We start from the raw sequence: 144,179 nt of genomic DNA, 5'->3' as shown, positions 1-144,179 counted from the left end.
GGGGCAGTTAATGGTAATAATAATAATAATAATGGTAAATAATAATTGTGGTATTTCTTTAGCACTTAAAATATGCCAGGCACTGTACTAAGCATTGGAGTAGATACAAAAAAATTGGGTTGGACGCAGTCCTTGTCCCACGTGGAGCTCAAAGTCTCAAGACCCATTCAACAAATTAGGTAATGGAGGCACGGGGAGTGAAGTGACTTGCCCAAGGCCACACAGCAGACAAGCGGGGGAGTCAGGATTAGTACCCATTACCTTTAAACTCCCAGGCCTGTGCTCTAGCCACTAAGGAGAGAATGAGGTGAAAACGTACTGGTGATTATGGAGCATGGACTGTTGCTGAGCACTGTGAGACGTGCTCGAGGAGTACAATACTGAGTTATTATGCTATTTTTAAGCACTTTTAAAATGCTATTTTTTAAGCACTTACTATGTGCCAAACACTGTTCTGAGCGCTAGGGTAGATATGAGGTGATCAGATTGTCCCAAGTGGGGCTCAAGTCTTAATTCCCATTTTACAGATGAGGGAACTGAGGAACAGAGAAGTTAAGTGACTTGCTCAAGGTCACACAGTAGACAAGTGGCAGAGATGGGATTAGAACCCACATCCTCTGACTTCCAAGCCGATGCTCTTGCCACTAGGCCTTGTGGTTATGGGCAGGGAATGTGTCTGTCCTAGTATATTCTCCCAAGTGCTTTGTGCAGTGCTTTGCACACAGTAAGCACTCCATCATGTCTGGTGTTGTGAGACGTGGCGCTGTGAGATCTGGTCCCGGAAGACTCGCCTGAGTGAGTGATTATGGAGACACGAGTCTCCCCATCCTGCCCTCTGTCACCTGCTAAGAATCACATGTGTTGGACACTTCAGACTCCAGGAGAGCCATTTGTCTGATAGAAAGGGAGAGATGGGGGGCGAAAACCATCTAGGTTACAAACATGAGTTTTCCCAAAATGTCAGGGCTCATGAGTTCAAATACCAGCTCTGCCACTTGTCAACTGTGTGACTGTGGGCAAGTCACTTAACTTCTCTGTGCCTCAGTTCCCTCATCTGTAAAATGGGGATTAAGACTGTGAGCCCCACGTGGGACTACCTGATTCCCCTGTGTCTACCCCAGCGCTTAGAACAGTGCTCTGCACATAGTAAGCGCTTAACAAATACCAACATTTTTTTTTTAGTAGAGGTGAGCTTTGACAATCGCAGCTATGCCATCGTGGCTTAGTGGAAAGAGCACGGACTTGGGAGTCAGAGTTCATGGGTTCTAATCCCAGCTCCACCATTTGTCAGCTGTATGACTGGGCAAGTCACTTAACTTCTCTGTGCCTCAGTTACCTCATCTGTAAAATGGGGATTACCTGTGAGCCTCACGTGGGGCAACCTGATTACCCTATATCTACCCCAGCGCTTAGAACAGTGCTCTGCACATAGTAAGCGCTTAAATACCAACATTATTATCTATCCCAGAACCTAGAACAGTGCCTGGCACATACTAAGTGCTGAACATATTCCATCATTATTATCTCCCAATCTGTTTGGCTTTGTGGAAAAAGCACAGGCTTGGGAGTCAGAGGATGTGGATTCTAATCTCATCTCTGCCACTTGTCCGTGTGACCTTGGGCAAGTCACTTAACTTCTCTGTGCCTCTGTAGCCTCATCTGTAAAATGGGGATTAAGACTGGGAGCCCCATGTGGGACAACCTGATTACCTTGCATCTATCTCAGTGCTTGGCACATAGTAAGCACTTAACAAATACCATAATTATTATTATTATTATAGTTATTTAGCAGACTACTACATCCTGCAGCTCAAAACCCTTAGCTAACCCCATCTTCATATTCCCAAATCCGTTAGTCATTCTCCAGGGACTGGATGCCCAAGACAATGAAAGACTGGACAGAATTCAGTCTCTGCACTCCTACTCTCCAACTGAAGTCCACATGGCTCTGATCCTCAAAGATGAACAGGGATGACATGCTAATGCCATCCTGTCCTACTCCTGACACTAGACTTCTCCCTCCACCCACCCCCCAAAAGCCACCACTGTCAAGGCCACAAGCACACCTTTTCTGGGCTTGAAGATATGAAAGATGAGTCTGCAGACAGGACTGAGAACAATGGGAGGTTTGATCCATCCAGAGAATTAAGGGCCCCAGGGACTCTCTGTTCCACAATAGGGTCAGGAAGAGTTCCCTGCACAGAGTCCCAGTTCCCATTCCCAGTAGCAGCCTCTGGGCTGGGGGTGGCAGCCCCTCTTCTCTCTCTCCTCCCTCTCCAGAGAAGAACTTGGAAGCATGGAAATTCAAACACAGACATATTCACCAACCACAAACGACACCTTGCCTTAGAGGTGGGGGCACTGTTTCTGGCACCATCTCTCCACGAGGATTAGAGTTGGGAAATGCACTGCTGTGAAGCTCCCAGCACCGAGCCCAGTTCATGAGTCCAGAACCAGCTTTCTTGCTGACTGTGGTAGCCCCCTCCTCATTACTCTCCCCCGCAAGCTCCCAAGCTAGCCCCATCTTTCATGCATGAAAGCGCGCACACACACTTACACTGCTTTGAGTGGGAGTGAATTACCGAGCTTCATCTTCCAATGCTAGGATGCATCTGGGATTTGATGTGACTGCCTAAGTTCAGGGGGATAAACTTCAAGGGAGTTGGGATGAGCTGCAACTGCAGAGGGAGCAGTAGCCAGTAGGATTCTCCCCTTGGTCATCCAGCCCCAACATGTAGAGTTCTGGAAAAGATCTGCAGGGCTTTCCTCCTCCCAGGGCTTAGAGCCAACTGGGCCCAGAATCAGCGGTCTTGAAACTCACCACAAATGCCTCCTCTGAAGATGGGGAAGAGGATCAGCAGCAACTCCTTTCCTACCTATTCTTTTAAATCTGATTCATTCTGCCTTTAGATAGCAAAATAACCCCCTAGAATGGCTAATGTATTGCAGATGTTGAAATGTATTCCTCAGTATGCCCCCAAAAGGGAGTGAATCCTTTAATCAACCAATGATCCTATTTTAAATTAAGAAATAAAACAAACTACAAGTGAAATGGGCTTTTTTTCTGTCGTGGACTAAGGTCACCTTATCACCCTTCCCCCTCCCTCCAATTCCTTTCCTTTTTGTGTCACCCAGGCAACTGGATGTGTAACCTTTAAGCACATTACTAAGAGGTTGGGAGGCAACAAGGCAGTATACTGATGTGATCCCTACCCACGAGGACTTTACAAACAGTCGGGGGGAGGAGACAGACAGGAAAGTAAAGTGGAGAAACAGCATGGCCTAGGGGCAAGAGCACAGGCTTGGGAGTCTGAGGATGTGGATTCTAATTCCTGCTCCGCCGCTTGTCTGCTCTCTGACTTTGGGCAAGCCGCTTAACTCCTCTGGACCTCAGTTCCCTCATGTGTCAAATGGGGATTCAGACTGTGAGTGAACCCCAACTCTCAACGGGGGGCTGAGTCCAACCTGATAACCTCGTATGAACCCAATCCAGGGACTGCCAGCGTGGCTAAGTGTCAAGGGCACGGGCTTGGGACTGGGAGGAGGTGGGTTCTAATCCCTACCCCAACACATCACTGCTGTGTGACCTGTGGCAAGTCGCTTGACTTCTCTGTGCCCTCAGTTACCTCATCTGGAAAATGGGGATGAAGACTCTGAGCTCTACATGGGACAACGTGATTACCTTGTATCTCCACAGATGCTTAGAACAGTGTTTGGCACATAGTAATGGCTTAAGAAATACCCTAAATGGGGACTGCTAGCGTGGCTCAGTGGCAAGAGCATGGGCTTGGGAGTCGGAGGAGCTAGGTTTGGGTTCTAATCCCTGCTCCACCACTTGTCTGCTGTGGGACTTTGAGCAAGCCACTTAACTTCTCTGTGCCCTCGGTTACCTCATCTGGAAAATGGGAATCAAGACTGTGAGTCCCATGTGCGACAACCTGATTACGTTTTATCTCCCCAGGTGCTTGGCACATAGTAAGCCCTTAATAAATACCATAAAATAATTTTTTTAAAGTGCTGAGAACAGTGCTTGGCATATAGCAAGCGCTTAACATATACCATAATTAGAATGATTATTATTATTAATAAATGAGGGGAAGAGAGGGAGTAGATGGATATGTTGATGAGGCATTTTTATCGCCTAAACTGCTGGCAGTAAGTCGTACAACTAACTGGGGGCTGGTAAGATCACAAGGAGAGACCTCAACGACAGACACACACTGAGACACATAAAGACACATAGAGAGACAGTGAGCATGCACACCCCTGCACCCCATGGTTTCTGCCCCATACCTTTCTCCCCCCCAACAAAACCCTGAGCACCAATCATCCCCCCTAAAAACAGACTTCATAGCATCACAGCCACTCAAATTCCTCCTCTTTTGTCCCAACCAAATCGGACAGACATTTCCCTTCCTAGATCCCAGACACATCTCCCAATCAGCCAAACCAAAACCTGTGTAGTCTGTGGCATTCCCTCCCCATCTAGGGCATGAGTACTGTAGCCATATCAGAGGCTGAGCTACAGACACCCTTAACTACACACATTAAAGTCCAATCTGATTATCTTGGACCTACTCCAGCACTTGGAACACACAGTAAGTGCTTAACAAATAACATCATCACATCAACAGTATGGACAAGTCAGTAATATCAAACACATTCTCTTTACCACCATCAGCCCTCTCCACTACCTACACCTCATTAATGTGTGACTCAATCTGGGAGTCAGAAGGTCATGGGTTCTAATCCCAATTCTGCCACTTGCCTGCTCTGTGATCTTGGGGAAGTCACTTTACCTCTCTGTGCCACCGTTACCTCATCTGTAAAGATGGAGATTAGGATGTTAGTCCCACATGGGACAAGGATTGTGTCCAACCTGATTACCTTGTATCTCACCCAGCACTTAGAACAATGCTCAGCATCTACTAAGCACTTAACAAATACTCTCATCATTGGGATTTCCATCATCCCAGACTTGGTATCCTCTCCCCACCCCTCAAATTCAAACCCTTGAGACCAGCCCATTCCTTAACCCCCTCAATCACCATAGTCAGCAAAGACCCCAATATCCCCACCCTAAACACCTCAAGCCATTGTTGACTCATCCATGTAAAAGCAACTCCCCTCACCAGCCACCCCATTACTGATATATGCAACATCAATTAGACCAACCTTCAGTAGCCCCCCAAAAGCATCAAAACAAGTCACTCCGGAACCATGAAAGACAAACCATTTGCTCTACCCACCTCAGCAGCACCAGGAACATTGGTATAAAAACTAGGTAGAGAAAGCCCAATTGGGGGGCTCTTAATCCTATACATCAACTACCAAGCCAACAACTACCACAGCTGATCAAAAGATGAGTTAACCAAAGGGGGCATCTCAGGCCTTACTCACCAAACTCCCAGACAAACACACTACATCTCCTCTTCACAGCCTATGGCAAATACAGCCCCCTGGCCCGACTTAGGAAAAAAAAAGGCCCAGCCCCCTCTGGGACTTGAAAGAGGCACTGCCACTTGTCCCATTGAAGGGCACCTAATGGAGACACTGGGTTTCTGGGGGTGTGGTTGTAGGATCAGAGAAGGAAGAGACAGAAGGCTATTAAGGAGGAGAGGATTTGCAGTTGCCCATCATTAAAAGGATCTGGAAAAACAGCCTTAATTATACACACCTGCAACCCATTCATTTACTCCTTGAGGATGGGGTCTAATCCTCATCCAAGGCTTTCCCAGAGTTTAGTACAGTGCTTTGCACCCAGGAGGATAGTTAATTAATCCATTCAATTGATCAATAAATGAACACAAGCTCTTCACTGAGGCCTCCCCAGTCCCCACAGTCCCCTCCACTCTGTCTTTCCTTTTTGTTTTTTGTTTCCTTTCTAATGATATTTGTTAAGTGCTTTCTATGTGCCAGCCACTGTGCTGGTCGCCGTGGTGAATATAAGTAAGTCGGGTTGGACACGGTCCCTGTCCCGCATTCATTTATTCATTCAATCATATTTATTGAGCGCTTACTGTGTGCAGAGCATTATACTAAGCCCTCGGAATGTACAATTCGGCAAGATAGAGACAATCCCTGCCCAACAACGGGCTCACAGTCCAAAATCCCCCATTTTACAAATGAAGTGACTGAGGTCCAGAGAAGTGTTGCCGCTTGCCCAAGGTCACACGGCAGATGGTTGGTGGAGCCAGAGTTGGAATCCAGATTCTCCGGCTCCCAAGCCTGGGCCCTTTCCACTAGGCCGTGCTGCTTCTCTCCTCCCTGCTTCTGTCCCATTCAGCTTCCGGGGAAGGACTGTTGGTGTAAGAAGTAGGTAGAGGAGGCCAACATCTGGAGGGCTCTTCATCCAGGAGCCTGGGGAGAGAGGAGGGAAAAGGCAGGGAGTCAGGGGAAGGACAGGAAGGAAGGGTAGGTCAGCTTTAAGTCTGGTCAGTAGGGAGGCCACTGATGACCCTTGCAGATCTTGGACCGACAGATAATAATAATGATATTTGTTAAGCACTTACTATATGTCAAGCACTGTACTAAGCACTGATGCCTGGGGTGTTATGTCTCACGGAACACTGTTTTAATGCTATTTGTTAAGCGTTTACTATTAGGTTCGACAGAGTCCCTGTCTCCTTTGGGGCTCACAGACTAAATAGGAGGGAGAACAAGAGTATCAAGGCCCAGAGAAGTGGAGCGACTTGCCCGAGTTCACCCAGTGGGCATTTGGCGGAGTCTGGCTTGGAACTCAGGTCTTCGACTCCCAGGCCTGGGCTGTTTCCACAAGGCCATACTGCTTCTCGGAAGTCCACCTGAATCTTGCGCATTTCTCCAGTGGTATTCCCCTCTACGGTCAACAGACATACGGGCGCCGTTTCCGAGCCACAGAACTCAGTAATCAGAGTAAAGGAGTGGAGGGATTCTGGGCATGGAAAATAAAAATGATGGACAGGAAGGCGTTCGGTATTGACCCATACCGTATCCAAGGGGTCGGCTGTGAAACCGATTAGGTTAGGGGTCAGTTTGGACAAATGGCCATTCTACTGGCCACCTTGTCTGCGGGCCTGTGACTCACCCGAACCACATAGCAGGTCTGCTGTGGGGTTCTCTGGGCTCCACTCCTAGAATGCCTTGGGATTGAGACATGCCACCCAAGGCCCCTCAGGACCTTAGAACTATAGAACAGGTTCCACTTTGAGTGTGCAGAGGATGGACTGAGATGCCACGTGTCTGCTCACTGCACTTCTCTGTGCCTCAGTTAACTCATCTGTAACTGGTCAGTCTCATTATCTTGTATCTACCCCAGTGCTTAGAACGGTGCTTGGTAAGCGCTTAACAAATACTACAATTATTATTATTATTAGCAGATTAAACAGCAGAGTTCAACCTTTATTTACTGAACGTGCCAAAACCCACCACAAACTCATCTCAACCTCGGTGTCATCTTTGACTCCGCTCTCTCGTTCACCCCACACGTCCAATCCGTCACCAAAACCTGCCGGTCTCACCTTTATAATATCGCCAAGATCCGCCCATTCCTCTCCACCCAAAGGGCTATCTTACTGCTACAGGCTCTCATAATATCTCGGCTAGATTACTGTGTCAGCCTGCTCTCTGATCTCCCTTCCTCCTGTCTCTCCCCGCTCCAGTCTATTCTTCACTCCGCTGCCTGGCTCATCTTCCTGCAAAAACGCTCTGGGCATGTCACTCCCCTTCTTAATAACCTCCAGTGGTTGCCTATCAACCTCCACATAAAACAAAAACTTCTCACTCTAGGCTTCAAGGCTCTCCATTATCTTGCCCCTTCCTACCTCTCCTCCCTTCTCTCTTTCTACTGCCCACCCCGTAGGCTCTGCTCCTCTGCCGCCCACCTCCTCACCGTCCCCTGTTCTTACCTACCCCGCCGTCGACCCCTGGGCCACCTCCTCCTGTGGACCTGCAACGTCCTCCCTCCTCACTTCTGTCAAACTAATTCTCTTCCCCTCTTCAAAACCCTACTTAAAGCTCACCTCCTCCAAGAGGCCTTCCCAGACTGAGCTCCCCTTTTCCTTCTGCTCCCTCTACCCCCCTTCACCTCTCCGCAGCTAAACCCTCTTCTCCCCCCTTTTCCCCAGCTCCTCCCCCTCTCCCGTCCCATCGCCTCAGCACTGTACTCGTCCGCTCAACAGTACATATCTTCATTACCCTATTTATTTTGTTAATGAGATGTAGATCACCTTGACTCTATTTATTTAATATTGTTTTAATGAGATGTTCTTCCCCTTGATTCTATTTATTGCCATTGTTCTTGTCTGTCTGTCTCCCCCGATTAGACTGTAAGCCCGTCAAAAGGCAGGGACTGTCTCTATCTGTTACTGATTTATACATTCCAAGCGCTTAGTACAGTGCTCTGCACATAGTGAGCGCTCAATAAATACTATTGAATGAATGAATGAATGAATGAACATCATCTTCCACGTCCCTTCGGATGAAAAGCACCCAGTATGTACCTCAGTTCTGAGCAGTGACAGCTCACTGCCTATTGTCCAAGTGGTTGAAGATTTACCTCTGAATAAACCAGGTCAGTTTAGGATGAATATGTTTTCTAGGAGGTACAGAGTCCATGGAAATCCAAAGAAGGCGAAGCTGAAAATAGAATATTAAAATATGGTGTGAACCTGACCTTGGAAAATAAAAGAGCTAAGCCTGTATTGTAAATCAATGCCATGAAGCTGCTCATAACTTGGAGATGTCATTAAAAGATGTCTCTGTCAGTTGGAAATTGCGAGGAAGAAAATGTAGAATCAAGGGATAGCCTCTAGACTTTACACTAATAATAATAATAATATTTTGTTATCTATCCCAGCACTTAGTACAGTGCCTGCCAGGAAGTGCTTAACAAATACCATAAAAAAGGGCTATAGACTTTTACCAGGAAAACCAAAGCAGTAGCAACAGTGGTGGTAGCCTTTAACCTGAAAGCAGTGTTCATCATTTAGGGAACAGCAGCAGTGCCTGGCATATAGTTAGTGCTTAACATACATTATTATCACTATTGTTATTATTATTATTATTATTATTATTGGACAGGCTTCAATCCATCAAAAGTCAATCAATCAACCATACTTACTGAGCACTTGCTCTGTCTCAAGCACTGTATTAAGCAACTGAAAGAGTCCACTAGAGTTAGTAGCTACAATCCCTGCCCTCCAGCGACTAAAGGGGCCAGCAAGTTGCCATTTAGGGTCCTTTCAGCCTTAACTGGCAACTCTCAAAGAGCAAAGAAGAGACTGCCTGCCTGTCAATTCTTAATTAACTTTACTGTCTCAGTCTTAATTTGATTTCAGTTGTTCTTAATTAGCTTCATTAAAAGTCAAGTAAAAATAAAGCAAAATTTAAGAGGTTACCAATGGAGTAGGGCTAAAAATTTTTGCTTCAGCATCTCAGCGTGGTTAGTTCTGATTCTACTTGGGAGATCAGAATCTTTTTTTAAATTCTAAGACTTAAACAGAGATTAGAACCCAGGCCTCCAAACCCTTACCTTCCCTCTAAGCTACAGCAGGCCTCATACGGGAAGGGTCTCATTCCTCCAATTTCAAACAGAGGATAAAGTCAAAGCAGAAAAAACAACACCACAATACCAAGGGTTTTCTCTGAGGGAGAAGCGGTGAAGGCAGTAAACGTGAAGCAGAGGAAAGGCTTCCATCTCTGAATTCGGAGGCTGTCAGTTCTAACCTGAGGGTTTGTCTGTAAAGGTATGTGTGCACTTGTCTAGAAATAAGTACTGTGATGTGTAAATAAGATGGTGTATATAAGCATCTGAATAAAGTGAAATACGTTTGTAAATGTACATGTGCTTCCTCAGAGTATATCTTTGTTGGCATAGCACTAAGAAAAATGTTCTGTATGTTTAGAGGCATGAATATACTTGTGTGTACAAATAAAAAATTAATGTCTTTTTTTTAACAGGATATTTGCTAAGCATTGGATAAGATATCAGACTTGGGTTAACAAACTTTACCCCACTTTAGATACAAGAAATCAGTGAGGCATGGACAAATAAAGTGACTTCATTCATTCAATTGAGTCTATGGAGCACTTACTGTTGGGAACGTGTCTGTCGATTCTGTGGAACTCTCACATATGCTGGGTCTGCTGCTCTTTACAGGTTAACTGCTCATGCATACTATTAGGGGTAATCATTATCATTTCCATCGTAAAGCCCAAATAGGCGATGCCATCAAGGTACAGTACTTTCCAAGGACTTAGTCCAGTGCTCTGCACACAGTATGCGCTCAATAAATACGATCGAATGAATGAATGAACCTTGGCTTCACTGACTCGGTCCTCTCCTGTTTCTCCTCTTATCTCTCTGGCAGTTCATTCTCAGTCTCCTTCGCAGATTCTTCCTCCACCTCCCTCAAAGGTTCAGTCCTTCTTTCCCTTCTATTCTCCATCTACACTCACTCCCTTGGAGAATTCATTCGCTCCCACAGCTTCAACTATTGCCTCTATGCGGATGACACCCAAATCTATATCTCCTCCCCTGTCCTCTCTCCCTCCCTCCAGGCTCGCATCTCCTCCTGCCTTCGGGACAGCTCTACTTGGATGCCCTCTTGCCACCTCAAACTCAACATGTCCAAGACAGAGCTCCTTATCTTCCCTCCCAAACCCTATCCCCTCCCGAACTTTCCCCTTACTGTAGATGGCACAACCATCCTTCTCGCCTCACAAGCCCGTAACCTTGATGTCATCCATGATTCCGCCCCCTCTTTCACCCCACACATCCAATCCATCGCTAAATCCTTTCAGTCTCACCTTCAAAACATTGCCAAGATCTGCCCTTTTCTCTCCATCCAAACTGCTACCACATGAGTACAGTCACTCATCCTATTCTGACTGGATTACCGCATCAGCCTCCTTTCTGCCCTCCCAACCTTCTGCCTCTCCCCACTTCAGTTCATACTTTACTCCGCTACCCAGATTATATTTCTACAGAAGGTTTTAGGACATGTCACCCTCTTCCTCAAAAATCTCCAGTGGTTGCCCATCAACCTCTGTATCAACCAAAAATTCCTCATTCTCAGCTTTAAAGCACGCCATCGCTTTGCCCCTTCCTGCTTCACCTCTCTTCTCTCCTTCTACATCCCAGCCGGCACAGTCCACTCCTCTGGTGCTAAGCTTCTCACTGGGCCTCAATCTCGCCTGTCTCGCTACCGGTCCCTGGCCCACTTCGTCCCTCTGGCCTGGGACTCCCTCCCTCCTCAGATCTGCCAAACAATCAGTCTTCCCCACTTCCAAACCCTATAGAAGATGAACTTCCTTCAAGAGGCCTTCCCAGGCTAAGCACCCGTTTTCCTCAGCTCCTCCTCCCTTCTACTTCAACTCGATTCGCTACCTTTGCTCTTCTGCCCTCTCCCCACCGCACAGCACTGAGAAGCAGCGTGGCGCAGTGGAAAGAGCACGGGCTTTGGAGTCAGGGCTCATGAGTTCGAATCCCAGCTCTGCCACTTGTCAGCTGTGTGACTGTGGGCAAGTCACTTAACTTCTCTGTGCCTCAGTTCCCTCATCTGTAAAATGGGGATTAAGACTGTGAGCCCCACGTGGGACAACCTGATTCCCCTGTGTTTACCCCAGCACTTAGAACAGTGCTCTGCACATAGTAAGCGCTTAACAAATACCAACATTTATTTATTTATTTTTATAGATCTATATATCTATAAATCTATTTATATTGATGCCTGTTTACTGTTTTTGATGTCTGACTCCCCGTCCCCTTCCCCCCACCCCCACAGACTGTAAACCCTTTCTGGGCAGGGACTGTCTCTCTTTATTGCTGTACTATACTTTCCAAGCACTTAGTACAATACTCTGCTCACTAAGTGCTCAATAAATACGAATGAATGAATGAATGAATGAATGAATGAATAATGGGGCTGCATCTCTCTCTCTTCCCCTGGTGGATCCCTTTGTTATACAGGGGGCCTATGCTTCTCTATCACCGCCTGGTATCCAAAAAGTATGGCACTGCAGTAAGCACTTTCTGTAAAGAACAGAAGCTGCGTCTCCCCAAGCGCTGTGATAGAGAGAAGCTCAAAAGGTTGGACACAGTCCCCATTCCACATGGGACTCACAAGTCTTCATCCCCATTGGAGAGATGGAGTAACTGAGGCTCAGAGGAATAAAGTGACTTGACCAAAGTCACCCAGCAGAGACACAGCAGGGGCTGGATTAGAAGCCAGGTCCTTCTGATGCACAGGCCCGGGATGTAGTCACTAATGCCAGTGGTTAATGTGAAGTAAATTTCTCCTGTTGCACCTCACATATTCTCTTTTAAGAATCTAAAGACCCTGGATAGAGAAGTACAAAGTGGAGATGGTTCGCGTGAAGCAAACTTTTCCTTTCGCATCTCACAGATCCTCTAGTCACTCTCAATTCAGAGGCCTTGAAGGCCTGAGCTGGGGGAATGCACAGGAAGTATATCTGCATGAAGCAAATTTCTCCCTTTTTGCACCTACAACAGTCTCTTTTAAAGCCTTGAAGATGTTTTATAGAGCCCTAAGAGCTGGAGATGGTTTGCAGGAAGCAAATTCACCCTTTTACATCTCATATATTCCCTCTGATGACCTTGAAGACCTTGGTTTGAACAGTAAGCAGGACAGTTTTTGCATGAAGCAAAATTCTCCATTTTTAATGCCATAAACTATCTTCTCAGGCCTTGAAGACCCCCGTTAGAGAAAGAAAGCAGGAGACTGTTTGTATCAAGCAGATTTCTCCCTTTTCACCTCAAATATTCTCTTTGGAGGCCTTGAAGGCCTTAGAGTCACAAAAACTGGAGTCTGTTCACGTGAAGCGAATTGCTTCTTTTAAACCACAGATATTCTCTTTTCTGGCCTTGAAAACCATTGCCACAGAAATACAAGCTGGAGATGGTTTGCAAGAAGAAAATTTCTCCTTTTGACCCTCAACTATTCTCTATTCATTCTCAGTTCAAAGCCTTGAAGCCCTCAACTGGAGAAATGAATGGGAGATGTATCTATGACGTGAAGAAAATTTTTCCCTTCTCAACTAAATCATTCCCTCTCAGTGTCTTGAAGACCTTCCAGAACTAAAAGCTCGATAATAGGGGGCATGAAGCAAACTGACCATTTTTCACCTCCTAAGTTACCTCTGAAGCCCCTGTAGCCTTAAGGTGGACAAATAAGCTGGGCGGTTTTTGCAGGAAACAAAATTCTCCTTTTCAGATGTCATATATTTTCAGGCCTTGAACACATTTAGTTAGAAAACTGCAAGCAGGAAATGGTTTGCCTAGAGCAAATTTCTCCATTTTCATTTGAAATAGTCTCCTCGGAAGCCTTGAAGACCTCCGAGAGAAATCTAAACTGGAGGTTGCGTCTGTGAAACTAACTTTCTCCTTTTTCAGCTCAAGTACCCGCTTTCGAGGCCTCCAAGACCTTAGGTAGGGAAAGAAAAGCTAGAGATGGTTTCCAGGAAGCAATTTTCTCCTTTCTGACCTTAAATAGTCTCTTTTTCTGGCCTTGAAGACCTTAGGGAGAGAAATCCAAGCTGGAGATTTTTGCAGGAAGCAAATTTCCCCTTTTACACCTCAAACGTTCCCTCATTCATGCTCAGTTCAAAGGCCTTCCAGTAGTCCGGAGAGTGAACTGTTCTAAATCGGGGAACCTCGTCCCAAGACATTTTAGTCTTTCTTTTTAAGGAGACAAAAGGTAAAGTTCCCTTGGAAATTACAGTAAGGTTCCGTTTTTGCATCGCCTTTTAAATAGCCTAAAGGTACTACTATGTATTCCATCTTGATTTCATTTTCCCCTAAAAATTGCTAATATATTGAAGATGCTGAAACCTATTCATCAGAATGCCACCAAAGACAGTTTTAGACGATTTCTGTAATATATCCTTTAATTAAACCAATGATCATACTTCACAGAAATAAACTAGGAATGAATTAGGCTTTTTGTCCTAATCCTGGCTAAGGTCGCGTTTCCCTTCCATTCCTTTCCCTTTTGTGTCACCTAGGCAACTGGATTTGAAAACTTTAAGCACATTCCTAAGTGTTTGGGAGGCTACAGTGCAGTTGACAGACATGACCCCTACCCACAAGGACTTTACAAACAATGGGGAAGACAGACAGGAAAGTAAAATCGGGAAACAACGTGGCCTAGTGAATGGCAAGAGCATAGGCTTGAGAGTCAGAGGATGTGGGTTCTAATTCTTGCCCCACTGCTTGTCTCCTGTGTGACTTTGGGTAAACCGCTTAACTCCTCTGGCCTTCAATTCCCTCATCTGTCAAATGGGGATTAAGACTTTGAGCCCTACCTCTCCACGGGGGCTGTGTCCAACATGATGACCTCAAATCAAGCCAACCCAGGGACCACCAGCGTGACTGAGTGGCAAGAGCATGGGCTTGGGAGTCGGGGGACATGGGTTCTAATCCCTGCTCCGCTATTTGTCTGCTGGCTGACTTTGGGCAAGCCGCTTAACTTTTCTGTGCCTTCAGTTACCTCATCTAAAAAAAATGGGGATGAAGACGGTGAGCCCCACGTGGGAGAACCTGATTACCTTCTATCTCCCCAGGTGCTTGGCACATAGTAAGCGTTTAATAAACACCATAAAATAATTTTTTAAGAAGTGCTGAGTACAGTGCTTGGCACATAGCAAGCGCTTAGCAGATACCATAATTAGAATCATCATTATTATTATTAATAAATGAGGGGAAGTGAGGGAGTAGATGGATATGTTGATTAGGCATTTCTATAGCCTAAACTGATGGCAGGAGGACATACCCTTCCCATAATTAAACAGTCCTCCTGGGGCATTGATCCCTACAGGTCATGGGACCGGATGAAATGCCCGTTGGTGTTTTTATGGAAAAATGTGCCATAATCTCTCACAAAAATACAGAGATGCAGTCTCACCAACGGTGTTCCCTTACGACTGAGAGCCCAATCTTGATCATACACAATAAAGCTTTCCGGGAAGAAAGCAAGGAGTCACCATGTGAATGTCTAGTAGTAACCAATGATTATTCTGATATTGAATCAGATTATTAGAATTCTGATCCCTTACCTTTTTCAATTTTTGCCTGTCAGTCTGGTTTCTGAAATCCTCAGGGTGGACCATGCTAATGAATTCTTTTCTCCGTGTGGGGCTGTATGTTTAGTGATGTACAGCATGGGAAGAAACTTAAAGGAGTATGTGTGAACAAGTGTGGACCATAAGGGGAGAGCAAAGTGTTGTGTTAGTGTCTTAAGGAGGGTGGGTAAAAGGAAGCAGGGATATTGACGTGGGGAGGGCTAGGGAAAGGGGAAAGGTGTGAAAGTGTGGTTTCAAAGCCAGTAGGTACAACAAGGACATGTGAGTTTTACCTGCCTTCTACTTGGCCCATTATTCCAAGGTGGCTGTCCACACTGTGAAATATACCTTGCAAAGTATCAGTCTGGACCTGGGACACATCAGGTCTCCTGGGAGCTAGGGGAGAGAAAGAGAGAGAAAGAGAGATAGAAATTTCTAAGGAAGAAGGGACATCTATCTAGTGCCATGGATCACCCTTCTACTTTCCCCACAGAACTGACACATCTTTGCCTGGCTTAAGAGTTCCCACCTACCTGCTCACTTACAGTGAGCCTCAGGCAGGGCTGCCACCTTCACTTGCCTTTGTACAAAGAGGAGTTTTACTCATCAGCTGTGAACATCTGTCTTGAATCTCCTGTGCAGACACCATCTCTTTGAAGCATACAAAAACCCAATCCACAAACCAAGGAAGACCATCAGATGTGAGATGGGATTTGAACAACATTTAATCACTAACAAAGTGTTTTGGGGAAGAAAAGCTTACTTATGAATAGCTGGCAGGAGTGGTGGTGGTGGGTGTTTAATGGGGGAGAGGTGGCTAGGGTTTGTGGGCGGGGGGGGGGGGGAGGTGGACAGGGCGATCAGGATTAGGGAGCTGGCAGGGTGTGTGAAGGGTGGGGGGACGGGAGGGTGGGAGGGTTGGAGGTGGAGAAGTGGACAGGGAGGTCAGAGACAACCCCAGGCCCAGAAGACATCCTGTGAATGGGTCTGGGGTTGTGTGGGGTTGGGGTGGAGTCAGGAGTGCTTCAGGACAGTTTCCCTCAGGGTGTTGAGCGTCCAGGAAGAAGTTGGAGCTGGCTTGGCTGGAGTCCTTAGGGTGGAGGCAGGAGTGCTTCAGGAGGGTTTCCATCGGAGTATTGAGAGTCCAGGAAGAAGTTGGAGCTGGCTTGGCTGGAGGGCTGGGGTCCTTAGGGTGGAGGCAGGATTGCTACAGGATGGTTTCCCTCGGGGTGTTGGGCGTCCAGGACGACGTTAGAGCTGGCTTGGCTGGAGGCCTTGGATCCTTGGATTTTGGGGTGTTGTTGAAACAATATTTTTTCCATTTATTTTGGGGAAGAAAGGGAAGGAGGAGAAATGGAGGTGGCTGGAGAAAAAGGAAGGGAGGTGGAGAGAGGAAAAGATAGAGAAGGGGTCCCCAGCAATCCCCTCTTCCCTGCTGCTCCCTCCCCTGCATTGCCACTGTGCACCCTGCAGTGCGACTCCCACTGAGGATCAGGGGGCACCTAGTGGCAGTGCCGCAGTGGGCTTAGACCCTCCATCTGCCCTCCTCAGACAGGCCTGGGCTGCCACCTCCCTCCTCCCCTGCTCCCCTCTCACCGGACTGCCCCTGCTTCCCCCCTGCTGCAATAAGGGGCAGCAGGGGCAGTGGCCATGCCTCCGATGGCAGGCACCATCGCGTGAATTCTCCTTCTTGCTCCGCTGCCCCTTTGCCTCATTTCTTCCCCGGATTTAGGAACACCGATTCTCTCCTATTTGGAACAAAAATCCTAGAAAGAGATTTTGAAGTGGAAAAGCTAAGGCAGGAGTAAATGCACTGACAGCCATCGAGGCAACACTTGCCAGCTCTCAGGGCCACCCTGAGGATATCCCTTGAACGCCTCCCCTCCCCGCCACCACCCTTGCTGGGAATTAGAAAAATTCTCCCTTATGACCCGCACATACCTCTGCTTCAACCAGGGCCTACCTCATCCAGGAAAGATCCAGTCCAGAGTAGCAGCCTCCCAAAGCTGTACAGACTGAAAACTTTGAGGACAAAATACTCAGTGCGTCAGATGTTCTTAAACAAAGCATAGGAAGTGAAATTGCTTTGAAGTTGGAAGGAATTTTCTCTCAAAGTGTTTAGGTGGGTCTATAATGTTATCGTCAGTTTGCGTTCATCAAGCCATTCATCTAATCACGATAGAAAGGGCAGAGAGATAAACCTGGCCGTTTTAGGTCTTCCGATGCATGGTAGTTTTCTTTTGTTTTGTTGTTTAATCCCAAGATATCCCAGACGTCTACGTTCAATGGAATTAGTGTTGTATAGATTTATATGTCAATTTTATATGTTTGTGATTTTAATATTAACTTTTATTTAAAACTATTTTGTTGTATTTTATTGTGTGACCTGTAGTTGTGTTCTACTTTATTTTAGGTTTTTATTTTATTTAGCTATTTTATTGACTTTTAAAATGCTGGTGTGATGTGCTGCAAAAATCCTTTAGTTGTTTTATATAAGTTGAGTGAGAAAGAACATTCCATTGAACATTGAGTTGGTCAACCAGGATTTAGGGAAGGACAAGGAGTTATCTCTGTCGTGCTTGTGTCAAACAGGTTAGAAATTGAAATCCTGAAAAAACACTATGGAATTTTGAAAGATATCTCCAGATAAGACCGGACAACTTCTTAACATGGAAAATGAGCCTACATGCTCCAATTGGAGCAGCTCTAACCTCTCTGAAAACAGGAAGGCACACCAGAGAGATAGCCCAGATTGTCAATGAGGATGATAATCTCTTGGTCCAGAAATGCAGCCCTGAAAGACCAACTAGGGATTTCTTGGACAACTGGACCGTGTTTTTCAGGAGATTCTGCAAGGGGAGAATCGCCTCCCGTTTCCCCCTGCAAAGTTTATTTGGGGTTTCCCTCCCGGGCCCGCCGCCTGCCCCACCACCACCTCCACCCCGGCACCACCTCCCCTGGCCCCCAGCCCGGACTCCATCAACCACCACAAAGACCAAAGTAGCCAGATGGGAGATGATGGATCCAACAGCAGATTTGGGCATGAAGCTACTTTCTCCCTAATTGCCCCTGCGCCTTGAAGACCCAAGGCAGGAGGTCATCGGAGGAGAGGCTGTTTTACACGAAGCTAAGTTTTTCAGGAATTTGGCATGATGCAAAAATCCCTCCTCTTCCTCCTCCACCTCAAATTTTCATTGATCGCCCTCCAATACCCTGGATCGGAGGTTCGAGACTCAGCCTGGGATCCAGAAGAGATTCCCGATTGACTGGCAGGAAGCACCTGCCTCCTTTTTCACCTCAACTCTAAAATGAAAGGGCCTTGAAGGCCTGAGGGGGTATAATAAGAAGGAGGGTTGTTTGCAAGTAGCAAGTTTTACCTTGTCCTTTTGTCCCAAATATTTTTTTTCTCTCCTAATGAAAAGGCTTGGGAAGGCAAAGCCATTGGTGGCAAAATAAAGGGGAAAATTTTGCAGCAAGAAAATTTCTCCTTTTCACACCGAGTTGATCATGCTTTCTCTGTCAAAGAACACAAGGACTTTAAGGATGAGGTTGAGAAAGTAAAGAGAGAGGAAACTGGCATTGGGCCCTATCTCTTTTCACTCCTCAAATGTTCTCACTGCAGGCCTTAGAGTCAAATAAGAGTCAATGCAGCAAATTTCTCCTTTTTGACCCCAATTAGTGTCTTTTCAGTTCTTGAAGACCTGAGGTAGAGAAATTTGCGTGATAACTTTTACATGCAGCAAATTTCTCCTCTTTCACTTTAAATACTGTCTTTTCAGGCATTGAAAACGAGAGCTAGCAAAATCAAAGCTGGGTGGTTTTTGCTCCTTGGAAATTTCTCCTTTCTCACTTTGGATAATCTCAATTCACCCTCTCTTCAAAGGCCTCGAAGGGCTGAGGTGGAGAAAAAATAGTGAGAGAGAGTTTGCAGGACACAAATTTCTCCCTTTTCATCTCATACCTCTCCTCTGAGGACTTGAGGACCTTACCAAGAGAGAAATCAATGCAGGAGATTTTTGGCATGAAGCCCACTTCTCCTTTTCCACCTCAAGTATTCCTCATTCATTCTCAATTAAAATCTCTGCAAGGCTGCAGGTAGACTTAGGTTCAGGAGACATTACTGTAGGAAGTTCCATTTCTCCCTTTCCAGCTCCTATATTGATTTTCTCTTCACGTCTTGTAGATCTTAGGCAGACACACTGATGGGAAAGTTTTTGCATAAAACAAATTTCTCTTCTTCCCCCTCCGATATTCTCTTGTCAAGCCTTGAAGACCTGCGGTAGAGAACTGAAAGCAGGAGGTTGTTGGCATGAAGCAGCCTTCTCCTGTTTCATCTCACACCTCAACTCACTCTCACCTCAAAGGCCTTGAGGCCTCAGGAAGACCAATGCCCAGGAGATGTGTCTGCATCAAGCACACTTCTCCCTTTCCACCTCATCTATTTTTTCTTCAGGCCTTGAAGACCATAAGGTAGAAAGATGCTCAGGTGAGTTTCTGCGGAAGCAAATGTCTCCTTTTTCAATCTCGTATATCCTCCTTTTATGTCCTGAAGACCTTAGGTAGACAAATTCAAACAGGAGACTGTTGGCATGAAGTATGTTTCTCCTTTTCCACCTTTTATATTCTCTCTATTAAGATCTCAATTAAAGGCCTTGAAGGCCTTAGGTGGTGTAACAAACGGTAACATTTTTTGCATGGCGCCAAACCTCTCCTTTGCCAGCTCATATGTATTCTCTCTTTGCAGGCCTTGAAAACCATAGGTAAAGAAATAAGGGGATATTTTCTGCCATGAAACAAATACTTTCCCTTGTCCATTCGATATTCCCTCCTCATTCTCAATTAAAACACTCTAAAAGCAAAGGGGGTGGGGGGCGCATAATGAAAAGGAGATTTGTCCAGTGAAGTAGAATTTCTCTTATTTAACCCAAACAGTCCTTTTTCCGGCCTTGAAGACCTTAGGGTAGAGAAACAAAAGCGGGAGACAGTGTATACGAAATAAATCCCTCCTTTTTCAAATGAAATATTCCCTCTTTGTTCTTTATTAATAGGCCTTGAAGGCCTGAAATGGATTAATGTATAGGAGATGTATCTGCACGGAGCCAATGCCTCCTTTTCCAGGTCACATATTTTCTCTTTTGGCCTTAAGGACCTTAGAGGGATCATTTGCACGCAGCAAATTCCTCCATTTTTTAACCCCATCTATTGTCATTATTTTCCCAGCCCTCAGGTGGAGAAAGAGAAAGAGGGGATTGTTTGCATGAAGAACACCTGTCCTATTTCCCCACAGATATTCTCTTTTCAGGACGTGAACACCTCAGTCTGAGAGGTGAAAGTGGGAGATGGTATGCATGAAGCTAACTGCTCCTCTTAAACCTGTAAGTCTCTCCTTTCAGGCCTCGAAGACCTGAGGGAGAGAAAAGGAGGTAGGAGATGGTTGTGCATGAAGAAAGGTTCTCCATCTTCACCTCCAAGATTCTCTTTAGAGGCCTAGAAGACCTTAGGGAGAGAACAAAAAGTGGGAGATTGTTTGCCTGAAGCAAATTTCTCCTTCTTCACCTCAAATAGTCTATTCTGAGGCCTTGAAGGCCTTAGACAGAGAAGGAAGAGCTGGACACGATTTGCATGAAGCAAATCCTCCTTTTGCACTTCAGAGATTCACTATTCATTCTCCATTAAAAGGCCTTGAAGGCCTGAGGTGGAGTAATGCACAAGAAGTAGTATCCACATGAAGCAAACATCTCCTTTTGACCACTGGAAAGAGTCTCTTTTAAGGCCTTGAAGACCTTAGGGAAACAAACAATAGCAACAGATGGCAACCAGAAAACTCCATTTTCAACGTAAACATTTTCTTTCAGGTCTTGAAGACCATATGGAGAAATACAAAAGCATAGGATTGTTTACCTGAAACAAATTTCTCCTTTGGTCACCTCAGATATTCTCGATTCATAGGCCTTGAAGGCCTCAAGTGGAGTAACGCAAAAGAGATGTTCTCGCATGAAGCAGGCTTCTCCTTTCTCACTTCTAATCCTCTCTTCAGGCCCTGAAGACTTGAGGTAGAGAAATCAAAGGAGTTTTTTTGCATGAAGCAAATTTCTCTTTTCTACCTCCAACATTCTCAATGCACTGCCTTCTCAAATGGCATAAGGCACAGGAGATGTTTCTGTATGAAGCAGGCTTCTCCTTTCTCACTTCAAATTTCCCTTTTCAGGCCCTGAAGACCTGCAGTAGAGAAATTAAGGGAGATTGCATACATGAAACTAACTTTCTCTGTTTTCAGCTCAAGTACCCTCTTTAAAGGCCTCTAAGACCTTAGGTATAGAAAGAAAAGCTGGAGATGGTTTCCAGTAAGCAATTTTCTCCTTTCTGACCTTAAATAGTCTCTTTGCTGGCCTTGAAGACCTTAGGGAGAGAAATCTAAGCTAGAGATTTTTGCATGAAGCAAATTTCCCCTTTTATAACCTCAAACGTTCCCTCATTCATCTCAGTTCAAAGACCTTGTAGGCCTGAGGTGGAGTAATTAATAGGAGATTGATTCAATAGTATTAATTTATTGAGCGCTTACTATTTGCAGAGCCCTGTACTAAGTGCTTGGAATGTACAAATCGGTAACAGATAGAGACAGTCCCTGCCCTTTGAGGGGAGACAGCAGGCCATGAAGACCTACTAGGAAGGGAGGGAGCAAGTCATGAAGACCTGCAAGGGAGGGACGGAGGAGGCCCTGAAGACCTGGCAAGGGAGAGAGTTACCAGACTCATAAGATCTGTACGGGTGGGAATAAACAGACCATGAAGACCTGTATGGGAGAGAGTGAGCAGGCCATGAAGATCTACACGGAGGAAGGGAGCAGGCCCTGAATACCTGGAAGAGAGAAAATATACAGGCCACGAAAAGCTACAAGGGAGGGAATGAACAGGCCATGAAGACCTGCAAGGGAGGGAAAAAACAGGCCATAAAGACCTGTAAGAGGAAGAGTGAGTAGGCCATGAAGACCTGCAAGGGAAGGAAAAAACAGGCCATGAACACCTTGCAAGGGAGTGAGTGAGCAGGCCCTGAACCCAGAAGGGAGGGAATGAGCTGGCCTTGAACACCTGCAGGGAATGGAGTGAGGAGGCCATGATGACCTACAAGGGGATAGATTGAACTGGCCCTGAAGACGTGAAAGGGAGGGAGTGAGCAGGCCATAAAGAACTACTAGAGATGGGGTGTGCAGGCCCTGACAAACTGCTAGGGAGGAAGAAGGGTCTGAAGACCTAGAAGGGAGGGAGTGAGCAGGCCATGAAGGCCTTCAAGGTAGGGAATGAGCAGGCTCTGAAGACATGTAATAGAGGGAGTGAGAAGGTCCTGAAGACCTGCAAGGGAGGGACTGAGAAGGCCATGAAGACCCGAATAGGAGGGAGTGAACCAGCCCTGAAGACCTGCAAGGGATGCAATGAGCTGGCCCTGAAAACCTGCTAAGAAGGGAGTGGGCAGGCCCTGACGAACTACTAGGGAGGGAGTGAGCAGGCCATGAAGACCTATAGGGAGGGAGGGAGCAGGCCATGAAGACCTGCAAGGGAGGGAGTGTGCAGGCCCTGAAGACCTGCAAGGAGAGAGAATAAGCTGGCCCTGAAGACCTGATAAGGAGGGAGTGAGCAGGCTATAAAGAACCACTAGAGATGGGGTGTGCGGGCCCTGACAAACTGCTAGGGATGGAGGGAGCAGGTCCTGAAGACCTAGAAGAGAGGGAGGGAGCAGACCATAAAGGTCTTCAAGGTAGGGAATGAGCAGGGTCTGAACACATGTAATGGAGGGGGTGAGAAGGCCATGAAGACCAGAATGGGAGAGAGTGAGAGGGCCCTGAAGACCTGCAAGGGATGGAATGAGCTGGCCCTGAAAACCTGCTAGGAAGGGAGTGGGCAGGCCCTGACAAACTGCTAGGGAGGGAGGGAGCAGGCCCTGAATACCTGCAAGGGAGGAAATAAACAGGCCAAGAAGAGTTACAAGGGAGGGAATGAGCAGGCCCTGAAGACCTGCAAGGGAGGGAAAAAACAGGCCATGAAGACCTGTAAGAGGGAGAGTGAGTAGGCCATGAAGAACTGCAAGGGAGAGAAACAACAGGCCATGAAGACCTTGCACAGGAGGGAGTGAGCAGGCCCTGAACTTAGAAGGGAGGGAATGAGCTGGCCTTGAAGACCTGCAGGGGATGGAGTGAGGAGGCCATGAAGACCTGCAAGAGGACAGAATGAGTTGACTCTCAAGACCTGCCTGGGAGGGAGACAGCAGGGCATGAAGACCTACTAGGGAGGGAGGGAACAAGTCATGAAGACCTGCAAGGGAGGGAGGGAGCAGGCCCTGAAGACCTGCAAGGGAGGGAGTGAAGAGGCCATGAAGACCTGCAAGGGAGGGAGTGAGGAGGCCCTGAAGAGCTGACAAGGGAGAGAGTTACTAGGCTCATAAGATCTGTAAGGGAGGGAATAAACAGGCCATGAAGACCTGTATGGGAGAGAGTGAGCAGGCCATGAAGATCTACAGGGAGGGAGGGAGCAGGCCCTGAATACCTGGAAGAGAGAAAATATACAGGCCACGAAGAGCTACAAGGGAGGGAATGAGCAGGCTCTGAAGACCTGCAAGGGAGGGAAAAAACAGGCCATGAAAACCTTGCAAGGGAGTGGGTGAGCAGGCCCTGAACCTAGAAGGGAGGGAATGAGCTGGCCTTGAACACCTGCAAGGGATGGAGTGAGGAGGCCATGAAGACCTGCAAGGGGATAGATTGAACTGGCCCTGAAGACGTGAAAGGGAGGGAGTGAGCAGGCCATAAAGAACTACTAGAGATGGGTTGGGCAGGCCCTGACAAACTGCTAGGGAGGAAGAAGGCTCTGAAGACCTAGAAGGGAGCGAGTGAGCAGGCCATGAAGGCCTTCAAGGTAGGGAATGAGCAGGCTCTGAAGACATGTCATAGAGGGTGTGAGAAGGTCCGGAAAACCTGCAAGGGAGGGAGTGAGAAGGCCATGAAGTCCTGAATGGGAGGGAGTGAACCAGCCCTGAAGACCTGCAGGAGATGGAATGAGCTGGCTCTGAAAACCTGCTAAGAAGGGAGGGGGCAGGCCCTGACAAACTGCTAGGGAGGGAGTGAGCAAGCCATGAAGACCTATAGGGATGGAGGGAGCAGGCCATGAAGACCTACAGAGAGGGAGTGAGCAGGTCATGAAGACGTGCAAGGGAGAGTGTGAGCAGGCCACAAAGACATGCACGGAGGGAGTGAGCAGGTCCTGAAGACCTGCAAGGGAGGAAATAAGCTGGCCCTGAAGACCTGCAAGGGGGGAATAAACTGGCCCTGAAAACCTGCAAGGGGAGAGAATGAGCATGCTCTGAAGACTTGTAAGGGAGGGAATATACAGGCCCTGAAGACCTGCAGGGAGGGAGTTACCAGGCTCTGAAGACCGGCAAGGGAGGGAATGAGCTGGCCCTGAAGACCTGCAAGGGAGAGAATAAACAGGCTGTGAAGACCTGTAACGGAGAGAGTGAGAAAACCCTGAAGACTTGCAAGGGAGAGAGTTACCAGGCTCAGAGGATCTGTAAGGGAGGGAATAAACAGGCCATGAAGACCTGTATAGGAGAGCGTGAGCAGGCCATGAAGACCTGAAAGGGTGAGTGTGAGCAGGCCCTGAAGATCTGCAAGAGAGGGAGTGGCAGGCCATGAAGATCTTTAAGGGGGAGAGTGAGCAGGCCATGAAGACCTACATGGGAGGGAATAGGCAGGCCCTGAAGACCTGCAAGGGAGGGAATAAACAGGCTGTGAAGACCTGAAAGAGGGAGAGTGAGCAGGCCATGAAGACCTGTAAGGGATACAGTGAGCAGGCCCTGAAGATCTGCAAGGGAGGGAGTGGCAGGCCATGAAGACCTGTAAGGGGGAGAGTGAGCAGGCCATGAAGACCTACAAGGGAGGGAATAGGCAGGCCCTGAAGACCTGCAAGGGAGGGAATAAACAGGCCATGAAGACCTGTAGGGGAGAGAATAAACAGGCCATGAAGACCTGCAAAGGAGAGAATAAACAGGCCATGAAGACATGAAAAAGGGAGAGTGAGTAGGCCATGAAGACCTGTAAGGGAGAGAGTGAGCAGGCCCTGAAGATCTGCAAGAGACCAAGTGAGGAAGCCATGAAGACCTAGCAGGGGAGATGATAAACAGGCCATTTAGACCTGTAAGGGAGAGAGTGAACAGGCCATGAAGAACTGTAAGGGAGGGAGGAAGCAGGCCATGAAGACCTATAGTGAGGGAGTGAGCAGGCTATGAAGACCTATAGTGAGGGAGTGAGCAGGCCATGAAGACCTAAAGAGAGGGAGTGAGCAGGTCATGAAGACGTGCAAGGGAGAGTGTGAGCAGGCCACAAAGACAAGCAAGGAGGGAGTGAGCTGGTCCTGAAGACCTGCAAGGGAGAAAATAAGCTGGCCCTGAAGACCTGCAAGGGGGGAATAAACAGGCCCTGAAAACCTGAAAGGGGAGAGAATGAGCATACTCTGAAGACTTGAAAGGGAGGGAATAAACAGGCCCTGAAGACCTGCAGGGAGGGAATAACAGGCCATGAACACCTGCAAGGGAGGGAGTTACCAGGATCTGAAGACCTGCAAGGGAGGGCATGTGCAGGCCGTAAAGACCTGCAAGGGAGGGAATGAGCAGGCCCTGAAGACCTGCAAGGGGAGAGAATGAACTGGCCCTGAAGACCTGATAAGGAGGGAGTGAGCAGGCCATGAAGAACTACTAGAGATGGGGTGTGTGGGCCCTGACAAACTGCTAGGGAGGGGGGGAGCAGGCCCTGAAGACCTAGAGGAGAGGTAGGGAGCGGGGTATGAAGAACTGCAAGGGACAGAGTGACCTGGCTATGAAGACCTACAAGGGAGGAAGTGAGCAGATCCTGAAGACCTGCAAGGAGATAGAATGAGACGGTTCTGAAGACCTGCAATGGAGGGAAAAAAGCTGACCCTGAAGACCTGCTAGGAAGGGAGTGAGCAGGCCTTGAAGACATGCAATGCAGGGAGTGAGAAGGTCCTGAAGACCTGCCTGGGAGGGAGAAAGCAGGCCATGAAGACCTACTAGGAAGGGAGGGAGCAAGTCATGAAGACCTGCAAGGGAGGGAGTGAGGAGGCCATGAAGACCTGGCAAGGGAGAGAGTTACCAGGCTCATAGGATCATGTAAGGGAGGGAATAAACAGGCCATGAAGACCTGTATGGGAGAGAGTGAGCAAGCCATGAAGATCTACAGGGAGGGAGGGAGCAGGCCCTGAATACCTGCAAGGGAGGAAATAAACAGGCCAAGAAGAGCTACAAGGGAGGGAATGAGCAGGCCCTGAAGACCTGCAAGGGAGGGATAAAACAGGCCATGAAGACCTGTAGGAGGGAGAGTGAGTAGGCCATGAAGAACTACAAGGGAGGGAAAGAACAGGCCATGAAGACCTTGCAAGGGAGGAAGTGAGCAGGCCCCGAACTTAGAAAAGAGAGAATGAGCTGGCCTTGAAGACCTGCAGGAGATGGAGTGAGGAGGCCATGAAGACCTGCAAGGGGACAGAATGAGTTGACTCTCAAGACCTGCCTGGGAGGGAGACAGCAGGGAATGAAGACCTACTAGGGAGGGAGGGAGCAAGTCATGAAGACCTGCAAGGGAGGGAGTGAGCAGGCCCTGAAGAGCTGGCAAGGGAGAGAGTTACCAGGCTCATAAGATCTGCAAGGGAGGGAATAAACAGGCCATGAAGACCTGTATGGGAGAGAGTGAGCAAGCCATGAAGATCTACGGGGAGGGAGGGAGCAGGCCCTGAATACCTGGAACAGAGAAAATAAACAGGCCACGAAGAGCTAAAAGGGAGGGAACGAGCAGGCCCTGAAGACCTGCAAGGGAGGGAAAATTACAGGCCATGAAGACCTGTAAGAGTGAGAGTAGGTAGGCCATGAAGACCAGAAAGGGAGGGAATGAGCAAGCCATGAAGACCTTCAAGGGAGGGAATAAACAGGTCATAAAAATCTGCAAGGGAGGGAGAAAGCAGGTCCTGAAGAGCTGCCAGGGAGGGAGTGAGCAGGCCCTGAAGGTCTGCAAGGGAGGGAGTGGCAGGCCCTGAAGGCCTTAAAGGAAGGGAGTGAGCAGGCCATTAAGACATGCAAGGGAGAGAATAAACAGACCATGGAGACCTTCAAGGAAGGGAGTGAGCAGGTCCTGAAGACCTGAAAGGGAGGGAGTGAGCAGGCCATAAAGAACTACTAGAGATGGGAGGGAGAAAAAACAGCCTGAAGACCTGCATAGGAGGGAGTTACCAGGCCCTGAAGATCTGTAAGGGAGTGAGCAGGTCCTGAGGACCTGCAAAGGAGGGAGTGAGCAGGCCATGAAGACCTTCAAGGGAGGGAGTGAGCAGGCCCTGAAGACCTGCACGGGGAGAGAATTAACTGGCCCTGAAGACCTGATAAGGAGGGAGTGAGCAGGTCATGAAGAACTACTAGAGATCGGGTGTGTGAGCCCTGACAAACTGCTAGGGAGGGAGGAAACAGGCCATGAAGACCTACAAGGGAGGGATGGAGCAGGCCATGAAGACCTACAAGGGCGGGAATGAGCAGAACCCGAAGACCTGCAAGGAGACAGAATGAGATGCCTCTGAAGACCTGCAAGGGAGGGATTAGAGCTGGCCCTGAAGACCTGCTAGGAAGGGAGAGAGCAGGCCTTGAAGGTCTTCAAGGAAGGGATTGAGCATGTCCTGAACACATGTAATGGAGGGAGTGAGCAAGTCCTGGACACCTGCCAGGGAGGGAGACAGCAGGCCATGAAGAACTACTAGGGAGGGAGGGAGCAGGCCCTGAAGGCCTTCAAGGGAGAGAGACAGCAAGTCATGAAGACCCTGTATCTGCAAGAAGTCAATTCTTCCTTTAGGACCCCAAATGTTCTCTTTTGAAGCTTTGATGACCTCAAATAAGCAGGAGAGGTTTTCCACGAAGCATGATACTCCTTCTTTTCAACCCATATATTGCCTTTTCAGCCCTCAAAGACTTAAGGAAGAAGAAAGGAAGCAGGGGATGTGTTGTGTAAAGCAAATTTCCTCTTTTTCAGCTCCAAAATAATCTTTGCTGGCCTTGAAGACCCCTTAGATAGAGAAATAAAACTGGAGATTATTTTCTTGAAGCAAATTTCTCCTTTGGCACAGCCAATGTTCTCTCTTAAGGCAAAGAAGACATTCGATAGGGAAAGCAAATTTCTCCCTTTTCCCTCAAACATCTTTTTGACGGCCTTGAATACCACTTTGGGGAGGGAAATGAAATCTGGAGAATTTTCGCAAGAAGCATGTTTCTCCCCTGGCACCTCAACAACTCTCTGTTCTGTAACACAAGGTCTTGGAGACATGAAGTGGGGACTCAGGCACAGGAGATGTCTCAGTATCCAGCAAATCTCTCCTTTCCCTCATCTATTTTCTTTAAAGGCCCTTAAATCCTTACCTAGATAAATAAGCAGGAGAGGTTTTGCATAGAGCAAAATCCTGCTTTTTTAACCCCATCGAATCTTTACAGCCCATGAAGACCTTGGGTAGATCAATCCAAGCAGGAGATTGTTGGCGTAATGGAAACTATTTTTTTTTTACCTCTGCTTTCCTGGCCACAAAGACTTAGTTTACAGTGCGGGGCACTGGTTCAGGGCCTCAGAGGGTTTTGCCTTTATCCATCCCTTGCCGCATGAGCCGGAGCAAGGGTCTTCTCGCACCGCCGGCTTCAGTCCTCCGATATTCTGGTAGATGCCGAGCCAGTTGGAGGTTTGGAATTCAGGCGACAATCCTCTGGTGGAAAAAGAAAACCCCTTCATTAGTGTTCTCTGGAGAGGTAGAGTGATCCACAATTAGCCCAACAGCCTTTGTCAAATATTCCCCAAGGGGAGTCAAGGAATCTCTCCCTACCCCCAATGGGTGGAGAATGAATGACTTTCTGGCCTTTCATTTCTCTGGATTATCTTGCCAGGGATGATGAGGATGATGGTATTTGTTAAGCGCTTACTATGTGCAAAGCACTGTTCTATGCGCTTGGGGGGGGATACAAATTGATCAGGTTGTCCCATGTGGAGCTAACAGTCTTAATGCCCATTTTACAGAAGAGGTAATTGAGGCACAGAGACGTTAAATGACTTGCCCAAAGTTACACAGCTGACAAGTGGTGGAGTCGGGATTAGAACCCATGACCTCTGCCATGACCTCTGACTCCCAAGCCCATGCTCTTTCCACTGAGTCACGAAAACGCTGTTCCACAGGCAAGGATTCCAACCTGCGGCATGTGACGGGGAGCATCCCCCTTCTCAATTCGGACAATTGCTGAGATTGATCTTCCCTTTGGCAGGCCTCAAAATCGCTCCAGACCTCACTCACCCCACCCCAAAACCCTTCCCTTTCCTCCTTTCATACCTTTGCTGCCGCCAGCATCTTTTCATCTAGCCCTCCTCACCCTCCCATCAGCTCGGCTTCTACTGACGTCTGAGGCTGCACCTCAGCCTGGATGGATGCTGGCCAGATGGGGCGTTCCCAGAAGTAGGCTGGTTAAGTCTCTGAAAAATATCGACCTGGGGTTGAGCCCACGACCACAGACTCTACCACTGTTTTCACAAGGGGCAGCAGCAGTTCTTGTCCAGATCTCCTGCAGAATCACACCGCGCAAGGATGTGCAAACATTTTCTTGTCTCTCTTTTTGAACCAAAGCCAAACCTCATATGGAATATAAACCCAATCCCAATAGTCAGGAGAGTGAACCGTTCTAAATCAGGGAGGCTCGTCCTAAGATGTTTTATTCTTTCTTTTTAAGGAGACGTGAAGTAAATTTCCCTTGGAAACTTACTGTTAGCTTCAGTTTCTGCGTCGGCTTTTAAATAGCCTAACTGTACTATGTATTTAATGTCTCTTTTATTTTCCTTTTTATTTCTTCCTATGTATAAGCTCCCGGTCTCGCCTTTCTCTCTCCCCTGACTGAATTTTAAGGAGTGAGAGCAACATCCTAACCAGCAGAGTTCTTTCCCCTGAAAATGGATTGGGGATATATTCTGGGAGAAAAAGGCCAAATACTTTTTCATCTCGAATATAAAAACGTGAGAGAGGCTTCTTAAGAGTTCAGATCGGTCGATACTAGCAGTAAGTGTTTCCAAGTTTGTTTTGCTAGGATATGAGGAGATACTTATTTTTTTTATTTTCTCCCGGATGATAGGTCAACTCCCATGGTTAAGGCTCTCCGTTTGGTTGGTGCATCGGTGGGTGAGATGTTCGAGTCTCCTCCTTCCTCCTCTGGTGCTTTCTCCTCATCTCCCGGAGCCCTGGGGTGAAACGGACACTTGAAATTTCTGAAAGGGAGGCCAAACCTCGATTTCAACACAGAATGACAACAGGGCTTTCCTAGGGAACAGCAGGAATTCCTTTTCAAATGCCAGTATTCATTCACCCTGCTACAAGACACAGGTGAGTCGTTGATTTTCTCTCTCTCCTTATATCCATCTAGGGGCTCGAAATGCACTTTTCAGAGGCGGATCTGACTAGTACGGGATTCTAACCTCCACTCCGGCCAGGAGTTGAGGTCAAGGATTTCTTCCCTTTAGAGACAGTCGCCTCCCTCTCTCTCCCTCTACAGACCCCATGGGTCCACATCCCGACTCGAGCCCTCATCCTCCCCTCAGGTCCCGCTTTCTCTGAAATGAATCCCTTCAAGACAGAGCTATCCGAGTGCCCCAACGGAGCCGTTGGAATTCACATTTTTCATGAGTGGTTTGAGGGGAAACAAGCGCCCCCGCTGGCCTTCATTTCAGAGACGGTCGAACCTTCGGTTCATCCCTCCCGCACAAACAGGTCTCGCTTCACAAGAGCTGTCTGTTTCTACGTCAATTTTTTTTTCCCTAAAATCACGTCAGGCTGTCGAGTGATTTTTGTCCTTCACACACACACACACACACACACACCCCGCCGCCGCCGCCCCCCCCCCCAAAAAGGGCGGAGGGGCAGTGTGAGGGAATAATTTTGAATCGCGTTTTGGAGCCAGACAATTCCTTAAAATCATTTGGCGTGGCGCAGTGGAAACAGCACGGGCTTTGGAGTCAGGGCTCATGAGTTCGAATCCCAGCTCTGCCACTTGTCAGCTGTGTGACTGTGGGCAAGTCACTTAACTTCTCTGTGCCTCAGTTCCCTCATCTGTAAAATGGGGATTAAGACTGTGAGCCCCACGTGGGACAACCTGATTCCCCTGTGTTTACCCCAGCGCTTAGAACCGTGCTCTGCACATAGTAAGCGCTTAACAAATACCAACATTATTATTATTATTATTATTATTATTATTTGGAAACTTTGGAAAGCCAAAGAGGTCAAATCAGTCCGTCAGGGGAAGGGGGCACGCTTTCAGTTCGTGTCGGCTAATGCTTATTTTTTTTTCTTTGCACGTTATTTTTTTGCCCCTTTTTTTCATTTCCTTCCTGAACCTCCCGCCCCGCCCGCCCCTCAGACTACCTTGGAGTGAGTCAGCGGCTTTCCCTGGCCGCTCTCCTCCCCTCACGCCTCAGAGAAGCAGCGTGGCTCAATGGAAAGAGCCCGGGTTTGCGAGTCAGGGGTCATGGGTTCGAATCCCACTTTCTGCCCCTTGTCAGCTGTGTGACTGTGGGCAAGTCACTTCACTGTGCCTCAGTTCCCTCATCTGTAAAATGGGGGTGAAGACTGTGAGCCTCACGTGGGACAACCTCATTCCCCTGTATCTTCCCCAGCGCTTAGAACAGTGCTCTGCACGTAGTAAGCGCTTGACAAATACCAACATTTATTATTATTATTATTTTGTTACCAGCCGCCGCGGCTTTCGACTGCCCGCTCTGGCCGCTCCACACAGAGAAACTCGGCCTGAGGGCGGAGTCGGGGCCTGAGGGAAGCGAGCGGGGGGCGGAGCCAAGGATTGCCCGCGCTGGGGCTCTGACTGCGGGGAGGACGGACTGCTGAAGGAACCGGAAAGAAAAAAAATGAAAAAAAAGAATGAAAACCCCGAAACGGCGTGCATTCAACGAAGGGATGGGAAATGGTGATTTGTCTCGGGCAAACTCCTTTTTCCGCACTTCCTTTGGGGGAGATCGTTCGTTTTCCATAGGATTCCAATTAAAATAGGAAAAAAATCAATGTGATTAGGCTTCGGGAAAGTTCTATAGGAAAAAGGATGATTCAATCGATTCAAGCCCTTTCTTCTACCAAGTAATAGAAAACAAGAAATCTTCACAAAGAAGATGACTTATCTAGAGATCAAAAAGTTACAGCTTCTTTGGAAAATAGTAATAATAATGGTACTTGTTAAGCCCTGACGGTGCTCTGAGCACCTGGGTCGATCCAAGGGAATCGGGTTGTCTCACGTGGGGCTCAGTTTTCATCCCCATTTTCCAGATGAGGAAACTGAGGGCACAGAGACATTAAGCGGTTTGCCTAAGGTCACACAGCAGACGAGTGGCAGAGCAGGGAGGAGAACCCACCCACGTCCTGTACTTTCCAAGCCCTTAGTACAGCGCTCTCCACACAGTAAGCACTCAATAAATATGAATGAATGAATGAATGAATGAATGAATGAATGAATGAATGAATGAATGAATGAATGAATGAATGAAACCCGACTGGCGTGTTTGAGAGACAAATCCTATCAGAGTCCTCAAGGAGAGTGGGTTCAGTGATCGAGCTAGTATTTTCTGTTTCTCTGGCGTCATTTTTTTTCCCTTAAATACCCCTAGAACCTATTCTTTGCTGCCCACTCCCTTTAGTGACAAAGCCCCTTTCTCCTTCTCCTCCCCTGTGCCCTCTCTGCTCGCTCCTCATGGAAACCTCTCAGTCAGTTAGTCAGGGGCCAGTGACCCACTGGGTCAGCCACAGATGAATTCAGTGCCCAAGTGACCCAAAGAATCACCCGGAGGTCAGGTTGGCGCCTCTGTGACCCAGTGGGTGGAGCCAATGCTGTCTCTGACGAGTAGATTCCCCATCCTCACATAGTACCCCAACTGGAAAAGAAAGAAAAAAAACCCACAAAACTCCTTTCCTATTCTTTTCAATCCAATTAATTCTGTCTTTAGAGAGCCATACAACCCCTAAAAATTGCTAATATATTGCAGATGCAGAAATCTATTCATCAGTATGCCACCAAGACAGTTTTAGATGATTTCTGCAATTAATCCTTTAATCTAACTAATGATCCTATGTCAAGTAAGTAAATAAATAAATAAATGAAGCTACAAATGAAATGGGCTTTTTTTTTCCTTGTCCTGGACTAAGGTCTCCTCCCTCCTGCCCCCCGCCCAATTCCTTGCCTTTCTGTGTGACCCAGGCAACTGGATTTGTAACCTTTAAGTACCTTCCTAAGTGTTTGGGAGGCTACAGTGCAGTTGACAGACGTGATCACTCCCCACAAGGACTTTACAAAAAGTCAGGGGAGACAGACAGGAAAGTGCAGAAACAGCATGGCCTAGTGGCAAGAGCACAGGCTTGGGAGTCAGAGGACGTGGGTTCTGATTCCTGCTCCGCTGCTTCTGTGCTGGGTGACTTTGGGCAAACCGCTTAACTCCTCTGGCCTTCAATTCCCTCATCTATCAAATGGGGATTGAGACTGTGAGCCCCACCTCTTGGCAGAGGCTGTTTCCAACCTGATGACCTCGTATCAACCCAACCCAGGGACTGCCAGCGTGGCTTAGTGGCCAGAGCATGGGCTTGGGAGTCGGAGGACATGGGTTCTAATTCCTGCTTCTCCACTTGTCTTCTGGGTGATTTGGGGCAAGCCACAACTTCTCTGTGCTCTCGTTTACCTCTGGAAAATGGGGATGAAGACTATGAGCCCCACGTGGGACAACTAGATTAGCTTGTATGTATCCCAGCGCTTAGAACAGTTCTTGTCACACAGTAAGCACTTAACATCACATAGCACTTGTGTATATTTGTACATATTACTCTATTTTATTAATGATGTGTATATACTTATAATTCCACTGATCTATTTTGATGGCATTAATGCATGTCTACTTGTTTTGCTTTGTTGTCTGCCTCCCCCTTCTAGACTGTGAGTCGATTGTTGGGTAGGGTTTGTCTTCATCTGTTGCCGAATTGTACTTTCCAAGCGGTTAGTACTCTGCTCTGCATCCAGTAAGCACTCAGTAAATACTATTGAATGAATGAATGAATCGGCAAGGGAGAAGAGATGGAGACACAATAAGTAGGTGGGTATTAGAAGAGTGAATTATGAGGGCTGGGTTGTAGAAGGGAGAGCAGCGAGGATAGAAGGGAGAGAGTGGATTGAGGGCCTTAGTGCTGATGGTGATGCATTTCTGCTTGATGTCGAGACGGATGGGCAACCATTGCTAGTGATCAAGAGTTGTGAGGAAAGGTGTGAGAAGGATTTAGAGAGAAGATGTGGCCATGTGGCCATTTTCGGCCATGTGGAGCCCAACGGGCTCCAGGTCATCCATACACATACACATAAGTGTTGTGGGGCTGACAGCAGCTGTCTTCCACACTGTTTTCATTCTTGTGTATCCCTTCCGGTGATGGGCTTTCCTTTGCTGCTCGTAAACCAACTCACGGCTCACAGTTGGTGACACTGCATTTTACTCTCTGACATCATGTATGATTGTATTTGGTATTGCTGGAACATTTTAGAAATATGAATCCTCTAATACATAATGTACTTAGAAAGTAGCATATGTGTATCAACTTTCTTTTGGCTCCATTCTACTTCGATAAATCTAAAAAGCAGAGTTGTACTTCCGATAATTGATTTTTATTGTAGGCTGACAATTGAAAGTTAAAGCTTGAGATTTGATTCCCAAACTGGAAAGAAATATGTGATGGAAGACTTTGAATCAGCTGAACTTGGACTAGTGCAAGAGCTTAGTACAGTGGTCTGTCACAGTAAGTGCTCAGCTGTTGTGCAGATTTCCTCAATCATGCACAAAACATTCTCTAGGACATGTTAGGGCAGTAGGTCCCCAACAAAAGCACTACGTCTTGGAGGATAGGCAAATAGATACATTATATAGAGTGAATAAATCCAGAATTGATTACCCATGTACTTGAACAAAATTGGGTCATAAAACAATAAAACTATTTTCAGCATCACAGAAGGTTATGCTTATGTGTTTTAAAATTGGAAATGTTGGCCTTTAAGGTACAGATATTCTAAACTTAAGGTACTTAATACCTGAACTTTGATGAAAGGAAATTGAAGCTGGTTTTTCCTTAAAGGTGTGAAATCACTAGCTTTTAAAAATCTGTCCACCTTAAAGGTGTTAATTGAAAATGTGAACCTGTTTATTTCTTAAGAAAAAATAAAAAGTTCTCTTTTAAGGTTTTGTTACCCTAACTCCTCTCCATTCAGAGGCTTGTCAAGCAAAAACAGTGAGAAATCCAAGTTGCCAATGGACCAGCTTTCTTCTCTGTGTGGAAAGGTATACCAAGTTTTTTTTTCATTTTTAATCACGGGAGTATAGATGTGCACATGCAAACACAAATGCGGTATTCTAAATTTGACGTTTATGGAAACACACTGAACCTCAGTACAGTGCCTAGCACATAGTAAGCATTTAACAAAAACCAGAAAAAAAGTTTTCTTTTTATGGCCATTTACTTTTACTATGCAGGGATACCAAACTTTGGATTTACTTCTTGAAAATCGAGTGAAATTGAAACTAGTTTGTAGTATATCATATATAGGAGTAAATTGCACTACTAGTGAGGTTTTACTGAGCTAGTGAGAAACAGTATGGCCTAGTGGATAGAAACCAGGCCAAGGAGTCAGGAGGACCTGGATCCTAATCCCAGCTCTGCCACTTGTCTGCTGTGGGTGACTGCAAGCCAGTTCTCTTCCCTGGGCCTTAGTTACCTCATCTGGGACTGTCTCTATCTGTTACCGATTTGTACATTCCAAGTGCTTAGTACAGTGCTCTGCACATAGTAAGCGCTCAATAAATACTATTGAATGAATGAATGAATCTGTAAATGGGGATTAAGGCTGTGGGACATGGACTGTGTCAAACGTGACTACCTTGTATCTATCCCAGCACTTAATATAGTGCGAGACACATAGTAAGCACTTAAGTACCACTCTTGGACCACTCTTCTGTTGTTCAATTCCCACTTTCAGACTGTCACCAAAACATGTTGGTTCTCTTTTCATAACATCTAGAATCTGCTTCTTCTCCATCGAAACAGCTACCACACTGATGGAAGCATCTGTCATATCCCATCTCTACTCTTGCGTCAGCCTTCCCACTGACCTCCCTGCTTCCAATTCTTCCCTCTCCAGTCAGTGCTTCACTCTGCTGCCCCAGCCATTTTTCTAAAATAAGATTTCTTCCCCCATGGCCCCCACTTCTTCAGTTCATCCAAGTGGTTGCCCATCCACTTCCTCCTCAAACAGAAACTCCTCACCATTGGTTTTAAGGGCCTCAATCAGTTCTCTCCTTCCTACCCACCCTCACTCCTCTCCCACTACAGCCCAGCCGTCATACTCTGCTCCTTTAATCCAAACCTTCTTACTGGGCCTCAAACTCATCTCGTTCCCTGCCAAACCCTTGCTCGTGCTCTCTCTCCTGCTTGGAATTCCCTCCCCTTTCATAACCAACAGACCACCACTCTCTCCCCATCTTCAAAGCCTTACTAAAATCAAATTTCCTCTAGGAAGCCTTCTATTCCCTTATCCCCCCCCCCAACACACACACACATTCCCCTTCCCTCTGTGTCACCTATTCACTTACGTACCTCTAGGAACTTTGATACTCACTTCTTCCTCACACCATAGCACTTATTCTTATTCTTACATTCTGTTTCTTCCCCTTACCAGGACTTTAGTTTCATGTCTGTCTCTTCTGCTCTACCGAGAGCAGGGATCATTTTTACCCATTCTACTTACTCTCCCAACTGCCTAATAATCAGTTGTATTTATTGAGTGTTTGCTATGTGCAGAGCACTGTACTAAGCACTTGACTGATTGATCCATTGATTGATCCATTTTCATAAACACTATTTGATGCTGAATTCTCTCGTTGGTAAGAGAGTTGAGATCAATGTGCCATAGCTTTTTGGGTAAACTTTGAAATGTTTTCTTTAACCCCTAGAATAAGCTTTTATTTTACTCTTATTTATCGAGTGCTTACTGGGTTCAGAGCACTGTACTAAGTGCTCCTTGCAATACATTTGTAGAAAGCTGTTTTAATTTGATTTGAAGATTTTTAAGTAGGCTAGAATTTAGACTGCACCAGTCCAAATTCTTTTTATAAAAATTTCCTGAAATGCTATCTTGCAGCATCTGCGATGCTTTTCTTACAATTGATTATTAAGAATATAATTAGACACAATTATTTTAGAAACAAGCAACTATGTTGTTTTTCTTACTAGAAAATTAATTTGTTTATTTGAAAATGTTTTTTGAATGCTTATAAGTTTTGCTGGAAATGTTTATATAGAGTGCATTTTCTGTCGCAAAACAAATATGCAGTAGTCACGCATTTCCTGCTGTGAGAAAATTGTGACATATTTGAAATACTTTTTCCATGGTGTGGAAGTTAGATGTTGATTTACAGTTCCCTAGGAAAATCCATTACATTGAAGGATTGACTTTGGTCTGAAGATTGATTCTGGTAGTTAACTTTTAGTTAGCCTTATTTTATTTTAGTGGTATTTGTTAAGTGCTTACTGTGTGCTAGGCACTGTACTAAAAGCTGGGGTAGATACAAGATAATCAGATTGGACATAGTCCCTGCCCCACAAAGGGCTCACATTCTTAATCCCCAATTCCAGATGAGGCCCAGAGAAGTGAAGTTCATTCATTCAATAGTATTTATTGAGCGCTTACTATGTGCAGAGCACTGTACTAAGCGCTTGGACTGTACAAATCGGTAACAGATAGAGACAGTCACTGCCCTTTGATGGGCTTACAGTCTAATCGGGGGAACCAGACAAGAACAATAGCAATAAATAGAATCGAGGGGATGCACATCTCATTAAAACAATAGCAAATAAATACAATCAAGGTGATGTACATCTCATTAACAAAGTAAATAGGGTAATGAAAATATATACAGTTGAGCAGACAAGTACAGTCCTGAGGAGAGGGGAAGGGAGAGGGGGTGGAGCAGAGGGAAAGCGGGAAAAGAGGGCTTAGCTGAGGAGAGGGGAAGGGGGGGTAGAGGGGGAGCAGAGGGAGCAGAGGGAAAAGGGGAGCTGAGTCTGGGAAGGCCTCTTGGAGGAGGTGAGCTTGAAGTAGGGTTTGGAAGAGGGGAAGAGAATTAGTTTGGCAGAGGTGAGGAAGGAGGGCATTCTAGGACCGCGGGAGGACATGGCCCAGGGGTTGACAGCGGGATAGGCGAGAACGGGGGACAGTGAAGAGGTGGGCAGCAGAGGAGCGGAGCGTGCAGGGTGGGCAGTAGAAAGAGAGAAGGGAGGAGAGGTAGGAGGGGGCAAGGTGATGGAGAGCCTTGAAGCCTAGAAGCCTAATGGATCTGTACATAAAGACTGTGGGGCTCAGTGAGGGGTGAATCAAGGGTGCAAATCAAGTGCAAGGGAAATGTAGAAAAGAGTGGGAGAAGAGGAAAGGAAGGCTTAGTCAGGGAAGGCCTATTGGAGGGGCTGTGCCCTCAATAAGGCTTTGAAGTTGGGGAGAGCAATTGTTTGTCGGATTTGAGGAGGGAATGTGTTTCAGGTCAGAGGCAGGACTTGGGCAAGAGCTCGGATGTGAGTTAGACAAGATCGAGGCACAGTAAGTAGGTTGGCATAAGAGGCGCGCAGTATGCAGGCTGGGTGGTAGTAGGGGAGCAGTGAGATGAGGTGGGAGTGGGCATGGTGATTGAGTGATTTAAAGCTGACAGTGAGGCGTTTCTTTTTTGATGTGGAGTTGGGTGGACAACCACTGGAGGTTTTTGAGGAGGGGGGAAACATGGCCTGAATGTTTTTGTAAAAAAATGATCTGGGCAGCCGAGTGAGGTATGGACTAGAGTGGGGAGAGACAAGAGGCAGAGTGGTCAGTGAAGAGGCTGATAACTCTTATTTGGAGGGATAGGATAAGTAGATTAACGTAGTAGCTGTTTGGATAGAAAGGAAAAGGCGGAGATTTTAGTGATGTTGTGAAGGTTGAACCGACAGGATTTAGTAACAGATTCACTATGTTCCACACTTTCCTTGGTGCAAATGAAGTGGAGGAGTCCAACAGATGGTGTGAAATACCAAGCCGATGGATGAGAAAATTGCCTGTTCAGAGGTTTTTCAGAGTAACAAAGTGGTAAAGAAGTGTAGAAAATTATTTCTGAAGAATTTAGCCAGTTTCTTCTCTTCTAGGTCAAATGCAATCCCAAATTGTAAGAGTTTTATTAACAGTTTAAATAATACAGTTTATGAATTAAGTGTAGCAACTTATTATTTGGTCATCAGATCCCATACTATGATCTCATTCACTTTTCTGGATAAAAATTAATGTGTATATTTCTTTGGATACCTACCAGTAAATTATTGATGAGTAATTAATTTTTTTTCTTTTTAATGCTATGTAAGTGCTTACTATTTGCTAGGCACTGCTGGACAGTCCCTGTCCCATATGGGGCTCACAGTCATAGTCCTCATTTTGCATATGAGGTCACTGAGGCACAGAGAAGCAAAGTGACTTGCCCAAGGTCACACAACAGACAAGTGGCAGAGTCAGGATTAGAACCCAGGTCCTTTTAACTCCCAAGGCTATGCTCTATCCACTAGGCCATACTGCTTTCCTACTGTTCCTGTTGTGCTACAAAGATCATAACTGTTGTGTTGCATTTTGGTGTGAAAGTATAATCCATCAATCAATGGTATTTACTGAGCACTTACTGTGTGCAGAGCACTGTACTAAGCACCTGAGAGAGAACAACACAACAGAGGTACATTCTCTGTCCACAACAGCTCACAGTCTACTAAATTCTTCATTAAGGTATCAGACTGGAGATGCAGAGATAATAGAGGTACCTTGTGATCAGAGAGGTCAGGTTATGAACCTACTTGATGGATTTGTAAATTTTGCAGATCTAAATGGAAGAGTTCACCCAATCATATTTCATTCAATCATCTTTATTGAGTGCTTACTGTAGGTAGAGCACTGTATTAAGTGCTTGGGAGAGTACAATACAGCAATAGGCACGTGGCCTGCCTAGAGTGAGCTTACGGTCTAGTGATTTAACACATCTTCTAACTGGGAACTCATTCAGTTCAAAAATCAGGTAGCTTCTCTCCTAACAAATCCTTTGCCCTGCCTATGTGATAGAATGCCAAAGTGGTTGCCAACTTCATTTTGAAAACCATTTTTATATATTTTGCCCCCCCTTAGGTGTTGTCTGGATGGCTGGAAATCTTTAGAAAAAGATGGAAGGTTTTCTTAACTTCAGTCCTGACTTATTAATTATGAAACACAAAGCACCTGTGCCAAAGAGTGTTTTCCTCTTCCATGGGTCTTGAGCCCTCTCCCATCGCCCACTGTTCTGTTGAAAGCAGGAAGCATCCCTGACGTGGAGACTTTACAAAGCAAGCCGAGGACTGACGTCGCCAGATTAAAACACAGATCCAAAGACCTAGATGACTTTTATCCCAGTAAGAGGTAATACAAAAAAGTCTTACCACAAAACACTTCTGTCTCTGGGATAAATATAAGTGCCTTTCATCTGAAAAAGACTTTTGTATTTTGAAGGAATGCTCTAAGGTGGAAGTTGAAAGTTTTGAATTAGCAGTTTAGGTTTATTTCTTCTATAAACCTCAAGTTTTTTATAGTATTTATTGAGTGCTTACTATATGCAGAGCACTGTACTAAGCGCTTGGAATGTACAAGTTTGAAAGTTGCAAGGAGGAAATGTATTAGAGAGAGAGAACATTGTTTCTCTTTATATTCACAACTATGGTGTGCTCTCCAGTCAGATGGTCAGTACCTATAAACTGCTTAAATTATGATTTTTAAGGCCATTCCTTATTCTAAAAAAAAGAGTAATAAAATAGGGGAGAGCCTCATTTTTGATCAATGACATTTACTGAGTGCTTACTTTGTGCAGAGCACTGTACTGAGCACTTGGGAAAGTACAATATAACAAGAGTTGGTAGACACATTCCCTGCCAAAACAAACTTACAGTCATGTGTTTTGTTACCTCATCATTATCCTTGACTCATTGCTCTCATTCAACCTGCATACTCAGTCTGTCACCAAATCCTGTAAGTTTTTCCATTAACATCTCTAAAATCCTTCCCTCCCTCTCCATCCAAACTGCTACTGTGCTGGTCCAAACACTTTTCCTATCCCGCCTTGACCTCATCAGCTTCCTCACTGACCTCCCTGCCTCCTCTCTCTCCAGACTCCAGTCACTTCATTCTGTTGCCTGGATCATTTTCCTAAAACACTGCTCATGCCTCAAAACCCTCTCATGGTTGTCCATCCACCTCTGCACCCAACAGAAACTCCTTACCCTTGGCTTTTAGGCACTCAATCAGTTCTCATGTTCCTACCAGGGAAGCAGCGTGGCTCAGTGGAAAGAGCACGGGCTTGGGAGTCAGAGGTCACGGGTTCTAATCCCAGCTCTGCCACTTGTCAGCTGTGTGACTTTGGGCAAGTCACTTAACTTATCTGTGCCTCAGTTATCTCATCTGTAAAATGGAGATTAAAACTGTGAGCCCCACGTGGGACAACCTGATTACCTTCTATCCCCCCCAGCGCTTAGAACAGTGCTTCACACAGAGTAAGCACTTAACAAATGCCATCATTATTATTATTATTACCGTACCTCCCTAATCTTCCACTACAACCCAGCCCACACACTTGGCTCCTCTAGCCCCCACCTGCCCACTGCACCTCGATCTCTTCATGACCTCTTTCTAGCTTGGTGATCTCTCCCCCTTCACAGCAGAAGGAATATCGCTCTCTTCAAAGGCCTACAACAATTATACCTCCTCCAGCAAGCCTTCCCTAATCACTCATTTCCCCATTATTTGCCCTCCCTTCTTGGGCTGGTATCTCATAAGCATTTTGATTCCCTCCCCACCCCAGCTCCACGTCACCCATAAGCATTTTGATACCCACCCCGCTCCCATAAGTACTTATACCCACGTCCTCATACTCTGCTGTTTTCTCCCATTTGCCACTTAATGTGCGTCTATTCCACTAAATTGTAAGTTCCTTGAGGGCAGGGATCGTGTCTACCAACTCTGTTGTAACTGTAGTTTCCCAAGGCTTAGTACAGTGTTCTGTCCCCTGGATGAGCGCTTGATAAATACCACTGATTGACTGCAAGCAGTGAGATGCTTAAAATTTGGGAAATGGGCCTAGAGGGAGGTAGCGGGGCCCTGGTAGAAAGAGAGTGGGTTTGGAAGCTCGTCGCTAGGGAATGTGTGTGCATGTGTTTACTGTTGTATTGCAGTCTTCCTACACTACAGTGTTCTACACACAGTAAGTACTCAATGAACACAGTGGAATGAATGGAAAATCAAGAGACTCGATTCCAGCCCTGCCACCGGCCTGCTCTGACCTGAGACAAATCATTTTACCTCTCTGTGCCTCATTTTCTCATCTATAAAATGGGGACACAGATGGCTCTCCCTACCTCACAGATTGGGAGCCCCTTGTGGGCCACGGCCTGGGTTCCGATTCAATTTCCCCAAGCTTAGCACAGTGCTCTGGCACACAGTGAGGACATAAGAACCATCACAGTTGCTATTGCAGAAAACTAACAAAACCATAACAATGAAACCTGTTTCCTTTGTCCTCCTCCCCTAGACTGGCAAAATCGGAAAGTTTGGATTCTCTTCTCTCCCAAGCAAGTGGCAGCAGTGCAGCGGCGGTCACCAGAGAGTTTCCCGAGCCCGAGCTCTCACTCTTGCTCTCTGTCGTTAATACATCCGCTCCCCAGCCCAGCTCCAAAATGGCTCAACTGAGTCACAGGAGCGTCCAAGAATCAGAAACCTCAAGGAAAACGAAGGGATCAAGATCTCAGAAAAACACACAGGTAAGTGTTGCTGGAATTCATTTACAGTAATCCACAACAGTGGGGTGCAACTCCTTTGCCACCTCTCCTTTTAATGATAATAGTGGTATTTAAGTACCTATTATGTGCCAAGCACTGTACTCAGTGCTGAGGCAGATACCGCCTCTTCTTTTAATAATGATAATAATAATAATTACTTGTATTTGAGCACCTACTATGTGCCAGGCACTGTACTCAGCACTGAGGCAGATACAAGCTCAGCAGGTCCCACATGGTACTCATAGCCTAAGTAGGAGGGAGAATAGGGATTGGATCCCCATTTTGCAAATGAGGGAACTGAGGCACAGAAGGGCGAAGTAATAATAATAATAATAGTATTTGTTAAGCGCTTACTATGTGCCAAGCACTGTTCTAACCTCTGGCCACTGTTCAAAGTGCTGGGTCCTACCTAAGGTTATGCAGCAGGTAAGTGACGGAGCTAGGATAAGAACCCAGGTCCTCTGACTCCCAGGCCTGTGCTCCTTCAACTAGGCCACGTTGGTTTTACACTTCACTGGAGGGAAAAATCAATCAGTGGTATTTATTAAGCACGTACTATGTGCAGAGTCCTGTATTAAACGCTTGGGAAAGTCCAGTACAATAGAGTTGGCAGGCACATTCCCTGCCTTTGACGACCTGACAGTTTTGAAGGGGAATGATCCTCTGGGATGTGCACAAACTTTATGAGAACTGTTCTCACCATAAGTAACCCCAAATTTTGTTGTGAGCATTTACGTCGATAAACCTGCAATTTTAGGCAAGCCAAAAAAGTCAGAGGATTTTGAAAATGTAAACTGTTGTCCATGTGCCATGATGCATGAATGATGAATTATTTTCTCTTCAAGATACTGAAAGAAGTAGTTGCTAAATCACTGAAGAAACACAGTATCACTGAGGACTGTGAATGCTTTTTCAGCATAAAGCCAGCGACTCTTTGAAATATCCAAGTTTTATTTAGAAGTAGGGTATCCTTCCTCCAAAAGCATTGTTGCTGTGACATAATATTTAAAGTACACCATCTATCAACTGCCAGAACAAGAATGCATCATGGGACCGATTTTCAAAAATCTATGAAAATGGGAACATGAATAGCTTCGAGAGTTGAAAGTCACAAGTATGACATCCTCACAAACTTGAATCAAAGAAGGCAATATTTTTAGCTTGAAGTGTAGAGTAATTTCTTTTTAAACACAGCTTTACTTCAGTATTTTGGATGTACATTAGCAGAGAAGCTGGGCCTGACTTGGAGTTTCCCATGGCTGTCACTGCACTGACATTTTTTATACTCACAGGAAATTACATTTTAAAATCAAGGTGGCCATTTGTCGAACACTTCTGCAATACACACAGGACGGCCAAAGCTGGATTTTCTGCCAGTTCATCCTATCTCTGTGTTCTACAGAACTGTAACAAAAAAAAATGTACATATGTCTTGTATTGACTTAATTTGGGGGATGTCAATCAATCCATGGCATTTATGGCAAGCATCCTCTGGGTACAAATCACAATGAGTGCCTTGGAAAGTACCACACTGAGTAGCAGCATAGCCCAGTGACTACAGCCCAGGCTTGAGAGTCAGAAGGACCTGGGATCTAATCCCAGTTTTTCCATTTTTCTGCTGTGTGATCTTGGGCAAGTCATTTCACTTCTCTGGGCCTCAGTTACCTCATCTGTTAGATGGGGATTAAGACTCTGAACCCCACGTGGGACTTGAACTAACCTGATGAGCTTGTATCTACCCCAGTGCTTGGCACAGTTCCTGGCACATAGAAAGCGCTTAACAAATCCCATTAAAAAACAACAAAAACCAGAGTAGAAGTAGACACGGTCTCTGCCCTCAAGGACCATACAATCATCTGTCTAGTATTTTTCCTTTGTGACCAGAAGTGACAGAAGCACTGTTAAATAGAAGATAAGAGATAGCAAAGCTACCAAACAATTTGCCAGGTGATCTCCGCAGATGGAAAAAGAGAACTGAACCCTTGGGTGAATGGAGAATGCTTCAGTGGAAGATGGATGGGTTTATTGATACAGAAGTATGTCCAAATGAGAGATGTCTAAGGTGGGGGTATCTGTGAAGTGCTCACTGGATGCCAAGCACTAAGTGCTGAGGTAGACACAAGATCATCAGTTTGAACATAGTCCCTGTCCATATGGGGCTCCCAATCTAAGTAGCAGGGAGTAGGACCAAATCCCCATTTTACAGATGAGGAAGCTTAGGCACAGAGACATTAAGTGACTTGTCCAGAGTCGCACAGCAGGCAAGTGGTGGAGCCGGGATTAAAACCCAGGTCCTGTGACTTCAGGCCCATGCTCTTGCCAGTGGGCCACACTGTTTCTCATCGTGAGCCTCAATGTTTAAAGACAATGGTGAGATGGGAAATCTACTGCAAAGTCTTTAGTTTTGTAGATTGACCAATTTGCAAATGAAGGAAAACATTTTTTGTAAACTCTTCATTCTTAAAGTCAACCTCTATTTCCTTGTGATTATCGTTCCGACCGTAGCAGGCTACATGACATTTGATGTGTTTACTCCTGGCCTGTTTTGAAGAGCATATTGTAAATTGAGATCAGAAAGGGTGGCAGGAAACAAAATTTGGACTAAAGCATTTTAAACTGATGCTTGGCAAGTGCTCACAATACTTTTGCCTCTTAAACCATAGCACTGAGGTTACCCATCCTTAAAAATAGAGGAGAATCAGTAGATAGTCAAGTAAGTGAGAAGCAGCATGGCCCACTGGATAGAGCATGGGCCTGGGAATATTCATTTCATCGTATTTTTAGAGTGCTTACTGGGTGCAGAGGACTGTACTAAGCGCTTGGAGAGTACTGTTCGGCAACAAGAGTAAGAGTAAGACTTGGGAGTAAGAAGGACTTGGGTTCTAATCCCAGCCCTGCCCACTTGTCATCTCTGTGATCTTGGGTAAGTCACTTCACTAGGCCTCAGAAGCCTCATCTGTAAAATGGGAATAAAGACTGTGAGCCCTATGTGGGACAGGGACTCTGTCCAGCCTGATTAGCTTGTATCTACCCCAGCATTTAGCACAGTACCTGTCACACAGTAAGCACTTAAACACCAACTCTGTGCTGAAGGGAGGGAATGCTGCTGTGCACATTTCATACTACATTTAAATTCCTTGAATCTGTTTCCTCACAAAGGGGATATTATTATTTTTTATAAGGTATGAAACACTTACTATTTGTCAAGCACTGTTCTAAGCACAAGGGTAGATACAAGAGGATCAGGTTGGAGAGAGTCCCTGTCCCACTTGGGCTTGCTGTCTAAGGAAAGAAAATCCTCATTTTTGCAGTTGAGGAAACTGAAGCACAGAGAAGTTAAATGACTTGCCTGAGGTCGAACGGCAGGAAACAATAATTCTGATACTTATTAAGCATTTACTATGGGTCAAGTAAGCATTATTCTAAGCACTGGGGTATGTATATATACACTAATCAGGTCAGATATACTCTTTTTCCTCCACTGGGCTCAGAGTCTAAGCAGAAGAGAGAACACGGATTGACTCTCCATTTTGTAGTTGAGGAAACCAAGGCATAATGAAGTTAAATTACTTGCCCAAGATCACATAGCAGGCACATGGCAGAGCCGGGATCAGAACCTTGGTCTTCTGACTTCCGGCCCCGTGCTCTTTCCATGAAGCTTCAGTTGCTCAGTTATCACAGCTTTAATATTTTAGTGTCAGTTCTGTTTGTCACGATGCTGTTTCATTTTTAGGATCTGAAAACTTCATGAGGTCTTTTGGAAGAAATGAAAAAACAGCAAGCAATAATGTTAAACAGGTAGGCTTGTTCATCATTTTAAAGTCATTGTGAGGCTGGATGTTACAAGACATGTGTACCTCCCCATTTTGACATGTTGCATGGGTTTAATCATCTTTGAAACAGATGGCTCTATGTCTCAAGAGCTGATTAGAGCAACTACCCAATTTCAGTGTACTCTGAATTATTGGAGAGTGCCAGTGACAATTTTTTAGGTACTGATATTCAAAGGCAAGAAACCGTCAGTCAATTTATTGAGCACTTACTGTATGCAGGGTACTGTACTAAGTGCTTGGGAGAGTACAATGGTACAATATAACAGACACCTTCCCTGCCCACAATGAACTTACCTAACATGGAATATAATCGCTTATGGTCCCCACTGGGCTAGCTGTTTTTTGAGCTCTGCTTTCCTTTCTCTCAGTCAACCCAACGTAGGGGATAAAAGTAGGAGGATGGAAACTAGTCTTCATTTCCTCTTTTAGGGTGGTTATGTAAACCAGAGTCCCAGTCTGGAAATCAGGGCTTTGAGATATTCACAAATGCCTGATGTGTTGAGCAATGCTGACAAAGCCTGTTCGGTGGAACAGAGGTTACCCAACCTTCCAAGATTCTCCTTTCCTTAGAGGTGCCAATATGATTCAGGTGACCCCCAAAGCCCTAATAATCATCATCTTTTTTTTCCCCATAGGTGACTGAGTAGGTACTACAGAAGGAAAATAAGAAATAACAGAACTGTTTTATTTGGATGCATTTTTATTTTATGGGAGGCTCATAATGTTTGGCTTTCTTAATGGATTGTAAACAATATTCAAATATGATCTAATGACTAATTAGACTGAAGAAGAATATTTTGGCAATTTCCTCTGGGTATGTCAATTTTGACCCCCAAGTGCACATTTTATACTATTTTCATAAGATTTTAATGTTTTTATACGTTGTACAGCTGTCTCTCAAAAATGCCAATAAACAGGATTGTTTTATTGCTTCATCTTCTGCGGCTCTGAATTTAGGCCATTTTGAACATCTTTTTGATTGGCTACCTCAAAAAAGCTCCCCTTACATTTATATGCTAATAACCCAATCTTTTTCAAGACAGAATGAAGTTTACCTAACTCAGATAGCATTTCAGTTTTTAGGGGATGCTTCCTTAATGATTTATTGAACAACTGGTTCTTTTTTAAACACACTTCTAAGTATGCATCGTGCCAACATCATGTCAATCCCACTTCTACATTCTGGAAAAATAGGTCCATTGATGATAGTACAAAAGAAAATCTCATATTGCTATAAAAAAGAGAGGCACTGGTTCGAATGGAGGAATAATAATGATAGTTATGTATTGCTTCGTAGGAAATATTGAAATATTCTTTTAACAACCCAGCAACATTTTCTTGCCTTGATCAAAATATGCTGTATTAAAAGACAGTGTTTTTATACATAATATATATCAATATATAAATAAAATTAAGCACTTACCATTTGCCAAGCATTGTACTAAACGCTGTGTAGGTAGGTAATGAGTTGATTTCATTTCTGTCATTCTTAAAAAGAAAATCATTTTTCCCAACCAGCATTACTGCGATAGGAATAGGTCACTTAGACCTTTTATTATGTTGACATCAGAAAAATGCAATGATTTTTATCCAAATATATTTCCTCTAAAATATAAATATTTTAACACAACTTTTAGAAATGCAGAATATATTCCACTGACATCATCCAAATACTAATAGTCCAAAGTCTGCTAAATGATGAAGAAACTATATGCACAATCATCCACATTTAAAAACATTTTTATAAATATATAAGGTCTTTCTCTGGAAATTAATCATGAGTTAATTCACTTATAATTTCTAGTATGGAGCACCTTGGATTAGATACTGTGAAACTGAATTATTGGCACTTTTATGCATTCTAATCAGTTATGTACAAAACACAAGTTAAACTATCATATAGTAATATTCCAGTGATTAAAATGTTGAATGAAATAGTCCAGTATACTTTATATAGGCATCAAACCTTTCCGATTAGCTCTACTATCTTTGGGCCCAAATTCATAAGCATTTGTTTTCAATTAAAAAAAGGAGGTGGGGAGAGAGAGAGAGAGAGAGAGTGTGTGTGTGTGTGTGTGTAAACATGTTTTATGGTGGCCACTTATATTCCTTAACCTTTTAAACAATTTGTAAACTTTTTATATTAATTTGTATTGAAACCTAATTCTAAAAGCCACACAGGGAAGGACACGAGAACCATGCACGGAAACTCTTAACAGGTGCGTGATTTCTTTAAAGTTTTTCCTGCTTTGTGCCGCATGCTATCGGTTCGACATTACGAGCTTCGAGAAGTTAAAGTACAAAAGTGCCATGCTGTGCCACAAATTCCTCAGATCATTATAGGAACTCTGCATGACTCCAAAAATAACTTTGGTATGTGGTTATTGTCCTGGATTTATGGATAAAGATTTTTTTTGCTGTTATTGGTTAGCACTTGCATACAAACAAAGCAAATTATGGAAATGCCTGCTATTTGATTAGTGGCACACACTACCAGGAAGTTAACTCAACAACCTCACACTGAATTAGTACGTGATCTTGCCCTCATCATAGTTATCCTTCATGAAAATGGTTTTTAGGCAATATGCCACAACTTAGATATTCTTACCGTGACTTATGCTGCTAGATCGACCTGATTTTCTTTTGCTAACATTCCTTCACAGAAAACACCTTAGTACTACAGGAAAAGTCAAAACTCGATCCTTGATCTAGCTTCTAAAAATGATACCTATATGAAGAACGTTTATCTTGAGATGCAGATTAGTCACTGGGTGGTTAAAATCCCCATGTGATAAATGCTCAGCCTTCAGTTGTTTAGCCCTTATTCCCTAAAAACCGGAATGTGGAACTAGGCACAATCATACTTCTTAAGACTCGCCCCACAAGGAAACAGACAGCATGGTTAGAATTTTTGGGCTTTTAAAATCAATATGTACAGTATCGGTTGCCCCTTGTGACTCAAAGGTTCCATCCCTTAATTCCTTTGGTGCATGTCCTACTCAACCCCTTCCTTTACAAAATGAGAGCGGTTTGTTTGGAATAGCACCCAAACTCACCAAAACTCCCTGAAACCCACTCCGCTCCTCCCTGCCAGCAGCAACACCATCCGATGCTGCTTCTATGTTGTCTGGCTCTTGGTAAGTTGTCCGCACGCTTCAGGCTGCCAGACCGAGTCTTGTAATCTTAGCCGAGAGGAAGGAGTGAATGATGAAAACTATTGGTTTCGGACAAGAGTGCAGGTCCAGTTGCTAAAAGTGAGACAGACAGACAGACAGACACAAAGTTGTTCGCAAAATCAGAGACTGCTTAGTGGGTCTCCAGCTACTCTTGACCAGGGTGGCCGTTTGACAATTAGTTTGTCCTCAAAGAGTGTGTATTTTACTGAATTTGTGATTCTACCGTTGAATTTCCTCCAACTCCCATCAGGAATGGGCTTTCCGAAAGTTTGGGGAGGGAGGAGGTGAGAATGGCGTGGGATGCCCAAATTAGGGTGTCAGTTGCAGATCGGGTCCATCCCAGGAAAATCACAAAAATGAGTAATCTTCTTGAGGGCAAAAAAGCCGCAGCAGTCTACCTAAATTGACTGGTGTTCCTCTAGACCGTCAGTTTGTTGTGGTCAGGAAATGGCCTGTAATATCGTACTCTCCCTACTGCTTAGTACAGTGATCTGTGCACAGTAAGTGTTCAATAAATACGACTGTCTTTTGATTTGCTCATGATAGTCAGCTCTGCCCCCCAGAAGTAGAGGTGGGATGAGAAGCAGTTTGGCCTAGAGTAAAGAGCCCAGGCCTGAGAATCAAAAGAACTTAGGTTCTAATCCTGCATCCACCACTTGTCTGTTGTAGGACCATGGGCCAGTCACTTGACTTCCTCGGGCCTCAGTTTCCTCATGTGCAAATTGGGGATTCAATACCTGTTCTCTCTCCTCCTCTCACCTCTCTCCCCAGGTGGCTCAGGGACTCTGTCCAACCTATCTTACTTATATCTACTCTCACACTTAGCACATAGTGATCACTTGACAAATACCACAATTACTATTATTATCCATTGGTATCTGAGCAACAAATGCCATTAACTGATTGACTACAGACCATCTTTCTAGACCATAAGCTCATTGTGGGCAGGGCATGTGTCTAGCAACTCTGTTGTATTGTCTTCTCCCAAGCACTTAGTGTTCTGCACACAGTAAGAACTCAATAAATACCAACAATGATGATGGACAAAGTGTGCAAGAAGAACAGGCTCTGTCTCATAGATGCAAGCTCTGGGAGTGACAGAAAGCCCCAACAGAAGTAGAAGCACTCTGGGAACCAAGGGCTTGAAAAAGTAAATCTTTTCCAGAGGTAAGGGGAGACTTGATTACTATATCAGTCTCCTCGCTGACCTCCCTGCCTCCTGTATCTCCCCTCTCCAGTTCATACTTCACTCTGCTGCCTGGATCTTTTTTCTACGAAAATGACCAGTCCATGTTTTCTCACTCCTCAGAAACCTCCGTGGTTGCCCATCCATCTCTGCATCAAATAGAAACTCCTCACCATTGGGTTTTAAAGCACTTTATCCCCTCTTTTCTCGCCTCGCTGCTCTCCTACTCCAACCCAGCCCACACACTTCACTCCTCTAATACTACTCACTGTATCTCTATCTCATCTATCTCACACTGACCTCTCTGCCCACATCCTGCCCCGGGCCTGGATCACCCTGACCACCTGGATCACACAACAATGACTCTCCTCACCTTCAAAGCCTTTTTGAAGTCTCATCTCCTCCAAGAGACCAACTAAGTCCTCAATTTTATTTCTCCCAGGCCCTTCATTCACACAGCACCTCCCTCCCCCAAGCACTTAAGTACATATGCATAATTAATTTATATAAATACCTGTGTCCCCCTCTAGACTGTAAGCTCATTGTGGGCAGGAATGTATCTGTCTTACTGTACTTTCCCCAGCACTTAATATAGCACTCTTCACACACTAAAGCACTCAAATATAATTGATTGATTGATTCCCTTTGGATTGCATTGATTCTTATTTTCCCTGAGCCCCATTCCATGGCTAGTCCAACACTGGCCAGAGAGTTTGTTTCTGCGGTCTTTGGGCACAGGCAGAGAAGTGTACGGCCCTAAAGTGTAGCTAGAGCTTGTAACTTCATAATAATAACAATAATCATGGCTTTTGTTAAGCATTTACTCTGTGTTACCCACCAAACTAAGTGCTGAGGTAGATAGATACAAGATCATCAGGGCCCACATGGGGCTCGCAACCTAAGTAGAAGGGAGAACTGGAATTGAATCAGGTTCTAAGTCTTCTTTTCCTTTTCAACTCCCTTCTGCTTCACCCTGACTTGTTCTCTTTATTCACCCCTCGCCCCAGCCCCACAGTTCTTATGTCCATATCTTTAAGTCATTTATATTAAAATCGGTCTCCCCCTCTGGACTGTAAGCTTGTTGTGGACAGGGAAATTGTCTGTTATAGTATATTGTACTCTCTCAAGTGTTAACACACTAAACCTCAATAAATACGACTGACTGAATCCTCATTTTGCAGATGAGGGAACTGAGACCCAGAGAGGTGAAGTGACTTTCCCAAGGTCTCTTAGCAGGCAGATGGTGGAGCTGGCATTAGAACCCAGATCCTCCGAGTCCCAGGCCTGGGCTGTGTCCACTAGGCCGCTTCGACCAACTTGCCTCAACGTGCCAGACCCAGAGAAGTGAAGTGACTTTCCCAAGGTCCCTTAGCAGGCAGATAGTGGAGCTGGCATTAGAACCCAGATCCTCTGAGTCCCAGGCCTGGGCTGTGTCCACTAGGCCGCTTCGACCAACTTGACTCAACGTGCCTTTCTGGAGTCCCCCTTCAGCACAGCTAATGGGGGGAGGTGAAGTGACAGGCCCCAGCAGGACTTACCATCTCGCCGTCCTTTCCCCCAAAGTCTAGGTAGAGCATCCGGATCCCATCATCCGATGATGTCTTCAGTTTCTCGTAGGGCGACTGTATGATGGTCTTGGGGAAGGCTCCGTCCCGTGGCTCAGCCATGAGAGAGAATCCGTTCTCATAGTGGATGGTGAGGCGGCACTCCTGGTTTTTGTACGTGCAAGCTGAAAGACAGAATGCGCGTGTTGGCTTTACAGTGGCAACTCCTTGTGGACAAGGAACCTGGCTACCAGCTCTGTTATAATGTCCTCTCCCAAGTGCTTAATATAGGGCTCTGCACATAGTAAGCACTCAATAAATAGGAATGACTGATGAATGCCATCTACTTGGATGTCCTGCCGTCACCTCAAACTTAAAATGTCAAAAACAGAACTCCATCTTCCCACCCTAAGCCTGCCCTTCCTCTGATGGTAGACAGCACCACCAACCTTCCTGTCTCAAAAGCCCAAAACTTTTGCGCTATCCTTGACTACTCTCTCTCATCTACTCACATAATCAATCTCTCTCTAAATCCTGTCCAACCTTCACAGTATTGTAAAATCCACCCTTTCCCCTCCATCCAAACTGCTACCACATTAATCCAACCACTGACCTTATCCTGCCTTGATTATCATATCAGCCTCCTTTCTGGTCTCCCTGCCTCCTGTTTCTCCCCATTCCAGTCCATACTTCACTTTGCAGCCCAGATCATTTTTCTACGAAAACATTCAGTGCATGTTTCCCCGCTCCTCAAGAACTTCCAGTGATTGTCCACCCACCTCTGCATCAAACAGAAATGCCTTACTGTCAACTTTAAGACACTCAAAAAGCTCTCCCCATCCTACCTTCACTCACAAATTCCTTGTATCAACCCAACCTGCACACTTGACTCCTCCCAAGTCAACCTCCTCACTGTACCTGATCTCATCCATCTCACTGCCAACCCCCTGGCCACAGTGTCCCTCTGGCTTAGGATTTCCTCCCTCTTCATATCCGAGAGACCAACAGTCTCCTCATCTTCAAAGTCTTACTAAAATCACAACTGCTCATTTCCCAGACCATTTGCCCTCGCTTCTGCATCATCTATGCATTTGGGTCTGTACTCCTCAAGCACCTTCATTCTCTCCCCATCCCAGCCCTACAACGACTTACGTTCATATCTTTATACTCTGCCGCTTCTCAAACCTGTCTTTTATTTTAATGTCTGTCTCCACCAGACTGTAAGATCCCTGTGGGCAGGGATCACATCTACCAACTCTAGTGTACTCTTCCAAGTGCTTAGTAGACAGCTCTGCACAAAGTAAGTGCTTTTTGTCTTTTAAGGTATTCGTTAAGTGCTTACTATGTGACAGGCACTGTACTAAATGCTGGGGTAGATACAAGCTAATCAGGTTGGATCCAGTCCCTGTCCCACATAGGGCTCACAGTCTTAATCCCCCTTTTAAAGATAAGTTAACGGGCACAAAGATCACACAGCAGAGAAGTGATGGTGCTAGAATTAGAACCCAGGTCCTTCTGACATCCAGGCCCTTGCTTTTCTCCACTAGGCCACACTGCTTCTCAATAAATACCATTGATCTGGTGAGTAAAATGGTACCCTTTAAGGCCATGCTCACTCCTCTTGAATCACTGTAACCTCTCTGACTGTCCAGTGGGTCTGCCTTGTTCTCAAGGAACACAATTTCATTCAGCTTAGGATTCAAGTGGCCTCTGGTTCATTCTGGTGAAGGAGTTCAAAACCTTGGCCTCTTTTCCAGCACAAAATAAGTCTGAAAAATTTAAAGGCCTAAGTTGAAACCTCTTCACTTACCCTCCCCCCAGGTTTTAGAGATGGAGAGACATTTTGGAGCACTACTTAGCTTCGAAGTAATTACACAAAGGCATGGATTGTCTAGCAAGAAGCCCTGCAGCAGGAATTCTGCCTTCGCATTAGTTTGCTTGGCTTCTGGGAAAACTAGCCCAGCAGAAACCCCAAGGGGGCTGGGTGTGGGGGGAGGGGGAATGTCTTCGGTGTAGGGGAAGGAGAAGGGGCAGAGGAGGAAGTAGTCAAGAATTTACAGTCTGTCAGTCAGACAATCATAATTATTGAGTGCTTACTTTATGCAGATCACTCTACTAAGAGCTTGATACAGTACAATATAACAATATGGGACAACCTGACTACCTTGTATCCTCCCCCCCAGCGCTTAGAACATAGTAAGCGCTTAACAAATGTCATCATTATTGGGAAGCAGCGTGGCTCAGTGGAAAGAGCCTGGGCTTGGGAGTCAGAGGTCATGGGTTCGAATCCCAGCTCTGCCACTTGGCAGTTGTGTGACTGTGGGCAAGTCACTTAACTTCTCTGGGCCTCAGTTACCTCTTCTGTAAAATGGGGATTCACTGTGAGCCTCACGTGGGACAACCTGATTACCCTGTATCTGCTCCAGCGCTTAGAACAGTGCTCTGCACATAGTAAGTGCTTAACAAATACCAATATTATTATTATTATTAAACAGACACATTCCCAGTCCCCAGTGAGCTTACAGTCTAGAGGGGGAGATGGACATTAACAAATCAGTGAATTAGAGATATGTACATATGTGCTGAGGGGGTGAGGGAGGGGTGAATCAAGGCAGCAAAGCCAAGTGTCAGAGTGATGCAGAGGGAGAAGAGGAAATGCAGGCTTAGTCTTCGAGGAGATATGCCTTCAATAAGGCACTGAGACTGGGGACAGTAATAATCTGTCGGATATGAAGAGGGAAGGGCATCCCAGGACAGAGGCAGAACGTGGGCGAGAGGTGGACGGCAAGATAGACGAGACTGAGGTACAGTGAAAAGTCTGGCATTTAGAGGAGCGAAGTGTGAGGGCTGGGTTTAGTAGTGAGGTGAGATAGGAGGGAGCCAGGTGATTGAATGCTCTAAAGCTGATAGTAAAGACTCCCCTTCTAGACTGTAAACTCACTGTGGTCAGGGAACGTGTCTACCAACTCTGTTATATTTACTTTCCCAAGTGCTTAGTGTTCTGCACACAATAAGTGCTCAATAAATACAATCAAATGAATGAATGAATCAGCCTAGAACTCCCTGTCCTTTGACATCTGGGAGACTACCACTCTCCCCACCTTCATAGGCCCACTAAAATCACAGCTCCTTCAGGAAGCCTTCCTTGATTAACATTTTATGACCGCCACCACCCCCGCCACACACACCCTGGCACTGTCCCTCCCTTCTGTGTTGCCTGTGACATCCGGTCTACCCCTTTAAATAGTCTGACTGCCAGCATTTATGTACAGATCCTGTTTTCCCTCCTACTTAGACTGTGAGTCTCATTTGGGACTGTGTCCATTTGATTAACTTGTTTCTACCCCAGTGCTTGGAACAGTGCTTGACCCATAATAAGTGCTTAAAAAATACCATCATTACGAATTATTATATCCTTATATTCATTCTGCTGCTTCCCCCCTCTGCAATCTCCCTCACTAGGCTGCTCCAATAGGGCAGGAATCGCTACCAACTCCATTGTTTTGTAGTCTCCCAAGCGCCCAGTACAGTGCTTCACACATGATAAGCACTTAGTAAAAGTCATTAACTGATCAATTAAATATGGTTTAAATTCTTGGCAAATACAAAAAAGAAGGCTGACAAGTAATACTTTTTTGTAGTTCTGAAATGGCTGTGTTCACAGTGGGCACAGGAAACATGACTATCAACCTTATTATGCTGTCCTCTCCCAAGCACTTAGTACAGTGCTCTGCACACAGAAAGCGCTCAATAAGTACCACTGACTGAGTGATTTAGCCCATTTCCTACAGGATGGAGAATGATGGAAGAGTGGGGGCTAATTCCTCTGGCCTTGTATTTATTGTCGAACACCGGCATGAAGTTGAGCTCCTTAAATTTTGTTTGAAACCCTGCTGCTGGTCACGTGAGAAGCAGAGTGGCTTAGTAGATAGAGCCTGAGTCTGAAAATCAGAAGGATCTGGGTTCTAATCTCCACTCTGCCACTTGGTCTGCTGTGTGACCTCGGGCAAGTCACTTCATTTCTCATTGCCTCAGTTCACTCATCTTTAAAACGGGCATTAGGAATGTGAGCCCTCTGTGGGAGCGTGGCTCAGTGGAAAGAGCACGGGCTTGGGAGTCAGAAGTCATGGGTTAATAATGTTGGTATTTGTTAAGCGCTTACTATGTGCTGAGCACTGTTCTAAGCGCTGGGGTAGACACAGGGGAATCAGGTTGTCCCACGTGGGGCTCACAGTCTCAATCCCCATTTTACAGATGGGGTAACTGAGGCACCGAGAAGTGAAGTGACTTGCCCAAAGTCACACAGCTGACAAGTGGCAGAGCCGGGGTTCGAACCCATGACCTCTGACTCCAAAGCCCGTGCTCTTTTCCACTGAGCCATGCTGTTTCTCTGTGAAACTATGAAATGGAGGGGATGATAATCCTGACTGGAGATACACTCTAACAGCTCCTTATCAGTTTTTTGGCTTTTTTAACTCGTTCCTCCTCTGCCTCCCACCCTCTAAAAGTGGGGGCCCCTCCAGACTCAGTTTTGGGTCTCCTTCTATTCTCCATCTACACCCACTCCCTTGGGGAACTCATTCGCTCCCATGGCTACAACCACCATCTCCCTGTAGGTGTTTCCCAAATATACAACTCCAGCCCTCACCTCTTTCCTTCCCTGCATTCCCTCCGGCCTTCAGGACATCTCTATCTGAATGTCCCACCGACACCTCAAACAACCGTGTCCAAAACTAAACTCCTAATCTTCGAAGCAGAAACCTTGTCCCCTCCCCTTGTCTTTCCCATCACTATAGATGATACCACTATCCTATCTCACAAGCCCGTATCCTTGGCTTTGTCCTCAACTCGCCTTTCTCATACAACGCACATAATCAATCCGTCACCAAATCCTGCCAGTTTCACCTCCACATTGTTAAAACCTGCCCTCTCCTCTCCATCCGAACTATGACCAGGCTGATCCAACCACTTTTCCTACCCTGCTCTGACTACTGCATCAGCTTCCTCACTGACCTCTCGGCCTCCTGTCTGTCCCCACTCAAATCCATACTTCGTTCTGCTGCCCGGATCGTTTTACAACAAAATTGTTCTCCCCACTCCTCACGAGCCTCCGATGGCTGCCCATCTACCTCCCCATCAATCAGAAATTTCTAACCAACTCAATCAGCCGACCCTGTCCCACCTCACTGATCTGCTACCGCAGCCTAACCCGCACACTCCGCTCCTCTACCTCCGGCTTACTTACTGTGCCCCGGTCTCATCTATATCTCCTCCAACCCTTTTCCCACGTCCTCCCCCTAGCCTGGAATTCCCTCCCTGTCCATATATCTCAGACCACTACTCTACTCTCTTCGCTTTTAGACCATTATTAAAGTCTCATCTCCTCCAAGAGGCCTTCCCCAATTAAGCCCTCTTTTCCCTGGCTCCCTCTCCCTTCTGCATCATCTATGCACTTGGAACTGTGAACTTTGGGCACCTGGTATTTGCCCCACCTTCAACCCCACAGCACTTATGTACTTAACCTATGTTATATATTATAAATTATATATATTGATCAATGTCTGTCTCCCCTTCTAGACTGGAAGCTTGTTGTGGGCAAGGCATGTGTCTACCAACTCTGTTGTACTCAAGTACAGTGCTCTGCAAATAGAAAATACTCGATAATTACCACTGAGTGATGAGGCACTGTTATTCTGAACATTTTTTAAAATTTTTCAATGATAGTCTTGCCTTGTGTGTCTGTTCTATCCCCTCTAGAATGTGAGGCATTTGCATGCCAGAGACTGTCTGAATCGGTGTGCTTGTATTATTATTATTGTATTATTCCCCGGGACTTAGAATAATTTCCTGCATATTATAAGTGCTTAAAAAATACCACTTTTACTACACAACATCTGAAAAAATACTGGGATAATAAAAAATGCTTTTATTTATCTAAAGAATTTTTGGCATGGTTTTGGGGTTGGGGGAGAGACCTGTCACTATAACCTGATTTTGTTGAAAGAGCATGTACAGCACATATCTAACACACATACACACACACACAGAGATTTATTTTATTTACGACTTTAGCAGGCTTTTCAATCTAATCAGAGTAAAAGTTGGGCCAAATCATGCCTATAAAGCAGGTACTAAACTGCATCCTTCTAACTAAAACTCCACGACAAAGTAAATGACAATAAAACCCACTTGAAAATTTTTTTCAAGGTATTAGTTAACTTCAGCCAACTCTAGCACTTATATGTGTACATTTATTTTAGTGTGCAATCAATTATTTATCTTGATTACTCTGGAAATATTTTCATGCTTATCTTCCCTGTTAAAATGTAAATGCCTAGTGGGAATGGAACGGGTCGCTTGTTTCATACTTCCCAATCAATCAGTACAGTGAAACACACTCATAAGGCATTCAATTAATAACACCACTACTAATTTCTAACTAACATTAACGAGGAAGCTACTTAGGAGGAAAAAGGGAGATGATGGGCAAATAGCCTCCAATGCAAAATGCATCACATTTAAACACGTTATTTGAAAAATACCCTGCACGTAGGAAAAATTTTTACGAAGGGACCTGAAATAGTGGTTAAATGTAACATAGGATTTACTAATGACAAAATGAACAAGGAGACAAAGGTGACTGATTTGGGTTGGAGATCAAAAACGAGAAAATTTTTCTATTAAAAAAAAAACCTAACTCAGAAATGTCCATTTCTCTCTGCTCACCAGGCCTGAAGTTTTGCTCGGCACATAGTAAGCGCTTAACAAATACCAACATTATTATTATTATTATTAAGTTTTGTCGGGTCACCAGAAACAGGAATCGACAAGAGTGCTTTTGGCCACCAGAGGGTACCAAAATTCCTCCCTACACACTGCAGAAGTAGAATGCGTGGAAAATCAGAAGGGAAATATTTGTTCTGGGCTGGAGATGTGGAAGAGAGAAAGGAGAGTCGAACCCCAGAGCAACCTCTGGGCTGGGTTCAGTTCTGGAACCAGCATTTCCTGAAGACTAAATCAGTTTCTATTCATTACAAAATCAAAAACACATGAATAACCTCAGTCTCGATTCTAATCCCAGCTCAGCCGCTTGCCAGCTGTGTGACTTTGGGCAAGTCACTTCACTTCTCTGGGCCTCAGTTCGCTCATCTGTAAAATGGGGATGAAAACTGTGAGCCCTTTTATCCCCCAGAGCTTAGAACAGTGCTTTGCACATAGTAAGCGCTTAACAAATGCCACCACTATTATGTCGACCATCCCCTCCTCCTCCATACCTTATCTCACCTTGGCTTCATGGACTCTGTCCTCTCCTGGTTCTCCTCTTACCTCTCTGGCCGGTCATTCTCGGTCTCCTTCGCTGGTGCCTCCTCCCCCTCCCATCCTTTAACTGTTGGAGTTCCTCAAGGGTCAGTTCTTGGCCCTCTTCTGTTCTCCATTTACACGCACTCCCTCGGTGAACTCATTCACTCTCACAGCTTTGACTACCATCTCTACGCAGATGACACGCAGATCTACATCTCCGCCCCTGTTCTCTCCCCCTCCCTTCAGGCTCGCATCTCCTCCTGCCTCGGGACGTCTCCACCTGGATGTCGGCCCGCCACCTAAAACTCAACATGAGCAAGACTGAGCTCCTCATCTTCCCTCCCAAACCCGGTCCTCTCCCAGACTTCTCTATCACCGTGGATGGCACGACCATCCTTCCCGTCTCTCAGGCCCGCAATCTCAGTGTCATCCTTGACTCGTCTCTCTCGTTCACCCCACACATCCTATCCGTTACCGAGACCTGCCGGTTTCACCTTTACAATATCGCCAAGATCCGCCCTTTCCTCTCCACCCAAACGGCTACCTTACTGCTACAGGCTCTTGTTATATCCCGGCTAGACTACTGTGTCAGCCTTCTCTCTGACCTCCCTTCCTCCTCTCTCGCCCCGCTCCGGTCTATTCTTCACTCCGCTGCCCGGCTCATCTTCCTGCAGAAACGATCTGGGCATGTTACTCCCCTTCTTAAACAACTCCAGTGGTTGCCTATCAACCTCCGCTCCAAACAAAAACTCCTCACTCTAGGCTTCAAGGCTCTACATCACCTTGCCCCTTCCTAGCTCTCCTCCCTTCTCTCTTTCTACCACACACCCCGCACGCTCCGCTCCTCTGCCGCCCACCTCCTCACCGTCCCTCGGTCTCGCCTATCCCGCCGTTGACCCCTGGGCCACGTCTTCCCGCAGTCCTGGAACGCCCTCCCTCCTCACCTCCGCCAAACTGATTCTCTTCCCCTCTTCAAAACCCTTCTTAAAACTCACCTCCTCCAAGAGGCCTTCCCAGACTGAGCTCCTCTTCTCCCTCTACTCCCTCTGCCACCCCCCCCCTTTACCTCTCCGCAGCTAAACCCTCTTTTTCCCCTTTTCCCTCTGCTCCTCCACCTCTCCCTTCCCATCCCCACAGCACTGTACTCGTCCGCTCAACTGTATATATTTCCATTACCCTATTTATTTTGTTAATGAATTGTACATCGCCTTGATTCTATTTAGTTGCCATTGTTTTTACGAGATGTTCTTCCCCTTGACTCTATTTATTGCCATTGTTCTTGTCTGTCCATCTCCCCCGATTAGACTGTAAGCCCGTCAAACGGCAGGGACTGTCTCTATCTGTTGCCGACTTGTTCATCCCAAGCGCTTAGTACAGTGCTCTGTACATAGTAAGCGCTCAATAAATACTATTGAATTAATTGAATGAATACTCTGTTTCACCTGATTATCTTATATCTATTCCAGCGCTTAGAATGATGCCTGGCACATAGTAAGCACTTAACAAATACCATTAGAAAAAAACACAAAAACCCAGAGTGACCCAGAGGGTAAATATCTGGAGCAAGAAGAGGGAGCTCTAGATGTCAATTCCTGCTGGGCCTATTTAAGCAGGACAAGGCCACAGCCTGACCATGAACTGATAATGACAATAATAACAACAACATTTGTTAAGCACTTACTGTGTGCCTGGCACTGTTCTAAGCGCTGGCTAGCGAAAAAGCGATGTGATCGGGCTTGGGTGACTGGAAGCATCTGAAAGGATTGTGTCTGCCAACTCTGTGGGATTGTTTTCTCCCAAGCTCTTAGTAGAGTGCTCTGAACATAAGCAGAGCTCAATCAATCCTACTGACTGAGGAATCAATCAATCATGCTGATGGAGCACTCATTGTGAGCAGAGCTGGGGAGGGTGGCTGGGGGGGCGTCCGGTGGTACTCACGGGTGGTGACTTGTGAAATGAGTTGGGCCGCGTGGTGGCAGCCTTGCACTATGCTCCTCGTCCACTGGGACAGGTCTCGGCCGTTCTCTGCACGGAACAGGTGGGTCTCGATGCCTTGCCTGGTCCCAGTCCGAGTAGCGAAGGTCAAATCCGCACCAGCCTGTGGAGACCCCTTCCCGGGGCCTGAGTGCACCAGCCTGAAATTAAAGAAGAGGACCAGGGAGACTCTGGGAGACAGATGGACCAGGAAGTGGACTTTGGCTCCTTATGATCTGTCCCTCCTGGCTCCCCGAATGTCCCTGTCTTTACACTCTAGCACTTCCTCCTTCTCTTTTTTTAATGGTTACTAACTTAGTTACTATGTGCCAGGCATCGTACTAAGCACTGGGGTAGTTATAAGCTAATCAAGTTGGACATAGTCCATGTCCCTCTTGAGGCTTCTGCTCTTAATCCCCATTTTCCAGATGAGGGAACTGAGGTCCAGACAAGTCAAGTAACTTGCCCAAGATCACCCAGCAGTACCCGGTGGAGCCAGGATTAGAGGCAGGTCCTTCTGATTCCCTGGCCTGAGATCTATCCATTAGGCTATGCTGCTTCTCACTCTTCCCTAGAGGTAGTTAAACATACGCCCAATTCTTACCCACCTAGAAAGGCATAAGGGGATGGTCTAGATGGGAATGTGTCTACTGACTCTGTTCTATTGTACTCTCCCAAGTGCTTTGTACAGTGCTCTGCACACAGTGAGTGCTCAATAAATACCATTGTTTAATGGTTTCTCTAAAGGCTCTTTCCAGTTCCCTGCTTCAGTGTTCCTTAATAAGACGCACTCCCCCCTTCTCCCATAGACATACAAAATTGCCTTCCCAGAGGCCGAGCACAAGACCCCTGAACATAAGCATGTGACTGAGTCAGGTCAATCAGCTCCGATGGTTCGGCCAAGCGGTGCCCTCAATTCCAGCTCTCTGAAGACCAATACTGTCCGCCAATTATGACTAACGGGAGGAAATGGTGGCACAAACTCTCCATTCAGGCCGCTGACCCCTGCCCCAGTTTTCATTTCTTTTGTGTTTGGCAACATCAAATTAGCTTTGGCCAAGCAAAAACTGTTTTCACAAAGCCTCAAATGAAAAACCCAGAGCCAAGAAGAGCTGAGATTCCAACACGCTTGCAAACTTTCCAGGAAAAGGGCCATCTTCTCCCACTCCCTTCTGTGTCAACCTGATTTACTCCCTTTATTTATCCCCCCTCCCACCTACACAGCTCTTATGTATAAAGCTGTAATTTTATTTACAAATATTTAATTTTAAGATTTAGTATTTACCTTATAAATATTTATCCCCCTAGATAGTAAGCTCATTGTGGGCAGGGAATCTATCTGTTTATTGTTATATTGTACTCTCCCAAGCACTTAGTACAGTGCTCTGCACACACTAAGCACTCAAAAAATACTATTGAATGAATGAATGAAAATAAATGAATGGTTCAGCATACAGTACGTTTTTGCCCGGGACAGAGGTTTGCACATGGTATGTATATGTCCGGAACAGAACTCTGCATATGGTATGTATCTGTCCGGGACAGAGGTCTGTATACAGTCTGTATCTGTCTGGGATAGAACTCTGCACATGATCTGTACCTGTCCAGGACAGAAATCTGCACACAGTCTGTACCCAACCAGGACAAGACTTTGCACAAAATAGGCAATGATGATGATGATGATGGTGGCAACAGTGACAAACAGAAGGGACACTTTTGGGTCTCTGCTTTGTAGTAACAGGAGCTGCTGCCAAATGAGGGCCAAGTGGGTGACCATTTCACCTCGCCCAATTAGAGCAGAGTTAGGGAACAGGTGAGAAGCCTGGCCCTGCCTAACCCCTCCACCCCCTGCAGGTCCCGTCTCCCTGCCCTCCCACCTCCTCAACCCACTCAGCGCAGTACCTGGTGGCCAGCAGGGGGCACGTGTGGACCGGGCTGAGCCAGGCCTCCTTGATTCGTGGCATGCTCTGGAACAGCAGCAGGTCTTTCTCAGTGACAACGATGAGGGCCGGCTTCCACGGCTTCTCCTCGTCTCCTGGTGCCTGCCACAGACCAAGGGTGGCCCTGAAACCCCACCTGCAGGCTGGGAAGGCGGCGGGAGTCCAGGCCAGCAGCAACCAATCAATCAATCAATCGTATTTACTGAGTGCTTACTCTGTGCACAGTACTGGGCCAAGTGCTTGGGAGAGTAATTATTATTATAATAATATTGATATTTGTTAAGCGCTTACTATGTGCTGAGCACTGTTCTAAGTGCTGGGGTACAGGGTAAGCAGAGTAAGTACTGTGTGCCAGGGACTGTCCTAAATGCTGGGGAAGATAAAAGGTAATTGGGTTGGATGCAGTCCCTGTCCCACATGAGGCTCACAGTCTTAATCCCCATTTTACAGATGAGGTAACTGAGGCACCGAGAAGTTAAGTGACTTGCCCAAAGTCACACAGCTGACAGGTGGCAGAGCCGGGATTCAAACCCATGACCACTGACTCCTAAGCCCGTGCTCTTTCCACTGAGCCACGCTGAGTACAATACAACAATATAACAGACACTTTCCCTGCTCACCTTATTAGTTTGTGCCTACCCCAGCGCTTGGTAGAAGAGTTGGCACACAGTGAGCACTTAAAAAAACCCAAAAAAGTCGCTTCACTTCTCTGTGCCTCAGTTACCTCATCTGTAAAATGGGGAATAAGTCTGGGAGCCCCATGTGGGACAGGGGCTGCATCCAACCCAATTACCTTTTATCTTCCCCAGCATTTAGGACAGTGCCTGGCACATAGTAAGTGCTTAACAGATACCATAAAAAATAAGTAGAGAACACATTCAGAAGTACTGTGAGTGGACAAGCTGACCAGGGATGGTCAAGCTCAATCAGGGAAGGCTACCTGGAGGAGTAGGATTCCCATATAAGCCCAGAAGATGGGGAGGGCTATGGTCTGACAAGCTTGAGGTAAGGTGGGAGTTTTGGGCAGGGGTGAAGGGTGTGATCCTGGGGTTAGAGGTGGGAGACACATGAGCAAGGTCGTGGCCAGCAAAAGGCACCTGCCCCGGCTCTGGCCTGGGAGACCAGCCTGGGGAGAAAGAAGGCAGCCTCACTGCCCCACATGTGGAAAGAGCTCTAGCAGACCTCAAACAGGTCTGAGGCAGGAAGTGGTTTTAGCAGTGGGTGTCCCTCCCCTCCAGCCCACCAGCCCAGTCTGGAATCTTGGTTCCACAGGGCATGAAGTCTCTTGGCGGGAAATTCAGCACTGGGGCCTCTGGGCCTCTTAGGCTGGACTCTAATGGAATCAACCATTACAAGCAGCAGGGGGAAGCCGTGTGGCCTAGTTGAGAGAGCACCAGCTGGGCTGTGGGCACCTGGGTTCTAATCCCTTTTCCACCACTTGGTTGATGGATGACCTTGGGCAGGTACTTCACATCTCTGGGCCTCAGTTCCTTCTCTGTAAAATGGGGATTAAGACTGTGAGCCCCATGTGGGTCAGGAACCATGTCCAACCTAATTAGCTTGGTTCATTCATTCATTCAATAGTATTTATTGAGCGCTTACTACATGCAGAGCACTGTACTAAGAGCTTGGAACGTACAATTCGGCAACAGATAGAAACAATCCCTGCCCAATGACGGCTCACAGTCTAATCGGGGGAGACTGAAGAGCAAAACAGAACAAAACTAAAACAAGATATTATCACGATAAATAGAATCAAGGGGATTTACACCTCGTTAACAAAATAAATAGGGAAATAAATAATATATACAAATGAGCATAGTGCTGAGGGCAAGGGGGGAGGGGGAGGCGCAGAGGGTGGGGTGGGCAGGGGAGGGGAGGGGAAGCAGAAGGAAAGGGGGCTCAGCTGAGGGGAAGGGAAGGGGGAGGAGCAGAGGGTAGAGGGGGAGCAGAGGGAAAAGAGGTGAGCTCAGTCTGGGACAGCCTCTTGGAGGTGAGCTCTCAGTAGGGCTTTGAAGAGGGGAACAGAGTTAGTTTGGCGGACATGAGGAGGGAAGGAATTCCAGGATAGCAGTAGGACGTGGGCCTGGGGTCAACGGCCGGACAGGCACGAACGAGGGACCATGAGGAAGTTAGCAGCAGAGAAGCGAAGTGAACAGGGTGGGCAGGAGAAAGAGAGAAGGGAGGTGAGGTAGGAGGGGGCAAGGTGATGGAGAGCTTTGAAGCCAAGAGTGAGGAGTTTTTCTTTCGTGCGAAGGTTGATAGGCAACCACTCTACTCCAGTGCTTAGAGTCAAAGGAGGAGGGCATAGCACTGAATCCCCATTTTCTAGTTGAGGAAACTGAGGCACAGGGAAGTGAAGTAACTTGCCCAAGGACACACAGCAGACACATGGCAGAGCTGGGATAAGAACCCAGGTCCTCTGACTTCCAGGCCTGTGCTCTTTCCACTGAGACATGCTGCTTCTCATAATAATCTCGATGATGGCATTTATTAAGCACTTCATATGGTACAGGGACCAAACTCTAGCAATGAAACATATAAGACACAGTCCCAACTGGAGCTCACAATCTAAGAGGGAGGGAAGGAGAGCAGGCATCTTGCCCCCATTTTACAGCTGTGACTGAGGCCCAGAGAGGTGCAGGGACTTGCCCCAAGTTGCAGAACAGGCCAGTGGCAGAGCTGGGACTAAAAACCAGGGTCTCCTGAGTCCTAATCGTGCTGCTTTGTTGGTCTCCCCATATGTCCTGAGGTTAGAAAAATAGATCTTCACTCTGCCCTTGTTACGACTGCCCAGAGAAGCAGTGCCACTTAGTGGAAAGAGCACAGGCCTGGAAGGCAGATGTGGGACCTTGAGCAAGTTACTTCACTTCTCTGGGACTCAGTTCTCTCATCTACAAAATGGGGATTCAATACCTCTCCTCCCTCCTACTTAAACTGTGAGCCCCACAGGAGACCTGATTATCTTGTATATACCCCAGCAATTAGTACAGTGCTTGTCACATAGTAAGCACTTAACAAATACGACAATATTTGATAATTATTATATATTATGAATAATAATAATCCTAGCTCCGCCAACTGCTTGCTGTGTGACCTTGGGCAAGTCATTTAACTTCTCTATGCCTCAATTTCCCCAACTGTAAAATGAGGACACCCGTTTCTCTCTCCTGCTTAGACTGTGAGCCTCATGCAGGACCGGAACTGTGTACAACCTGACTTGAATCTACTCCAACACCTAGAATCGGGCATGGGTTATAATATGTCTGTTATATTGTTAAGGTGCCTTCTCCCAAGTGCTTAGTACAGTGTCCTGCCTCCAGTAAATGCTCAAAAAATACAATTGATTGACTGACACATAGTAAGTGCTTAACAAATTCCAGAAACCAAAGGTTTTGGTGTCAATCCATCAGTATGCTTTGGAAACCCCTGCCTCAGGAAGAGTCTGTTAGCCCCTAATGGGCCAGGGACTATGTCTGACCTAATTAACATGTACCTACCCCAGCGCTTAGAACAGTATTTGACACACAGAAAGCGTTAAAAAAAAAAAAGCACGTGCTCATGGGCCTCAGAAGCTGGAAAAATGACTGCCAAGTGAGACTCTGCTGTCAACGTGCCGGGTGGTGGCGTGACTGGGTGGGGTTCTTCCAGGAGGGAGTGCTCTCTCCCCGCAGCCATCCTCAGCCATGCTGGACTGTTCCCCAGGGCCGCTAGGGGTGGGACAGGCAGCCCAGCCTGGCCCTGGGCAGACACGCTCCCATGGAAGAGAACCGGGCACCCTCCGGCCACCGGCAGATTGGCCAGTTCTGCCGTATGGGAACCTCCCTGCTCGTCTGCTGACTCCCTAGCAGAGCCTTGGGGTTCAGGAGAACAGTGGTGGTGGTGGTAGCAGCAGTAGCAGTGGCGGAGAAAGGCCTGAACTTGCTTCCTGACAAAAGAATGGCGTTGCTTTTCTTTCTTTTTTTTTAAAAGGTATTTGTTAAGCTCTTACTATGTGCCAGGCACTGTTCTAAGTGATGAGGCAGACACAAGCTAATCAGGTTGGACACTGTCCCTGTCCCACATGGGGCTCACAGTCTTACTCCCCATTTTACAGATGAGGGAACTGAGGCAAGAAGTGAAGTGACTTGCCCACGTTCACATAACAGACAAGAGCAGGAGACAGGATTAGAACCCAGGTCCTTCTGAATCTCAGGCCCAAGTTCTAGCCACGAGACCACGCTGCTTCATCCCAGAGGGAAAAATCACCCCTTCCCTCACTCTGTCTCTGAATGCATTTACACACGTGTGCTCCCGATTATAAAGTAGCTTACTGTGGGTAGGGAACGGGTCTACAAACTCTGATGTACTGTCCTCTCCTGAGTGTTTAGTACATATCCTAAGCACATGATAAATACCACTGATGAATTTACTGACTATATACTGTCTCTCTAGACTGGAAGCTCAATGTGGGAAGGGGGTGTGTCTACCAACTCTATTCTACTGGACTATCCCACTTGCTTTGTCCAGTGCTCTGCACATAGTAAGCACCAATAAATATCAACTGATGGACTGATTATACAGATTGTCCCTCTAGACTGTAACCCCTTTGTGGGCAAGGAATGGGTCGACCAACTCTGTTGTGGTGTATTCTCCCAAGTCTTTAGTACAGTGCTCTTTACGGGGTAAGTGTTCCATAAATACCACTGATTGATAGACTGATTCTTGAGGAAAGGTACTGAAGTCCCATTTTACAGATAAGGAAGCTGAGGCCCAGAGAAGTGAAGTGACTTGCCCAAAGTAGGCAGGTGGCTGGAACCGGCATCAGAACCCTGGTCCTCTGACTCCCAGGCCTGGGCTCTTTCCATTAGGCCACACTGCTGCTACAGATACCTAACAATAACAATGGCAGTTGTTAGGCGCTTACTATGTTTACTCTGTGCCAACCACTGTGCTAAGCGCTTGGGTCCCCACAGGCTCATCAGAAGGGAGCCAGGCCCTGACCAACTGGGACCATGTCACTGTGGGTTTCCAGCCAATGTTCCTGGCCTCCATCATGTTCCCACTGTCTTTCCGGGTCAATAGTTAGACAGCTGCTCATAAAAACACCCATCTCCTGGGACACTCTCAGAGATGAGCACATCATTTTTTCTTCTTCACTTTCCTTTGGGGGGTGGGTGACCTCTTCTGTACTCCCCTTGCTGGACTCAGTAACCTTTGGACATTTGATATTTGTCCCACCCCCAACTCCACATCACTTATATACATTTCTTTAAATTATGTATCATCAATTACTTATTTATTCATATTAATGTCTGTCTCCCTCTCTGAAGTGTAAACTCACTGTGGGCAGGGGACGTGTCCGCTAATTCTGTTGTACTGTGCTCTCCCAACTGCTTGGTACAATGCTCTGCACTTATAATAAAAATGATAATAAAACTGGCATCTGTTAAGCCATCTGTGCCAGCCATTGTACTAAATGCTGGATGGATACAAGCAAGTCAGGTTGGACGCAGTCCTTTTCCCACGAGGGGCTCACAGTCTCAATCCCCATTTTACAGGTGAGGTAACTGAGGCAGAGAGAAGTGACTTACCCAAGGTCACACAGTAGACAAGTGGTGGAGTTAGGATTAGAATCCATGACCTTCTGATTCCCAGGCCCATGGCTCCATCCATTACGCCATTCTGCTTCCTCATAGTAAGTGTTCAATAAATATGACTCACTGATTGATGGTGCATTCATTCATTCATTCAATACTATTTAATGAGCTCTTACTATGTGCAGAGCACTGTACTAAGGGCTTGAAATGTACAATTCAGCAACAGATTGAGACAATCCCTGCCCAGTAACGGACTCACAGTCTAAAGAGAGGGTGGGAGGAGTCTGAGGCTCGGAGTCAGAGGGCCTGGGTACAGATCTCAATTCCACCACTTACCTGCTCTTCCCTCATTTGTAAAATGGAGGTTCAATTCCTGTTCTTCCTCTTAGTTACACTATAAGCCCCATGTGGGACAGTGACTGAGTTTGACCTAATTAACTTTTTTTCTCCCAATACTATTTGTTAAGCGCCTATTGTGCGTCCCACATTCTTCTAAGCATTAGGGTAGACATGAGTTAATTAGGCTTGGACACAGTCCCTGTCTCACAAGGGGATCAAAATCTAAGTAGGAGGGAGAACAGGAGAACCAAGATACAAAGTGAAGTGACTTACCCAAGGTCACACAGCAAGCAATTGGCAGAGCCAGAATTAGAACCCAGGTCCTCTGACTCCCAGACCCCTGCTCTTTCCACTAGGCCATGCCTTCAACTTGTATCTAGCACAGTGTTTGGCACTTTTTTTTAATGGTATTTGTTAAGCACTTATTCATTCAATAGTATTTATTGAGCGCTTACTATGTGCAGAGCACTGTACTAAGTGCTTGGAATGTACAATTTGGCAACAGGTAGAGACAATCCCTGCCCACTGACGGGCTTACAGTCTAATCAGGGGAGACAGACAAAAACAGTAGCAATAAATAGAATCAAGGGGATGTACACCTCATTAACAAAATAAATAGGCTAATAAAAATATATACAAATGAGCAGATATGCACAGTGCTGAGGGCAAGGGAGAGGGGGAGGAGCAGAGGGAAAGGGGGGAAAAGAGGGCTTAGCTGAGGGGAAGTCAAGTGGGTGGGCAGAGAGGCAGCAGAGGGAACAGAGGGAAAAGGGGAAGCTCAGTCTCAGTCTGATTTCCACTTACTATGTGCCTGGCACTGTAGTAAGCACTGGGATAGATACAAGCCATATGGGGATCACAGTCTTAATCCCCATTTTACACTTACTAAGTACTTAAATGTAACAAATATTACTCCTCCCTGGGGTCATACACCCTCAACTCCTTTCTCAGTTTCTGCAAAACCAGTGGCCTCTACTCCATCCTAATCCTCCTTGACCTTTCTTTTGTCTTCGGCACTGTGGCCACCTTCTTTTCCTGGAAACATTATCCAACCTTGGTTTCACTGACACTGCCTTCCTCCTCAGGGTCCCTCCCTCCTCAGCGGGCCATGACTTGGGCATGGATTTGCAACCAGACAGTCTCTGGTTTCTAGTCTCTGCCTCCTGAATAGGCCCAAGGTAAAAATGACCAACTGTCCACCGGTAGCCTTTCACACATTGGGTTGCTGGCCCTCAGTGTGTCTTCCACTGACCTGCCCAGAGAGGGGAGTCCCCAGGCAAGAACCCCAGCCCCCTGACATCCGCAAGACTGGAAACTCCTTATGGGCAGGGAATGTGTCTACCAACACTTCCATATTGTCTTCTCAAAGCATTTAGCACAGTGCTCTGCACACATTAAGTACTCAGTCAATGCCACTGATGGATTGGTGTGCAACTGCTTTGAGGAATAAGCTCTTTTTGGGCAGGGAACGGGCCTACTTACTCTGTTGTGTTGTATTCTCCCAAGCATTTAGTCCAGTGTTTTGCACACAGTAAGCGCTCAATAAATACCCCTGATTGTCCAAACCGAAGTGATTGTGTGCTGGCCCAAACAGGTGCTGGCTGAAGGATGACAGGAAAATCCTTCCACTCCCACTATGTCTTAATGTCTGTCGCGGGGAGGACATTCCTGGCAGAGAAGCCAAGGTGCCCGAGTCTCCCCTCGCTATGCTCTCTTAAAAATGGTAAGCGTGCCAGGTGCACAAACTTCAAAAATCCAAGGTCAAATATTGGCACCAGTCTCAGGTCACAAAAGCATGGGGCAGCAACCTGACCCAGGAAGCCCTGGGCAGTGGTCTTGTTCATTCATTCATTCAATCATATTTACTGAGCGCTTACTGTGTGGAGAGTACTGTCCTAAGAGCACATTCCTTGCCCATAATGAGCTTACAGTCTAGAGAGGGATTATTGCAGGCTGAACAAGACTGACACCCACAAGCCGGGCACAGAGGTGGCTCTGCTCCATCCCTGACACTGCCAGGCTTGGGTTTGGTTGGGGCAGGATGGGGAAATCAAACAGCTGGCAGCCAAACCTGGCCCCGAGTACTGGGAGTCCTGCTCCTCAGCTGCCTGGTCTAGCCTGGCTGGGAGTGATAGTTTAACCTCAAAAGAAGCAGTGTGGCCTAGTGGATAGAATCCAGGCCTGTGAGTCAGAAGGACCTGGGTTCTAATTCTGGTTTTGCAATTTGTCTGCTGTGGGACTTTGGGGTAAGTTACTTGACTTCTCTGGGCCTCAGTTACCTTATCTGGAAAATGTAAAGTAAGGGTGTGAGCCCCATGTGAGACAGGAACTGTGTCCAAGCTGATTATCTTATATCTATCTATCCCAGTGCTCAGTACAGTGCTTGACGCATAGAAAGAACCTAGCAGATATCATTATTATTATTAAGAGAGAGCAGCATGACTTAGTGGGTAGAGCATGGGCCTGAGAGCCAGATGACTGAGAGCTCACCTCCTCCAGGAGGCCTTCCCAGACTGAGCCCTCCTTTTCCCTTTGCTCCTCCTCCCCTCCCCACTGCCCCTACTACTCCCTCCCTCTGCTGTACCCCCTTCCCCTCCTCAAAGCATTTGTATATATTTGTACATATTTAATGCTCCATTTATCGTATTAATGATGTGCATGTATCTATGGTTCTATTTATCTATTTTGATGGTAGTGATGCCTGTCTACTTGTTTTGTTTTATTGTCTGCCTTCCCCTTCCAGAGGAAGAGCCCGCTGTTGGGTAGGGATTGTCTCTATTGCTCAATTGTACTTCCCAAGTGCTTAGTACAGTGAGTACAAGTGTTCAATAAATACGACTGAATGAATGATCTGGGTTCTCAGCTCTACTGCATGCCTCTGTGACCTTGGGCAAGTCATTTCAATTCTCTGGGCCTCAGTTCCCTCAACTGTCAAGTGAATATTCAATACCTGTTCTCCCTCTACTTTAGATGGTGAGCCCCTGTGGAACAGGGACTGTGTCTGACCTAATTAACTTGTACTTACCCCAGCACTTAGAACAGTGTTTGACACATAGTAAGCACCTACCAATTATCATAAAAAAAGGTTACAATTCAGGTGATTCTCCCATGGTCCACTGGAAAGGGAGGGGACAGGACCAGTTGTGACCAACAAAACCCAACAAAGCTCATGACCCACAGAGCACGTAGATACATACACACACACACACACACACACACACATTCATTCATTCATTCATTCGTGTTTATTGGCACTTACTGTGCGTGGAGAACTTTACTACATGCTTGGGAGAGTACAATACAACAGTAAAGAGACCCATTCCCTGCCTACAATGAGCTTACATTCTAGAGATACACACACACACACACACACACGAATGGATGCACACACTCCTGCACCCCATCACTAGCCTTTTTGCCAGGAAACAGGGTGGGTGGACCTGCTTTCCTCAGCCCAGTCCAGCCCCATATCTTCACAGGACCACAGGCAAGCAGCAGCATGGACCAAGAGTCTCCTGGAGCAGAGACCAGTGGTGGACATGTGGAGGAGAGGAGGCACCGGTCTTACCTTGACCGCCAGCCAGCCGAGGTGGCGGATCTCCCGGCCCCCTGCAATGCCTGTCTTTCCCAGCTGCTCCTGGACCTCCGCGGCCACCTTGGGGATCAGGCTGCTGGCACTGGCGTGGATGGCGCTGAACCACGCCTGGGCCGAGGCTGAGTCAGGGGCCCGCAGGATCACGCTGTGCCGGCCATCTGGAGAGCGGATCTCCAGCTGCCTAGAGGATGGAGGGGAGAACTTTAGTCTGCCGGGGCGCTCTACACCAATGCAGATGCCTTACAATAGCAGACAGCAATTATGGTATTTGTTGAGTGCTTACTATATGCCAGGCATTGTTCTAAGTGTTGGGGTAGATATAAGCTAATTGGGTTGGACACAGTCCCTGTCATGCATAGGGCTCAATCTTCATCGCCATTTTACAGATGAGGGAACTGAGGTAGAGAGAAGTGAAGTGACTTGCCCAGGTCACCCAGAAAACAAGTGGTGGAGCCGGGATTAGAACCCAGGTCCTCTGACTTCCAGCCTCTTGATCTAACCACTAGACAACAGTGCCTCACCTATGTCAGTCAGTGACTCAATCATATTTATGGAGTGCTTGCTGTGTGCAGAGCACTGAACTAAGCACTTAGGGCGAGTACACTATGACACTATAACAGATACATTCCCTGCCCACAGTAAGCTTAGAGTCTAGAAGAGGAGGCAGACATCAATATAAATAAATAAACAAATTACAGACCTGTACATAAGTGCTGTGGGGTCTAAACAGGGGATGAGTAAAGGGAGCAAGTCAGGACGACACAGAAGGGAGTAGAAGAGGAAGTGAAGCAGGACTTGGTTTAAGAAGCCACTCCACTTCTGCTTTTCTAATTAATCGTGACCCTAACAATCTTTCCAAAGGTTTGGAATTGCTTGAGTGTTTCATTCATTACATTTTCTTCTGGTGACATAATTACAACAGTGGTGGAATCTGAGAGGAGTCTTGGGAATCTTCATTCCCCTGTTTGTCAAGGGACAGGAAAGATTTTTGCCAGAGGTAAGAAAAAGGGCTGGTTATAATTACCTCATTGATAATATTAATAATAATAACTGTGGTGTTTGTTAAGCACTTACTATATACAAAGCATTGTACTAAACACTGGGGTAGAGTCAAGATAATTAGGTTGGACACAGTCCCCATCCCACATAGGGCTCATATCTAAGAGGGAGAGAGAACAGGTATTGAATCCCCATTTTACAGGTGAGAAAACTGGGCACAGAGTGGCTGGAGAATCACCCTCCCTTGCATCACCTGCATGGGCAGAAGGAAATGCAAGACAATAAAGCAGGCGAGAGAACGGGGCTGATGAGTTGGATGGGAGAGTTGTCCAGGACCTAGGTTCTATTCTCACTCCACCAACTGTCTGTAGACCTTGGGCAAGTCACTTCACTTCTCTGTGTTGCAGTGACCTCCTCTGTAAAATGGGATGAAGACTATGAGCCCCACTGGGACATGGACTGTGCCTAACCTGAGTAGGTTGTGTAGCGTGGGTCAGTGGGAAGAGCACGGACCTGGGAGTCAGAGGTGATGGGTTCGAAGTCCCACTCTGCCACTTGTCAGCTGTGTGTCTGTGGGCAAGTCACTTAACTTCTCTGTGCCTCAGTTCCCTCATCTGTAAAATGGGGATGAAGACTGGGAGCCTCACGTGGGACATCCTGATTACCCTGTATCCACCCCAGCGCTTAGAACAGTGCTCTGCACATAATAAGCGCTTAACAAATACCAACATTATTATTATAACCCAGCGCTTAGGACAGTGCCTGGCACATATTAAACACTAAACAAATCCTACAAAAAATGAAAATGAAGGGGCAGGAGTCAAAGCCGAGAAAGAGGAAGACTTCCCCGGGGGAGTGAAAAGTGAGAAGGAAACGGGACAACCTGTGCATAACCTTGAGGACCCCCATACTTAGAGGATGGAAGGCAGAGGAGGGGCCGGCGAAGAGAAGGAGAAGAAGAGGCCAGAGGGGTAAGAGGTTATGGAGATGACTGCATGGCACTGCTCAGCATCCCACCTGTTCGCAGAGCTCCATTCTGGCAATCAAGCAATCAGTGGTATTTACTGAGTGCTTACTGGGTGCAGAGCACAGTACTAAGTGTTTGGGAGAGTTCTATAGAACAGAGATGGCATACACACTTCCCGCCCTCAAGGAGCTGAGACTAGAGGGACAGTCTGTAGTCAAACTATCAATTACTGGTACTTATTGAGCACTTACTGTGTACAGAGCACTGAACTATGCACTTGAGAAGGTACCAATAACAGAGTTGGCAGGCATATTCCCTTGTATTTACCCCACCTGCAGCCCTTCTATCCTTAGACTCGGACATCTCCTTCATCAGTACTTTTTTAATGCATGTCTCCCCTTCTAGATTGTAAACTCACTGTGGGCAAGGATAGTGCCTATCTGTACTCTGTTGTATTATTCTCTCCCAAGTGCTTAGTTCAGGGCTCGGCACATAGTAAATGCTCAACAAAGACTACTGACTGATAGATTGATTATTAATGTCTGTCTTCCCCTCTAGACTGCAAGCTCTTTGTGGGCAGGGAATGGGTTCACCAACTTATACCTGAAATGAAAATGAGTTGAAATGGGCTCTGGAGCCCAAGATGGAGCTCAACCAGGTGGCTCCTGCCTCATGCCAGGGAGCAATCAGCGGGTCCTGGGGTAGGGCAGGTGAGAGGGGAGAGGGGTGTAGGGTGGAGCACAAGACTCTTGGGAAGGAAGCAAGGATGGTCCATGCCTGAGAAGGGACTGGGGGGCTGGGGAACCATCCAAGAAGGCAAGAAACTCCTGGTGCCAGGGCTGAAGGGCAGGTGGTGCCTGGGACAAACCGAGCAAGCAGCAGGTGGGAGAGCAGATGCTGGCTCCAGGTGGGCAGGGCAGGGTAAGAGCACTGACCCAGGACTAGGGCGGCAGAGCAATCTCCCGTGTCTTGGAGAGGGGAAGAATCAATCAATAGATGGTATTCACTGAGTGCTTACCATGTGCAGACCACTACCCTAAGCACCTGGGAGAGTCCAATATAACCAAGTTGATAGATATGTTCCCTGCTCACAAGGAGCTTACAGTCTAGAAGGACAGTCTATTGTCGATCAACTAATCAGTGGTATTTATTGAGTGCTTACTATGTACACAGCACTGTACTAAGGGATTGACAGAGTACAACACAACAGAGTTAGCAGATACATCTCCTGCCCACACCGAGGTTCCAGTCTAGAGGGATTTACAGTTTCCATCTGAGTGTTCAGGGCAGACCTGGAGTCCGAAGACAGAGTGGAGGTGGGTGGAACAGAAAAGTGAGGAGGATGTGGGAAGGCGCAAAGAGACCAGATGAATAGTAGGTGTGGTCTTCAGGAGGCCTGTGGCCTAAACTCTCCTGCTCTCAGGGTCACAGACGCCTACACTTATGTCTAGGCCAGAAGCTGGGGAATTTCAGCCACCAGGTTGTCTTTTTTTTTTTAATGGTATTTGTTAAGCACTTACTATGTGCCAGGCACTGTTCTGTGCACTAGGGGCTGTGGTAGATACAAGCTTGGACACAGTTCATGTCCCACATGGGGCTCATAGTCTTTATCTCTATTTTACAGATAAGGTAATGGAGGCCCAGGGAAGTGAAGTGACCTGCTCAAGTTAACACAGCAGACAAGTGGGAGAGTCTGGATTAGAACTCAGATCCTTCTGACTCCAAAGCCCAAGCTCTAGCCATTATGCCACACTGCTTCTATTCCCTTCAGCAGAACTGAGGCCTCTGTCAAGGCGTTTTAGGAATCCCACCAGGGGCTTCGCTCAGATTCTACTCTCCCCACCACAGGACTGCCTGCTTGCCTGCAGGAGAAATTAATCGAAAGGTGCCAATTGCCACCAGAATCCACTCTCCAGCCTGCTGGGGTCAAGAAGCAGTGCAGCCTAGTGAACAGAGCCCGGGCCTGGGAGTCAGAGCTCTGCCTCTTGTCTAATAATAATAATAATGTTGGTATTTGTTAAGCGCTTACTACGTGCAGAGCACTGTTCTAAGCGCTGGGGTAGACATAGGGGAATCAGGTTGTCCCACGTGGGGCTCACAGTTAATCCCCATTTTACAGATGAGGTAACTGAGGCACAGAGAAGTGAAGTTACTCGCCCACAGTCACACAGCTGACAAGTGGCAGATCCGGGAGTCGAACTCATGACCTCTGACTTCGAAGCCCAGGCTCTTTTCCACTCAGCCACGCTGCTTCCCACGCTGCTGTCTGCTGGGTGACCTTGGACAAGTCACTTCACTGGGCCTCGGCTACCTTATCAGTTAAATGGGGATGAAGACTGGAAGCTCCTTGTGGGACAGGGACTGTATCCAACCTAATTAGCCTGCATCTACCCCAGTGCTTAGAACAATGCCTGGCACATAGTAAGTGCTTAATCAATCGCATTAAAAAAAAAAAAGGAATCAGATTGGAGTTTTCCAAGACCAGACCAGGGAAAGGTCTGAGAAAGGCAAACTTGCCTCGCTTTCCATTTCATTCTGAAGGCATAGTCTTGGATGTCTTCTATAGTCTTCAACTATAACGGGCTAATGTAAACAGCCAAGATCTCAGCATCTCCCTAGGCCGCTGCCCCAGGGCAGGGATTGTGGCTACCAACTCACTATACTGTGCTCCCTCGAGCATCTAGAACAGTGATCTGCCCATTATAAATGCTCATTAAACAATAACTGTGATATTTGTTACATACTTTGGGCCAAGAGCTGTTACTAAGCTCTGGGATAGACACAGGATCAACAGGTCCCACATGGAGCTCAGTCTAAGTCAGAAGGAGGACAGGAATTGAATCCCCATTTTGCAGATGAAGGAACTGAAGTGAGGTGACTTGCCCAGGGTCAACCAGATCATAGATGGACAAGTGGAGGAGCTGGGATTCAAACACAGGTCCATCTGACTCCAAGGTCCATGCTTTACCCACTAGGCAAGTTGCTTCCCAACCAATAAATGCCACTGATTGATTACCTACTCAGGCAAACGTCTGCTGGTTATGTCAGCACAGCAGATCCCGAGCATTATGCTGTAGTCTCTCCGGTGAGAAATGGATTTTGGTCATACAATTCTGCCTACACTTTGCAATGTGATGCACCCCTGCTGGCCTACTCTTGTTGCACCTACCATCCCAATGGGAGCTCAGCTGACAAGAATGAGAATGCAAGTGGCGGACTCTCAAATTACTAGCCCCATAATAGCTGATTCCTTTGGACAAGTCTTTACCTTCCAAGTCTCTGTGATTGAATCAATCACATTTATTGAGCACTTACTACATGCAGAACACTGTACAACATGCTTAGGAGAGTACAATACTCCCAAGGATGTAGTACAGTGCCCTGCACCTAGTAAACACTCAATAAATATGACTGATTGAAACATCAGAATTAACAGACATATCAGCTGCCCATAATGAGCTTACAGTCTAGCGGGGGACACAGACATTTATAGGAATAAGTCATTTATAATATAATTTAAATATATGTACATAATTACTGTGTATGTACATATTGGCTATGGGGTTGGGGGTGAGGTGAATACCAAGTATCTAAAGGTCAGGGATCCAAGTGCATGGATGACACAAAAGGGAGAGCGAGCTGGGAAAAGTAGGCTTAATTGGGGAAGGCCTCTTGGAGATATGACCTTAATGCTTTGAAGGTGGAGACGCATGGCATATATGGAGGGAGAGGAAGCTCCAGGCTAGTGGAAGGACATGGGATGGGAAAGGGGTCTGCAGCAAGATAGATGAATTCAAGCACAGTGAATAAGCTGGTGCTAGAGGAACAGAGTAGGTGGGCTGGGCTGTAGTAGAAGGGCAGTGAGGGGAGGTAGGAGGGGACAAAGTGATAGAGAGCTTTAAAGCTGATGGTCAGGAGTTTCTGTCTGATGTGGAGGTGGAATGACAACCACTGGAGGCTCTTGAGGAGTGGGGGAACATGGACTGAATGTTTTTGTTGAACGTTTTGTTTTCGATTGAAAAAAGGATGTCTGTTTATGACTGTAAAATCCATCCGTCCATTCATCCATCCAATCTAAGCAAAGATCTGCCTGACTTTTGCAAACTTTAGACTCCCACTGGGTTCCTGAAAGTGCCAACTGCGGGGCACTGAACCTTAAGTCATCAGTCAACCAATTCTTGCTATTTATTGAGTGCTCACTGAGTGCTCACTAAGCGCTTAGAGTCCAATAGAAAAGAGTTGCCAGACACATTCCCTGCCTACAATGAGCTTCCAGTCTAGAGGTTGGCAGAGCATAGAGAAGGCCCTGTGCCTGGCAAGAGAGCTGGGAGAATACACAGTGGGGAGGGATAAACTCCTGGTATTGTGTTTGCCAGAAACGGGAACAAACAACCCTGAGGATCTGAATCAGAAAGTGAAGATGCATTTCACCTGGGGGTTCTATAGATCTAAGATATGTCATTCATTCTGTGAAGGACATGGAAATCAGTGTGTCAGCACCAACAATAGGAATTTGGTTCACTGATTCCACTGAAAGCCAAGCTATTGTTTAAAGAAATACAAAGGGCATAGGTGTTTTCAATCAACACCTTTGATTAGAAATTCTGAGAAGTAGCTTGGCCTAGTGGAAAGAGCTAGGGCCTGGGAATTAGAGAACCTGGGTTCTAATCCCCACTCTGCCATTTCAGGTAGGCTTTTACTTGCAAAACAAAAGATTCATAGATGCTTTGTGAAATTGAATCCAGAAAGTTTCACATGATTTTCCTTACCTATCAACTTCTCCCTTCGCTCTTAACCACCCACTGCCCCAAAGCACTATGCACATCTGTTATTTTATTTATCCCTTTGCTCTTCCCCCAACCCAGTCCCAAAACACTTAGGTACATGCCTGTAACTTTATTTACTTGTATTGATGTCTGTCTCCCCACCCCTAGACTGTGAGCTCACTATGGGCAGGGAGTGTCACTGTTTATTGTTATACTTTCCCAAACACTTAGTACAGTGCTCTGCACATAGTAAATGCTCAATAAATACAATTGAATGAATGAGTGAATAAAATAATGGTAGTATTTGTTAAGCGCTTACTACATGCCAGGCACTCTACTAAGTACTATGGTAGATAAAAGCCAATTAGGTTGGAGACAGTCCCTGTTCCACAAAGGGCTCACAATCTTAATCCCCATTTTATAGATGAGGGAACTGAGGTCCAGAGAAGTGAAGTGACTTGGCCAAGATCAATGGTGGAGCGGGGATTAAAACCCAGGTCTTCTGACACCCAGGCCCATGCTCTAGTCACTATGCCAAGTGATCTTGGGCATCACTGGGCCCCCAATTACTTCATTTGTAAAATAGTGATTAAGATTTTAAGCCCCACGAAGGACATGAACTTGTATCTTCCCCAGTGCATAGTACAGTGCCAGCACATAATGAGTGCTGAACAAATACCATAAAAATAAAATTACACTGACATTAGGCGAATCTGCTGGCAGCTGTTTGAACGTTCTGGTTCACCCTGCTTGGGCATGCCCACGGGCCATACCGAGGCCACCTGTCCCAAACAGAGGGCTCGAGTGGTGCAATGGGCAAGCAGGAGCAGATGCTGTCAGGCACAGAGGGGAGAGGACAGCTATCTCCATGTGTGCCACGAACCTCACTGCTCTGCGTCAGACTCCATCTTCCCTGGGCCACAAGCAGAATAGTGCACAGCTTCAGTGAACAAACCTGAGGGGTGGGGAGAGAGAGAGAGAGAGAATGAAAGAGAGTGGGAGGGAGAAAGGGAGGGCTGTAGAAAAGTGAGAGAGGGAGGAAGAGAGAGGAAGGGGGAGGGAGAGAGGAAAAAGAAAAGAGGGAGGAGAAAAAGGGAGGGGGGAGGGAGAAAGGGAGGGAGGGAAGGAGGGAGAAAAAGGGAGGGAGAGAGGGAGGAAGGAAGAGGGGTGAAAAGTCCCTTCAAATCCAAGAGCCCTGTGCTCAAAACTAGATGGAGCTTGAGCAAGTTCTTGGTGCAGTGTGTGGAGAGAAGACCAAGAGGGCACTGATTTGGGGGCAAGAAAGGCAGGGGAGCAGCTGGCCCCGGCTCTCTCTTCTGCACTGCCCCCTTCTCCAGGCCCCTGGGCTGGCCCCGGTCCTCCCCCCCGGCCGCTGTGGAGCGGCTGGGCTGGTTCAGTGCTCGGCTCTGTCAGCGTGGTGCTCAGGCTAGGGTTGGCAGAAAGCAGCTGTTCCACACATGTTCCAAACAAGAGCCCAGGGGGCCGCCCCTATTTTTAGCCCTCTGAAGTGGTTGCAAAGGTCACAGAAATTCCCCATTCTCGAGCAGCATTGGCTGGTCTCCTCTTTGTCTGTGCTTACCTCCTCTTTCCTCCTCCTCCTCCGTGGGTCCCTCCTGGCTCCCCATCCATGTCCCATCCCCCAGCCCCTGCCCCAACAGCCAGAGCTGCACCTACTGGACTGGAGGAGTTGGGAGAAGCTTGAAAAAGTTAGCCAATGTGCTGGCTTGCTCACTTCGGGCTGAGGGACCTGTGCCTTCCCCAGTTTATTCCAGTACAGTGGCATGAACTCGCTCTCCTGACCCTGTTCGTAGCGGAACCAGAGCTGACCCTGTTGGCAGCAGGGCCAACACTGGATTATTTATTCCATTCACTGTCTCAATTTATTTTTTATGATATTTGTTAAGTGCTTACTCTGTGCCAGATGCTGTACTAAATGCTGGGGAAGGAAGATACAAGTTAGAGTGGACACAGTCCATATCTTTCATGGACTCATATTCTTAATCCCCATTTTACAAATGAGGGAAGTGAAGTAAATTTTTTTGTATGTGTGTGGGATTTGTTAAGCACTTTGTATGTGTCAGACACTACTAAGCACTTAAGTGGATTCAAGCTAATCAGGTTGCACACAGGAATCCCTGTCCCAGGAGACTCACAGTCTTCATCCCCATTTTACAGATGAGGTTGCTGAGACCCAGGGAAATGAAGTGACTTGCCCAGTGTCGCACAGCAGACAAGTGGTGAAGCCGAGATTAGAACCCAGGTCCTCGTGACTCCAAGGCCTGTTCTTTCTGCTAGGCCTTGCTGTTTCTCTGGCTTTGGTCTTCGCCTTTTGCCTTTATTAAGCCTACCCATGCCTTCTGGGATGGCCTCTCCATACAGACATGGTCAGTGGCTGCCTGTCAGCTCCATTGGGTTGTAAACTCTCTGAGGGCAGGAACCCCATGCCCTTCACTTTTGTTGCTGATGCCCCGGGGGCACACAGTACTGGCTTCTCTGAGCAGAGGGGGAATGCTTCACCACTGCTCCATAAATGGGGAGTGAGAGCTTCAAGCCTCAATCTGAAATGGTGGGCTGTGTTTCTAACACCTTTGGCCAGCTAAGGCTTTCCACAGCTCATTCCTTCTTACTTACAGGGATGTTACTTGTGCAAGAGCACTGAACTGAATATCTTAGTGCAGAGAGCTGTTCACATCTGTATTTTACTGTTTTATATTACTCTCTGTCTCCCTCTATAGACTGTCAACTTGTTGTGGGCAGGGAATGTGTCTATCAATTCTGTTGTACTGGACTCTCCCACACGCTTAGTATAATGCCCTGCACACAGTTAGTGCTCAATAAATACCACTGGTTGACTGATTAACTATTGATGTCTATCTCCCTCTGTAGACTGTAAGTTTGCTTTGGGCAGCAAACATGTCTACCAACTCTCTTATATTGCACTCTCCCAAGTGTTTAGTACAGCACTCGGCACAAAAGCAATCAATAAATACAACTGATCAATTAGTTATGAATATCAGCCTCCCCCTCTAGACTCCAAGCTCACTGTGGAAAGAGCACGGGCTTTGGAGTCAGAGGTCATGGGTTCGAATCCCAACTCTGCCACTTGTCAGCTGTGTGACTGTGGGCAAGTCACTTAACTTCTCTGTGCCTCAGTTACCTCATCTGTAAAATGGGGATTAAGACTGTGAGCCCCACGTGGGACAACCTGATTCCCCTGTGTCTGCCCCAGCGCTTAGAACAGTGCTCTGCACATAGTAAGCGCTTAACAAATACCAACTTTATTATTGTGGACAAGGAATGTGTCCACCAACACTGTTGTACTGTATTCTCCCAAGTGCTTAGTACAGTATTCTGTACCCAGTAAGTGCTCAATAAATATGATCAACTGATTGTCCTGGAGGTCTGTAGTGGGCAAAGCGCTGTAACTGGGCACCTTCTGTGAGCCAAGGTCTTGATTGAGCCCTTGGGCGAGGGCTGCAGGAGAGGAGGATAACCGGGCCCTGACCTCACGGAGCTTACGCCCACAGTGGGATCAGTGGGTGCTAAGACAGAGCAGAAGACAGGCAGGCCAAGGCTCGGGGCGAGTAAGGGGAGCCCAGTACCTGTTCTCGGGGTCCGGCTGGGCCACGTTCCGCGTCACGTAGCACATCCGGAGAGGGATGGTCTTCTGGTCTCCTTGGAGGGCAGGAGATGGCAGGCTTGGGGGGTCAGAGGTGGCATTTCCTAACTGCGGCGAGTCCGGTGGGGGTGTCTCCCACCCAATTTCAGACACTGGCGAACCTTTCCGCACATAGGGTGTGGCCTCACGCATGTACTTCACTGCAAAACAAGCGGGAAGACCAAGAGCAATGGGACAAGTGGCTTCACCATCACTGCATCGTTCATCCCCTCTCCCCTGCACCCACTCCCACCTTCACCCAACCCAACTCATGCTTTGAGAACTCCCAACAGGGCATTAGGTTGGGAAGCTCTTAAACCTGAGAGCTGAATCCTGCTGCTCGTTCAAACAGTAGCTTTCTGGGTCACACCCTTTTTAAATGGTATTTGTTAAGTCCTTACTATGTCCCAGGCACTGTACTAAGCACTGGGTTAGATACAAGATAATCAGGTTGGACACAGTCCATGTTCCATGTGGGGCTCACAGTCTTGATTCCCATTTTACAAATGAGGTAACAGGCCCAGAGAAGTGAAGTGATTTGTCCAAGGTCACACAGCAGACAAGTGGTGGAGCTGGTATTACAACCAAGGTCCTTTTGACTTCCAGGCCCATGCTCTATCCATTAGGCCTTGCTGCTGCTTTTCTCTGCTCTCTTGGCACGTTTACACCCTCTGAGAGACAGATTTGCTTTTGTAGAAAGCTCCCTCCTTCTCACTGAAAAACTGTTCAGGCCACATTTCCCCACTCCTCAAGAACCTCCAGTGGTTGCCCATCTACCTCCACATTAAATAGAAAATCCTCACCATTGGCTTTAAAGCACTCAATCCCCTTGCCGCCTCCTACCTCTCCTCACTACTCTCGTACTACAACCCAGCCCAAACACTTCGTTCCCCTTGTCTAATTCACCACCAACCTCTCACCCACGTCCTGCCTCTGGCCTGGAACATCCTCCTTCTGTACCTGCCAGGCCATCACCCTCCACCTCTTCAGAGCCTTTTTAAAAGCACATCTCTAATAGGCCTTTTCTAATTAAGACCTCATTTCTGCTACTCCCTCTCCTTTCTACATCACCCGTGCACTTGGATTTGCACCCTTTATTCACCCTATCCTCAGCCCCACAGCACTTACGTCCATACTCATAATTCATTTATATTAATACCTGTCTCCCCTTCTAGACTGCAAACTCCTTGTGAGCAGGGAACATGTCTACCAACTCTATTATACTGTGCTCTACCAAGCACTTAATACAGAAAGTGCCCTGTAAATTTCATCGATTAATTGATTACTCTCAAGTCAATCTACCTTGTTCTCATTTCTCCTCATCTGGACATGTGCTCTCGCCCTTCCATACCCCTGCTGGGTACCTCCTCCACAACCCCCTGCTCTGCCCAACACCAGAAACCTTCCCCAATTTATTTTTTTATGGTATTTGTTAAGCGCTTACTATGTGCCAGGCACTGTTTAAGCATTGAGGAAGATACAAAGTAAACAGGAGTCCCACATGGGGCTCAGAGTCTTATTTCTCACCTCTCACCCAACTATCTCTGCAGCCTTTCCACATCACCTAAGGACTTGGGTGCTCACCTTCCTCAACCCTTCACCGTCCCCCGGGGCCACAATTATACAACTCTTTATACAGGTATGCTACCTCCTAAGTGTAATTTATTTTAATGTCTGCCTCCTCCACTAGACTGTAAGCTCCTCAAGGGCAGGGATCATGTCTCCTCACTACTGTGATCTCCCAAAAGTTTTCAGTGCTCTAAAAATAGATATGATTGACAGAAGCCAGATGGTCCAGATTATATTTCTTGGGATGGGGATTTGCATTTTTTTAAGGTATTTTGTTAAGCACTTACTAGGTGGCAGTCACTGTCCTAAGCCCTGGGGTAGGTACAAGCTAATCTGGTTGGACCCAATCCATATCCCATGATTAGTATAGTGTTCTGCACACAGTACGTGCTCAACACACAGTAAGCGCTCAATACGTACGTCTGAATGAATGAACATGGAGTTCACACTCAATCCCCATTTTACAGATGAGGTAACAGGCATAAAGAAGTGAAGTGACTTGCCCAATGACACAGAGCAGACAAGTGGCAAAGCTAGGATTAGGACCCGAGTCCTCTGACTTCCAGTCACACACTCTATCCAATAGGCCAAATTGCTTCCCAGCTACTGTTCTTTGGATCACCCCCATCAGTCATTGTTTGGGAGCTCAGAGTCAATTTTTAGCTGTTCCTAGACTTTGAGTTTCAGGCTTCCTCCTGGTGGAGCACGTTAGAATATATGGTGTGTTTTTTTCCACAGTAAACCACAGAAGTGATAAATTTCTTGAAGGTGCTTACACTTTAGGGGGATGATGCATACCAATACTGCCACCCCTGTAGGTTGGGCTCGGTAATAATAATAATAATGACATTAAGTGCTCACTGTACCAGGCACTGTTCAAAGTTTGGGGTACAAACAAGTTAATCAGGTTGGACAATATCCCTGTCCCACATGGGGCTCACAGTCTAAGCAGGAGGGAGATCAAGTATTTAATCCCGATTTTACAGATCAGGAAACTGAGGCTCAGAGCAGTTACGTGACTTGTCCAAGGTCATATAGCAAGCAATTGTCAGAGCTGGGATTAGAACCCAGGTCCTCTGACTCCCAGGCCTGTACTCTTTCCACTAGGTAGGGCTACTTCTCTCAATTGCAAACTGGAGGTAGCAGATGCATAGATGGGGAAACTGGAGATGATAGATGCAGAGATGGGGAAACTACAGATGGTAGGTGGTAAAATGGAGATGGTAGATGGGGAAGCTGAAGATAGTACATGGGGACGCTGGAGATGGTAGGTGCGTAGAGTTAGGTGGGCAAGGCTGTCACCCATATGCCCTCCAACTATTCCTTTTCTACCTGACTCGCTGTTCTCCTCTCGGGGCAGGGGAGGGGTGTGTAGAGGCTGGAGAGGGACATCTGCAGAGGGTGGAGGGATGTGGCCTAGAAAAAACATCATGCTCTCTTCCTCCCTACCTTCAGGGGCTGAAGAGACAGTGCCAGTGCTCAATAAATATTATTCACTGATTAACTGGTTGCCAGAGTTGTGCCAGTTAAGGGTGGGTGGTAACCCAACTCCCTCCCCCATCTCCTCTAATTATCTTATATTCACTCCCAGAGCTTAACGCAGTGCTTGGCACATAGAAAGCACCTCACCGATATTAGACTGATTCCCATTACTGTTACAAACAGGAGGTGGGAAGGGTAGTCTGGGCTGGTTCAGTCGCACGGCGACTGGGGCTACAGATGGGTGGAGATGGCGGCCCTGCTGCAAGGGGTAGACCCCAAAATGGAGGGAATGGAGGGTGGACCCAGTTGGCAGCAGCTGACTGTTCGCTTTGCTCCTCCCGCCTGCCCCCTCTCTAAATCTATCATCGTACTTATTGAGCACCTCCTGGGTGCAGAGCACTCTGCAACGTGCCTGGGAGAGGATAATAATAATGTTGGTATTTGTTAAGCGCTTACTATGTGCCGAGCACTGTTCTAAGCACTGGGGTAGACACAGGTTCATCAGGTTGTCCCACGTGAGGCTCACAGTCTTCATCCCCATTTTACAGATGAGGTAACTGAGGCACAGAGAAGTTAAGTGACTTGCCCACAGTCACCCAGCTAACAAGTGGCAGAGCCAGGATTCGAACCCATGACCTCTGACTCCCAAGCCCGTGCTCTTTCCACTGAGCCACGCTGCTTCCCGATGCCATGCCGTTTCTAATTCCTTGGAATTAGGTAATTGAAGCCCATGCCAGGAGTTGAAATTCATCCTTCTTGCACCTCTGACCGGAACCAACAGTTTAAGTGTTATCAATCAGCCAGTCACTGACATTTACTGAACACCTAAGGATTAGGCACTGTTCTAGATGCCTGGCAGAATTAAACAGTAGCAAGGCACGTACCCCTGCCATTTTAGGTCAGAGATTGTTTCGCTCCTCATCTTTCAAAGGCCCAAGGGCACCTGATGAGACCGTAACAGGGTCAGGTGGTAGACACAGACTCAGCCCACAGTGAGCTTACAATCTAAAGGGGGAGAGATACCCTAATAATCAAACAATGGTATTTACTGAGCACTTACTCTGTGCAGAGCACTCACTATGAGCCTGGAAGAGTCTAATACAACAGAGTGTGTATACAAGTTCTCTGCCCACAATGAGCTTACAGTCTAGATGGGAAAACACATCCTAATTGTCAATCAATGGTATTTATTGAGCGCTTACTGTGTGTAGAGCACTGTACTAAATGCTTGGGAGAGTACAACAGAGTTTGTAGACATATTCCTTGCCCACAAGGAGATTACAGTCTAGAGGGTCAGAGTACTTATTTGTGCAGAGCACTGTACTGTGCTTGGGAGAGGACAACATAGCAGAGTTTGTGCATAGGTTCCCTGTCATCAGCAAGTTTAGAAGGGAGCTTACAGTTGCTCACCCTGCCCCCATCTTCGACTCTTGGCCCTGGTGCCCGGCCCCCACACCACCCCCGCCATGACTATAACTGGCTGAGCAAACCCCAGGGTATTTGTACTAGGTATCCTGCCTTGGGTGGGACAGCCCATGAATTGTGGGGGCCTCGGTGTCCCCTTCCCCTGAGTAGTCTCCAGCAGGTTACGGGTGGGGGGGACTGAGTGAAATGGGGTTCGGCCCCCCACCCACAGAGGAAGTGGAAGGGTCCCTCCCCACTCCCCCCTCCCCAGGTTTGTCCCTCCCCCAACCCGGCCGGCACTGTCTCCACTGCAGCAGCCAGCCATGTTTATTTCCTGGCAGTTTCCTTGCCACTTCTACCCTGGCCACTCTGCTGGGTTTCGGGCTGGAAACATCCAGGATGCAAATGGCAGCAGTGACTGCCCCGTGGTCCAGTACAGGTGGCCTAAGCCCCGCTGGTCTGGAGGGGGTGACCTGTGCACCCTTCTCTCCACTCTCCTTAGTCCTGCCCTTAAGCTCTCTCTATCATCATTATTACTGCTACTGTAGTCATTAAGCGCTTGTTGTAGCTGTATTTGTTCAGCTATACTTTCCCTCCCACTCCCGTCATTTGCATATAATTTATACCCACCCCTATCATTATTAATAATGTTGGTATTTGTTAAGCGCTTACTATGTGCAGAGCACTGTTCTAAGCGCTGGGGTAGACACAGGGGAATCAGGTTGTCCCACGTGGGGCTCACAGTCTTCACCCCCATTTTACAGATGAGGTAACTGAGGCACAGAGAAGTTAAGTGACTTGCCCATTATTACCATTATTATAATTATTATTGGATTTGTTAAGTGATTACTGTGTGTCAAGTGCTGTTCTAAACTCTGGGTAGGTACAAGTTCATCAGGTTGGACACAGTTCTTGCCCCATATGGGGCTCACAGTCTAGGAGGGAGAGCAGGTATTTAATCCTCATTTTACAATTGTGGAAACAGACTCAGAGAACTGAATTGACTTATCCAAGGTCACATAGCAAGCGATTGGCAGACCCAGGATTAGAACCCAGATCCTCTGACTCCCAGGCCTGGGCTCTATCCACTAGGCTATGCTGCTTGCTTTGCTGCGTGACCTCGGGCAAGTCACTTCATTTCTCTGAGTCTCTGTAAAATGGGGATTAAGACTGTAAACGCTTGTGGGACAAGGATTCTGTCCAACACGATTGGCTTGTATTTACCCCAGTGCCTAGTAGAGTGCCTGGCAGATAGTAAACACTTAAATACCATTTAAAAATAAGGGCCACCTATGTGTCTTCAACCTTGCTGAGCCTAACTCTGTTTCCCTGGGAACTGAACACTTTATGTCTGAGTGACTTTTTCTCCAGCCAAACTGTCCCCTCACTTATCCAAACACTGAGAAGTAACATGGTCTACTGGATAGAACATGGGCCTGGGAGTCAGAGGACCTGGGTTCCTACCCTGGCTCCACCACTTGTCTGCTATGTGACCGTGGTCAAATCACCTCACTTCCTTGTACCCCAGTTACCTCATCTGTAAAATAGGGATTAAGTCTGTGAGATCCAGGTGGGACAGGGACTGTGTCCAACTGGATTATCCTCACTCTAACCCAGTGTTTAGTACACTGCCTGGCACATAGCGCTTAAATAACATTTAAAAACAAAGCAAACAAAAATAGCAAAAAGTGGGTACCTCAAAGAGAGCAAGCTTGAATGTAATCTTCATAATACAAAGGCTGCGGTCCTATACATGGGAGAATTTTAGTTTTGTACACCAAAATCCTGAACAGTGCCATTTCTGTGGCCATCTCTTGATTCGTTCATTTATTTTAATTGTATTTCTTCAGTGCTTACTGTGTGCAGAGCACTGAACTAAGCACTTGGGAAAGTACAATATAACAAAAAAGCAATAAACACATTGCCTGCCCACAATGAGCCTACAGCCTAGAGGTTTTGCCCTTCAGAAATATTGCAGAAAGTGCAAGTACTCCTCCAAACAATCACCACCAAAATACTTCCTTTCACTACATGCCACAAAATATCAACAAATAAACAGAAGTATTACTCAACAACAATGGTATTGATGGGCAAATATTCCCAGCCACAGTAAAGCTTCACCTTACTTGAGAGACAGGATCGTGTGTACTGAATGGAGGGTCTAACCTAAAGGAACAGGACCTTTACAGTCTTCAAAAATGACTGCCAGAAGTGACCATCCAGTTACAGTCACGCCAAGGCCCCCCTAAAGCCAGCTGGCTGATGACTCCATCAGTTTGGGGGTGGCTATTATCGGGCCAAATGAATAAACGCTGCCCTTCTTATCAATGATATTCTCTGAGCGCTTACAATATGCAGAGCACTTGGGAGAGTCCTAAACAGTGGAAATAGCCAGTTGCATTCCAGAATGAAAATGTGTGGTCAGGCAATTAAGATTTCCATCTTTAGATCCCACTTTCCCAAAAGAAAAAGGGAGAGAAAGGAGATTTGGCCACCAAACCAATTAAAACCCCACAGCAAGTGCCGTACTTCTGCGTCCGGTTTCAAAGACAGGCCGGGCTGCTTCCAGAAGAGCGCCTCAGCTGAATGGCAAATCTTGCAAGTGCATGAGCTGCCATACACTGGGACCTTTGTTACAACATCAGAGGAACATTCCAGACCTTGCTCACAAGCCACTACTGAGGAAAAGCATCCAGTCCCTTGTCCGGAAGTCACCTTCCTCCCCTCCCACTGTGAGGACGTACTTTCTGATTACGTGATGGTGGCGAATGAAATCTTGCTGGAAAGCTGAGATTTCTGCTCAAGTAGAAAGTATAGCAGGGAGGCTGGGGCAAGTGGGGGAGGGGGTTCTAATCCTGGCTGAAGTAGACACTAGGGGAATCTCCCCTCCTGAGATACATTTTTTTAATGGCATTTACTAAGTGCTTACTAGGTGCCAGGCACTGTACTAAGCGCTAGGGTTATTAATTGGGTTGCACACTAATTGGGTTGCACACCATCCATGTCTCACATGGGGCTCACAGACTTAGTCCCCATTTTCCAGAATGAACAAATGTACTACCCTGATGAGATGAGATCACTAAGGCCCAGACAACCGAAGTGACCTGCCCAAGGTCACTCAACAGATGAGTGGTAGGTGACGGGATGGTGGGTGGTATAAGAGAAGAGAGGTTTATTGGACCTATGCAATTTAAGCATCATCCCCCCGCAGGGCAATACACTAGGCAGGTTTGGATAGGCACGGCCATCAACATTTTCTAAATAATTCACACATGTATCAGTGGCAGCATCTCACCACACTGCCTCCTTTTCTATGAGAGTCTTACAAACAATAATTCTTTGAGCCAAAAAGGCCAGATGTGACACTGAACCCTACATCTCCAGGACTTTTTCCATGATGGAATAGAACTACAACTCTAAGACAGGTGGAGTTTTATCGGAACATTTAACATAACATTAGGTTCCAGAGGTTCTTAGAGAAGCAGCATAGTCTAATGGATAGAGCTTGGGCATGGGAGTCAGAAGGATCTGGGTTCTTTTCCCAGCTCTGCCACTCATCTGCTGTGTGACCTTGGGAAAGTCACTTCACTTCTCTGGGCCTCAGTACCCTCATCTGTAAAAATGGGTATTAAGACTGTGAGCCCCATGTAGGACATGGACTATGTCCAACCTGATTAGCTTGTACCCACTCTAGTGTTTAGAGCAGTGCCTGGCACACTATAAGGTCTTAAATACCATTAAAAGAACAAAACAAAACAAATTTCTCACATGAACTCTGCCAGAACTTTTTGTTCCCCATGGTCCCAACCCGCTCATGTCATCCTGCACTCACCTTAGCACCTAAGAATATAATGACGTACATGTTCCATTCATTTATTCATTTTTCCATATTCTTGTTACTCTCAGTTGTACTTCCAACTCTCTTCCTAGTTTGTTTTTTTTTTAAATGGCATTTGTTAAGTGCTTACTCTGTGATAAGGACTCTTTCAAGTGCAGGGGTACATTTGTTCATTCAGTCCTACTGATTGAGTACTTACTGTGTACAAAGTATTCATTCATTCATTCATTCAATAGTATTTATTGAGCGCTTACTATGTGCAGAGCACTGTACTAAGCGCTTGGGATGAACAAGTCGGCAACAGATAGAGACAGTCCCTTGCCGTTTGACGGGCTTACAGTCTAATCGGGGGAGACGGACAGACAAGAACAATGGCACTAAACAGCGTCAAGGGGAAGAACATCTCATAAAAACAATGGCAACTAAATAGAATCAAGGCGATGTACAATTCATTAACAAAATAAATAGGGTAACGAAAATATATACAGTTGAGCGGACGGGTACAGTGCTGTGGGGATGGGAAGGGAGAGGTGGAGGAGCAGAGGGAAAGGGGAAAATGAGGCTTTAGCTGCGGAGAGGTAAAGGGGGGATGGCAGAGGGATAGAGGGGAAGAGGAGCTCAGTCTGGGAACGCCTCTTGGAGGAGGTGATTTTTAAGTAAGGTTTTGAAGAGGAAAGAGAATCAGTTTGGCGGAGGTGAGGAGGGAGGGCGTTCCAGGACCGCGGGAAGGACGTGACCCAGGGGTCGACGGCGGGATAGGCGAGACCGAGGGACGGCGAGGAGGTGGGCGGCAGAGGAGCGGAGCGTGCGGGGTGGGCGGTAGAAAGAGAGAAGGGAGGAGAGGTAGGAAGGGGCAAGGTGATGGAGAGCCTTGAAGCCTAGAGTGAGGAGTTTTTGTTTGGAGCGGAGGTCGATAGGCAACCACTGGAGTTGTTTAAGAAGGGGAGTGACATGCCCAGATCGTTTCTGCAGGAAGATGAGCCGGGCAGCGGAGTGAAGAATAGACCGGAGCGGGGCGAGAGAGGAGGAAGGGAGGTCAGAGAGAAGGCTGACACAGTAGTCTAGCCGGGATATAACGAGAGCCCGTAATAGTAAGGTAGCCGTTTGGGTGGAGAGGAAAGGGCGGATCTTGGCGATATTGTAGAGGTGAAACCGGCAGGTCTTGGTAACGGATAGGATGTGTGGGGTGAATGAGAGGGACGAGTCAAGGATGACACCGAGATTGCGGGCCTGCGGGACGGGAAGGATGGTCGTGCCATCCACGGTGATAGAGAAGTCTGGGAGCGGACCGGGCTTGGGAGGGAAGATGAGGAGCTCAGTCTTGCTCATGTTGAGTTTTAGGTGGCGGGCCGACATCCAGGTGGAGACGTCCCGGAGGCAGGAGGAGATGCGAGCCTGAAGGGAGGGGGAGAGGACAGGGGCGGAGATGTAGATCTGCGTGTCATCTGCGTAGAGATGGTAGTCAAAGCCGTGAGAGCGGATGAGTTCACCGAGGGAGTGAGTGTAAATGGAGAACAGAAGAGGGCCAAGAACTGACCCTTGAGGAACTCCAACAGTTAAAGGATGGGAGGGGGAGGAGGCTCCAGCGTAGGAGACCGAGAATGATCGGCCAGAGAGGTAAGAGGAGAACCAGGAGAGGACAGAGTCCGTGAAGCCAAGGTGAGATAAGGTATGGAGGAGGAGGGGATGGTCGACAGTGTCAAAGGCAGCAGAGAGGTCAAGGAGGATCAGAATGGAGTAGGAGCCATTGGATTTGGCAAGAAGGAGGTCATGGGTGACCTTAGAGAGAGCAGTCTCGGTAGAGTGGAGGGGACGGAAGCCAGATTGGAGGGGGTCTAGGAGAGAATGGGAGTTAAGGAATTCTAGGCATCGATTGTAGACGACTCGTTCTAAGATTTTGGAAAGGAAGGGTAGTAGGGAGATAGGACGATAACTGGAGGGGGAAGTGGGGTCAAGAGCGGGTTTTTTTAGGATGGGGGAGACGTGGGCGTGTTTGAAGGCAGAGGGGAAGGAGCCCTTGGAGATTGAGTGGTTAAAAATAGAAGTTAAGGAAGGGAGGAGGGCAGGGGCGATGGTTTTAAGAAGGTGAGAGGGAATGGGGTCCGTGGCGCAGGTGGAGGGGGTGGCACTTGCGAGGAGGGAGGAGATCTCCTCTGAGGATACTGCAGGGAAGGATGGGAAAGTAGGGGAGGGGGTTGTTGGGGGGGGGGGAGAGGCGGAGGGGTGACTTTGGGGAGCTCAGACCTGATCGTGTTGATTTTCGTGAGGAAATAGGTGGCCAGATCATTAGGGGTGAAAGATGGGGGAGGGGGAGGAACAGGGGGCCTAAGGAGAGAGTTAAAGGTCCGGAACAATCGGCGGGGGTGACGGGCATGGGTGTCGATGAGGGAGGAGAAGAAGCTTTGCCTGGCGGAGGAGAGGGCAGAGTTAAGGCAGGAAAGGATAAATTTGAAGTGTGTGAGGTCGGCTTGGTGCTTGGACTTTCGCCAGCAGCGCTCAGCAGCTCGAGCATAGGAGCGTAGGAGGCGGACGGAGGAGGTGATCCAGGGCTGTGGGTTAGTGGCGCGAGAGCGGCGGAGGGAAAGGGGGGCGAGAGAGTCGAGATGAGTAGAGAGGGTGGAGTTGAGAGCGGAGACCTGATCGTCGAGAGTGGGAAGAGAGGACAGGGCGGCAAGGTGAGGCGAGATGCTATTGGAAAGACGGATGGGATCGAGAGAGCGGAGGTCTCTGTGGGGCAGTAGCGAAGATTTGCAGGGGGAGGGAGTGTGAGAGATGAGGCAGGTGAGAAGGTTATGGTCCGAGAGAGGGATTTCAGAGTTGGTGAGTGAGGAGATAGTGCAGCGGTAGGAGATGACAAGATCGAGGGTGTGACCGAGTCGGTGAGTGGGCGCGGTATGGTGGAGGAGGAGGTCGGCAGAGTCGAGGAGGGATAGCAGGCGGGCGGCAGAGGAGTCGTCGGGTACATCCGTATGGATGTTGAAGTCTCCAAGGATCAGAGTGGGCAGAGAGAAGGAGAGAAGGAAGGTGAGAAAGGGGTCAAGGTGGTTGAAGAAGTCGGAGGTGGGACCGGAGGGCGGTAGATGACGGCGACAAGTAACTGGAGTGGGTGGTAGAGGCGAATGATATGGGCTTCGAAGGAGGGGAAGGAGAGGGAGGGGGGAGGAGGGATAGTGCGGAAGCGGCATCGGGGCGAGAGGAGGAAGCCGACGCCTCCTCCCTTACCGGTGAGTCTTGGGGAGTGGGAGAAGGAGAGGCCTCCGCTGGAGAGAGCGGCGGCGGAGACCGTGTCTTCGGGAGAGAGCCACGTTTCCGAAAGGGCGAGGAGGAGGAGAGAGCGGGAGAGGAAAAGGTCATGGATGAAAGGTAGCTTGCCTGTAACAGAGCGGGGGTTCCAGAGGCCACACTTGAAAGTAGCTGTGGGTGCAAGGGGAGGAGGGGGGAAGGGCGGGGGGAGGGGAGGGTTTGGATGGGAAGGAGGTGGCGGGGCCCTGGACGAGGAGAGGGGGATGAGGGGTGGCGGTGGGACAAGAGGACTGGGATGGGGCATGGGTGGGGAAGAGAGAAGGGGGGAGGGGGTGAAGAGGGGGTTAGGTGGGGGGAAGAGTAGGGGGAGGGGGAAGAGGGGTAGCGCTGGTAAAGTGGGGTTCTAGGGCGGGAGAGAGGAGGGGGGGAGGAGACAGAGGAGAGAGCGGGAAAGAGCTGAGCGAGAGAGGGGAAGGGGAAGGGGAAGGGGAGGATAGGAAGGGGCGGGAGGGGGGAGGGGGGGAGGAGGGACATGGCGAGGCCAGAGAGGTGGGTGGCAGCACTGACAACAATAAACAGTAATAAACGAAATCGGTCATATAGCAACATGATACAATATGATACAATACAGTGGTGCTAATATAGCAACATGATACAGTATGATACAATATAGTCGTGTTAATAAAAGGGGTGATGACCAGGGTCGGGGGTAGACTCGATTAAGGGGCGGCCTGATCAAATTCAAAATCTGACGACAATAAACAATAAAAAGCGAGATCGCAAATATAGCAACATGCTACAGTAAGGCACACTACAATAGTGTTAATAAGCAGGCGATGACCAGGGTCGGGGGACGAGCCGACCCTACCCGATCAGACTCAAAGTCAAGCGGCCAGCGGCCGAGAGAGTCCCAGAGCTCATGACCAAATAACCCTGTGGCGGCGGGGGGGCCCTGAGGTTGTTGGGGTGGGTGGCGGCCGTAGGCGGCGGCTAAGGTAAGGTAACATGGTGAGAACAAGGACGTCGTCGCCCGGGGCGGGGGCGGGAGGGATGAATCACCTCAAGAGGGAAGAGGGAGTGAGGCCTTCCCAAAATGGCCGCCTCAGGCAGAGTGGGGGCTTCCTAAAATGGCCGCCTCGGGCGGAGTGGGGGAGCGGTTGGGGAGCACAATGTCCCCGGGCCCGAGCAGGGGGACACAATGTCCCCCGAGGACACAATGTCCTTGGGGCCGAGAAGGGGAGCACAATGTCCCCAGGATCGAGAAGGGGAGCGCAATGTTCCCGGGCCCGAGCGGCGGGGGGCGGGTGGACTGGAAGCTGGTGGCTGGGGGTCTGTGGGGGCGAAGATCCGTACTAAGGGCTTGAGAGTATAATACAACAATAAATAAAAAGATTCTCTGCCCACATTGAGCAAGTCAGGGTGACGTAGAAGGGAGTAGAAGAACAGGAAATGAGGGCCTCATCAGGGAAGGCCTCTTTCAGGAGCTGAGCCTCCAATAAGGCTTTGAATAAATCATAAATCAATGATGAATCACTCAACAATCAATCGATCAAACACTAATATTCGTTGCAAGGGCAACACAGAAGGGAGAGGGAATAGGAGAAATGAGGGCCTCTTGGAGGGGATCTGATTTACCTTAGTCCATCTTTGAAGGGATGTCCCGCTGGAACTTTTTATTTTTTTTAAAAGGTATTTGTTAAGCACTTACTATGTGCCAGTTACTGTACTAAGGAACAGGGTAGATACAAAATAATCAGGTTGGACGCAGTCCATATCTCATATAGGGCTCACAGTATTAACCCCCATTGTACAGATGAGGTAAACTGAGGCCTGGAGATGTGAGGTGACTTTCCCAAGGTCACACAGCAGATAAGTGGCAGACTCAGGATGAGAATCAGGTTCAGATTGAGGCAAATCCTGCTTATTCTCTATGAGGTTCTCTGTCTGTTGAACTGAAAGAGCATCCTAAGAGTCTGAAATTTTATTGATATCGTCTTTCGGAATCCTCTGGTATACTTGAGGATGACTAAATAGAGAAGTTAGTCCATGACTGAAACTGGTTTCGTGCCCTCCATTTCTGATGTATTCAGCCATGTCACTGTAGAAGAAATATTAGACTCTTGATCAGCTTTCCAGAAGCAGAGTGGTCTAGTGGATAGAGCTTGGACCTGGGTGTCAGAAGGACCTGACCTCTAATCCCAGCTCCGCCACTTGTCTGCTGTGTGTCCTTGGGCAAGTTCATTCATTCATTCATTCAATAGTATTTACTGAGTGCTTACTATGTGCAGAGCACTGTACTAAGCACTTGGAATGAACAATTCGGTAACAGATAGAGACAATCCCTGCCCAGTGACGGGCTTATAGTCTAATCGGGGGAGATGGACAAAAACATGACAACATAATCACGATAAATAAAATCAAGGGGATGTACACCTCATTAACAAAATAAATAGGGTAATAAAAATATATACATATGAGCACAGTGCTGAGGGGAGGGGAAGGGAGAGGGGGAGGAGCAGAAGGAAAGGGGGCTCAGCTGAGGGGAGGTGAAGGGGAGGAGGGGGAGGAAGCAGAGGGAAAAGGGTAAGATCAATCTGGGAAGGCCTCTTGGAAGAGGTGAGCTCTCAGTAGGGCTTTGAAGAGGGGAAGAGAGTTAGTTTGGCGGACATGAGGAGGGAGGGCATTCCAGGACAGCAGTAGGATGTGGGCTAGAGGTCGACGTGGGAGAGACGTGAACGGGGGACGGTGCGGAGGTGAGCGGCAGAGAAGCGGAGTGTGCGGGGTGGGCAGTAGAAAGAGAGAAGGAAGGTGAGGTAGGAGGGGGCAAGGTGATGCACAGCCTCGAAGCCCAGAGCAAGAAGTTTTTGTTTCGGGTGGAGGTAGATAGGCAATCACTGGAGGTTTTTAAGGAGGGGAGTGACATGCCCAGAGTGTTTCTGTAGGAAGATGATCCAGGAAAGGGAATGAAGAATAGACTGGAGTGGAGAGAGACAGGAGGAAGGGAGATCAGAGAGAAGGCTGACACAATAATCCAGTCGGGATATTATGAGAGCTTGTACCAGTACGATAGCCATTTGGATGGAGAGGAAAGCGAGAATCTTGGCGATATTGTAAAGGTGAGACCGGCAGGCGTTGGTGACGGATTGGATATGTGGGGTGAATGAATAGACTGTAAGCCCGTCAATGGGCAGGAATTGTCTCTATCTGTTGCCAAATTGTACATTCCAAGCGCGTAGTACAGTGCTCTGCACATAGTAAGCGATCAATAAATACTATTGAATGAATGAATGAATGAATGAGAGAACTGAGTCAAGGTTGCAGCCTTGAGAGATGGGAAGGATGGTCGTACCGTCCACAGTGACAGGGAAGTCAGGGAGAGGACAGGGTTTGGGAGGGAAGATAAGGAGCTCAGTTTTGGACATGTTGAGTTTTAAGTGGTGGGCAGACATCCAGGTGGAGACGTCCTGGAGGCAGGAGAAGATACGCGCCTGAAGGGAGGAGCAGAGAACAGAGGAGGAGATGTAGATTTGGGTGTCATCTGCATAGAGAGGATAGTTGAAGCCGTGGGAGCGAATGAGTTCCCCAAGGGAGTGAGTATAGATGGAGAACAGAAGAGGGCCAAGAACTGACTCTTGAGGAACCCCTGCAGTTAGTTGATGGGAGCAGGAGGAGGAGCCCGCTAAGAAGACTGAGAATGAATGGCCAGAAAGATAAGAGGAGAACCAGGAGAGGACGGAGTCCATGAAGCCAAGGTGAGATAAGGTGTGGAGGAGAAGGGGATGGTTGACAGTGTCAAAGGCAGCTGAGAGGTCAAGGAGGATTAGGATAGAGTAGGAGCCATTGGATTTGGCAAGAAGGAGGTCTTGGGTGACCTTTGAGAGAGCAGTCTTGGTAGAGTGGAGGGGACGGAAGCCAGATTAGAGGGGGTCCAGGAGAGAGGCACGTCACTTCACTTCTCTGAGCCTCAATTCCCTTATCCGTAAAATGGGGATTAAGATTGTAAACCCCAAGTTGGACCTGGACTGTACCCAACCTGATTAGATCTTCCTCACCAATGAGTACAGTGTCTGACACATAGTAAGCACTTAACAAATACCAAATAAAACGAAACAAAAAACTACATCAGATCAGTCTGATGTGCCACAGTCAGAATTGGCACTGCACTGCCACCCTATCGGCAGAATCGTACCATCAGCAGACCATCACACCTGTCCTTCTCACACCAGGACAGCTAGAGAGTGGCAATAAATAAATACTTAGAGTTGCAAAGCAGATCATTGATACCGCTTGTTGGTGGCAGCCACAGGCTCTGAGTTTCTCTTTTTATTTCTTTGGTATTTGTGAAGTGCTAACTCCACGTCAAACTCTGTTCTAAATGCTGGGGTAGGTATAAGATAATTAGGTTGGACACGGACCCTGTACGTGTATGAAGGAGAACAAGGTATTTAATCCCCATTTGTAGAGTTCAGGAAACAGGCCCAGAGAAGTGAAGTGACTTGCCCAAGGTCACACAGTGAGCAATCGGCAGAGCTGGGATTAGAACCAGTCTTCTGTCCACCAAGCCCATGCTCTTTCCACTAGGCCACCCTGCTTCTCATTATTGTTTGATTCCTTTTTATGTTTATTACATGAGCAGCTCTTCACTCTACTGGCGGGAGCAATACAGAATGGGATTTTAAAAACAGAAAGAGAAAGATGCTGAGTCAGATAAAATTGCTTCTGCTATCGCTGAGGCAAAACAAACTTCGTGACAGCCTTTCCTGCTGCAGATTTATTAGGAGCCAGGATGAAAGAGAAACCTTAACGGTTTGGAGACATTAGCTCCAGTTCTAAAGCAGCAAACTTCTCCTTTCTCTTCTTTTGGCAAGAAGCATTACTGGGGCTAAGAATTTGGTCATTCTGTTTCTGAGCCAAGGGGACAATGCATTTGCTGGGAGAAGCAGCATGGCCTAGTGGCTAGATCCCGAGCCTGGCAGTAAGAAGGACCTGGTTTCAGATCCTGGCTCCACCGCCTGTCTGCTGTGAAACCTTGGGCACGTCATTTCACTTCTCTAGGCCTCAGGTCCCTCATCTGTAAAATAGGGATTAAGACTGTGAACCCCTGTGGGACATGGATTGTGTTCAACCTGACTAGCTTGTATCTACCCCAGCACTTACTATAGTGCCTGGCACAACGTAAGCATTTAAATACCATAAATAATAAAAAAAAGTATAAATGCTTCCTTTAAATGTTTACTGACTGCCGACAGGAAAAAGCACCCACCCTTCCACCTACGCAGTGTGACCCAAATTTCCTCGCTCCAAGCCACAGATTTTACACTTTGAGGTGAGATGAGTGTCAATTACAAGAAGTTATGCTGTTACTTTTTGAGCAGTAGCTACTAGAGAAGCAGTGGGGTTTAGTGGATTGAGCATGTACCTGGGAGTCAGAAGGATCTGGACTGGATTCTAATCCCTGCTCAGCTACATGTCTGCTGCATTAACTTGGGCAAGTCTCTGGACCTCACTTCCCTCATCTCTAAAATGAGGATTAAGAGTGTGAGTCCCACGTGGGACAGGGATTGTGTCCAACATTAATTCATTCAATAGTATTTATTGAGCGCTTACTATGTGCAGAGCACTGTACTAAGAGCTTGGAATGTACAATTCGGCAACAGATACAGTCCCTGCCCAACTGACGGGCTTACAGTCTCAACATGATTAAACTTGCATTTACCCTGGTGCTTACAACAGTGCTTGGCACATAAACCCTTAACAAGTATTATTATTATTAGCAGAGCTATGCAAGAAAGGGCAGAACCATATCACTTGCAAAAACATTCCCAAACCCAGATATTTCTGAACAGTACAAATGTTTCCCTTCCTTGTTTCCCAGAAGTGGGAAAGAGATACTTGTAAGCAGGCCTCTAAAACATGAATATGACCTACAGATTATGATTTTTTATTTATGGTATTTTAGCACTTCCTATGTGCCAGGCACTGTACTAAGCGCTGGGGTAGAGCCAAGCTAATCAGGATGGACACAGTCCCTGTCCCACATGGCCTCACCGTCTTCATCCCCATTTTACAGATGAAGGAACTGAGGCCCAGAGAAGTGAGTTGCCCAAGGTCACAGAGTGGATGAATGGTGGACCTGGGACCAGAAGTCTGATTCTTCTGACTCCCAGGCCCGGGCTCTATCCACTAGGCAACACTGCTTCTTGTCGCTGATGATAGATCATTGTGGTTGACATTGATTAATCATCTCTTCAGAGCTGAGCACCACACTGAAAGTCTGCTGACAGCAGATTAAGAGACTGACTTTGGGGTGGACGAACCCATCCGCTTCCTGTTAATCTCAAGGGTCCCTGGGTGGGCTCTGGTGGTGAATGGCTTTACATATGTGTCATGGGAGGAGCACCAAAGGGAGAGGAGGGGAGAGACCTGCCATGGGCAAACATTTATGGGTTGGAAATTGCTTTTCGAGCTAAATCTCCTTTCTTTGCTAGCAGGCCTGTCCCTCAGACAGTCCACGAGGGGCAGCAAGGCATGGCGGAAAGAGGACCTAGGTTCTCCACCTGGCTCTGCCATCTTCCTGCTTGGGCAAGTCTCTTCACTTCTCTGGGCCTCAGATTCCTCATCTGCAAAATGGGGATTAAGACTGGGATGTGGACCATGTCCAACGTGATTAGATTAAATCTACCCCAGCGCTCAGTACAGTGCTTAACAAATACCATAAAAATGACTCGACACCACCAGCTGCTCCCGGAAGCAACTGGGCAGAAGGACCTGCTCCTCAACTACCGCCCTGGCCCTGGCCGTGGCCACAGCTAGAGAGCAAACGCTCGGGAAGGGATGGATACCAGGGACCCACTGACCTCTGCCCCAAGCTTCATACCTACTCCCATCAAGCGCAGAGCTGGCAGAGAAAACTTGTCAAGATTTTTGCTTGACACAACTTCCCTTTCAAAACTCTTGGGCTCTACGGCTGCAGACACCTAGACAATCTCTTGACACATCCTGCATAGGAAGCTTTTCTCTAAGTGTTGGGCTTCAGACAGCTTCTTGAAATTTAAAAAAAAAACACCAAAATCGCTTCAATAACGCAGATTATCGAGTTGTGGTACTAGCAGGGGAGGGAACTGGACCCTAAAGGCTAGCTATGGAATTTCAGTCCTTCACAGAAGACTCGGCTCACAGCTGGGGGAAAAATGAAGTGGCAGGGAAATCTATTCCAACATGATCGAACATGAAGGCAAAGCACATCGATATCAAGGAATTTGGCCTACTGAAAAGAGCCCGGGCCTGAGAGCCAGAGGACCTGGGTTTGAATTCCGGCTTGGCTGCTAGTCTGATGGGTGAACTTGAGCAAGTCATTTCACTTCTCTGTGCCTCAGTTCCCTCATCTATAAAAGGGGGACTCAATGCTGGTTTTTTGTCTCCCTTAGACCATGAGCTCTGAGTGGGACAGGGAGTGTGTCTGCCCTGATGACCTTTTCATCTACCCCAGGGCTTGGAACAGTGCTTGGTCAGGCTCTGATTCCCAGGCCCATGTTAATAATAATAATAATAATGTTGGTATTTGTTAAGCGCTTACTATGTGCAGAGCACTGTTCTAAGCGCTGGGGTAAACAGAGGGGAATCAGGTTGTCCCACGTGGGGCTCACAGTCTTAATCCCCATTTTACAGATGAGGGAACTGAGGCACAGAGAAGTTAAGTGACTTGCCCACAGTCACACAGCCGACAAGTGGCAGAGCTGGGATTCGAACTCATGAGCCCTGACTCCAAAGCCCGTGCTCTTTCCATTGCGCCACGCTGCTTCTCAATGTTCTTTTCACTGCACCACACTGTAGTGACCCCACTGTCGAGTCCTGTGCCCATTCTGTCCCAGCCTGGCTGCCCACTTTTGGTTCTGCCACGTTCGTAACAGTCGCCTTCCACCAGCCCCTGAGCATCATCCCATGCATTTCATGTAATAGCTGAGCCTACTCCTCTGGGCTGCCCACTCCCTAACCCCGCCTGCCAGAAGCAGCATGGCCTAGTGGAAAGAGCTCAGGCCTGGAAGAGGATCTGGGTTCTAATTCCCATTCTGCCAATGGCTTGCTGTGTGGCCTTGGGCAAGTAACCACTTCTCTGGGCCTCAGTTTCCTCTAGTGAAAAATGGGGAAAAAAATACCTGTTCTTCCTCCTACTTGTGAGCCCCTTGAGGAACAGGGACTGTGTCCGACCTAATGAATTTGTACCTACCCCAGAGCTTAGAATAGAGTGTGACACTAAGTGCTTAACAAATACCACAAAAAAAAACCAATAACCACCACCAAAATTATGCCTGTGGGCCAGAAAAGGGTTGGGCAGTGGGGGCAGGGGGAGGTATTCTCCAGGAAGGTTGGAGTGGGATTCAGATCACAATAAATAACCATTATCTCTTGTTTCTGACTGAGCTCCACCTCCAGAGTTTGGGGAGAAGGGACTAAGAGCCATCAGTCAGTCATTTAATCAATCAGTGTTATTTCTTGATCAGTTGCTGTGTACAGAGCAATTAAAGTTTTTTGGAAAAATGATCTGGGGAGCAGAGTGAAGTATAGACTGGAGTGGGAGAGAAAGGGAGCAGGGAGGTCAGCCAGGAGGCTGATGCAATAGTCAAGGCGGGTCAGGATAGGTGATTGGATCGGTGTGGCAGCAGTTGGGATGGAGAGAAAAGGGCGGATTTTAGTGATATTGTGAAAGTAAAATGAGGATTAGGACTGTGAACCCTATGTGGGACAGGGACAGTGTCCAACCCGATTAGTTTATATCTACCCCAGTGCTTAGTTCAGTGTCTGGTACATAGTAAGCACTTAAATACCATGAAAAAAGGTAGAAGCGACAGGATGTGGTGACACAATATGTGGGTTGAATGAAAAATAAGAATCGAGGATAATGCCACTGTTACAGGCTTGTGAGACAAGGAGGATGATGGCACTGTGTACAGTGATAGCAAAGTCAGGGGGAGGACAGGGTTGGGATGGGAAGATAAGGAAATCTGTTCTGGACGTATTAAGTTTGAGGTGTTGGTGGGATATCCAAGTAGAGATGTCCTGAGGGCAGAAGGAAATGTGAGACTACAGAGGAGGAGAGAGATCAGGGCTGGAGATGTAGACTTTGGAATCATCCACAGAGAGGTAGTAGTTGAAGCCACGGGAGCGAATAGGTTCTCCAAAGGGAGTGTATATGAAGAATAAAAGAGAACCTAGAACTGAGCCTTGAGGGACACCCACTGTTAGGGGTGGGAGGCAGAGGAGGAGCCCACACATGAGACTGAGAATGAGGGGCCAGAGAGAAAGGAGGAGAACCAGGAGAGAAGAGTGTCAGTGAAGCCAAGGTTGGATAATGTTTCCAGGAGAAACTGTGCCCAGAATAGCAATGGCCCCTAACTCTCCCACCCAAAGACACAGGAGTCCTGTTACCTGGACACCGCTGGGTGTGGACTGTTGGGCTGTCTTGGGTATGACACCCTACTCCCTTTTTCCAGGGAGGACAGAAAGGCACAGAGAAAAATAAAAGAAAATTAAATTTCCATCCCTTTTCTCCCTCCCACAGTTTCCAGGGCGGAGAAAAGGGCCAATCAATCAGTGGTACTTATTGAATGTTTACAGTATGTAAAGCACAATACTAAGCCTTGGCGAGAGTCCAATATAAGAGTTAGTAGACATGTTCCCTGCCCAAAATGAGCTAACAGTCTAGAGGGGGATAAAGACATTAATAATCAATGATATTTATTGAATGCTGTGTGCAGAGCACTGCACTAAATGCTTGGGAGAGCACAATACACCAGAGTTGGTAGACACATTCTCTGCCCACAAGGAGCTACAGTGTAGAAGGGGATACAGACATTAATAAGCAATCAACGGTATTTATTGAGCACTTATTGTGTGCAGAGCACTCTACTAGGCACTTGGAAGGCTACCATACAACAAAATTAGCAGACATTCTCTGACCACAAGGAGTTTACCACGTGCAGGGAGGGCCACAATCACCCAAGTCAGGGATGTGGAGAAGGAGGAATAGTTGGGGAGACGGCCTCTTCTCCCCATTTTTTTAATGCTATTAGGTAAGCGCTTACTACGTGACAAGCACTTTACTAAGAGCTGAGGTAGATACAACATAATCAGATTGGACACAATTTATGTCCCTCCTGGAGTTCACAGTCTTAATCCCCATTTTACAGATGAGGGAACTGAGGCCCAGAGAAGTGAAATAGCTAGCCCAAGGTCACAGAGCAGACAAGTGGCAGGGCCGGGATTGAAACCCAGGTCCATGCTCTTTCCATTAGGCCACCATGCTTCTCACCTAGACTAGAGGGTCTGAATCCTTTAATGCCAGTCTCCCAGCCAGATTAAGAACTACTGTCCCTAGTCTCTGATCCTTAACCTCAAACTTCTCCTAGAATTTTCCACCTCCTCCCCAGTCAGCAAAACAAATTTCTGTTGGCAGACTCTTGTCCATGGAACCTTAATCAAGAAGGCTAAAAGGGAAGGGGAAGGTTATTCGGGCAGCCTCCTCATTCCAGGGGGGCCCCGCTTCCCAGATAATTATGGGATATATGATCCTCTCAGATCATGGAAAATCAAGTCCTGGGAAAAGGAATTAAATGTCCAACTCCTGGGACATGAGAGGGACAGGGGACGTGAGAGGACAGCTGAAGAGATAGACTAGACGAAATGAGGGGTTACATCATTCTCCTCTTCCACCCATCTGTCCAACCCCGAGGCCTCGGTCAGGGGGTAAGGAGACCCTTCCCCTTCCTGCACCAATATTTCATTATGCCCACGTTATTTCATTCATTCAGTCAGTCATATTTAAAAATAATAATAATAATGTTGGTATTTGTTAAGCGCTTACTATGTGCAGAGCACTGTTCTAAGCGCAGGGGGGGTACAAGGTAATGAGGTTGTCCCACGTGAGGTTCACAGTCTTCATCCCCATTTTACAGATGAGGTCACTGAGGCCCAGAGAGGTTAAGTGACTTGTCCACAGTCACACAGCTAACAAGTGGCAGAGCCGGGATTCAAACCCATGACCTCTGACTCCCAAGTCCGGGCTCTTTCCACTGAGCCACGCTGCTTCTCTACTTATGGAGCACCTACTGTGTGCAGAGTACTGTACTCAGCACTTGGGAGGTTATAATATAACAACAAATGGACACATTTCCTTTCTACAATGAGCTTACAGTCTGGGGCGGGGGGGGGGGGGGGAAACAGTAACACAGATAGAGCTCAGACATGTACATAGTGCTGTGGAACTGGGAGAAGGGGATGAATAAAGGGAGCATATCAGGGCGTTGGATCAGTTTGCCCATCTGTTTGGAAATGCTAAATGCTCTGCAGAGGAGAGAGAGTATTTAGGCTGACAAGGAGTCACTGACCACTTCTGTTGTTGCTAAAATCCAGAGAGGAAGCATGGGTCGTTGATGTAGCATGATCATTTCCCAAGTACAGGAAGTCAAGTGTTTTCTCTAAAAACCAACTGTCTGGGTCAGTGGCCCAGAGAGCAGAGGGAGGGGGCAAGGGGCAGCTGGCAGGGAGGGCCAGAGTCATAACCCCATGAGAAGCTGCAGTGGAAAGCGCCTGGGCCTGGGAATCAGAGGACCGGGGTCCTAATCTCAGCTCCGCCACTGGTCTGCTGTGTGACCCTGGGCAAGTCGCTTCACTTCTTTGGGCCTCAATTCCCTCAAATATAAAATGGGGATTCACTACCTGTTCTCCCTCTGGTTTAAACTGTGAGCCTTAGGCGGGACAGGGACTGTGCCTGACCTAATTAACTTGAACCTACCTCAGCACTTAGAACAGTGTTTGTGTAAGCTTGCTGTGGGCAGGAAATGTGTCTGTCATATTTTTGTGTGGTACTCTCTCAACCACTTAGTACGGTGCTCTGCACACAGCAAACATTCAATAAATATGATTGATTGATATATACTAAGTGCTTCACACATACCATAAAAACCACAACATAACCCTCTTCTAGGGGAGAATAGCTCCACCTCTGATAAAGGTCCTCAACAGAGCTATAGGGGATGATTCTTCCAGAGTACGGATTCTTTTTCCTCATTAATCCCAGTGCTCACTGCCATCTATCAACATGTCTCTTGGCATTCTGGTCCTCTACAAATCACCCTGCCACAGGGCAAACCCCATCCCCAACTTTCCCCCAGCCCTCTCTCCTTACTGTTGCATGCCAAGCTGCTCTGTTGGCTGCAAGGGTCTCACAACCATCTGCTTCGAATCCATGACAACTTGAGGCTGGGTTTGGCTAGCCATTTACGTCATTTCTTCTGCCCTTTCAGCTTGGGTGTGCTCCCTTTCGGTCCCCCACCCAGTAGCCAACTGGAAAGCCTTCTGCTACCTATTTCTTTCTCCCAGTGAAGCAAAGATGCCATGAGCTCTGCCTCGACTCAAGTGAGCAGGCTGCATTTTGGGAACTCAATCAATTACTAGCATTTGCTGAGTGCCTACTGTGGGTATAGCACTGAACTGAGTACTCAGGAGACTATAAACTTGTTATGGGCAGGGAATGTGTCTGCTAAATCTGTTGTATTGTACTCTCCCATGGGCTAAGTACAGTGCAGAGGCACAAAGTAAACACTTAATACCACTGATTGAGAGTCTACTCTATAAGACTGTAAGGTCACTTTAGGCAGGGAATGGGTCTCTACCAACTCTGTTGTAGTGTAGTCTCCCAAGTGCTTAATAAATGCTCTGCACACAGGAAACGTTCAATAAATACCATTGATAATGACAACAGAAGTGATAGACGTGATTCCCGCTGCGGGTGCTGAGTTGGTCATGCTGGAGGATATCACATTTGGCTCTCAGCTGGCTGCTGACATTGCTCTGAAAGGCTAGACTATAAATTCTTTGTGGGCAGGGAGAGTGTCTACTAACTCTGTTATGCTGTACTCTCCCAAGCACTTAGTACAGCGCTCTGCACCCAGTAGCATTTCACAAATACCACTGATTGATTATAAGCTCATTGTGGGCAGGGAACATGTCTTCCAACTGATTATACTGTATCCTCCCAAGTGCTTGGTACTATGCTCTGCAACAGTAAGCACTCAATAAATACCACTGATTGACTGTAAGCTCATTCTGGGCAGGGTGACATGTCTATCAACTCTATTGTACTGAACGTTTCCAAGCACTCAGTCCAGTGCTTTACACGAAGTAAGCACTCAAATTCCACTGATGGACTGACTGATTGATTCTGGGCTAAGACAAGATCTCCCAGCCTTATAGAAGATTGGACCCTAGCACTGCTCCAGTTGGGTGTGAAGCCGGATGCTTCATGGACAAAATCATCATATGAGACAAAAGTCTTGGGCCTTTCCATCTCCTTTTCCGGCAGAGTACTGTTGAGTGCACTCCATTCATCCAATCAAATGAGCGCTTAGAACAGTGCTCAGCACTTAGAGCAGTGCTTAGCACATAGTAAGCACTTAACAAATACCATCATTATTATTACTTAGCACTTACTGTATGTACAGCACGGTACTAAATGCTTGGGAGAGTACCAAGTAACAGTAAACAGATATTCCCTGCCCACAATGAGTTTACAGTCTAGAGAAGTTCCCTATGTGGGCTATAAACTTCAGATTGCACTTCCCTCCTACCCTCAACACCATAGACTGGTCTATCCCCTCCTGTTCTGAGCTGAGGTCATATTAGAAAATGGGGCGCTTCTCTCTTCCAAAATCAACTTGAAGAGTCAGCACCTGAGAAGTCTCAGACTACTTCTAGGCAGAATGGTGGAGGGCCTGGTGTAGTAAAGAATGGGCCTGGTAGAAGACCATGAGTTCTAATCCTGGTTCTGCCACTTGTCTGCTGTGTGACCTTGGGCAAGTCATTTAACTTCTCTGTGCCTCAGTTACCTCATCTGTAAAATGGGGATTGAGACTGTGAGTCTCATGTGGGACAAGGACTGAGTGTACTTACTATGTGCCAGGCTCTCTACTAAGCAATTGAGTAGATACCAGCTAATCAGGTTGGGCACAGTCCCTGATCCACATGAGACTCACAATCATAATTCCCATTTTACAGATAACTGAGGCACAGAGTAGCTAAGTGACTTACTCAAGGTCACACCACAGGCAAGAGGCAGAGTCGGGATTAAAACCCAGGTCCTCCTAGCTCCCAGGCCTGGGCTTTCTCCACTATGCCACATTGCTTCTTTCCACCCTCCTCCCTGCCCAGATCCTCCCTCTCTAAGCTGTAAGCTCTTTGTGGGCAAGGAATTATGTCTCTTACATTGTCCTCTCCCAAGCACTTAGTACAGTGCTCTGCCCCCATATGTGCTCAATAAATACGAGTGAGTGATTGATCTTCCTCCTTTGCATTCCTTCTGACCATGGGGCTAGAGAGATTAAGTTGCTTCCCTTTTCTTCCTCGTCAACTTTCCTTTTCAGTTCCTGGGTCTAGTTTGGGAACACTCTAGAGGGAATGTTGAGAGCCGACTTAAAAACCTCATTCTCTTTGATGGGTAACCAAAAATAAATATACATATATATATATACATATATATATATACAAATTTTTTTAAAAAAACACAGAAAAGCTTTTTAAGGAAAACTTTTTTTTTCCCTTCAGGTCAAGCCTGAGCCTTGGTTGACTGAGGAATCCTGGGAAACCTCACTATATTGGTCAAGCCTTAGTCAGCAGATTCTTATCTCTGTCCTAGAACAGCAGTCCGTCCCCCCCCCACACAACCATGATGCCTTCCTCATTGCACTGCCTAAGCCCTCAGATGGAAAGATTAGGGATAGAATGCCATAAAACAGGAAAATGCAGTTCTCCCCACCACACATGAGCTCATTGGAGACACATGGGAGTAGCGGGACTTTCAGAAGAGCCAGTATTGGTGAGTTGGGAGGGGGCAGGCAGGGAAGGAAGGGAAGAGAGAGAGAAGGGGAAGCTGGGCCGAGTACAGGATATAAGGCATGATGATAAGAGAAAGCTCTTTCTCCTGATTCAGGCAGTCTGTGGAGCTGACATCTGTGGGGAAGAGAAATAACAGGCAGGCCAGATCAGAATGTTCCAGGAATGGTCATATCACCCGCCTAGTCAGCCAACAGCACTGGCGTCTTTTAGCTTTAATTTAGCCCTAACCTGTAAGCTCATTATGGGCAGGGAATGTGTCTGCTAATTTTGTTATATTGTACTCTCCTAAGTGCTTAGTACAGTGTTCTGCACAGAGTAAGTGCTCAATAAATACCACTGTGGTTTGATTGATACATTTTCACCCACTCACAGAAGCAGGAGGGCAAAAGGTGTGGCCATTCTAGCCCCACAGCTGCACACTTGCATGTGGGGAATAAGTGTATAAGTGCAGGGGGGGTGGGGCGGTGAGGGGGTAAATGTGTGGATGTGAATGTAAAAGTGCATGTGTATATGGGGATTGTGGGTGTAAAGGTGAAGGAGTTTATGGATAGAAGTGTGCAGTGGTGGAAAGGTGTGCTGGTTAATGGGTAGAAGTGTGCAATGGTTATCAGGTGTACAGCCCGTCAATGGGCAGGGATTGTCTCTATCTGTTGACGAATTGTACATTCCAAGCGCTTAGTACAGTGCTCTGCACATAGTAAGTGCTCAATAAATACTATTGAATGAATGAATGAATGAAAGGTTAATGAGTAGAAGTGTATACTGGTGTGAAAGTGTAGAGGCTTATGGGTAGAAGTGTGTACTGTCCATGTCCTGCCTCTGGCCTGGAATACCTTCCCTTTTCATATACAACAGACTATTGTTCTCCCCACCTTTCAAGCCACACTGAAGGTACATCTCCTCTAAGAGGCCTTCCTTGACTAAACCCTCATTTCCTTTCCTCACACTCCAATCTGGCCCACATCTTACCACTTTCCTGGAATGCCCTCCCTCCTCACGTCTGCCAAACTAACTCTCTAACTCTCTTCCCCTCTTCAAAGCCCTACTGAGAGCTCACCTCCTCCAAGTGGCCTTCCCAGACTGAGCTTCCCCTTTTCCATCTGCTCCCTCTGCTCCCCCTCTGCCCTCTGCTCCCTCCTCCTTCCCCCCTTCACCTCCCCTCAGCTAAGTGCCCTTTCCCCTCTCCCTTCCCCTCCCCTCAGCACTGTGCTCATTTGTATATATTTTTATTACCCTATTTATTTGGTTAATGAGGTGTACATCCCCTTGATTCTATTTATCGTGATTATGTTGTCTTGTTTTTGTCCGTCTCTCTCCCCCGTTTAGACTGTAAGCCTGTCACTGGGCAGGGACTGTCTCTATCTGTTACCGAATTGTACATTCCAAGTGCTTAATACAGTGCTTTGCACATAGTAAGCGCTCCATAAATACTACTGAATGAATGAACCTGATAATCTTGTATCTACCTCAGTGCTTAGAATAGTGCTTGGCACATAGTAAGCACTTAAATACCATCATTATTATTAAATCAGTAATTCATTTATTTATATTAATGTTTGTCTCCCCCTCTATACTGTAATCTTGTTGTGGGCAGGAAATTTGCCAGCTATATTGTTATACTGTACTCTCCCAAACGCTTAGTACAGTGCAAAGCAGCCCAGTAAGCGCTCAATAAATATAACTGGTGAAAATATGTAGGGGTTTTATGGATGGAAGTATGGATTGGCCTCGTAAAGGTGTAGCCATTTATGGGAAGCAGTGTGATCTAATGGATGAAGCACAGGCCTGGGAGTTATAGGACATGGGTTCTAATCCTGGCTTTGCCATTTGCCTGCTTGCCATTTGCCTTGGACAAGTCACTTCACTTCTCTGTGCCCATTTCCTCAACTCTAAAATGGGAATTTAATGCCTGTTCTCCCTCCCATTTAGAGTGTGAGCCCCACGTGGGACAGGGACTCATTTCATCTGACTAATTTGTACCTTCTCCAGAGTTTTATCAGTGCCTAGAACATACTATGGGCTTAACAAAACACATTACTATTATTATTGCTATTTGCAGATAGAAGTGTGCCCAAGAATAAAGGTGTATGGGTGTGGGGATTTACAGGGAGAAGTGGGCCTGGGTTTAAAAGTGTACAGATGTAGAGATTTCTCATGTTTCCCAAGAAAAGCAGCATGGCCTAATGGGTAGAGCTCAGGCCTGGGAGTCAGAAGCATCTGGATCCCAGGTGGGACATGTACTGTTTCCAATCTGATTAACTTGCACCTACCCCAGCATTTAGTACAGTGCCTAAAGTGCTTTAGCACAGAGTAAAGTGCTTAGCAAATACCAAAAAAAAAAGGGGGGGAGGAGTGCATGGACATTAAAATGTATGAATATAAATTTGCATGGGTGCCCACTCTTCAGCTCCAACAATAGAGTCTCTAGGCATTTTTTTATGGTATTTGTTAAGCGACTATGTGCCAAGCACTATACTAAGCACTGGGGTAGATACAAGCTAATCCAGTTTGGATGCAGGCAATGTCCCACATGGCACTTAAACTCTTAATCCCCATTTTCCAGATGAGATAACTGAGGCCCAGAGAAGTAAAGTAATTTACCCAAAGCCATGCAGCAGACAAGTGGTGAAACCGGTATTAGAACCCAGGTCCTTCTAACTCCCAGGCCCAGGCTCTAGCCACTAGGCCATACTGCTTCTCATTTCCCTCCCCACTCACCGGATCACACAAGGCAACTCTGTAGTCTTGACCTCAATATCTCTCCTCCCTGCCCCCCAGTTCCCATTCCCCCTCAAATCTCTCCCCTCGCACATAGACTCTGGCTCCCAGCCTGGAGGAGGGGGAAGAGCAAGGTCACCACTCCACTTCTGCTCCGGCAGGGGAAGATCAATGAGTTAATAATGTTCACAGAGAGTCCTGTGTTTAGCGCACAGAGAGATTAGGGTCATATTTAACACCGACCTGCCTGGCCCACTGGTTCTGCCTTAGGCCAGCATGAGGGACGGTAGTGGGCTTTTCTGGACTTTCTGTAATTTTCCTGTTTTATCCAGGAACAGGCTGGCCTTTCCTGAGAGGAGGAGGAAGGGGGGTGAGGGGGACGACACAGCATAAATCCATAAAGGCCAGTCAAGCTCCAGGGAGCAAAAATAGGTTCGTCTGATATGAAAAGTGGCCATGTGTCTCCCTTAGCACTAAAGAAGGCCACAGAGGCGATAAGGCCCATTCAAATTAGCAGTGACATGTGCAGTTACAGCAGAAAACTCCCAGCCACTGTTTAGTGCTCTCTCTCTCTCTCTCCCTTCCCCTTGCCACCCCACCCCATCTCCAAACACAGTTGTTCAGCAAGCCACAGCTGTGTTAACAGCATGGGGGTATTAATTTCCTTTCACACTCCCCCTGGCCCAGCTCCAAGAGTCTTCAAGTTTGCTCTGAAACCGCCTTGAGAGGGGAGGATGTACCATTGGGTTCGCATGGGGCTTTGGAGCACCTGTCCCCTTGCCTGCCCATGGGCCTCCTTCCAGAAACACAAATAAGAAGGGGGTTTGGGCGGCCGGAAGGATTCAGCATGCTACAGACAGGGAATGAGTCTGTCATATTGGACAGTCTCAAGTGCGTAGTATAGTGCTCTGCACACTGTAAGCACTCAAATGCAGTTGACTAAACATGGGTGTATGTGTGAGTGTGCGTGTACGTACATGCTACAATTTGGAAAATAAAAAGCATAAGCCTGGAAAAAAAATTCCAGACACCAAAATAAACACCAACCTCTAAGTAGCTATAAATAAGACCTTCAGTGTAAAAACACTAGATTCCAAGGTTCCTGGAGAACTTGTAACACCCTCCCTCTTCACATCTGAGAGGCGATCACTCTCCCCCAATTCAGAGCCTTAATAAACACACATCTCCTGCATGAGGCCATTCCTGACTAGGCCTACATTTCCTCTTCTCCCACTCCCTTCTGCATTCACCCATGCACTTGGATTTGCACCCTTTATTCACTCATCCCTCATTTCTTCCTTTTTTCTTTAAATGGTATTTGTTAAGCATTTATTGTGTGCCAGTCTCTTTACTAAACTCTGGGATAGATACAAGCTAACCAGGTTGGACAAAGTCCATGTCCCAAATGGTGCTCACTGTCTTGATTCCCACTTTACATATGAGGGAACTGAGGCCCAAGGTCACACAGTAGACAAGTAGCAGAGCCAGTATTAGAACCCAGTTAATAATAATAATGTTGGTACTTGTTAAGCGCTTACCATGTGCACAGCACTGTTCTAAGCACTAGGGAAGATACAGGGTAATCAGGTTGTCCCACGTGAGGCTCACAGTCTTAATCCCCATTTTACAGATGAGGTAACTGAGCACAGAGAAGTTAAGTGACTTGCCCACAGTCACACAGCTGACAAGTGGCAGAGCCGGGATTCAAACGCATGACTTCTGACTCCCAAACCCGTGCTCTTTCCACTGAGCCACGCAGACCTTTCTGACCCTCAGGCCCATGCTCTATCCATTAGGCCATGCTGCTTCTCAATCTGGTTTCTAAATCTAAGTATCTCTCTAATGCTTTCTAGCTTTTGACTGCTAGTCTGCCTGTTTCTTTGGTCTCTCAGTGGGTAACTAATGTCTGTTCTTTTTACTGAGGAGTTGTTGTAGACACTGTATTCATTAGGTGCTGGAGAAGAGTACACCAGGGAAACAATTGCTGAGCATTGTAAATTTCTCTGACAGAAGGAAGCACCAGAAAAATACTGATCAATAAATCAATTCATTGTATTTGAGTACTTACTGTATGCAGAGCACTGTACTAAGCACTTACGAGAGAACAATAACAGAGTTGGTAGACACTTTTCCTGTTCACAACCCTGTTATGGGCAAGGAACATGTCTGCAACTCAGTTGTACTGTCCTTTCCCAAGTGTTTAGCACAGTGCTCTGCATATACTAAGTGCTCAACAGAAACCACTGATGAGGATGATTAATTAGGCCAGATACAGGCCCTGTCCCACATGGGGCTCACAGGTATGTAGGAGGAAGAACAGGGACTGAATCTCCATTTTGTTGTGTGACCTTAGGCAAGTCATCTAATTTCTCTGTGCCTCAGTTTCCTCATCTGTAAAACAGGGATTAAGACTGTGAGCCCCAGGGGGAACAACAGATTGTGTCCAACCCAATTATCTTTATGGGAAGCAGCATGGCTCAGCAGAAAGAGCATGGGCTTGGGAGTCGGAAGTCATGGGTTCTAATCCTGGCTCCACCACTTGTCAGCTGTGTGACTTTAGGCAAGTCACAACTTTCTGTGCCTCAGTTACCTCATCTGTAAAATGGGGATTAAGACTGTGAGCCCCAAGTGGCATGACCTGATCACCTTGTATCCCGCCCAGCGCTTAGAACAGTGCTTTGCACATAGTAAGCGCTTAACAAATGCCATCATTATTATTATTATCTTCTATCTTCCCCAGTGCTTAGAACAGTGCCTGGCACATAGTAGGTGATTAACACATATCACTATTATTATTATAACTTCACATCTTTGAGCCTCAGGTTCCTCAACTGTAAAGTGACTTGCGCCAGGTAAACCAGCAGAAAAGTGGCAGAGCAGGGATTAAAACCCAAGTCCTCTGGCTCCCAAGCCTGTATGCTATCCATTAGACCACACCGCTTCCCATGGCCTAGTGGACACAGAAAATTAAGAAGAAGACAGTGACCGAGTTTCTTCTCCTTCCTTCTCTGGAGGTGTGCCCTTGCTCCAATGCAGTTGAAATGACCAAGGCTGCTGGGGAAGCTGCATCCCCACCCCCAATGGCCAGTCGGCTTCCAGCTGGGGGCAAGAAACAAGACTGACAACTCTGTCATACTGTATTCTCCAAGCACTTAGTATAGTGCTCTGCAAAATCTAAGTGCCTAATACACACCATTGATCCACTGAGCAAATCCAGTGGGTTCAGGATGGAGAGAAATGAGAGGCTGATGATAGTGTGGGAAGATGTGACAGCTTGTTGTGGGCAGGGATCAGGTCTACCCATTTTATTGGACTGTCCTCCCCACCCTCCAGACCATAAACTCATTGTGGGCAGGAAACGTGTCTGTTTATTGTTGTACTGTACAAGCCCAAGAGCTTATTACAGTGTTCTGCACACAGTAAAAATTCAGTAAATACAATTTAGTGAATGTGCTTAATACAGTGCTCTGCACAATGACCACCCAATAAATACCACTGATTGATTGAGGCTCCTGAGGGCTGGTGAGAAAATCTGATTTCTCGTGCTTCCTTCTCAGCGCTCAGTATGGAGCCCAGCACAGGGCAAGTGCAATAAATAACAATAACAATGAAATAATGATTATAATAAAAACAATTAATTAGGACTCTCCACAGGAGACACATTTGTTTTTAATCAGGTGACCTCTTGTTTGGGAAGGTTTAGAAACTGACAGGGGAAAAGTCTTTGATGACAAATGGCAAGAGAGGCAAAGGACAAAAAGGGAGGTTAAATGAATGATGATAACTGTGGTATATGTTAAGCGCAAAGTAAATGTCCAGCAGTGTACTAAGCACTGGGTTATTTACAAGATCATCTGGTCAGACACAGTCTCTGTCCCACTTCACTTCTCTGAGCTTCAGTTCCCTCACCTGAAAAATGGGGATTAAGACTGTGAGCCCCATGTGGGACAGCGACTGTGTCCAATCTGCTTAGCTTGTATCTACCCTAAATGCTTACTTATGCAGTGCCTGCCACACAGTAGGCATTTAATAAATGAGAAGAGGTATTGAATTCCCATTTGACAGATGAGGGTACTTAGGCCCAGAGAAATGAAGCAACTCGCCCAACATCACCCAGCAGACAAGTGGAGGAGCTGGGATGAGAACCCAGGGCCTCTGACTCACAGGCCGGGGGTCTTTCCATTCTGACTGAGGAGCCAGGAGGAGAGGCTTTAACTGCACCCAGTAGAGCCAGAGTTTATCCAGTGCGGCATCTCCTCCGCAGATCTGAACTAGTCGGACGGTGAGAACAGTCTGACCAGGAGTTGAGACTTTCTAAAAAAAGGTCGGAAATCCAACCGCCTCCTTCTTCCTTCCCGTAAGGAGCTCAGATCTGAGAAGAAAGGTTGCCTAGGAAAACACTTGCAAAGTAATCTAATCAGAAGACCATGGGTGGTGAAGAAGAGTTAAAGACTGAGGCCAGCTGCTGTCTGCTCGGGTCAGGCTTTTTCCCACCCCAGGTCTTGTGGGGAGAGCTGTCTGCCCCTCCTCCCTCTACCACCTGCTTTCCACTGCTTTGAAACTGCCCCATTGAGGTGCAGAGTTCAAATCCTGCTTGCAAGAGGGTGGTTTGGGGAGGTAACAAGGGCCTCCTCTGAATTTTGTGTGCTCACTAAACAGAAAGGAATCAATCATATTTACTAAGCATTTACTGTGTGCAGAGCACTGGACTAAGCATTTGGGAGAGAAGAATACACATTGTGCCCACAACAGTCTAGAGGTACAGTGTACAATCACTGAGTGGTATTTCTTGAGTGTTTACTGTGTGCACAGCACCGTACGCAGCACTTGGGAGAGTACGATATAACAGAGCTAGTAGACATATTCTCTGCCCATAAAGAGCTTATAGTCTAGAAGGACAGTTGCTTAGAATTATTTGATGGGTAAGAGGGGCTTTAGATGAGGAAGAGCTCAGGGTCTGGCCTGGCCTAAGATTTCACTGGTCAATTCTCTCCAATCACCTCTCCTGCTGCTCTTGCTGCCAAACCACAGCTAGTACTTAGTGAGCATCAACTTTGTGCAGAGCACTGCCCAAGGCACTTGAGAGAGCACAGTAGACTTAGACACTATTTCTGCTCTCAAGGTGCTTACCATCTAAAGGGAAGACGGGCCCTGAGTTATTTACAGTTAGGGGGGAAAAGAATGGAAAGATGCATCAGTTGATACAAGCTTTAATGGCAAAGTACAGAAATTACTCCTCAAACCCCCTTTCCTCTGCTTTCTCTTGCCCCAATCAACATCATCTTCATCATCAATGATAATAATGATACTAATAATAATAATGGTGGTATTTGTTAAAACCTTACTATGTGCCAGGCACTGTATTAAGCACTGGGGGAGATGCAAGTAAATCACATTGGCCACAGTTCCTGTCCCTCATGGAGCTCACAGTCTTAATCCCCACTTTACAGATGGGGTAACCAAGGCCCCAGGAAGTGAAGTGACTTGTCCAAGGTCACACAGCAGACAAATGGCAGAGTCAGGATTAGAACCCAGATCTTTCTGACTCTCAGGTCTGTGCTCTATCCATCAGGCCATGCTGCTTATCATCATCGGCATTTACTGAGCGTTTACTCAGTGCAGACCACTGTACTAAGCACTTACCACTGTACTATAACCTTGCCATGTACTTTGCCAACAAAACTGAAACCATTAGGAATGATCTCCCTCGAATCTCCTCTGCTCCTCTCCAACCCCACCCTTCCCCTGACCCTTCTTCGGTGCTCCCAATTTTTCCACCATATTGCAAGACATCTTCCAAATTCTCCTCTCATATTCTTCCCGCTCCACCTATGCCTCTGACCCCATCCCTTCACACCCTATCAAAAACACTTGCCCTTTCCCTTCTCTCTTCCCTGACATCAGTCTTTCACCACTCACTTTCTGTTAATCCATCCATTACTCATATTTATCAAGCGCTTTACTCCAATGTTTCCTTTCATTCATTCAATCATTTATTGAGTGCTTGCTGGGTGCAGAGCACTGCAATAAGCATTTAGGAAGGATATAACAATAAACAGACATATTCCCTGCCCACAATGAGCTGACTGTTTAGAGGGGGTGGCAGGCATTAATATAAATAAGAGATATGTACCTAAGCGCTGTGGAGCTGGGAAAGGGGATGAAGTCAGGGCGACGCAAGAGGGAGTCGGAGAAGAGGAGGGGAGGGCTTAGTCAGTGAAGGGTTTTGGAGGAGATGTACCTTCAATAAGGTGTGGAAGAGGGTGGACAGTGGTGGTCTGTAGAATATGAGGAGGGAGGGAGGATTAAGGGTGTGCCAGGACAAAGGCAGGACATAGGCGAGAGGTTGGCAGCAAGCTAGACAAGCCCACCCAGAGCACGGAGCCCTTAAACCCCACGATTCTTATTATTATTTTCCCTCTAATGGGAAGCTGATGGTTGTCACATTCACTGCAGTGCTGGTTCAACTGAGAGTCACCTCCGGCTGTCCCCACCTCCCAGACCCATGGCACTGGCTTCCCAGACCCATGGCACTGGCTTCCCAGACCCATGGCACTCAGCCCTGTGGCACCAATTCCTACCAAGTGGTGTACCCCTCTTCCTCCGCTGCCTAAAGATGGACGTGAACCATGGGGGCAGGGGAAGAAGTGGAGTGAAGTTCCCCAACTCCACCCCTCCCAGAGATGACCCATGCGAGGAGCACACCATGCTCCACCAAGACCATCCCCAGTCACATGCTCCTTCCCCTGCCCACCCGGCTGCCACATACCAGACGCTGTGACCTATATCCCCTGGCACCTTCCTACCTCAAAGTCCTTCAACAGACCCAACGGGGGGACACTGCTGATGTCTCGTCCATGATGGCCAGGGGCCAGAGAGGAGACTTGAGATTTGGCTTCCGGTTCATAGGCCTCCAAAGCCGGAGCCTCAAGGCACATGGGGAACTGCTCAAAGCCAGAATCATCCTCTGGAGACCTGGACCTTCTGGGACCATGGATTTTAAGTGCCTTTTTTTGTGGTATTTGTTAAGCATTTATTTTGTGCCAGGCACTGTTCTAAGCCCTGGGGTAGATACAAGCTAAATCAGGTTGGATAGAGTCCAGATCCCATGTGGGGTTCACAGTCTTAATCCCCATTTTACAAATTAACTGAGGCACAGCAAAGTGAAGCGACTTGCCCAAGGTCACACAGGAGACTTGTGTCAGAGGCGGGTTTAGAACCACCTGAGCTTTTTCCACTAGGCCATGCTGCTTCCCCTTTCAATTTGTTATGATTTAGATTGAGCCCTTCAATTCATTCCCAGGATAGTGGGCTGCTCCCTAGAGACTATCCAGTGTGTAAATGATCATTCCATTAATCCTTGGTATTCACTGAGCACTTACAGTGTGCAGAGTACTTGGAAGAGTACAGTATAACAATATATTTCCCTGCCTAAAACAAGCTTCCAAATAATCTCCAGATTCATCCATTGGGCACTGAAAATGAAGTCTTTGGGGGCCCCAGGAAGTTACACCTCACCCCAGGCATGTAATTTGGTTTCTCAACTTTGAAATCGCAAAATTGATAAGTAGGATGGCCTCGTGGATACAAGACAGGCCTGGAGTCAGAAAGAACTGGGTTATAATCCTGGCTCTACCACTTGCCTGCTGGGTAACCTTGGGCAAGTCACCTCCCTTCTCTGGGCCTCAGTTACCTCATCTGTAAAATGGGGATAAAGAATGTGAGCCCCATGTGGGACAGGAACTGTGTCCAACCAGATTATTTTCTATCTACCCCAATACTTAGTAAAGTGCCTGGCACACAGTAAGTACTTAACATATGCCATTTAAAAAATAATAATTCTCTAAAGAGTCCTCCTTTAGATGCTTCCTCCTTCAGGGCTGCCGTCCCCATATAAGCAGTTGATTTCACTCGGTGCCTTGGAAACCTTCTGAGTAGTTTATTTTTACCAAATAGATGAGAACCATGTCCCAGAATGGCAGACCTCTATCACCTCAAAATACTCCCAGCCAAGAGTTGCTGATGAGAAACATATGTTTTGGCAAACACAGGCAATGCTGATTCCCCAAGTGCTCTAATTAAAGACACAGGATCAAATCACGTGATTCTTTTAAATATAAAAAGTGAACTATTTTTATCCATTACTTCCTATTAAGTTTATTTTTCCTGGCTTGCAAAAATGTTATTCCCCAAACTCGGCCTTGAATGCATACCGAATTCTCCCATAATGGGGGGCTGAGTCCTTGTGGGCAAGGATCGTGGGTACTATCTCCACTGAACTGTAACCTCCCAATTGCTTAGTCGAGTGCTCTGCACACAGTAAGCACTCAAAAAATGCCACTAATTGATTGACTCAAGACTTTCTCTCTGGACTGTAAGCTTGTTGAGGGAAGGAGGCAGGTCTACCAACTCTGATGTACTGTACTCTCCCAAGCACTTACTACAGTGCTCTGTACTAGGTAAGCGTTCAGTACCATCGATTGCTTGCCATGCTCTGTGTTAATGAAACCCTTGCGGTACAATTAACGTGGGGTTTCACACTGGGTGTGTGTGTACGTATGTACACATACACACAACCCCTCCGCCCATTCTCCTCACATCATATTTCATTCTCTTTAGGCAGATGAGTTTTGTCTGAAGAAAATTCCCTCAATTAATCAATAAATGGTATTTCCTGAGCACTTATTGTGTGACAAGCACTGTACTGAGTGTTTGGAAGAGTACAGTACAACTGAATTAGAAGTCCCATTCACTGCCCATAACAAGTTTACAGTCAAGCAGTCAGTGGTTCTTATTGAGTGCTAGTACTTAGGTGAGTACAATAAAACAGGATTAGTAGACACATTCTCTGCCCATAATAAGTGTACCACATTCTGCTATCTAGTTCTAGCCAAAATGCACAGTGCAAATTGACTTTACCTGTCTCGGTGGCTGGGTGAATACATGTAAATTCTGAGGTTAGAGTCCTGCTGCCAAACTGCCTGAAGTTGGTGACTTCAAGGTATTTTACTTGGAAATCTCATTTGCTTGAGAAGACTCCAGGAGTGAGTATAGCATATGTGAGGTGGTGGTGGAGGTCAAGGGTCCTCACTCAACAACAGTCTACCAAACAATGAGGGAACACAGACCTAATTTTTTAATCAATCTATAGTGTTTATTGAACACTTACTAGTGCAGAGCACTGTATTAAGCACTTGGGAGAATACAAAATAACAGAATTGGACACATTCCCTGTCCATAACAGTCTTAGAGGGGAAGTCTTAAGTCAAGTAACCAATGGTACTTTTTGAGTGTTTACTGTGTGCAGAGCATGTACTAAGTGCTTGGGAGAGGGAAATGCAAAAGAATTAGCAGACACATTCCCTGCCTACAATGAGCTTATGGTCTGGAGGATGGCCAGAGACAGCACCTTAACCAACCATCCATCAATTAATCAGGCAATGGTATTTATTAAGTGCTTACTGTATGCAACTCACTGTGGGCAGGGAATGTGTCTACTGACTCCCATATTGGACTCTCCGAAGTGTTCGGACCTCAGTAAGTGCTCAATAAATACCACTGATTGACTGATTGCTTGGGGGAATACAACAGAGTTGATAGATATGTTCCCCTCTTACAAGGAAATTACAGTCTAAAAGGGGAAACAGATATTCACTGTCTCCCCCTTTTAAACTGTGAGCCCAATTTTGGGTAAGGGACTGTATCTGTTGCCGAATCGTACATTCCAAACGCTTAGTACAGTGCTCTGCACACAGTAAGCATTCAATACAATTGAATGAATGAATGAATTCAGCCCCCACATCAGATCATGAGACAAGGAGACAAAAGGGAATACAATGCCACAGGTTTTTATGGTATTTGTTAAGTGCTTACTATGTGCCAGGCACTGTACTAGGCGCTGGGGTAGATACAAACTAATCCAGTTGGACACAGCAGTCACTGTCCCACAGGGGGCTCAGGGACTTAATCCCCATTTCACAAATGAGGTAACTGAGGCCCAGAGAAGTGAAGTGACCCGCCCAACGTCACCCAACAAACAAGTGACGGAGCGGGAATTAGAACCCAGGTCCAGGCTTTATCCACTAGGCCAAGCAGCTTCTCATTTCCTGGTCCACTCGTATTTCAGTTCTTCCACAGCCCCTCACACTTTTTTCTCTCCCTACCAAACCCCAACCTCAGAACTTGTGTTCATATCTCAACATTGTTGCTTCCCCCACTTTTAATTTATTTTAGTGTCTGTCTCCCCATCTACAAGTTACTCCTCTAAACTAAAAGCTCCATGAGGACAAGGATTGTGTCTATCACCTGTGTTGTACTGTACTCTCCTGAGGGCTTAGGACAGTGCTTTGCACTCCTCAATAAATACCACTGATTGGTTGACTGTAAACTTCCTCTAGACTGTAAACTCCCTATGGACAGGGATTGTGTATACCATTTCTGTTGCACTGTTCTCTCCCAAGCATGTAGTACAGTGCTCTACATGCAACAGGTGTTCAATAAATACCATCGACTGACTGCTCTTCACAGAGTAACCGCACAATAAATACAATCAATTAACTGGGTTCCTAGAGCTGTGATGTGATAGGAAATGTGAGTTTTGTTCTGCAGCGAGATCCTCCCACCGACCCGAGTTTCCACCTGCAGCTCGGGAGTTGGCCCAGAAAATGGCATTTCCACGTCTCCAAATTTCCTGACCCGCATTCGGCAGCCCTGAATCAGGGAGGAGGGGGGCAGGTGGAAAGGACTGATGGCAGACCCAGCGAGAGGAGTTCTGTGCTCACCCTGGCAAAGTAAGCCAACACTCTCATTCCCTGGCACCCCAAAAGAGTCAGTCAATTGTATTAATTGAGGGCTTACTGTGTGCAGAGCACTGTACAAGCACTTGGGAGAGTACAATATAACAAACACATTCCCCACCCACAATGAGGTTACAGCCTAGAGGGGGAGACAGACATTAATACAAATAAATAAAATTCAGATATGGACATAAATGTTAGATTGTAAGCCCATCACTTGACAGGGATTGTCTTGATCTGTTGCCGAATTGTACATTCCAAGCGTTGAGTACAGTGCTCTGCACATAGTAAGTGCTCAATAAATACTATTGAATGAATGAAGTGCTGTGGGGCTGGGAGGGGGGATGAATAAAGACAGCAAGTCAGGGTGAAGCAGAAGGGAGTGGGAGAAGAGGAAAAGAGGGCTTAGTCAGGGAAGGCCTCTTGGAGAAAATGTGTCTTTAATATGGTTTTGAATGGCAGGAGAGTAACTGTCTGTCGGATATGAGGAGGGAGGGTGATCGAGGCCACAAGCAGGATGTGGACGAAAGGTGGATGGAAAGAGAGATGAGATCGAGGTACAGTGAGAAGTTTAGCATTACAGGAGTGAAGTGTATGGGCTGGGTTGTATTAGGAGAGTAGTGAGGTGAGGTGGGGGGGGCAGAGCACTGTACTAAGCGCTTGGAATGTACAAGTCAGCAACAGATAGAGACAATCCCTGACCAACAATGGGCTCACAATCTCAAAGGGGGAGACAGACAGCAAAAACAAAACAAGCAATCAGGCATCAATACCATCAAAATAGATAAATAGAGCCATAGATATATACACATCATTAATAAAATAGAGTAACAAATAATATATGCAAATATACACAAATGCTGTGGGGAGGGGAAGAGGGTAGAGCAGAGGGAGGGAATACGAGGAATGGGGAGGGGAGGAAGGGCAGAGGGAAAAGGAGGGCTCAGTTTGGGAAGGCCTCCTGGAGCAGGAAAACTCTCAGTAGGGCTTTCAAGAGGGGAAGAGAGTTAGTTTGGCGGATGTGAGGAGGGAAGGCATTCCTGGTCAGTGGTAGGACGTGGGCCAGGGGTCGACGGCAGCACAGGTGAGAACGAGGCACACTGAGGAGGTTAGCGGCAGAGAAGCAGAGTGTATGGGGTGGGCTGTAAAAGGAGAAAAGGGAGGTGAGGTAGGAGGGGGCATGGTGATGGAGAGCTTTGAAGCCAAGACTGAGGAGTTTGTGTTTGATGTGAAGGTTGATAGGCAACAACTGGAGGTTTTTGAAGAGGAGAGTGATATTCCCAGAGAGTTCCTGTAGAAAGATCATCGGGCAGCAGAGTGAAGTATAGCCTGAAGTGGGGAGAGACAGGAGGATGGGAGATCAGAGAGGAGGCTATTGCACTAATCCAGTAATCCAAAATTCAATAATCCAAATCCAGTAATTTGTTCCATGTGACTGAATGCTCCTTCTTCAAAAATGTCTAGTTTGAAAGCAGAAGAGGCGCATGACAACCTCAGGAGACTCAGGGAAGAGGGGCACCCAGTTCAGAAAAAGTTTTGCTGGCCCTTCCCATACTTATCCATGCTACAGTGGCCAAGCACCTGGAAGCCGTGAGCCCCGGGGGACTTAAACAAAGAAAGTGGCCATCTTCATTCTGGTTTTCACTTTCCCTCCACAAAATTGCCTTCTCCTTCAGACTCACCTCAATCCTTTGAGGCCCTAGTCTGGGTAGCCTGAGGAGGGGGAGGGTTTGCTGGAATCTGACCTGGCTGGGTGGAGGTGTCTGTAGGGTTTGGGGAATTGAGCGAATTCTTGGATCCTTATTTGATCCAATATAAAATCAAATACCACTGGCCTTCATGAAGGCCAGAGGGAAGAAGGAGGAGAGAGAGAGAGAAGGAGGAAGGAAGAGAAGGAGGAAGAGAGGGAGGGAGGGGGAGGGAGGGAGAGGGAGGGCAAGGGAGAGGGAGGGCAAGGGAGAGGGAGGGCAAGGGAGAGGGGGGGCAAGGGAGAGGGGGGGCAAGGGAGAGGGGGGGCAAGGGATGGGGGGCAAGGGATGGGGGGGCAAGGGATGGGGGGGCAAGGGATGGGGGGCAAGGGATGGGGGGCAAGGGATGGGGGGGCAAGGGATGGGGGCAAGGGATGGGGGCAAGGGGGGGCAAGGGAGAGGGGGGAAAGGGGGGAAAGGGAGAGGGGGGAAAGGGGGGAAAGGGAGAGGGGGGAAAGGAGAGGGAGGGGGAGGGAGAAGGAGGCAAAGGGAGAGGGAGGGGGAGGGAGAGGTAGAGAAAGGGAGAGGGAGAGAAAGGGAGAGGTAGAGAAAGGGAGAGGTAGAGAAAGGGAGAGGGAGGGAGAGAGGAAGAGAGAGGGAGGAAGAAAGGAAGAGAGAGAGGGAGGGAGGGAGAGAGGGAGGGAGGGAGGGAGGGAGAGAGAGAGAGAGAGGAAGGGAGAGAGAGAGAGGAAGGGAGAGAGAGAGAGGAAGGGAGAGAGAGAGGGAGAGAGGAAGATGGAGTAGAAGAACTGTGATATTTATTAAGCGCTTTCTGTATGTAAAGCACATAAGTGCTGGTGAAGATACAAGACAATTATGTCAGACATGGTCTCTGTCCCTCTTGGGGCTTACAATCTAAGTAGGATGGAGAATGGGTTCTGAATCCCCATTATGCAAATGAGCTAACTGAGGCCTAGAGAAGTGAAGTGACTTGCCCAAGGTCACACAGCAGGTACATAGGGAAGCCAATATTAGAGCCCAGCTTCTCTGACTCCCAGGCCCGAGCTCTTTCCCCTCTCTGCTTCTCCCAGTGCCAGCACTACTGCCTCTACTGCACGTAGCTTCTCCACAGGGAATTAATGCAAGTGACCGAGAGGGAAGGAGGAAGGGATCGGGCAGGAGGTCAAGCCTACTGAGAAACTGGACCAGAGAGGGAAAGGTCTATCTTCCTCTATAGGCTTTTCACTGAGAGCTAATGCCATGGAGAGAAGAGGACCATTTCCCTGGCTCCCAGGAGGGACATTACACCTAAATAATAATAATAATACTTGTAGTACTTGTTCAGGGCTTACTATGTTCCAAGCTCTATGTTAATCACTGGGCTAGATACATGATAATCAGGTCAGACACAATCTCTGTCCCAAATGGGGCTCCCAAACAAAGGGGGAGCGAGAATAAGTATTTATGCCCTATTTCACAGGAGAGGAAACTGAGGCCCTGAGAAGTCTATCAACTTGCCCAAGCCCAAGGAACAGCCAAGTGGCGGAGCCAGAATTAGAGCCTGGGTCTCCTGAACCCCAGCCCTGTGCTCTTTCCATGAGGCTCTGTAGTTTCTCTGCAGAAAATCAGTTAAGTGACTGGGAGGGAAGAAGGAGGGCAGAGGGGGTTACCTCTACCGCCCCCTACAGTTCTTTCACTAGGAAGCAGCGTGACCTAATGGAACGATCAGAAGCTGGGGAGTCAAAGGACCTGGGTTCTAATCCAGATGTGCCTCTCACCTGCTGTGTGACCTTAGACAAGTCACTTCACTTCTCTGTGCCTCAGTTATTTCACCTGTAAACTGGGGATTCGATACTGGTTTTCCCTCCTACTTAAGCTGGGAGCCTCGTGTGGATGTGATTATCTTGTGTCCACCTCAGGGCTTAGTATGGCGCTTGGTACATAATAAATGCTTAATACCACTATAATTATTTCCAACTCCCCCAGAGCTACATCAATCTCTTGATTTACAACCCAGAATTTAACCTGCCCACAACCTCTCCCCTCCCTTTTGTATATTTATAAACTCCATTGGAGCATTTGAGCATGAGAAGCAGTGTGACCTAGTGGATAGAGTACAGGCCTGGGAGTCAAAAAGACCTAGATTCTAATCCCAGCTCCACTACTTGCCTGTGTGTCCTTAGGCAAGTCACTTCTCTTCCCTATGCCTGTTTATATCATCTGCAAATTGAGTATTAAGACTGTAAGCCCCATGTGTGACAAGGACAGTGTCCAACCCTATTTGCTTGTATCCACACCAGCGCTTACAACAGCACCTGGCATACAGTAAGCAATTCAATTCAATAGTATTAACTGAGTGCTTACTATGTGCACAGCACTGTACTAAGTGCTTGGAAAGTACAATTCGGCAACAGATAGAGACAATCCCTGCTCAGTGATGGGCTCACAGTCTAATTGGGGGAGACAGACAGACAAAAACAAAACAACAATCACGATAAATCGTGTACATCAAGGGGATGTACACCTCATTAATCACCTCAGCACTTAATCAATGGTATTCATTGAGCAGTTATTGTGTGCAGAGCACTGTACGAGGCACTCGGGAGAGCACAATACAACAACATAACAGACACATTCCCAGTTTAGAGGGAGAGACAAATGAACCAATACCACAATTACTATTATTAAGGCTCAAAAGCTGGCTCTTTCACCCTTCAGGACCCTTCCTCCCCAAAAGCTGGAGATTCCGAGTCCACTGCTCTCAGACCATCTGGTTGTGGGAACCCACTCCCCTTCCAGCCTCACCAAGGGAATGGAAACTCCGGGGTTGGGAGGGGGGCTCTTCTGCATTTTGATCCCGCAATTCAGTAGCATTTTTTTGAGGGGAGGGGCTGCGGGGGGGGGGGCGGTCTTAGGTCACATGGTATTTCTCCCCCCAGGCCTGAGGGTAGATTTGTGTGGGAAAGGGGGCCGCCCGCCGGCAACTGTGCCCTCATTGGACAGGTTAGACGGGGCCAGTGTGAGCTATGACAGGAAGTGTCCACCAGCTGAAAGCTCTCCACGGCCAGAGAGGCCAGCGAGGTGAATCTCAGGAGTCATTTTCTGGGCCATGGTTCCCTCCTTCATGGGGACAAAGTTCTCCCAAATTCATTCTGCTTTCTTGCCCCATTCGTCAACCAGTGCTGTTTCACTGCCAAGGCCTGGATCGGGAGTGGGAGGGGTTGGTGGTTTCTGCAGGGGGTGGGCAACTGATCTTCAAAGCTGAGCCAACCCCATTGCCTAAGGCTCCCCCGGTCCTCCCCCTGAACTCCTGCTCTGGACCCATGTCCCGGACACCCGCCCCAGCCCCTTCTTGGCTCTTTGGCTGGAAGGAGCCGGGATTGCTATGCATCCCTGTAGCAAGGGAGTCCGGCTCAGAGACACCGGCCCCAGGGCTGCCTGGACCAGCTCCCTCCCTTGCCCCACCCACACTTCACGTGCCAGAGCCAAGACTGGGGGGGGAGGGGGGTGGCAACTCGGGTCTGAAGGCCAAAGGAGCCCCAACACTAGCCAATTCACTTTTTTTTACTAATGATGTTGTCTTTGTCTTCACCTCTAGACTTGAAGCTCTGTTCTAGTGGACTCTCCAGCACTTACTAGAGTCCTCTCCACACAGTAAGCACTCTAGGCTGTAAGCCCATTGTGGGAAGGGAATGTGTATATCAATACTGTTTTTTTTGTACTCTCCCAAGCGCTCAGAATGGTGCTCTGCACATAGCTAGTCTTCAATAAATACTACTGATTGATTGTCAGCTGTTTGCTCTGTCTCTCCAACCTAGATCCCTCCTGGGGTGGATTTCCCAAAATGGCAAGTTTTCAGCTATGGTAAAAAGTAAACCAAGAGAAGATGTTTCTATGAGAAACCCAAGAAGCCACACAAGGTTGGTACATTTCAGTTCACGCCAACCCCACCCCACCATGCCAGCATAGGGCCATGTCTGGGAGCAGAGCGGGGCCAGATCCTGGCCTAGCAGACAGAGCCCAGGCCTGAGAGTCAAAAGGACCTGGGTTCTAATCCAAGATTCTCCACTGGTCTGCTGTGTGACCTTGGCCAAATCACATCCCATCTCTGGGCCTCAGTCCCCTCATCTGTCAAATGGGACTGAAGACTGTGAGCTCCATGTGACAGGGACTGTGTCCAACTTGATTAGCCTTTCTCTTCCCCAGCACTTAATACTGTTCCTGGCACATAGTAAGGGTTTAACGTATACCATTAGCAAATAAACTATGTGATGTTTAGAAGTGAAATGGGGATTTTGGTGTCCGAACAGGAACTGGCAGGAGAGAGGGCTGTGTGTGCCATAACACCCGCCCAGCCCGCCCTGCCCCAAACAAGCATAGATTCCCTCGCTGACACAGCAGTTCATTCATTGATTCAATAGTAGTTATTGAGCACTTACTGTGTGCAGAGCACTGTACTAAGCACTTGGAATGTACAATTCAGCAACAGAGAGAGACAATCCCTGCCCAATATCGGGCTCACAGACTAAAAGGGGGAGGCAGGCAGCAAAACAAGTAAGCATCAATACCATCAAGATAAATAGAATCATAGATATATACACATCATTAATAAAACAGAGTAATAAATGATATATACAAATATACACAAGTGCTGTGGGGAGGGAAAGGGGGTAGAGCAGAGGGAGGGAGTAGGGGGACCATATCGTGACTCGATAATTATTTTACACCTTATTATTAATCCATTAAAGAGGAGCAATAAGCTTGCAATAACAATTCTAGTTTTTTGAGTTTATGAAGTGCTTTCATATAGATCCCCCTCTAGGCTGTAAGCTCCCTCTCTAGACTGTAAGCTCACTGTATCTGTTTATAATTCTATTGGACTTTCCTAAGTGCTTAATACAGTGCTCTGCACACTTTAAGTAAGCACTCAATAAATACCTTTGATGATGCTAACAGGTTTTCATGTATTCACACCAATGCTGTGCACGGTGTAAGCCCTAATTAATTCAAGCAACAATAGCAAACGAAATACATAGGAGAGATGGGACTCCCGATCCTCTACAAAGAATGGGACTCTACAAAAAAAATAAAGTTTTGTAGGTGCTTAATAAAGTTCAGCAATAACTTTAATAGGTAAATATGAAATAACTTCATAACAACAACAACATGTAAGCCCATAAGAATTAGCAACAATAACAACACTACTAATCATAATTGTGGTATTGTTGAGAGCTTACTATGAGCCCATTGTTAATATAGATACAGTAAGTCATGTTGGATACAGTCCTTGTAACACACAGGATTCATGGACCAATGGAAAGAGTAAGCAGGTATTGAATAAGGAAACAGAGGCACAGAAAAGCAGTGTGGCCCAGAAGACAGAGCCCGAACCTAGGACCTAGATGAGTGAGGTGATTATATTCTATAGAATCCTGCCCTCTGCCCACCGTGGTCAAGCCCTGGGGGAAGTACATCAGAAGCAGTGCAGCCAAATGGATAGGACTCCGGGCCTGGGAGTCAGAAGGACCTGGATTCTAATCCTGGCTCCACCACGTCTGCTATGGGATTTGGGAGAAATGACTTCATTTCTCTGTAAGCGCTCAAAAACAACTGACTGAAGGCATCATACTCTTTCAAACAGTTAGTACAGTGCTCTGCAGTTAGTACGGTGCTCCAAGTAAGAATGATTGAAATTCTGTTCTATTATACTTTCCCAAGCACTTAGCAGTGCTGTCTACACAGTAAGCACTCTAAATTCAAATGATTGAATTCTGTTCTATTGTACTCTCCCAAACACTTAGTTCAGTGCTCCACAAATATGATTGATTGAACTCTGTTCTACTGTCCTCTCCCAAGGTTTACTATTGTGCTCTGCACAAAGTAAGCGCTCCATAAATACACTTGATTGATTGAACTGTCCTAATGTATTCTCCCATACTCAATAAATATGTCTGATTAAACTCTGGTCTACTGTCCTTTCCCAAGCGTTTTAGTACAGGGCTGTGGACACAGTAAGCACTCATTTGACTGATTCACAAAGTACCCTTAATAATAATAATAATAATAATAATGGCATTTGTTAAGCGCTTACTACGTGCCAAACACTGCTCTAAGAGCTGATAATAAAATTTAAAAAATTCATATTCCGAGAGTGGTTGTGATGGTACAATTCCTCCAAGAGGCCTTCCCAGACTAAGCCCCGCTTTCCTCTTCTCCCACTCCCTTCTGTTTTCACCCTGACTTGTTCCCTTTTTTCTTGCCCCCTCCCAGTCCCACAGCACTTATGTACTAATAATAATGATGGCATTTTTTAAGTGCTTACTATGTGCCAGGCACCGTACTACGTGGCTTACTATGTTAAGCGGTTACTATGTGTCCCAATCGGGTTGGACACAGTCCCTGTCCCACGGAGGGCTCACAGTCTCAATCCCCATTTTCCAGATAAGGTAACTGTGGCCCAGGGAAGTGACTAGCCCAAGGTCACGCAGCAGACCAGTGGCAGAGCCGACATTCGAACTCATGACCTTCCAACTCCCAGGCCCGTGCGCTGGCCACTAAAGCACGCTGCTTCTGTAATTTATTTGTACTGAGGTCTGTCTTCCCCCACCCTCCCCGGACTGTAAGCTCCTTGTGGGTAGGGGATGTGTGTTTCCTGTTGGATCGTCCGCTCCCAAGCGCTTAGTACAGTGCTCAGCGCACAGCGGGCGCTCGACAGATGGGTTGAAAGAATGAGAAGCAGCGTGGCTCAGTGGAAAGAGCACGGGCTTGGGAGTCGGAGGTCATGAGTTCGAATCCCAGCTCTTCCACTTGACAGCTGTGTGACTGTGGGCAAGTCACTTCACTTCTCTGTGCCTCAGGTACCTCATCTGTCAAATGGGGATTAACTGTGAGCCTCGCGTGGGACAACCTGATGACCCTGTATCTACCCCAGCGCTTACAACAGTGCTCGGCACATAGTAAGCGCTTAACAAATACCACCATTATGAAGGAATGAAGTGCGGTGGGCGACGGCGGCGCCCCCTCCGGGCGAGGAGAGGCATTGCAGGGCGCTGCGGAGTGGGGCGGCGTCGGGGGGATCCGAGGGGTCCCGGGGGGTCCGAGGGGTCCCGGGGGGTCCCGGGGGGTCCCGGGGGGTCCCGGGGGGTCCCGGGGGTTCCCGGGGTCGGGCCGCGCCCCTCACCTTCGAGCAGCACCTCTCCGCCGGCGCGCTTGAGCGCCTGCACCGCCTCGTCGTGGGTGGCGTCGCGCAGGTCGGCACCGTTGACGGCCAGGATGGCGTCGCCCACGTAGAGGGCGCGGGTGCGGTCGGCCGCCAGGCCCCTGAAGATCTTGCTGATGAGGATGGGCATCCGGTTCTCCCGCCCGCCCTTGATGCTGATGCCCAGCCCGCCCGTCTCCGCCTTCAGCACCTTCACGGCGCGCTTCTGGCCGCCCACGGCCTCGGGCACCTGCTCGGGCCGGTCGGTGAAGGCGGTGCGCACCCCGGGCCCGGGGGCGTCGGCGCCCCACGAGCCGTCGCCGCCGGCCGCGCCCGGCTCCCCCTCGGCCGCGCCCCCGCACAGGACCAGGGCGTCCCGGTCCAAGCGCAGGCGGACCGGGTGCCACCGCTCCCGCACCAGCACCTCCAGCGGGCCCCCGGCCCCCGCCGCTACCGACATGGCTCCGGCATGTCCCGCCTCGGCTCCGGGCTGCTCGACGGCTGGCCCGGACCGGCGCCGCTGGGGCCTCCCGCACCACTTTTCCAGCGCTCTCCGCCCCTCGACGGCCACGCCCCCCTCGCCTTGGGGCCGGGGAGAGGGACCTGCCCCGGCCCGCGACGAGGGGCGCGGCTCGGGGGGGGGGGGCGGAGCTATGGCGGGGGCGGGGCCGGGACCGTCTGATCTGTCTGCGGGAGGCGGAGCGGCTGAGCCTTTTCCACCCCCGTTTGATTTTCCTCGTGACACCTTAGAGTTGCTCGCTCTGACCCACCCCCGTTTGATTTTCCTCGGGGGATCCTAGAACTGCTCGCTCTGACCCACCCCCGTTTGATTTTCCTCGGGGGACCCTAGAACTGCTCGCTCTGACCCACCCCCGTTTGATTTTCCTCGTGATCCCCTAGAACTGCTCGCTCTGACCCACCCCCGTTTGATTTTCCTCGTGACACCCAGGAGTTGCTCGCTCTGACCCACACCTCCTGACTCTTCGCTTCGAAAAGCCCGCTCTCCGCAAGCCAGTCTTCCGAACGAATCCTCCTTTTTGCCCCGGAACCGAGCGTTCCCTGTCGTACTTTTCCTGGGGTCCAGTACAGTACGCTGTACACAGTAAATGCTCGATAACTACTATCGATCGGTTCCTCCTCGCTTCTTCCTTCTAAAAATAATAATGGTATTTTAGCGCGTGTTATGTGTTGAGCACTTAAGGAGATACAAGACAATCGGTTCAGAGTTTCACGGGGGACTCACAATCTAAGAGGAATAGAGAGCAGGTGTTTTATCCCCCTTTCACTGATGAGGAAACCGAGATTAATGACCTGTTCAAGGTCCTACGGCCAATCATCTTCTAAAGCCTGTTTATTTGTACTGATGTTTGTTCCCCACCAGCACCACCCCGCCCCTAGACTGTGAGTTCGTTGTGGACAGGGATTATCACTCTTAATTGTTGTACTTTCCCGAGCATTTACTAAAGTGCTCTGCACACCGTAAGCACTCGATCATTAGGATTGACTGACTTGGCTGCTGTAGGACCTTGGGCAAGTCACTTTACTGTGCCTCAGTTCCCTAAACTGCAAAAATGGGTTTCAATACCTCTTCTACCACCTAGTTATAACTGGAACCCCATGTGGGACCTGATTGTCATGTATCTACGCCAGCACTGAGTACAGTGCTTCATAGTAACCCCTTAATAAATACCAGAGTTATTATTATTAGGTGTCCTTGCCTCCTGATGTGATTCTAGCACAGTGAGCAGCACAAGGCACAGCTGCTCCAGACCTGTGGGCTAATTTCTCTCCTTGGGTCTTGCCTTGGTTCTTGCCCAGGAGAGTCAAGCATGATGACCACTCTGGGAGACTTTTTCTCCTTCTGGTTTTCTGTTTTTCCCCAGGGGGAGGGACCACTCTCTTCCCAGGCATATAAGTGGGACAGGTGAAGTTTCAGACTGGGATGGTTGGGACAAAATGACCTGGCCTTTCCACAGTTACTGCATGCCCAACTGCTAGGCTCTCAGTACAGTTCTGCACACACAAAGCACTCAAATACCACTGATGGGTGGTGCTGACTGGGCAGCAGACCCAGAACTTGGCCTCACAATGCTAATACTCTGTACTAGGGGAGAATGGACCAATATCCATGGAGAGATGCTTACAGACACAGATGATTTAAAGCTAGAAATTTACACTCAACCACTTACAGGTGTAACAGCCTGGTGGTGCTCATATTGGGTCCAGCAGCTTGCTCCAGGGTGATGGGGACATCATCACTGTGGCATTTGTTAAGTGCTTACTATGAGCTAAGCACTGTACTAAGCACTAGGGAAGATAGAAGAAAATCAGGTTGAATACAGTCCCTGTCCCACATGGAGCTCACAGTCTTAATCTCCATTTTATCAGATGAGGAAACTGAGGCCCAGAGAAAAGAAGTGACTTACCCAAGGACACATAGCATACAAGTGGAGGAGCTAGGATTAGTACCCAGGTTTTCCGACTCCCAGGCCTCTGCTCTATCTCTCGTTCACCCCAACACATCCTATCCGTTACCAAGACCTGCGGGTTTCACCTCTACAATATCGCCAAGATCCGCCCTTTCCTCTCCACCCAAACGGCTATCTTACTGCTACGGGCTCTCGTTATATCCCGGCTAGACTATTGTGTTAGCCTTCTCTCTGACCTCCCTTCCTCCTCTCTCGCCCCGCTCCAGTCTATTCTTCACTCCGCTGCCTGGCTCATCTTCCTGTAGAAACGCTCTGGGCATGTCACTCCCCTTCTTAAACAACTCCAGTGGTTGCCTATCAACCTCCGCTCCAAACAAAAACTCCTCACTCTAGGCTTCAAGGCTCTCCATCACCTTGCCCCTTCCTACCTCTCCTCCCTTCTCTCTTTCTACCGCCCACTCCGCACGCTCCGCTCCTCTGCCACCCACCTCCTCACCGTCCCTCGGTCTCGCCTATCCCGCCGTCGACCCCTGGGTCACATCCTCCCACGGTCCTGGAACGCCCTCCCTCCTCACCTCCACCAAACTGATTCTCTTCCCCTCTTCAAAACCTTACTTAAAAATCACCTCCTCCTAGAGGCATTCCCAGACTGAGCTCCTCTTCCCCCTCTACTCCCTCTGCCATCCCCCCTTTACCTCTCCGCAGCTAAAGCCTCATTTTCCCCTTTTCCCTCTGCTCCTCCACCTCTCCCTTCCCATCCCCACAGCACTGTACTCGTCCGCTCAACTGTATATATTTTCGTTACCCTATTTATTTTGTTAATGAATTGTACATCGCCTTGATTCTATTTAGTTGCCATTGTTTTTACGAGATGTTCTTCCCCTTGACGCTGTTTAGTGCCATTGTTCTTGTCTGTCCGTCTCCCCCGATTAGACTGTAAGCCCGTCAAACGGCAGGGACTGTCTCTATCTGTTGCCGACTTGTTCATCCCAAGCGCTTAGTACAGTGCTCTGCACATAGTAAGCGCTCAATAAATACTATTGAATGAATGAATCCACTAGGTCATGCTGTTTCTCAAAATTAGTTAGTTACTATGTGCCTGACTTTTCAAAAGTAATACACAAAAGAAATGTCAGTGAAAAGTATTTTCATAGTAACTAGGATTATTATTGTATTTTTCAAAACGGGTTCTTAGATCAGAAACCTCAACAACCTCATCATCATCAGTGGTATTTACTGAGCACCAAATAAGTGTGAAACACTGAGCTAAGCATTTAGAAGAGTTCAAACAAATCAGGACACAGGATCACTACATTCTGGGGTGGACTGTAAACTTCATGAGGGAGATGGATCATGTCAAACCTGATTGCCTTGAATCTCCTTTTTCTTTAGTTCAGTTCCTAATGTGCTTCCATTTATTTCCATCTCCCTCATTAGCTTGTAAGTTCCTTGCAGGCAAGGACTGAGACTTTGATTTCTACTGCTCATTCCCGATTGCTCAGGACAGAGTTCTGCACACAATAGGTGCTAGTACAGTGCTCTTTATTTTTTTTTCAAAATGGTATCGGTTAAGCACTTATTAGGTGTACTTATTAGGTGCCAGGCAATGTAGTAAGAGGTGGGGTAGACAGAAGGCAATTGGGTTGTCCTACATAGCACTCACAATCTTAACTCCCATTTTCCAGATGGGGGAACTGAGGCCCAGAGAAGTGAAGTAACTTGCTCAAGATCACACAGTAACAAGTGGAGGAGCTGGGATTAGAACACAGGTCCTCTGACTTCCAGTCCCCTGCTCTATCCACTAGGCCACGCTGCTTCTCTAGTGAGGCATTTTGTAAATACTGCTATGCTACTAATGACAACTATGATGATCATGATGAAAAGACCCTAAACTAGTTTCTCTTGTCAGACTCAAGCTTCTCTACAAGGACCCTTGCTCCCAGACTCAGAATGGAAAGGTGCCCCCATGTTTTAAACCTTTAACCAGGCTACTACTACTAATAATAATAATAATGATATTAACAATAGTAACAATAATAATGGTATTTAAGAGTTATGTTCTAAGCTTTGTACTAAGCACTGGGGTAGATATAGGATAATTATGTGGGACACAGTCTCTATACATCAAGGGGCTCAAAATCTAAATTACCCTCATGCTAGGCAAAATGTGCAGATTATCTCCTTGACCAGAACCACTGAACCACTGAAATCATTTGAGGCTTTGCTCCCAAGAACTCAGTACAGTGATCTCCACATAGTAAGTGCTCAATAAATACCTTTGATGATGATGATGATGATGATGATGATGATGATGATGATGATAATGACTTCACGCCTACTAAGTTATGAGTCAGCAAGTTTTAGGCAGCACCTAACTTCCCTTCTGAGCAGAATCTATTACTCAAAACGAAAATCTCTTCCTAGAACACTCCTCCCCTACTTCCACCAACCCCAAATAAATGGTTCATTTTAGTCATTTAGCTTTCTAATATACTGTAAAGTGCTTTTAAATTCCTCTTTTTAAGCTCACTTTGCACCTTCAGAAAATCTAGAGTTCCCTCTGATTGCACCTGAAATCTTCTTTCCCTGTGAGGAGCGGGTGCTAAGTGACACTAGAGGAGACAGAGAGGATTTCCAAGCCTATTGGAAAGCTTTGGCAGATAAAAGTGACAAATCTAACCAGAACTGCCAAAGGCACCTCTTTGAAGGAGGCTTATTCCTTTCAGGCACTGGTGGAATGAGAAAGGGCACTCTCTAAATGCTAGTGGTGTAACCTTGTCATGGACAGGTCTGCTCTGTGCCACTCTCTAAATGCTAAAGGTGTCAACCCGTCATGGACAGGGAATGTGTCTGCTAACTCTGTTGCAATGTACTCTCCCGGCACTTAGTTAAGTGTTCTGTATGTAATAAGCACTCAGTAAATACCACTGATTGACTGATTGAAAGGGGAGAAAGAGAGAAGTACCTTTACAATAAAAGAGAAAAAAGTGAAACGAATCTGCAATTCTCCCTACCATCTTCTAATCCCATTTACTATCATTCCCCTCTCCCGAGTGTCCTCTCCAATAAACTCTCCCTACCTTTTTCCAAAACCTCCATGAGTCTCACCTGTCCATTTTTCCCTAGCTCTTAATATAATGTTCTGCACACAGTAAGCACGTAATATACCTTTTCAAGATTACAAGCAAGTCACTTCACTTCTCTGGGCCTCAGTTCCCCCATCTGAAAAATAGGGATTAAGATTGTGAGTGATTAAGATTGTGAGTGATTGTGATTAAGATTGTAGGACAGGGACCACACCCAACCTGATTGTCTTCTTTCTACCCCAGCTCTTACAACATTGCTTGGCACACAGTAAATGCTTAACTAATACCAAAACAACACTATATTAGGCACCTATTGTGTGCAGAACTTTGTGCTGACCACTTGGGAATGAGCAGTAGAAATCAAAGCCTCAGTCCTTGCTTTCAAGGAATTTAGAAGCTAATGAGGGAGATGGAAATAAATGGAAGCATATTAGGAGCTGAACTAAAGTAAAAGGAGATACAAGATAGGTTCGACACAATCCCTCTCCCCCATGAGGTTTACAGTCCACCCCAGAGTGTAGTGATCCTGTGTCCTGGTTTGTTTGAACTCTTCTAAATGCTTAGCTCAGTGTTTCACACTCATTTGGTGCTCAATAAATACCACTGATGATGATGAGGTTGTTGAGGTTTCTGAGCCAAGAACCTGTTTTGAAAAATACAATAATAATCCTAGTTACTATGAAAATACTTATCATTGACTTTTTCGTATGTGTTACTTTTGAAAAGCTTTTTGGGGTGCCAAGCAGTTTACTAAGTGTTGGGATTTGTTTTTTATGGTGCTTTTTAAGTGCTTACTATGTGCCAGGCATTGTACTAAGTGCTGCAGTAGATACACGATAATCAAGTTGGACACAGTCCCTGTCCTACATGGGGCTCACAGTCTTAATCCCCATTTTACAGGTGAGGTAACTGAGGCATGAGAAAGTAGAGTGACTTGCCCAAGGTCACACAGGAGACGTGGCAGAGACAGAATTAGAACCCAGGACCTTCTGACTCCCAGGCCCGGGTTCCAGCCATGAGGTCACGCCGCTTCTCATTGACATGATAAAAGCGATGAACACAGTTGCAGTCCCAAAAAGGACTCGCTGTGGAAGAGGGAGGAGACAATTAATTAATCAATCAATTAGTGGTATTTATTGATGGCATACTGAGTGCAGGGCACTGTACTAAGCGGTTGGGAGAGTGCAATATAATAGTAGACATGATCCCTGCCCACAACAAGCTTACAATCAAAGGATCAATCCTCTATAAAACATTTGAAAATAATATTTCTGTAAAAACACCAGTGTAAGAATATTCTGCATCCACAAATTTTAAAACTTCCAAAAAACTGTGAGCTCAATGTGGGCAGGGAATGTGTTCACCAGCTCTCTTGCACTGTATTCTCCCAAGTGTTTAGTATGGTGCTCTGCATATAGTAAGCAGTCAATAAATACCACTGATGATGACGAAAAAGATGTGCCATAATAGTGACCAAAGACCTGAGAGCCTGCCTATATTTTTAGGTGAAAAAGAGGTTTTGGGCTCCAGTAATTCCAAGGTTTTCTTCTAGGCTGTGCCCTTTAAGTCGATTCTCAGCTTCAAACAGTTTTATTGGGGAAAAGAGTTTTTAAAAACCCAAAAACGAAGTTTTATAATGACTCCCTGCTGGCTCTGTGTTGTATAATCATCGGCATTTTGGTTATCCTAATAAAATGGCTATTACATTTGTTATCCAGCTTGTTTCATTTCTACTGGGAGAAATTTTACTAACCATTTTTGTGTGTTGTAAGAGTGGTAAAACCCCATCGATGCCACACAGATACTAAAGAGTTGAAGAGGGGCAGGAGTGGGGAGGGACTGAGGAGGGGCAGGGGAGATTTTGTGTGTGTAGAGCACTGTACTAAGCAGTTGGGAGAGTACAGTGCAACAGAATTGGTAGACACATTCCTTGCTTACAACAAACTTAGGTTCATCCTACAAAAAACCGGTAAAATCAATCGATGGTGTTTATTGAGCGTTTCCTATGTGCAGAGAACTGTATTAAACTCTTGGAAGAGTACAACAGAATTAGCTGACACTTGAGAGAAAGAGAGAGTCCATCAGTGGGTGGGTGTGGTTTTTGTGTGTATATGTCATCGGGGAATGGGGGCTAGTGGGGGCTCGGGGGGGTGAGACCCACAAATAAGTGTGTGTGTGCACGTGCGCGTGTGTGTGTCCATCAAGAAGTGTGGGCTAGTGGAGGCGCAGGTGGGTGAGACCCATGAACGAGTGTGTGTGTGTGATGTAAGAGTAAAACTGAGCTCCTTATCTTCCCTCCCAAACCCTGTCCTCTCCCTGACTTCCCTGTCACTGTGAACTGCACGACCATCCTTCCTGTCTCACAGGCCCGCAACCTTGTTGTCATCCTTGACTCAGCTCTGTCATTTACCCCACACAGCCAATCCGTCACCAACACCTGCCTGTCTCACCTTCACAGTATCGCCAAGATCTGCCCTTTCCTCTCCTTCCAAACGACTATCGTGCTGGTACTAGCTCTCATAATATCCCGATTGGATTATTGTGTCAGCCTCCTCTCTGATATCCCTTCCTCCTCTCTCTCCCCACTCCAGTCTATTCTTCATTCTGCCGCCCGTATCATCTTCCTAAAGAAACGCTCTGGGCATGTCTCTCCCCTCCTCAAAAACCTCCAGTGGTTGCCTATCACCCTTCACATGAAGCAAAAGCTCCTCACTCTTGGCTTCAAGGCTCTCCATCACCTTGCCCCCTCCTACCTCACCTCCCTTCTCTCTTTCTACGTCTTACCCCGTATACTCCGCTCCTCTGCCGCTCACCTCCTCACTGTCCCCTGTTCATGCCTATCCCGCTATCAACCCCTGGCCCACATCCTACCGCTGTCCTGGAATGCCGTCCCTTCTCACATCCGCCAAACTAACTCTCTTCCCCTCTTCAAAGCCCTACCGAGAGCTCACCTCCTCCAGGAGGTCTTCCCAGACTGAGCCTCCCTTTCTCTCTGCTCCACCCCCCGGCTCTTCCTCCTTCCCCCTTCCCCTCAGCATTGTGCTCATTATATTATTACCCTATTTATTTTGTTAATGAGGTATACATCTCCTTGATTCTATTTATCTCGATGATGATGTCTTGTTTTTGTTTTGTTCTGTTTTGCTTTGCTGTTTGCCTCCTCCATTTAGACTGTGAGTCTGTCAATGGGCAGGGATTGTCTCTATCTGTTACTGAATTGTACATCAATAAATACTATTGAATGAATGAATGAATGAATGAATGAATGAATAATGACTTACAGTATAGAGGGGCCATCCATAGTCAATCAATCAATCAATGCTATTTATTGAACGTTTACTATGTGCAGAGCACCATATTAAGTGCTTGGGAGTGTCCAACACATCAGAGAATTACAAACCTAGGCTGTACCAGGACCCAACAAGACCTCAGCCCTAAGAATAAGCCAGAGTGATGATTACCAGTTGACATTTGTTGCTGCTGCAGGAGTCTGTAGACATTATGTCATAGAAACTGCCCTATGGTAGGGGCCTCCCAGGAGGCCTTCTGACTCCCAGGCCTGGGCTCTATCCATTAGGCCAATAAAATATATAATAATAATGGTGGTATTTGTTAAGCACTTATTATGTGCAAAGCACTGTTCTAACATTCAATAGTATTTATTGAGCGCTTACTATGTGCAGAGCACTGTACTAAGCGCTTGGGATGAACAAGTCGGCAACAGATAGAGACAGTCCCTGCCGTTTGACGGGCTTACAGTCTAATCGGGGGAGACGGACAGACAAGAACAATGGCACTAAACAGCGTCAAGGGGAAGAACATCTCGTAAAAACAATGGCAACTAAATAGAATCAAGGCGATGTACAATTCATTAACAAAATAAATAGGGTAACGAAAATATTACCCTACTTAATTGGGGAAAATATTACCCAACTTAGAAAATGTTCTAAGCGCTGGGGGGATAGAAGGTGATCATGTTGTCCCACGTGGGGCTCACAGTTTTAATCCCCATTTTACAGATGAGGTAACTGAGGCACAGAGAAGTAAAGTGACTGGCCCAAAGGCACACAGCTGGCAAGCGGCAGACCCAGGATTAGAACCTATGACCTCTGACTCCCAAGCCCCGACTCTTTCCACTGAGCCATGGTGCTTCTTTTCTATGTACATAGGAAGGGGCCTCTACTATGACCAGTCTGAGCTAACTGATAAATGTCCTCAGTTCATGAAGGTACTGTGGGGCACAGCTTAAGTAAATTTCCACCAAATTACAGGGACAATGGCAGAGTTTGGCTTTCTGGGCTGTTTGAAAATGCAGAAAAAATAACATCTGGGTCAATATTCCTGAGAGCTGGCTGGCACCTAGTGGGTGAGTTCACGCTTCACTTGCTTGTTCACTGTTCACAGTGTGAGTTCACTGCACTGTCTAGTGGAAAGAACACAGGCCTAGGAGTCAGAGGACTCGGGTTCTAATTCTGCTCTACCATTTGCCTGCTATGTGAACTTACCTAGGTCACTTAAGCTCTCTGGGCCACGGTTCCCTCACCTGTAAAAATGGTGATAATATACTGTTCTCCCTCCTTCTTAGACTTTGAGCCCCATCAATCAATCAGTCAGTCAATCAAAGATATTTACTGAGTGCTTACTCTATGCAGAGCACTGTACTAAGCCCTTGGGACAATACAACAGATTTGGTAGACAAATTTCCTGGCCACAACTGAATTAGCAGATCTATTTCCTGCTCATAATGAGTTTACAGTCTAGAAGGGGAGACAGACATTACCACTCCCCTTCTTAAACAACTCCAGTGGTTGCCTATCGACCTCCGCTCCAAACAAAAACTCCTCACTCTAGGCTTCAAGGCTCTCCATCACCTTGCCCCTTCCTACCTCTCCTCCCTTCTCTCTTTCTACCGCCCACCCCGCACGCTCCGCTCCTCTGCCGCCCACCTCCTCACCGTCCCTCGGTCTCGCCTATCCCGCCGTCGACCCCTGGGTCACGTCCTCCCGCGGTCCTGGAACGCCCTCCCTCCTCACCTCCGCCAAACTGATTCTCTTTCCCTCTTCAAAACCTTACTTAAAAATCACCTCCTCCAAGAGGCGTTCCCAGACTGAGCTCCTCTTCTCCCTCTACTCCCTCTGCCATCTCCCCTTTACCTCTCCGCAGCTAAAGCCTCCGCAGAGGTCATGGGTTCAAATCCCGGCTCGGCCACTTGTCAGCTGTGTGACTTTGGGCAAGTCACTTAACTTCTCGGTGCCTCAGTTACCTCATCTGTAAAATGGGGATTAAGACTGTGAGCCCCATGTGGGACAACCTGATTCCCCTGTGTCTACCCCAGCGCTTAGAGCAGTGCTCGGCACATAGTAAGCGCTTAACAAATACCAACATTATTATTATTATTAAAGCCTCATTTTCCCCTTTTCCCTCTGCTCCTCCACCTCTCCCTTCCCATCCCCACAGCACTGTACTCGTCCGCTCAACTGTATATATTTTCGTTACCCTATTTATTTTGTTAATGAATTGTACATTGCCTTGATTCTATTTAGTTGCCATTGTTTTTACGAGATGTTCTTCCCCTTGACGCTGTTTAGTGCCATTGTTCTTGTCTGTCCGTCTCCCCCGATTAGACTGTAAGCCCGTCAAACGGCAGGGACTGTCTCTATCTGTTGCCGACTTGTTCATCCCAAGCGCTTAGTACAGTGCTCTGCACATAGTAAGCGCTCAATAAATACTATTGAATGAATGAATATGAATAAATAATTAATTTATAGTATGTAATTTAAAGATATAATAGCACTTGTAGTGTTTCTTAAGTGCTTTCTATGCTCCAGGCACTGTACTAAGCCCTGGTGTAGACACAGGCAAATCAGGTTGGACACAGTCCCTGTCCTACACAGGGCTCATAGTCTTAATCCCCATTTTACAGATGAGGTTACTGAGG

General features: G+C 47.0%; 1 protein-coding gene and 2 long non-coding RNA genes across 7 annotated transcripts; all 3 read right to left on the bottom strand.

Annotated features, from left to right (window-relative positions):
• Positions 1 to 6,110: 6,110 nt before the first annotated feature.
• LOC103168202 lies at positions 6,111 to 15,596 on the bottom strand. The gene is made up of 3 exons (XR_003759068.2): positions 15,354 to 15,596; positions 8,481 to 8,616; positions 6,111 to 6,360 (listed from the first exon to the last, which is right to left on the bottom strand). It is a non-coding gene; the product is annotated as an uncharacterized LOC103168202 (long non-coding RNA).
• Positions 15,597 to 27,232: 11,636 nt separating this feature from the next.
• Positions 27,233 to 44,672, bottom strand: LOC120638324. Its single transcript, XR_005659923.1, has 3 exons — positions 44,334 to 44,672; positions 29,457 to 30,352; positions 27,233 to 28,841 (listed from the first exon to the last, which is right to left on the bottom strand). It is a non-coding gene; the product is annotated as an uncharacterized LOC120638324 (long non-coding RNA).
• A 1,956-nt stretch (positions 44,673 to 46,628) lies between these two features.
• On the bottom strand, positions 46,629 to 133,295 carry SNTB1 (syntrophin beta 1). 5 transcript variants are annotated; one of them, XR_003759066.2, is made up of 9 exons: positions 132,709 to 133,295; positions 83,846 to 84,062; positions 73,485 to 73,692; positions 63,961 to 64,100; positions 62,023 to 62,219; positions 52,777 to 52,967; positions 49,933 to 50,124; positions 48,300 to 48,364; positions 46,629 to 46,797 (listed from the first exon to the last, which is right to left on the bottom strand). XR_003759066.2 is itself a non-coding variant. In XM_029064221.2 (7 exons), the coding sequence occupies exons 1-7, from the start codon at positions 133,184 to 133,186 to the stop codon at positions 50,032 to 50,034; spliced, it is 1,524 nt and encodes a 507-aa protein (XP_028920054.1). In that variant the 5' UTR covers positions 133,187 to 133,295; the 3' UTR covers positions 47,541 to 50,031. The 5 variants fall into 5 exon arrangements, 1 of the variants encoding a protein (XP_028920054.1); XR_003759067.2 differs by lacking the exon at positions 48,300 to 48,364; XR_003759064.2 differs by lacking the exon at positions 46,629 to 46,797 and having other exon boundaries at positions 47,541 to 48,481.
• Positions 133,296 to 144,179: the final 10,884 nt, after the last annotated feature.

Source organism: Ornithorhynchus anatinus, chromosome 4 (genome assembly GCF_004115215.2).
Source record: "Ornithorhynchus anatinus isolate Pmale09 chromosome 4, mOrnAna1.pri.v4, whole genome shotgun sequence".
Classification (NCBI taxonomy): Eukaryota; Metazoa; Chordata; class Mammalia; order Monotremata; family Ornithorhynchidae; genus Ornithorhynchus; species Ornithorhynchus anatinus.
This window is presented reverse-complemented; position numbering and strand designations above follow the sequence as displayed.

Excerpts from the sequence above, each read along its gene's own strand:
- SNTB1 (XM_029064221.2), bottom strand. The coding sequence starts at position 133,186 with ATGTCGGTAGCGGCGGGGGCCGGGGGCCCGCTGGAGGTGCTGGTGCGG. Across the intron at positions 84,063-132,708 it reads CGGAGAGGTGCTGCTCGAAG|TGAAGTACATGCGTGAGGCC; the intron begins GTGAGGGGCGCG and ends CTTGTTTTGCAG. Across the intron at positions 73,693-83,845 it reads CAGCCGGACCCCGAGAACAG|GCAGCTGGAGATCCGCTCTC; the intron begins GTACTGGGCTCC and ends TCCATCCTCTAG.